This window comes from Pygocentrus nattereri, chromosome 6 (genome assembly GCF_015220715.1).
Source record: "Pygocentrus nattereri isolate fPygNat1 chromosome 6, fPygNat1.pri, whole genome shotgun sequence".
In the NCBI taxonomy this organism is placed as follows: Eukaryota; Metazoa; Chordata; class Actinopteri; order Characiformes; family Serrasalmidae; genus Pygocentrus; species Pygocentrus nattereri.
In genome coordinates this window covers 289,561-422,500 of record NC_051216.1, presented here as the reverse complement: position 1 = coordinate 422,500, position 132,940 = coordinate 289,561, and the positions used below count along the sequence as shown (strand labels likewise).

Genomic DNA, 132,940 nt, shown 5'->3' with positions numbered 1-132,940 from the left:
ATTTTGTAATTGAATAAATAGAACACAATAGAGAGAAAGAACATACATTTGTACAGCACTGTCAGTTTCTCGGATTTAAGATGCCAGTCATTCAATTACTTTGGGATCTCCTGCACTACACTCTGTGCATTTTTCTGCTTTAACACTTCATTAAACTTTTTCATCAAATTATTACACCATTCATGAACTGGATGTATTCTAGCAGGTCTTTAAAACTACGCAAAGCAGTAAACCTGCCAGTAAAGGAAAGCAGACTGAATGAATGAAGTCAGTCATAATGGAGTTTCAAAGTACCTCTAAACCAATAAATCACGGTTAACTAAAAACAACCAAACAAAAAAGTACATCATATCACACCTAAGCCTGATTTGTCAAGTTGCTCTGAATCCAGTGGACTGGCTATGGTGGTTTGGTTCTTGTAACAAGAAAAACTTCACCTGCCATTGAAGCCCAAGCTTTCTCCCACGTCCACGTCTTTCACCTGTTGTAGTAAGAAGACAATATTGGGGAACATGACGCACATTTAACTACTGTATTGAACATGTTTGAAGCAACCACAACACAAACAAGGTAGTACATTCCTCCGCTGATCAACTCTTTTATTCAGTAACACACCAAGCATTTCGCTCACTGGCTGACACAGATCACAGTTCAAGACCAAGCTGTGCGCATTTGTCTAGCTACGTACGTTAGACATGGTAGCTAATGCTCTGTATTTACGGTCTCATTCAGACCCAGAAAGTCCAGCTAATATGACCTGCAGGGCAAACATGGGAACTTTAGCTATCTAACCTAGCTAGCTAATTAGCAATCATACCTGGACTCATGGTGGCTAGCAAGCACATCTGGATTCGTCTAAACTCGCTAACATACCTGGATTCAAGTTAATTAACCAACATAACCTACCTAACCTACAGTGGTTCTAGCTAACGTTAGCTAACACACCTGGATTCGTGTTAATTAACCTCCCTAACCTACAGTGGTTCTAGCTAACGTTAGCTAACACACCTGGAGTCATGGACAGAATGAGCTCCGTATGGACGACAGCAGAGTTGACCCTGTGCTTGTGGATGGGCTGCCCGTGAAAAGCGGTCTTCTAGCTGCCGCAACAGCCCTATACACTCTCGGAACATCAGGAGATGGTTCTTCTGTGTGGGAATGAATCTGATCTCCACCTGATATGATGCAAACTTGATAACTCTTATAGTGAGTGGAAGTGGTGCACCTGATCGTCCGTGTAGCGGGAGCAGGGTTGCCAGACAACTTCATAAGGAATGTTGCAGATGGCGAATTCAAAACGCTCTTCAAGAACCAAGACTCGATAATATAAGCTACCATGAATGTATGGGAATATGTAAACATTAAAAGCACACATAAAGATACGTAATTCTGTTTACTCTCATCCATTCTCATTTTATTATGAAAACCTTACCATTTTAAGCAGGTTGCAAACTTGGCAACCTTGGGTCTGTGGAGAGACTCCCACTAGCAGTGACAATGGGCACTATTGGATAGATTTAAACAAACACATTACTGACTCATTTGAATATATTTTTACTAGTAAAAATCAAATTCTTGAAATCCAGAATTGAATTTTTACTAGTGAAAATCAAATTTTAACATGTACTAATTTCATTTTTGCTAGTCAGAATTTAATTTCTACATGTGAAAATTTGATTTCTGACTAGTAAAAATGTTTCCCTCATTAAAATGAATGGGGAAACTCATGAATTATCACTAGTAAGAATTAAAATTTTACTAGTAAGAATTTTATTATTCCTAGTAAAAATTTAAATTTTACATGTGAAATATAATTTTTTACTAGTAACAATTAGATTTTTACTAGTAATAATTACATTTTTACTAGTTATAATTATATTTTCACATGTGTAAATTTTATTCTTGATAACAAAAATTGGATTTCTACATGTAAGAATTGAATTTTTACTAGTGAAAATAATTTTCACATGTTCAAATTGAATTCCTGATATCAACTCTGACTCTCTGACTCGTGTACACTGCCAGTTTGGCCTGACCAAGAATAAAATTCAGTAACGGGCACTTGAACCTCTCCTTCTGGACATATTTAAAACCAAGGATAAAAGCCCCACTTAAAATAAAAAGAATAAGGCAGAAAAAGCCGCGTGGTACAACGATAAAACCCGGACCTTAAAACAAACAGCTCAGAAATTAGAGCGGAAATGGTGTCAAACCAAGCTGGAAGTGTTCCGCTCTGCCTGGAAGGACGGCCTTACAGAGGATAGAAATGCTCTCACTGAAGCTCGCTCAGCATATCTGGCCTCGCTGATCGAGAATAATAAGTATAATCCTAGAGTTCTGTTTAATGTGATTTCCCAAATCACACAAAATCAGGCAGGTAATGAACCAGAAATCCCAGCAACTCTCACCAGTGAAGTTTTTATGGACTTCTTTAATAATAAAACTGATAATATTAGACGACAAATTCAACCCACAGTATCAAATTCAAATCCAGCTTGGCTGCCATCTGACTTGGCTGATATAGAACAAAACACAGCTGTAGAAAAGAGCCTGGAAACTTTTCACCGCCTCCAACAGCTGAAGCTAGAGAAAATTATCTCCTCTGCAAATCGCACAACCTGCACACTCGATGCAATTCCATCAAAATTACTCAAAGAAGTCCTGCCAGTTATTATAAACCCTATTTTAACTATAGTAAACTCATCCCTTAGTCTGGGCCATGTTCCCAAAGCTTTTAAACTTGCTGTTATCAAACCTCTGATCAAGAAACCAAATCTTGATGTCGCCGTTTTGTCCAATTACAGGCCTGTTTCTAACTTACCGTTTATATCTAAGATCTTAGAAAAAGCTGTGGCCCAACAACTTAGTTCATATCTACACAAGAACCATATGAAAAATTTCAGTCTGGATTCAGGCCACACCACAGCACTGAGACGCTCTAGATAAGATAACTAATGGTCTTCTTCTTGCCTCTGATCAAGGTTACATATCTCTCTTAGTGCTACTTGACCTTAGCGCGGCTTTTGATACAATAGACCACAATATTCTCCTAGAAAGGTTAGAAAACATGGTTGGAGTCACAGGGACGGCCCTATCATGGTTCAGATCTTACCTATCAGAACGTTATCAGTTCATCAGGGTAAACAATTTATCTTCCACTTATTCAAAAGTGAGATTTGGAGTTCCGCAGGGCTCTATATTAGGACCATTACTATTTACACTATACATGTTACCGTTAGGCACAGTTATAAGTAACCATGGCGTAAACTTTCATTGTTATGCAGACGATACTCAACTGTACATGTCAGCCAAGCCTGATGACCAATACAGGTTAAAGAAAATGCAGGATTGTTTAAAAGACGTGAAAGGCTGGATGTCACGCAACTTCCTCCTATTAAACAGTAACAAAACAGAGGTTCTCCTTCTGGGTCCAAAATTAGCAAGAAGTAAATCACCAGATTTAATCTTAAATCTCGCCGACTTTCCAGCCGCACCTGGATCAGCAGCAAAAAATCTCGGCGTTATAATAGATTCAGATTTATCATTCGATCAACACACAGGCGGCATCACTAGGACAGCTTTTCTACATCTTCACAACATCGCCAAGATCAGAAATGCCCTGTCCCTGCGTGATGCAGAAACACTAGTACACGCCTTTATTACTTCCAGGCTAGACCACTGTAATGCACTACTGTCAGGATGTACGAGCAGGAATTTAAACAAACTCCAATTAGTCCAAAACGCCGCAGCCAGGGTCCTCACTAAAACTAGAACATCTGATCATATCAGTCCAGTATCATCACTTCACTGGCTGCCTATTAAATTCCGTATTGATTATAAAATCCTTTTATTGACTTATAAAGCCCTACATGGTCTTGCTCCTGAGTACCTGCAAGACCTTATTTCTCATTATGAGCCATCACGACCACTCAGATCCCAGAGCGCTGGCTTATTAATAGTCCCCAGAATTCCTAAGGCTGCAGCTGGGGGAAGAGCTTTTTCTTATAAAGCCCCCAAACTCTGGAATGATCTTCCAGAAACTGTTCGGGACTCAGACACAGTCTCAATCTTTAAGACTAGGCTGAAAACTCACTTGCTCAGTTCAGCTTTTGGTAGGTAATGTCCCCTCTTAGATAAAGGCAGCAGATCCAGGGGTCCATGGACACAGGGAATTATAGTAAACTGAGACGCTGGTGCCGTCGTCCCGCTGCTCGTACGCGGTCACTCAGGCTTGTGGACGGTGGAGCGGAGGGATGCCAGACTGTCTCAGAGTGCTGCCGTGTCTGTGTGTCCTTCTGGTTCTCTCCTGTTAGTTAAGCTATCATAGTCGGATCTGCCGGAGTCGTTAGCCACACTCTGGAAATGTTTACATTCCCTGTTTATGTACAAACAGATAGAACAAAACTAATTCCCTCTCCCTGCTTTCTTTCCGAGTATACAACCGCCCACATGTCCGGCTGGACACTGAAGGACGACTGACTGCCGAGCCCCCCTGCTACCCACTTCAGACCAGCTGCCCACGCCTCAGCTACCACCAACTACCTTGGATGAGCTGCCCACCCTACGCTGATGTTCTCATAGACTCCTAGATATTCCTAATATCAATATTACTGCTGATAATATTAGTAGTATAATCACTTGTAGGTAGTTTGACCAGAGGAGGATGGGTCCCCCCTGGTGAGCCTGGTTCCTCCCAAGGTTTCTTCCTCAGTTCTGAGGGAGTTTTTCCTTGCCACTGTTGCCCCTGGCTTGCCCACTGGGGGGTTTCTGTACATTCTTTCAATCTGTACATTCTTTGAAATCCTGTAAAGCTGCTTTGTGACAACATCCGTTGTAAAAAGCGCTATACAAATAAATTTGATTTGAAAAGCATGAGCATTAAAAATCGCATTAAAAGAAAGAAACACAGTCTTTAAAACATCAAAAAGGGGACGCAGCCTAAAACAGTGCATAAAAGCGTGAAACACTGTTTCCCTCTCAAAACAAAAAGGGCATCCTGGAGTGACCTCTGGATTTAAAACAGAAATAAACGAGTTAACAGAAACAATTCCATGTAAAACCCTCCACTGTAGATCTGCCACTCTTTTAGTTAACGGTGGTTTATACAGTGCTCCCCACTGTGGCTTCACCTCGTGAAGGTGGAGCTACACGGGACACTGATGAGGAGGCGGGGCTACACGGGAGACTGATGAGGAGGCGGAGCTATACGGGGAGACTGATGAGGAGGCGGAGCTACACGGGAGACTGATGAGGCGGAGCTACACGGGAGACTGATGAGGAGGCGGGGCTACACGGGGAGACTGGTGAGGAGGCGGGGCTACACGGGGAGACTGATGAGGAGGCGGGGCTACACGGGGAGACTGATGAGGAGGCGGGGCTACACGGGGAGACTGATGAGGAGGCGGGGCTACACGGGAGACTGATGAGGAGGCGGGGCTAAACAAGGAAACTGAAGAATCTCTCAGCTGTTCATTAAACAGGAAACAGAAGCTGCTTCCAAACTTTATTATCGGTGTTTTAGCAGCACATTCAGAACAACGACAGCACAGCTAGAAAAGAGTTTAAGAGGATCTACTAACCTAAACAATGAGAACAAGAGGAAAACTACAGAGAAGCAACTGAAAATATACAAACTCTACATTAATAAATCTGATTTACACAGTGACATTTTTACTCAAACTGGATCCAAATCATCTCAACTCTGTTCACACTGAGCGATCAGAACCGCCTGGTTCTGGTCCGTGTTTGGATCATCATGGTGTATAACAGCACTACAGTGAATAAAGACCCTTCATAAACAGAAGCTCCTCTGACTGATCTGAGAGAATCTCTCTGACTTTAGGAGATCATCTGATGTGTTTTGAGCTCTAGAAGCTCTTTAATCCTCAGAAATCCTCCGTACGCCTCTTTAATGTTCTGTCCATAGAGCTGAAGCTGCAGTGGTGAATGAAGAGTAAATGAACAGCTGTTAGTTCTCGTTCTCTGGAGCTCTTCTCATCGCTGGGTGAGGACGGACAACCTGGAAAACAGGAGATCTTAGGGACTTTTATGAAGCTCAACCAGAGAATGAAGGAACACACAGAGTGCAGACTTAGTCAGAGCGTCGTAATCAGACGTCCTGGTTTCAGGGTTCAGGGCTGAGTACGTGTCACTGGGAGAGTCTCTAACAGGCTGAGGGTAAAAACACAAGCTCACAGAACTGAACGCCCCCTGCAGGCTGACTGTCAGAATCAGTGACTGGCATTTCAGTCAAATCTGATCTTCAGTCTGTAATAAAATTCTAAAGTCATTTCTACACGATTTCACCTTCAGGGGTTTAGACTACTGTAACTCTCTACCTGCAGAATCAGCTCTTCTCTTCACAGGAACTCTCGTCTTTCCCTCATTTTTTGATGTTGGTGTTTTAATGTGGATTAGAACAGAGTGAATGAGCTCAGCGCTGCTGGCTGGTTTAACTCCATTATTTTTAGTTTCACCATGTGGTCTGGAGGCCATGTTTTGTCTTCACCACCAGATGGCACTATTTCATATTTTACCTTGTTGATGTTCCACTAACTGAAAAAGGATGTAGCTGTAAACATAATTCATATTGATACTGTGACAATTGACCCTGATGTGAATGTAAAATGTAGACTGGTATAAATCTAAAAACTGAACATATGAAAACACGAGCACTTCCACCACTATACGATGCCGACTGGAGGCAGGAGTTCTTTAAAACATCGGCTCCGATGCCGACTGGAGGCAGGAGTTCTTGAAAACATCAGCTCCGATGCCGACTGGAGGCAGGAGTTCTTTAAAACGTCGGCTCCGATGCCGACTGGAGGCAGGAGTTCTTTAAAACGTCGGCTCCGATGCCGACTGGAGGCAGGAGTTCTTTAAAACGTCGGCTCCGATGCCGACTGGAGGCAGGAGTTCTTTAAAACGTCGGCTCCGATGCCGACTGGAGGCAGGAGTTCTTTTTAAATTCACACCTGTTTCACAGCAGAAACAAAATTACGGAGTTGATGATTTGATCCATTAGCAGCTGAACTTCCTCCTAAACTCCACAGGCTCCAACCCGTACAGTACAGGCTCCTGCACGCTGAAATATGTTCTCTCCTGCTGTTCTAGACCAAGAGAACCAACTTCCGCTTTCTTCATCTCTGCGGGTGGTGGCCTTTGCTCCTGTTATGAATATTAAATATTACTCATGTCGTGCTGCATTTGCTGCTGGAGTGCGTCTCCAAGGTTTGACACTACACTGAGTCCTGACGTGTGACGTGCTGTGAAATGATGATCAATCTAAACACACTAATAACCACAGTGATGTTCACACACACACACACACACACACACACACACACACACACACACACACACACACACACACACTCTCTCTCTCTCCCACACACACACAGCAGACTCACAGTCAGAGTGTCGTAGTCGGAGGACATGGTGTTGGGGTTCAGAGCCGAGTACGTGTCGTCTCCACACTTCGGAGCCTTTCAGAGAGACGAGGAGAAACAGCTTCAGTTTCTATTCAGGACCAGTCAGAGATTCTCACACAGGTACAGTGTTTAAGCTGAGGGTGCTGAAACGTTAAAGCCCCTGTCTGCTCATTTTCAGGATTTTCTTTTATGATCTAGAGTTTGTGATATTTTTATTCTGAACTGTCAGAGAAAAAATTTCTTTAAAATTACATTTTTGCCTTTTGTCTCTGTTTGATTTGAGTTGGGTGGGACTACATTTGGCACAGATGATCTGTCAGAGTGCCACTCAGAGTTAATCAGTATTACAGGAAGAAAAGAAAAGAAAATCCAGGTCGGAGCCCCAATGAGCGTCGCCAGCGGCGACAGGGGCACGGAAAAAACTCCCTAAAGAGGAAGAAACCTTGAGAGGAACCAAGACTCAGAAGGGGAACCCATCCTCCTACGGTCCACACCGGATAGCAAACGTTATTAGTATAAAGTTTATAGTACAAAGTGGGAAAAGAGAAGCAGCGATTAACTTGATTAGTTTATGATTGTGCAGCAGCATCTGAGGGTGAGGAGCATCTGAGGGTGAGGAGCATCTGAGGGTGAGGACTGCACAGCGTTGTAATGCAAGAAGCTCAGTGGTGGTCAAGCCGGTCCAGAAGGCTGGTGAACAGCGGCGCCTGATAAAGGCAGAAGAGGCAACAGCATCAGATGCACAGGATGGGCAGCTGATCAACTCGGCAGAGAAAGGAAAGAAAGACGCGGTCAGTTCTGTAAAGAGTGGCTGACCACAGTGTCAGTTCTGTAGAGAGTGGCTGACCACAGAGTCAGTTCTGTACAGAGTGGCTGACCACAGAGTCAGTTCTGTACAGAGTGGCTGACCACAGAGTCAGTTCTGTAGAGAGTGGCTGACCACAGAGTCAGTTCTGTAAAGAGTGGCTGACCACAGAGTCAGTTCTGTAGAGAGTGGCTGACCACAGAGTCAGTTCTGTAAAGAGTGGCTGACCACAGAGTCAGTTCTGTAGAGAGTGGCTGACCACAGAGTCAGTTCTGTAAAGAGTGGCTGACCACAGAGTCAGTTCTGTAGAGAGTGGCTGACCACAGAGTCAGTTCTGTAAAGAGTGGCTGACCACAGAGTCAGTTCTGTAAAGAGTGGCTGACCACAGAGTCAGTTCTGTACAGAGTGACTGACCACAGAGTCAGTTCTGTACAGAGTGACTGACCACAGAGTCAGTTCATTACAGAGTGGCTGACCACAGAGTCAGTTCTGTACAGAGTGACTGACCACAGAGTCAGTTCTGTACAGAGTGGCTGACCACAGAGTCAGTTCTGTAGAGAGTGGCTGACCACAGAGTCAGTTCTGTAAAGAGTGGCTGACCACAGAGTCAGTTCTGTAAAGAGTGGCTGACCACAGAGTCAGTTCTGTACAGAGTGACTGACCACAGAGTCAGTTCTGTACAGAGTGACTGACCACAGAGTCAGTTCATTACAGAGTGGCTGACCACAGAGTCAGTTCTGTACAGAGTGACTGACCACAGAGTCAGTTCTGTACAGAGTGACTGACCACAGAGTCAGTTCATTACAGAGTGGCTGACCACAGAGTCAGTTCTGTACAGAGTGACTGACCACAGAGTCAGTTCTGTACAGAGTGACTGACCACAGAGTCAGTTCTGTAAAGAGTGGCTGACCACAGATTACAGTAAAACAGAGCAGTGGAGACTCCAGCAGGTCCAGATCTGACAGGGAGACTAATCACCAAAGGCTCCACTGTACAAGTGAGTTTTTAGCCTAGACTTAAAGACTGAGGCTGAGTCTGAGTCCCGAACATTAACAGGAAGGTTATTCCAGAGCTGGGGGGCTCTGTATGAGAAGCTCCGCCCCCTGATGGAGCTTTATTAGTTCTAGGTACCAGTAGTGAGCAGCGCCTTGTGATCTAAGTAGGCGTGATGGTTCATAGTGGGAGGTACTCAGGTACTGAGGGGCGAGTCCGTTTAGAGCTTTATAGGTCAGTAATAGGATTTTATAATCAATGTTCTAGTGATATTAGTTATATGTGTGTTGAAGGACAGATCAGCGTCCATCACGACACCAAGACTTTTAACAGATGAGCTTGAAGCAGCTGAGAAATTGTTAAGTATAAGTGTTGAGTTAGACAGTTTGTTTCTAGCTGCTTTTGGACCAAGAAGCAGGACCTCTGTTTCATTAGAGTTAAGTAGCAGAAAGTTACTAGACATCCAGTCTTTTATGTCTTTTACACAGTCCTCAATGTTGTCATCTGGTTTGCTTGATATATATAAGGTGTTTACTGACAATGGTGCCTAATGGTAGCACATATATTGTGAATAATAAAGGTCCTAAAACAGAGCCTTGAGGAACACCATACTTTACTTTTACAAGGACAGATGATTCGCCCTTTACATTAATGAACTGATAGCGATCAGTGAGGTAGGACCTGAACCAGGAAAGAGCTGTTCCTGTTACCTCTACAGGGTTTTCTAGTCTATCTAGTAGGATAGAGTGGTCTAGTGTGTCAAATGCTGCACTAAGATCAAGGAGGACTAGCAGAGACACATTTCCTTTGTCAGAGAAAAATAAAAAGATCATTCACAGTTTTTACTAGTGCTGTTTCTGTGCTGTGATGTGGCCTAAAACCAGACTGGAATTTTTAATGTAGATGATTCCTATGAAAATAGGAGCTGAGTTGTTTTACTACCACTTTTTCCAGGATCTTGGATATAAAGGGGAGATTCGAGATGGGTCTATAGTTTGATAGATCACAGGGGTTGAGGTTCGCTTTCTTAACCAGCGGTCTAATTACAATTAAAACACAATGAGGACCACAGAAATTCCTCCACTGTGTCCGCTAATCTGACCGCTGACTAATAACAGGAGCAGAGTCCAGCAGTTAGATGGTTACAGGTTATGGATATAACGTTACTGCTGAGCGTTCAGTATCAGACATGATCCGTCTGATCTACCCATCGTCAGATAAAAGCCTGAGTTCTCCAACATGATCTGGAAATGTCATTAAATCTCTAAAATGACCAGCAGACAGTTTCTTCTCCTTTCTGCACTTGGGTCTCTCCAATTCGGAGAGCGGCTGAGCAGAGTGAAGTGGTCCGTTTTTCAGGGCGAGGGCTTAAACGTGCAGGGCTGAACTACTACTGGGTGGCTCTCTGGGTGACTTTATACTAATGCTGTTTGCTATCCGGTGTGGTCCAGAGGAGGATGGGAGCAAAGATGTCCTGTTGGTCTCAGCTGTTTTTTCCAGCAGGCTGAGCTGCAGGCATTACACTGTACAAATGTAAACCTACTAAACACCTGGCAGGTGTGACGGCTTCAGATAGGAGTCTGTGTACAAACTACATTCCTCAGTGTTTCAACATGTTTTGCCTCTTTTCTTTCAAAACCATATTTACTGTGTGTAGCGCTTCAGTTCTGTCCTTCAGACTGAAGGTTCTTCTATAATGAAACGCTTATTTGAAGACGCATCACACCTAAAACTGCTGCGAGCTGCAGGTGAACAGCATTGTGGGAATGACAGACAAAGTCCTGCACATCAAATTGGAAAGGAAAGGTTGTGTTAACCTGTTTGAAGCTCTAATCTAATGTGTTTTGTTTGGGTTGATTCTCAGTACCTGAACATCTGCTCCTCCCTCTGCTCCTCTCTTCCTCCTAAACACACAGATTAAACACAGACAGGCTGTTTTAGGAGTTTCCATTTGAGGATCAAATTGAGCTCCTGATTAAAACTGCATTTCATAGTAATAACCAGCTCACTCACTGAAGACAGACAGCAGCAGTAATAAGAGACAGAACCAGAGCAGAACCGACTCCAACGGTTCCCCACACAGCAAACTGCTTCCACAGTCCAGCTGAACAGAGATGAAGAACCTTTTAGAACATTTATACAGATAAACCCTTTTAGAATAAAGTACTCTACAGCAGTTTGACTCCACCCATTCAGTCTACAGTAATATAGCCACGCCCCTTAGGCCTACAGCAATTAAGCCCCGCCTGGTCAGGCTACAGCTGTTTTGCCCCGCCCACTCCCAAAGTGATGCGATTGCTGTTCCTGCAGAAAATCTGTAGCAGATGCTACCGACCTGTCCTGCACTGCCCTGAGGAAAAACACAAAAGGCCTGATTTCTGACTAATAGTCTGCTAAAAAGGCAGCGTAACATCCCATAACACACCTGATGTAAGTGTCCATTCTGATGAGGTGGATGATCCGTATGGATTCTCTGCCGTACAGTAGAAAACTCCATCTGCTCCTGCAGCTAAAGTTAAACTGGCTCCTTCTCCAAACTGTGTGATGTTCCCTCCTGTCTTCCTGAACCAGGTATAAGAGCTGGCAGGGTTGGAGTCGCTGACACAGACCAGCGTGACGGAGCCGTTAACCTCAGTCTCAGATACAGATGGAGGTCTGGGAGAGTCTGAACGAGACAGAGACTCGACTAGTTACTGAGCTTCTTACACTCAGAGAAAAACATCATACAGAACAAACTGCTCTTACTCTGAACTATAAGAGAAACTCCTGAACAGTGTTTGGGGAGTCACTAAATGAAAGGAACTCAGTTTAAACTGTTGTAATGAATTCACTGTAACACTTTCTAACGTCACACTGAGGATTAACAAACACTCACAAGTACAAACGAATGATATTGGACAGAATCAAAACCACAAACTGAATTATATTAGAACTGTATAATCAGCGTCTCTCAGAGTGACTGAACATGAGTTCACTGTAATCCAGTGGAAGCTGCCAGTGAGATGATCGAGTGAGTGCAGGATGTTCTGGAGGTTCTGTTCTGTTCTGAGGGCAGATTAAAGTGAGGTCTTACAGACGGCAGGAAAGCCGAGCTCCTCGTATCCTTTCACAGCGCAGGAGTAGCTGCCAGCATCCACAGTTCTGTCTCTCAGCTCCAGTTCATTTCTGTTCTGGTCAGATACAGGCTGACCGTTCCTGTACCAGATGTAGGTGGTGGTGTTGGGCAGAGTGCAGGTGGAGCTGCAGGTCAGCTTCTTTACTCCTCCATCTGTATCTGACACTGTAACCTTCAGATCTGCAGGTGATTTTAAACAAGGTTTAGTGTTATTTTCATCTGTAGACACTCTTCCAGTTAACTCCCCTCACTGTATGTTATCTAGTAGGGGTGTGTATGGACACTCGGTTCACTGTTCCAGGGGTCAGTATCTGAACACTGAAATCACTGCTGGGGTATTTCTTACGCTGCATAATGTAAAGTCAGGGAGGAAATAATACAGGTCAACTTCCTTTTTCCTTTCCTGAGATTATCCGACTATCCACTCATTCACCCTTACAGACACTGGAATATCGGAATTAGTCAGAATGCAGGTCTTTATTATCCAGAGTTACCTGTGACGGACAGAGTGACTCCAGGTCTGCCAGAGTATCTGCCGTCAGGATCATCAGTGTAGAATCTGAAGCTGTATGTGTGAGCGTCGCTCTCTCTCAGGTCAGTGATGGTCATTCTACAGGAGTTCAGGGTCCGGCTGTACTGCACTCTCCCCTCATACTGATCAGACTCTCGTACATCCTCAGGCTCAGCACCAGACTTCCACTGACTTTCAATGTGCCAGAGTGATCTATTCACTGTGAGTCCTTCAGGGTGTTGATAAGAGCAGGACAGATCAACTGATGATCCTTTCAGACCACAGACACGTCCAGGAGTGTAGATCACAGCCCAGTCCAGTTCACCTGGAACACAGAGTCACAGCCAGGAAGGAGGAATTTTATAATATTAGAATATCAGTCTGCTACTGAGTAACAACACTATCCAGCGTTATACCCTCAGAAACAACCTTTGCTTTATAAAATGATGAATGTAGCTCTTTATAACTGTTTGAAGTCCCAGTCGTTCTGCTGTCTAACATCTCCAAAGAATGACCCTCATTAAAAGTCCATGTAGAGGTGTAACTAAAGCTCTTCCTCTCAGAAAAGCTGAGGGAACAGCAGAGAGACACTGGCAGTGAGACAGACAGAGACAGTGAGAGAGAAACGTACCACAGTAAATACACATTGCTATGACCTCAGGGAAAAGCCTGGACCCCGACTGGACTGGGAGCAGATCGGAGGAGTGAAGATGGGATTATAGACGCCCCAAACCACAGGATAATCTGGGGACATCGTTGTTTAGGATCCCTCTGATATTGGAGACCTTCTGCAATTTCAGATTTGGCCCAGTTATCCTGTAGTGTCTGTGTGGCTACCTGTCTGTCTGTGTCTGTCTGTCTGCCCTGTGATGGACTGGCGACCTGTCCAGGTTGAATCCTGCCTTCCACCCAATGCCAGTTGGGATGAGTTCCAGCTCCTCCGTGACCCAGAAAGATAAGCGGTTTAGACAACGTGTGCATTTTATTTTATTCACTACATTTAAATGTTCTGGGGCTTTTACCAGGGGGCGGGGCTTAGAGGAGGGCAGTCACCTGCAGTCTGTATTTGTAGCCTGATTTTGAGTGACAGGTCTTCTGAACAGCCTCTCAGCATTAACCGCCTCCAGCACGGGAGAACATGTGGTACTGAGAGCCGCTATGAGTGCAGCGCTGTTCCGATGTTGTGGACTGTGTTTTAAATTATTGATGAATCATTCATCAGTCTTGTGTCCAGCTGTGAAAAATGATGTCATTTGGGAAATTATATTTACAGAAATCAACAAAGTCTGTAAGATAAGATAAAAACGTCTCTTCTTTTCCATCAAACCCCTTTAAACCAGTTTATAAATCACTGCTTGTGTTGGTTTTCACCAGCTGGTCCAGCATTTCTGGATTCCCAGTCCTTCACCATCTACTCTGAAGCACTGACGCTGTGGAAACGTGTGTTTAGTGGGCTTTAACTCCGGCTGTGCTCGGCGTCTCACTCCTCCTGCAAGTTCATCAACCAGCTCATCTGAGTGTCTCTGATCATCATTTTCATCCTGCAGCTCCAAATTAATCTGAGCTCTGTACAAATTTAAGGAGCTTCAGAAGAAGAGAGATGAAATCTCCACCGGTCACTAAAGCAGCAGCTGAACTCATAATTAATCAGTTATTAATCAGCCTTTGATCAGCTGATAGCAGCAGCTGGCTAGTGCAGCATCCCATAATGCACCTTCTGCTTAATTTCCATGTGACTGATCCGGTAAAATCAATCATTTGAAATGCGGTTCTGTGTGACGTTGTGACGAGTTCTCAGGGTTCTGATCGATTTCAGTGTGTAAATCCAGACCAACGGGAACTTCATGGCTGTTTGGAGTGGAAATGGAATGACTAAGGGGGGGGGGGGGGGGTCTGAGTGTAAGGGGTGGTCTCTGACTGTAAAGGGGGGGGTCTGACAGTAAGGGGGGGTCTGGCTGTAAGGGGGGTCTGACTGGCTGTAAGGGGGGTCTGACTGGCTGTAAGGGGGGGATCTGACTGGCTGTAAGGGGGGTCTGACTGTAAAGGGGGGTCTGACTGGCTGTAAGGGGGGATCTGACTGTAAAGGGGGGATCTGACTGGCTGTAAGGGGGGATCTGACTGGCTGTAAGGGGGGGATCTGACTGTAAAGGGGGGATCTGACTGGCTGTAAGGGGGGATCTGACTGTAAAGGGGGGTCTGACTGTAAAGGGGGGGATCTGACTGGCTGTAAGGGGGGATCTGACTGGCTGTAAGGGGGGATCTGACTGTAAAGGGGGGTCTGACTGTAAAGGGGGGGATCTGACTGGCTGTAAGGGGGGATCTGACTGGCTGTAAGGGGGGGATCTGACTGGCTGTAAGGGGGGATCTGACTGGCTGTAAGGGGGGATCTGATTGGCTGTAAGGGGGGGTCTGACTGGCTGTAAGGGGGGGTCTGACTGTAAGGGGGGGGGTCTCTGACTGAACAGCACTGACCATATTAAGGTATTCCTGAGTCCAGTGATTTTCAACCACTGTGCCGCGGCACACTAGCACGGCCAGAAAAAACAACAGGAGAGGGAATTTTTCGGGTCACATCAGAATATCTAGAACAAAAAGTACTTGAGTGGGAAAACTGCATGAGCGTCTGCACTGACTGTGGACAGTTTTTGGTTGACTGCTGCTGAAGAGTTTCCCATTCTGGCAAACAGAGCCATTTCAACATTGCTCCCATTGTCCACAGCATATCTATGTGAGCTGGGACTGCTATAAAAACTAAAAGCAGAGGGAGACTGAGAGCAGGTGAGGAAGAGCCTCGTGTGTTCCTGTCTTCAATCCCTGCCAGGATATCAGCTTTGTGTTCATCTAAACAGGCACAGGTTTCACACTAAGTGAGTAATTCAGAAATTATATTGTCATTATATGTGCTGCAGGATTTTTAATGGAAAACATGTGCTGTGGCTCAAAAAAGGCTGAAAAACACTGTCAGAGTCCAGACAGTGACAGTAATGGGGGGGTCTGACTGGCTGTAAGGGGGTCTCTGACTGTAAGGGGGTCTCTGACTGAACAGCACTGACCATATTAAGGTATTCCTGAGTCCATACAGTGACAGACATGATGTGGTTCATTATCACTGAGAACAATTTCCTGCGTGTGTTTTAAACATTTAATAATTTAATAGTTGGTCTCTGGAAAGTTCTGGTGAAGCTTTAAGCAGACTGAACCTCTTCATTCTGAACATCATGAACGTTTACTAGAATTAAAGGTTCTGTCTGTGTTCTGTCCGGGTCATCCTGGAAAAGCTGCTTCCAGTTATCTGAGGATTTTATTGATCAGTGATCATGAAGTATCTCAGTATCTCAGTTTGCAGTGACAGCGTTCAGATCTGGAGGAACGTTCTTCCTCAACGGAACGTCTGAAATCAGCACTGAAAGCTGCTTATTTGGTTCTGAATTTCTTCTAGAATTACTTTTCTTCAGTTTTGCTGACAGACTGACTGACACTCACACTTCTGCTGAGGGGCGGCGCCGTTCTGGACCACACAGTGGTATCTGTCCTGAACAGGTGAGCTGGTGGAGATGAACCAAACTGTGGCTCCACATGAACATCCTATAATTTCTCTATTCCAGGATCCTGGATATCTGTATATCTGTCTCTGTACCAGCTGTAGTAACAGTTCCCTTCAGGCCAGCAGGTGGCGCTACAGGTGTGTTTCACCACTGTCTGTCCAGCAGGTTTACAATCCACCTTCACCTGCAGAACTGAACACACACACACACACACACACACACACACACACACACACACACACCCCATGTATCAAAATGTTGTGAAGCAGAAGTTTTATTAATGTGTTTATGAGCAGAAAAGACTTTGATCAGCAGTGTTTAACACTGTAGCTCCACTCAGAACATCAGATATCAGAGATATGAGCTTCACCTGCAGACAGTCTGAGTGGAGCCACAGTGTGAAACACTGCTGAGAACATTCAGAACATTCACTGGACAGTCAGTAAAGCTCCAGCGCTATGATTATATTTCATAGATTTCATTTCATATCAGAGAGAAAACATTTAAAGGGTCAACACACTACAAATTTCTCCTCTTCTGCTTTTCCCTCTGATGTCCACTTACACTGTTTGAGTGGATTAATGTCCCAAAACGTCTTCAGAATCTATTCATTTATAAATGTTTTGTTTAGTGACATCACAAAGAAAACGAGCAGTAAACCGGCCGCCTGTGTCGTTTATATGGACTGTCTGCGCTGAGGAGTGAATGCTATGACCCGGTCCGGGTTCAGAGACCAGCACACGACAAAATACCAAACCAAACTACTAACGGTTTAAAAATCCAACAAACCTGAAAACAAAGACAGAAAATATTAAATCTTCCTGAACAAAAACACAAAACCCAGAGAAACAGAACCAAACCCAAACAATGGCAGCCAAACCCTCACCTGGAGAAGTTCTTACTAAAATACACTGAAAGGGAAAATATGTACAGAATATACCACAGGCTAGCGGGTTTAAATGGGCCGGGCTAAACCGGGCCAGAAGGCCGATTAGTCTGGGGCGACTGCTGTCAGGTCCAGGTTTAGAGTCACGTGGGCCTTAAACTCCATGGCATGTTCACGGCATGTTCTAATTCCATGCTGTATCCCACACCTACAGTACTGCCCTCACCTGGAGGAAGCGTTAATCACAGCAGGACTGATTAGGCGTTTCAGAACGTGCTGCTCAGAGAAGCTCCAGATGACCCGAGTTAAGGCTAGTCACTGTTTCTGACTCTGAAGGGAAATTTAATTCATTCAAATATTTATTTTTATTTCCCCTGAGAAAGAAGAACAGTGGACTATTCAGACTGAGCAGTTCAGAATGATCAGCGATGTTAAGCAGAACGCATCGCCTGCAGCAGCTTCGGCCCAAGCAGAACACGGACAGGGAAAAGGAGCAGAGCGTAACGATGTGTTTAAGCTCCACCGCAGCGCATTTCTGTCCCCAAACTTCTGATTTTAACTGAGGAAGATCTGAACAGCGCCTGTTCTGTCACTTAAGCTCAGTTTCTACTGACTTGCTCCGCCCTGTTAACAGAACCGAGAGCTGCTCAAAGACGTGTGAAGATGGTGGAGACCTCACAACCACAGAAGAGCTGACCTCAGTTTAAAACAGCTCCACAGTGTGGTAGACTGAATGACAAGTCAGAACACGTACAGTAATTGCCTCTAGAGGGAGCTACCTTCTGGGAACTGTGATACGCTATCGGGGGTTGCAGCGAGAACAAGTGTCGTGGGCTGAACTCATGTTCGGTTGTTGTGTTAGTGTTGGAAAATAAATGGCATGAAGCCAAAGAAAAACAACTCCAGTGTGATTGTTGCTACACGCCACCGTAGGATATCACACAATTGGCGACGAGGATTTAAAGGATTTTAAGTTACCGATGAGTCACAGAGAAGCGAGCTCCGGTGAATCCAGCAGTTCCAATTCTCAAGAGGTGAGCGTAGTTTCACCACCGGCGTAGCATGCAAAGATGGCAGCTGTAATCGGTTCGGTAGCCCCTTTTGATAATGCAACTCAGTCTTGGGAAGAGTATAGTGAATTGTTGGACTGTTTCTTCGAAGCTAATGATATTAAAGAGCCAGAAAGACGGAAGGCTGTACTTTTAAGCGGAGTTGGTGCTACTACTTATAGCTTGCTGAGGAATTTAGTCAGTCCTGAATTGCCAAAAGCAAAAACGTATGACCAGCTTACTGCGGAGCTTAAGAAACACTTCAACCCCACACCAAGTGAAATCGTGCAAAGATTTAAATTTAATTCACGCATACGGAAGAGCGGTGAGTCAATAGCTGAGTATGTGGCTGAATTGAGGAAATTAGCACTGCATTGTGACTACAAAGATGCATTGTCGGAAATGTTAAGGGACAGATTGGTGTGTGGAGTGAATGATGACCGAATGCAACGGCGACTTTTATCTGAAACGAAACTGACTTTTGATAAGGCTTTGGAATTATGCCAGGCTATCGAATCAGCATCGAAAGATGTGAAAGAAATGCAAGGGAAGCTAGCCGAGGACACAGCACTGCATGCACGTGTGCCAAAGACTCAAGTAGGTATCCACAAAGTATCTGACAAAACTCAGCGCAAAATTTCCCAGTTGTTATCGCTGCAAAGGCCAGCACAGTGCCGCTGAATGCAAGTTTGCCACTGAGCTGTGTCATAACTGTGGCAAAAGAGGGCACATTAAGAAAGCTTGTAGATCGAAGGCGGGCAATTCACATGTGCAGAAGGCAACATTCAAAGGGCAAAAAGGCGAAAGCAGAGGCCCAGGAAAAGAACAGCGAGCTAATCAACTTAGAGGGGAGGAAGGAAGTGATACAGAGGACATGAGTTTTCATACAATTTACAGCATGTCAGAAGAGCTGACCAAGGTAGCGCCCATCACACGCACCATGAATGTCAATGGAAAGAAAGTCACATTTGAAGTTGATACTGGTTGTGGAATAACCATATTAAGCAAACAGCAATACACACAACTGTGGAAGGAAACAGACACCGCAGAATTAAAGCCCTGCTCGCTAAAATTAAAAACATACACAGGAGAGAAGTTAGGAGTGCTGGGAATGGCACAAGTGAAGGTGCAACATGGAAACAAAGAAAAGAACTTACCTGTAGTAGTAGTTGGAGGCAAAGGACCAAACCTTCTAGGGCGAAGTTGGCTACAAGAGCTGGCCATGATGGATCAGTTAGTGAACCAGGTGAAATCGCAGCCCAAGTTGCAGCTGGAGGGGATTCTCGAAAGACACGCTGAGGTGTTCAAAGAAGGGTTAGGACAGCTCAAGGGTGTCACGGCAAAGATTACTGTGGACAGGGAGGCCCAACCACGATTCTGTAAACCCCGACCGGTACCCTATGCCACTGGTTGAAAGCGAGCTACAGAGGCTCCTGGATGACAAGATAATAGAGCCAGTGCAGGTTGCAGAGTGGGCGGCGCCCATAGTCCCAGTGCGAAAACCGGATGGCTCCATTAGAATATGTGGGGATTACAAACTCACTGTCAATAGAGCATCGCGGGTGGATCAGTATCCAATTCCCAAAGTGGAGGACCTTTTCGCACAGCTGAACGGGGGGCAGCATTTCACGAAATTAGACATGAGTCATGCATACCAACAGGTAGTCTTAGAAGAAGAATCCAGAAAGTACGTAACCATCAATACACACAAAGGCTTGTATACCTATACACGCTTACCATTTGGAGTAGCTTCTAGTCCTGCTATATTCCAGAGAACAATGGAGGGCATCTTAGGTGGAATTCCAAATGTTGCCATTTATTTGGATGACATACTTTGTACAGGACCAAATGAACAAGAACACCTGAAAACGCTGGAGGAAGTACTTCAACGGTTGGAGAAAAGCGGCCTGAGGTTGAAAAGAGGCAAGTGTGAGTTCATGGGAAAAGAGGTGACATTCCTAGGCCACAAGATCAATGCCAGTGGTCTACACCCTCTGACAGAGAAAGTGGAAGCAATCGCGGAAGCACGTGATCCACAAAATGTTAGTGAGTTAAAAGCTTACCTGGGCTTGTTGAACTACTACCATAGGTTCCTCCCAAAGCTCACCACACTGCTAGCACCGCTGCATACCCTGCTAAAGAAAGAAGAGAAATGGTCATGGGGGGTGAAGCAGCAGAAGGCATTTGAAGAGTCCAAAGTGCTACTTCAGTCCTGTAGAGTGTTGGTACACTACGACTCAAACAAACCACTCATCTTAGTGTGTGACGCATCACCCTACGGTGTGGGAGCCATACTCTCTCATCGTATGGCAGATGGCTCAGAGAGACCTATAGGGTTCGTCTCAAGAACTCTCAGTGCAGCTGAGAAGAACTACTCCCAATTGGACAAGGAAGGCCTTGCGGTAGTTTTCGGAGTGACAAAGTTCCATAAATACCTGTATGGGAAACAGCTCGCAATAGTGACTGATCACAAGCCACTAATTTCACTGTTCAGTGAAATGAGAGCCATACCTCAGATGACATCTCCTAGGATTCAGAGATGGGCAGTCACGTTAGCGGCGTATGAGTACACCATCATGTACAAAGTGGGCCGAGACCATACGAACGCTGACGCATTGAGTAGGCTACCCTTGGATGGGGAAAGAGAGAGCACGCCTGAGGAGGAGGAGAGAGTGCTGCTGTTTGAGGACATCGGCGTGCCACTGGTGAACGCACAGCAAATTAAGAAATGGACGGACAAAGACCCTGTGCTAGCAAGAGTGCGTGAATACATCTTGCGAGGCTGGCCAAAGGTGAACAGTCCTGAGTTCATTCCATACGCCCGACGCCAGGATGAGCTCAGTACCCAGGAAGGATGTATCCTGTGGGGAGGACGTGTTGTTGTTCCACAACCTGGACGCAATGCCTTACTGAAACAACTACACCAAGCACACCCCGGCATCACCTGAATGAAAGGGTTGGCGAGAAGTTACATGTGGTGGCCAAACATCGATGCAGAGGTGGAGGCGCTTGTGAAAGTGTGTGCGACCTGCCAGGAAACCCGGAACAGTCCTCCAGTGGCCCCATTACATCCCTGGGAAGTTCCTGATAAACCATGGAGGAGAATCCACATTGATTATGCGGGTCCATGGATGGGAAGAATGTTCCTGATCCTTGTGGATGCGTACTCAAAATGGATCGACGCATATTCTGTGAGTAACTCTACATCTGCAGTTACCATTGAATGTCTTAGGAGTTTCAGTCAACATGGCATACCTGAAATCATAGTGTCAGATAATGGTACCTGTTTTACGAGTGAACAGTTCCAAGAGTTTGCTGAAAAGAATGGCATACGTCATATCACGACTGCGCCATACCATCCTTCTTCTAATGGCTTAGCCGAGAGGGCTGTGCAGACGTTCAAGTCACTCATGAAGAAGATGGCAGGAGACTCTATTGAAACGAAAATGTCCCGAGCTCTGTTCAGCTATCGCATAACACCCCAATCTACAACTGGCAAGTCACCAGCTGAGTTGTTGAGTGGTAGGAAGTTGAGGTCAACTCTTGACTTAATACATCCAGACTTTAGAAACAGAGTACATGACAAACAAGAGAAACAAAAAGGTTATCATGACATGCATGCGCAAGTGAAAATACTTGGAGAGGGAGACTTAGTCTACACACGCAACTTTGGCTCAGGACCAACCTGGGTATCAGGAGTAATAACAGAGAAGACAGGCCCTGTATCATTCCAAGTCACTTTAGGTAATGGACAAGTTGTGAGACGACACATCGACCAAGTGCGTGGTAGAAACTCCACCCCACCGGCGATGACAACAGAGGTCTTGCCTGACTCCTCACCTGAGGAGGACGTCACTGAACCACCACTTCAGCTAGTACCTGAGGTAGCCATCTCCACTGATTCTACTGACAGCACTGCAGCAGAAGCAACTGGGGAACAGCCAGAGTCTTCACCTGTAGTTGACTCACCAGCGGTGAGAAGATCTCAGCGAACCAGAAAAGCTCCAGATTACTTGAAGGACTATACTTAGTTAGTAGTGAGTTCCCCAGCCACAGGACAAGAATGCGTCCTGGAACCTCACTGGGATGCGGTAGTCAACCCAAATCCCTAGTTAGAAATGTTAGGTGTATATAATATATATATATATATATATATATATATATATATATATATATATATATATATATATATATATATGTATGTATGACACATAGGTTGGAAGACGGGGAATAAGTGCTGGAGTTGTGTTCACCAATGTGTGGTGTGAAGGTTTAGTGTTTGCTTACCATTTGCCTATTGCTTCTTTAGTGTGTGATCGGTCTTATCCCTCTGTGAGCGGTGAGTTAATCTCTCTGTTGGTAAGTGCTCAGCCTACAGAAAAACATACATCTTTTGGTCTTATGTCTTGTTTTGTTTTGAGTTGGTTAGTCCTGGGTGGTAAGCCTGCTTTGTTTTAGTGTTCCTTTTTATGCTTAATAAATAATTATTTGTATTAGAGACACGTCTCTGCCTGTTCGTATAACGAACCTGTGGGCCTATTTAATATTATATATATATATATATATATCACTTCCTGAGACTGAATCGCGTCAAATGTATTAAAATGTTCTAAAAAACACTGAAACTGTTAAATGTTGAAGGGTTCTTAGTCTCTACACGTTAATCTGACGCAGATGTAGATCAACGCTGTGGAGCACAAACACATTAAGAGCAGAAATGGAAATAAATGGAAAGTTTACCTGCCAGTAAAATGAGGATCAGCGCTGCTGGAATATTTACTGAGCTCTGGGAAAACATGGCAGCATCGCGCTTCAGACCCAGTGGATACCTGAAGGTCCAGAAGGTCCAGAAGCTCCTCACTCTGACTCTCCTACACTTATGAACTGCTCTGATCTCAGCAGAGAGAAAGTCAGCAGAGACACTGAAGACGTGATCTGCACTGTGTGGTCTGTCGTCGCTCCTCCCCTTTCAGCTCAGAGTCGCTTCCTCTTCCACTCGACTCCCTCAGAAAGACGTCTGAGTGAGATCATTTTATTTCTGTGATTCTCTGTGAGGATCATCTCATCACATCACATCAGAACCCACTGCCATACATTAAAGTCCAGAACGCCGCCACTTCAGAGAGGAAAGGGTCAGTTATGATAGCAGTGATATGAGATGAAGCTCCTCTTCTAAACGGCTCTATTTCTGTCCTTTTATCTCCAGAAAGGTTCATGATGTTCTAGCAGGTTTGGACTCTCCTGGGTCCTGATATTCAACTTCATGCACACCTGCAGCGTTTGGTATGATGGCCACCAAACAGAAGGTGTTTGAAGTTCAACATAATACAGTTCAGAGTTTCTCACAGTTTAAAACACACTTTAGTGCTGAGACGCAGGCCGCAGTCCAGGGTGGGTGTTTGTGGGTAACGAGGCAGTGACTCTAGGTGAGTAAGTAGAGTCTCTGTGGGGGAAACACTGCAGTCTAATACAAAAGCCTGAATGACGTCAAAAACCCAGCTCTTGAAGTGTCCTATTATTTTTAACACAGGAATTAAAATGTTCATCAGTTTATTATAAAATCCCAGTTAAAGTTCATTTTAAGGCATATTTAAGTGTATAAATGCAGCAGAAACAGACATTTCAGGTCGTGCTGTTGATTTGATAAAACCCCCTCAGTGAAATCATTTCCACTCCGGTATGTGAGGATATGAATCTGAGAGATGCAGAGCTGGTGATGGAACAGAAGCTCAGAAGACCAGCACGAGAGAGAGATGAGCTTATCTGACACCATCAGCATCTAGAACTATTAAACTAACACTCTCAGTCACATGACCAACCCTTCACACACACAGAGCCGCTGCACTCACCATTTAGCGGAAACTGAAGATGTAATTTTAAGGTCAAGCTGAAGGTCATAAGCAGCCGTTCTGAGTCTGCAGGACTTTAAAACCGTCCATCATCATTCTCACATTATGAGCTGATCGGCTGTCAAACTTTATTTGGTGACAGTGCAGGTGTGGAGAGTTAAAACCAGCTTAAATAACTTCAGATGCTTTTCAAAACATTCCAGCCAATAAAGAAGAACTCCTTGGTTGATCACTGATCATTATGGAGGACTATGGGTGTGATGAAAACCACATTAGCTGACATTAATTGTGAAGTGTGTAAAATACTGCAGTCAGTTTAAAAAGCTGCCATCAGCTCAAATAACTGCTCCTCACTTCAAGTAAGTGGGAGATGATGCAGTAATTGTAACAGGCCTAATCATCTCACAGTGGAAGCTGCTCAGCTCACTAACAGACTGCATCAGTACTAATTAGGGATGCATCGATACCGGTACTGATATCTGGTATTGGGCTGATTCTGCGCTCATTTACTCCACCTCATATAAATTCACCAATACCAACGTTCTGATACCAGCTGATACCGTGTGCCGTGAAGTCGACATTTCCTACCAAAGTCCTTCTAAGTGACTTGACTTTTACTGTTTATTTGTATTTATAGTATTTTTGGTTCTTTCAGTACTAAAGTAGAATTCGGTGCTGCTGTTAAGCAAACACAGCTGTAAATAAGTACTGATCAGCTGCTTCTTCACATGGCCAATCTCTCCTTCTCCACCTTCAATTGCTTTTATTTTATGATCTCAGATGGTTCCCTGCTTCCTATGTCGTGAACTACATAGGTCTTAATGACTCCGGCATCCAAACAGTGTATAATGTCTAACAGAGCCATTTGAGATGCAGCCACACTTGCACAATTCCCTCCCGGCAGTGCACAACGTTTGTGTAGAGTCCTAATTTCATAACTCACATAGTGCACTATGTAGGGAGTCAGGAGCCACTGGGGACAAAACCAGCAAACACACAATGTCGTCTGCTTTCTCACAACGTTGTGAAAATGTGGTGCTGTTTACGTTGTTTGAACAAGGTCGTCTCAACAATGTCACAACCTAATTATTAAGTGACTCTACCACACAGTGTCATCACTACACACACCATATAATGGAACTTATGAAGGATTCTAGGAGTTCATAACAACGTTCTGACAACGCTGCCACTACATTAACACTCCTTCCTAGAATGATCTCAGATAACATCACAACTTTCTGAGGAGCTGCATTTCAACACTGTGGGAACCAACAACAGGTCGTCACAACGCAGCCACAATGTAACCGTGTGTGCAGTGATGGTGTTTGAGGGTTTATAGAAACCGCCTTCTGTGCCCTCCGAGTAATAAACACAATACACAGCAGCTACTGAGCCTCTCGACCACTGTGTCACATCATATCCAGGGCTGAGAGGGCGGGGCTGCAGCTCTGCAGCTGGACCCTTCTCTGTTCACCCAGTACTCAGTGCACAGCACATTATTCTGAGTGAATCAGCTTCATTGATGACGGTCAGTAGTCAGAGCGTCTGTAGAGGCTGCGTTTCCCGTAGCAGGTCAGTCAGACGGTTTTCGTACAGGGTGAGTTTATAAATCGTAGCTTTGTCTGAACACGATGGTCAAATGTACAGTGAGTCACCAAAGAACAAGATTTCTAAAACCACGCAGCGTCTGTCTGGATTTAGAGGACATTCAGCTACAGCTGAACCGGCCAATCAAACGACTCCAACAAGACGGAAAACTGGAAGCGTGAGCTCCTCGGATGCGTCGGCATCGGATGGGATTCCTACTGTCGCTGTGCTGCTGCTGAAATAGACAGATGAGGATCAAAACTATGAAACCTACTTACAGTAGAGCTTTTCTGACAGGGAACTAAACCTCCACTGCAGCGCTGCTCGATCAGAGATCACTGATGCAGCAGGACCAGATAACACACTTCGTTTAAAATAGATCGATTTTAATTCCAAATCTAATTGTTAAAGTACACGACACTCATTGACACTAACAGCCCAAGGTTTTACCTGAAGAGCTCTGTGCAGTGCAGAGTTCCACCACTGAGGGGCGCTAAAGAACACAAACTGTAAGATCCAACAAGGAGAACAGAACATTTCCCTCCACGGCTTTCAGTGGAACCGGCCTTAACCCAGTGAAACGGGTCGGTACCGTGTGGGTTTAGCGCGTTATATTAGCGTTTAGCCGAGTTAAACCCGCTTTACACTGAGCCGTCCTGCCAGGAAAGCTAACGAGGATTAGCGTGATGAGCTGCTGAGCGCTGAAACAGAGGAGGTGGTTTTCTGAGGAGAAACAGTGAAATAAACTCACCCAGATGTCCTGCTGAGCCGGGGGCTGAACTTCTGATCAACATTAGCGGCTTTTGTTGGGGTTTTTCTGTGTTCGAGTCCTAAAGCCACTTTTCTGTAGAGCTGTGTGTTTTAGCTGCTAAGCTAACTCCTCACTGAGAGTCCACAGCACAGAGCGCGCGACGGAGACACGCAGCTGAGCGCCAAACCGCGGCTGAGGAGGAGGCGGGGCTACACGAGGAGACTGATAAGGAGGCGGGGCTACACGGAGAGACTGGTGAGGAGGCGGTGCTACACGGAGAGACTGATGAGGAGGCGGAGCTACACGGAGAGACTGGTGAGGAGGCGGTGCTACACGGAGAGACTGATGAGGAGGCGGAGCTACACGGAGAGACTGATGAGGAGGCGGGGCCACACGGAGAGACTGATGAGGAGGCGGGGCTACACGGGGAGACTGGTGAGGAGGCGGGGCTACACGGAGAGACTGATGAGGAGGCGGAGCTACACGGAGAGACTGATGAGGAGGCGGGGCCACACGGAGAGACTGATGAGGAGGCGGGGCTACACGGGGAGACTGATGAGGAGGCGGGGCTACACGGGGAGACTGATGAGGAGGCGGGGCTACACGGGGAGACTGATGAGGAGGCGGGGCTACACGGGAGACTGATGAGGAGGCGGGGCTAAACCGGGAAACTGAAGAGTCTCTCAGCTGTTCATTAAACAGGAAACAGAAGCTGCTTCAAAACTTTATTATCGGTGTTTTAGCAGCACATTCAGAACAACGACAGCACAGCTAGAAAAGAGTTTAAGAGGATCTACTAACCTAAACAATGAGAACAAGAGGAAAACTACAGAAAAGCAACTGAAAATATACAAACTCTACATTAATAAATCTGATTTACACAGTGACATTTTTACTCAAACTGGATCCAAATCATCTCAACTCTGTTCACACTGAGCGATCAGAACCGCCTGGTTCTGGTCCGTGTTTGGATCATCATGGTGTATAACAGCACTACAGTGAATAAAGACCCTTCATAAACAGAAGCTCCTCTGCCTGATCTGAGAGAATCTCTCTGACTTTAGGAGATCATCTGATGTGTTTTGAGCTCTAGAAGCTCTTTAATCCTCAGAAATCCTCCGTACGCCTCTTTAATGTTCTGTCCATAGAGCTGAAGCTGCAGTGGTGAATGAAGAGTAAATGAACAGCTGTTAGTTCTCGTTCTCTGGAGCTCTTCTCATCGCTGGGTGAGGACGGACAACCTGGAAAACAGGAGATCTTAGGGACTTTTATGAAGCTCAACCAGAGAATGAAGGAACACACAGAGTGCTTAGGCCCAGTCCCATTTCACCCCTCACGCCTACCACTGAGCCCTCAGCCCTCTTTTTGCTATCAGAATAATCTTTGGTCTCAACTTAGCAAGATTTTGTCATCGTATTTTTTCATTTCTTGTTGATGTTCATCTAAATAATTCATACGTTTGTTACAGGATCTGTAAATACGTGGGATTATGCGACTGCTCTTGGTAAATCAGTGGTTGTGTTATAGTTCTGTCTGTTTTAGTTGTTGAGGGGTTTATACTGACTCTGGGTGCTGTACCCAGTTCTTCTGCAGGGTGTGAAGCTTCACAGGACCGTGTGACTGACAATAATCCAGCTTCGCGTGGAAAAGGTCCCAGGAAACGTCCGAGCGCAAATGAAAAAACGTTTTCACATGGAAAGCCTCAGGTTTGATGATGACCAGAAATCTGTCAGACAGAAAAACAAGTCTGGCGTCTGTTCACAGCACGAAACGAAGGTGTACCGAGGGCTGTTCATCCTTATCTGGACATTGCTGGATGATCTGATGAGCTGCTGGGCGGTCTGATGAGCTGCTGGACGGTCTGATGAGCTGCTGGACGGTCTGATGAGCTGCTGGACACGAGAACAGCTTTTCAGAAAAGCTGATGAAGCAGTGGTTACTGGACCAAATCACACTGGACTCAGCACAGTACGGGAAGTACTGAGACGTTGATGGGGACGGCTTAAGGCCGTCAGAACAGATTCAGAAGGTATTAGAGGAAACCGCACGCGGGACGAATGGATTAAGAAATTAGTCGAGCTAAACCGTTCAGTCGGAACATCATCACAGCGTGAACGGAAGACAAGCTACGCACGAGGAGCACGCTTCTCATTTAAAAGCAGTAACAGACCTGAAATCAAACCCACAGAAGATTAGGGTTCAAATATTCACCACAAGGGACGGCAGCCGGACCGTCTGCAGCGTGGCTCCGTGTAAAACCCAAACCAGTGTTTTACATCAAACGAAACGGGGGGTAAAGGGCATCGGGGTCCGTGTGTTAGTGTAACCAAGCCTTAAATGTTTCAAGCCAAATAAAAGGAACAACAACAGAAACAGGTATAAAGCTGGTAGTAAAGGTATTTGGGTTCGGTAGCAGTGCACTACCTGGGTCCAATTATATCTGAGTTTTATTGGACTGGAGCGTTTCTCTTTCTTAATGATGTATAGGGAATGTCAATAAGATTTCATTAATCTCAATTCCATGACAACTGTGGAAAAAATATAAAATATATAAAAATAAATGAAATAGAATAAAAAATAAACACAGAAGGTGGAGTCTGGGAATGCCAGTGTCCCAGAAGACGGCCTTGATCACCACCATCACTTCAGCCTGAACTCCCCTCCAGCAACAGGTCTGATGTACTGGGCTCTCTCTCCTCCTCTGCTCCTCCCTCCACCGGCGTTTTAGTGATTGGCCACTCAATCATGGGGAACGTCAACTCTGCTCCAGCTAAAGGTCATTTCTGTTTTTTGCTCCACTGGAGCTTCACGGATATCACACAAACACTGCCCGAGATGAAGTTTCGGCCCTCTACCAACATTTAGGAGTGAAAAGGAGATTTTTAGTGGAATCTAAGGCTAAGCGAGTGACTGAAAGGTGGACTGAGGATAATTAACTGTCTCTTGTTGACAATTAAAACATATCATCTGTATTCAGGTATTCAAATGAACAGCAGAGTCAAAAACACAGGATGGGAAATGAACAGACTTGTATATTAAGAAGTGAACACACCACTGACTCTGACACCGTGAAGATCACAAACTCAGACGTGTATACAAACAGGAACCCACCAGAAGCAGCAAGGAAACCACAGACCACAACAGTCCGAGAATAACTCCTTCAGCTCACACTGACGGCCTGAGCTTCTGTGCAGAAAAGAACTTGTGTTTAGATGAAGAAACTTATTATTCTCTGAAAAGACACAGCAGGTTTATTCATCTAGCACCTTTCCTCCACTGTGGTCATACAGCATGCTTTACAAATGAGTAAATACAAAGATAATTCTAATGAAAATACAAAAGCATGGAGGAGAATGGAAAGAAACAAGATAAAACATTATTATAACAACAGATTTTAAACAGCAGAAATTAAAGCTAAAGAAAAAATCAAATGAACGGTTAAAGTAGGACAGAGCGCTGTTACAGGAGAGAAGAGCTGACAGAGTTTTCAACTGAGCTGAAAAGGGTTTTGTCACCGTTTTGGACTCTCATGTGGAAGAGAATCCAGACAGACGACAAGAGCAACATCAGCTGCTCATCCACCACACATGCCTCCGTTCAGCTGAGCTCGGCTCATTCCAGGCCTGCTTTGAGATCAACCAAGCTTAGCTGACCAGTGAGGTTCTCTGTAGAAGAGGCGGTACTCGCGCCGTCTACAGACAAGGTGAAGAGAGCCCTGTCGAGAGTGCACACAAACAAAGGTATCAGATCTGATGGCGTCCCAGGATGGGTCCTGAAACCGTCACAGCCAGCTGGCTGTCACTTTAACAGACGTCAAACCTGTCCCTTCCACAGACTGCTGTTCCCACCTGCTTCAAAACCACCATCATTATCCCCAGACCAAAGAACCCGTTATGTGCTTGAATCACTAAGGGCCAACTGCACTCACACCGTTCATAACAGAAGTCTTTGAAAGACTCATCCTGACTTATATTACAAACTCTGTGCCAGAACTCTGGATCCTTAGCAGTTCTCCTAGCATGTGAAGAGATCCAGTGAAGATGGGTTATCCCTGCCGATGCATTAAGAAACAGAGTTATCCCCTCCAGACTGGTCTCCAAACTCAAGACCATAGGAGTTACTCACACAGTCTACAGCTGTTTTCTGGATGTCCTCTCCAGCAGGCCTCAGTCTGTCAGGACTGGCGACCACACTCCTCTCACCCTCACTCTTAGCACAGGCTGTCCACAAGTCTGTGTCATATCACTCATGATCTACACCCTGTACACCCACTACTCCATCACCAAGCACAACTCCAACACCATCACCACGTTCACTGAGGGCACAATGGTAGTGAGCCTCAGCACTAGGAACAACAAGGAAGTGCGGAGAAAAGGAGAAGCTTCCCACAGAGTGGTGCACAGACAACGAACTTTCTGTCAGTGTGGACAAAACCAAAGGGATTATTATTGATTTCAGGAAGGGGAGCAGAGTGCACACACCTTTAAGCATTGAGGAGACCATGGCAGAAAGACAGAGCTGCTTTAAATGCCTCAGTGTTTATCTGGCTTACCTGGTTTACCTGGTCACCCAACACATCACACCTTGTCAACGAGGTCCACCAATGCCTTAATTTCCTCAGGAGGCTGGGGAGACTCAACCTGCCCCATCAGCTCCTCTGAACTTCTGCAGTTCCTCAGTGGAGAGCATCCTGCCCAGCTACATCACAGTCTGGTACAGCAGCTCCACTTCTGGAATGGGAGGCCCTGCAAAACCCACTGCTGCCCTCCTGCCCACACAGGACATTTACAATAAAAGACGTCTGAGGAAAAAAGCATCATCACTGACCCCCCCACACCCCCAGCCACTTCCTGTTTCAGCCACTGCTCTGTGGGAGGAGACATCAGAACATTCGAGCCAGAACCTCCAGGTTCAAAAGCAGTTTCTGCCTTTGAGCTGTTATTCTAATCACACCAGCACCCACCAGATGATGAACACAAACGCAACCTGAACCATGTGCACACTGCACTGTAGTGATATTCCCAGCTGCTGTCTGACTTTATACACACCTGGTCTGAACACTTGAACTAACATTCATAACGTTGTTTACTGAGAATTACCTTGAAGGTTTGCTGCACGGGTTTGATGCAATTTGCTATTCTGTATTTGTTTTCTTTTTATTGTTTTGCATCCACTTCGTACACATGCACTTATATCCTTAAGGTTTATCCACCAGAGAAGTGACTCAGATGTGTTTCATTATATCGAGATGCTCAGCCAAGAACTGGAACAGATGGAGGCTGAGATTAATGCACTGCTGTTTACCAGTTTTCCTAGACTGGTGGAAGGTCATGGGAATCACAGTGTGCTAGGGAATGGGGCAACCAGCATCTGGGCTCCTTGCACACTGAGCAGAGGTCACCTTAGCCAGTGCAAACCTCTGAGACTTACGCCAGCGACTCTCCCGATAACTCCCGATACTAAGGAAGGTGGAGTCTGGGAATGCCAGTGTCCCAGAAGATGGCCTTGATCACCACCATCACTTCAGCCTGAACTCCCCTCCAGCAACAGGTCTGATGTACTGGGCTCTCTCTCCTCCTCTGCTCCTCCCTCCTCCGGCGTTTTAGTGATTGGCCACTCAATCATGGGGAACGTCAACTCTGCTCCAGCTAAAGGTCATTTCTGTTTTTTGCTCCACTGGAGCTTCACGGATATCACACAAACACTGCCCGAGATGAAGTTTTAGCCCTCTACCAACATTTAGGAGTGAAAAGGAGATTTTTAGTGGAATCTAAGGCTAAGCGAGTGACTGAAAGGTGGACTGAGGATAATTAACTGTCTCTTGTTGACAATTAAAACATATCATCTGTATTCAGGTATTCAAATGAACAGCAGAGTCAAAAACACAGGATGGGAAATGAACAGACTTGTATATTAAGAAGTGAACACACCACTGACTCTGACACCGTGAAGATCACATACTCAGACGTGTATACAAACAGGAACCCACCAGAAGCAGCAAGGAAACCACAGACCACAACAGTCCGAGAAAAACTCCTTCAGCTCACACTGACGGCCTGAGCTTCTGTGCAGAAAAGAACTTGTGTTTAGATGAAGAAACTTATTATTCTCTGAAAAGACACAGCAGGTTTATTCATCTAGCACCTTTCCTCCACTGTGGTCATACAGCATGCTTTACAAATGAGTAAATACAAAGATAATTCTAATGAAAATATAAAAGCATGGATGAGAATGGAAAGAAACAAGATAAAACATTATTATAACAACAGATTTTAAACAGCAGAAATTAAAGCTAAAGAAAAAATCAAATGAACGGTTAAAGTAGGACAGAGCGCTGTTACAGGAGAGAAGAGCTGACAGAGTTTTCAACTGAGCTGAAAAGGGTTTTGTCACCGTTTTGGACTCTCATGTGGAAGAGAATCCAGACAGACGACAAGAGCAACATCAGCTGCTCATCCACCACACATGCCTCCATTCAGCTGAGCTCGGCTCATTCCAGGCCTGCTTTGAGATCAACCAAGCTTAGCTGACCAGTGAGGTTCTCTGTAGAAGAGGCGGTACTCGCGCAGTCTACAGACAAGGTGAAGAGAGCCCTGTCGTGAGTGCACACAAACAAAGGTATCAGATCTGATGGCGTCCCAGGATGGGTCCTGAAACCGTCACAGCCAGCTGGCTGTCACTTTCACAGACGTCAACCTGTCCCTTCCACAGACTGCTGTTCCCACCTGCTTCAAAACCACCACCATTATCCCCAGACCAAAGAACCCGTTATGTGCTTGAATCACTAAGGGCCAACTGCACTGACACCGTTCATAACAGAAGTCTTTGAAAGACTCATCCTGACTTATATTACAAACTCTGTGCCAGAACTCTGGATCCTTAGCAGTTCTCCTAGCATGTGAAGAGATCCAGTGAAGATGAGTTACAAGCACTTATCTCCCCCTCACTCTTAGCACAAGTCAGGCTGGCCACAAGTCTGTGTCATATCACCCGTGATCTACATCCTGTAAATGAGCACACAGCAGATCATGAGCACAAACACAACTTGAACTATGTGCACACTGCACTTTACTGATATTACGAGCTGCTGTCTGACTTCATACACACCTGAACTGAACACTTGAACTAACATTCAAACCAACTGAACAATCCAGACTGGCAGCATGTCTGTGCCTCTCATTGCTGTCCCTGTTTAGTTCCATCCAGTTGGTGATGAGCTCAAGGGAGTCATAGTTGTTTGGGGAGAGGACCGAGTATTTCTGTGTTTATTTGAAAAAGTAAAGTACATAAAAAAACTATTTTGTTATTAGTCCCACAACAGGAACTGTCATCTGTGCAGTGAAACACCCACATACACACTAGTGAACACACACACACTAGAGGGCAGTGAGCACTCCTGACCAGAGCGGTGGGCAGCCCAATCCATGGCATCCAGGGAGCAGTTGGGGTTAGGGTTCTTGCTCAAAGGAGCTTGAGTCATGGACTGTCAGGTCAGGGGACTGAACCGATGACCTTTCAGTCATAGGGACAGTTCCCTAACCTCCAGCCCATGACTGCTCTGATATTGTCATTCCATGCATACACAGTGCAGGTTTTTCTATCTAGCACCTTTCATACACTGTGGCCATAAAACATGCTTCACAAATGAGTGAATACAAAGAAAATTCTAATTCTAATCTAAAACGTTGCAGGATCATAGGAATCCGCATAGCTGTGGTAAAACATCACATAGTGTTGTATGATTTGGCCAAGAGAAAGCATGTATAAATTAAATTAGAGTGGCCCAAGAATTGAACCCTGGATGACACCCCAGGTCACTGGCACTCTCCCAGAAATATTATGTTCCATTTTAGCTACGTAGTCCCTTCCTTACAGGTAAGGACTGGACTACCTTAGGACAGTAACTGAGAGGCCAACCCAGTAAGTCTATCTATGAGACTGGAAGTGCAGAGATGGAATAGTACTAGAACAGATATTTTTCCAGTGTCTGTATCAAAACAAATGATATTAATAACTTGAATTAGAGCCGTTTCAGTACTATGATTGGGCTGGAATTCTCAATGAAATTTGTCTAGACAGCTGGTTAAGTACAGAAAGCAATGAAGTTGCAGGAAGACAAGAGGAGTAAGAGATCTAAATACCAGCTTGGTCCAGAGCTGCAGGCACCTGACAGTCACTGATTACTCTGCCTCCCCCTGTTGGTGGGAATGGGTCTTTACACAGACTTGGTGACAGGCAGAATAATAAAGAATCATAATAGGGTAATATGAAAGGAGTGAAAGGAGTGAATATTTGCATATGTTGATCTGAGGAAGCATAAATTATGATATGATATGGTACATCATTCGTGGACTGTTTGCACTTGCTGGTTTGTGAATGGTGAGACCTCCACATTGTAAATAATTAACCTTCTTTTACTCTAAAGTATTGTTTTGTGATGGGTGGACATTGGTCGGCATTGAAGGACGTCTCCAAGACCAGTACATGTACTTTAGTAAAACGCTGATCCTCTACTGAACATTTTCAAATTCTACTTCAGTATATTAGCGAGTAAAGGAATCTACCGTAATTCATATTTAGTTAATAATTTCTTGATATTTTGTTGGTGACAACATCTGTACTGCTTTGGGATTGATCACATCTCTGACTTTGGAGCTTTAGCATTTATATTTTAGATCAAAAGTATCTCAAAAAGAGGAAAATAAAGCTGTATAGTCTTCTGTTTCAATGCTGATAAATACTGGATGTTTTAAGAAGTTATAACACTGCACTCTAGTTCTATAATTTACTCCGTTTTTTTATGTTTTATACTTTTTTTACTTTTTATTGCAGTAATTTCACCTACGTTTCAAGACTTTTACGTTAATATTGATTTAGGCTACTCAACAATACAATAACTTTAATATATAACATATACATGTTCACAGAGGAAAGTAATATCATCGTTTTTCAGGTACAGAAGAATTCTATTTAATATGAATAGCCATAATCTTTCTGATCAAGAGTCTCTCCTTCTCTCCTCTACTGCAGTCAGTGAACATACATTATAAGTACATTTCCAAAAAACAATAACATTTCTCAGTTTAAATGTGTGAAATGTTGTCATATTTACAAATATGGTTCATTTCAGTCCATGGGAGTTGGGGAATCTGACGGCTTGTGGAAAGAAACTGTTGTACAGTCTGGCTCTGATGGCCTGAGTGCTGTGGTTCCTTTTTCCAGGTGGCAGGAGAGAAAACGGTTGCTGTGAGGGGTCAGTCACAACGCTGGTGGCTTTTCGGATGCAGCGTTTGGTATAAATGTCTATGATGAAGGGAAGAGAGACCACGATGATCTTTTCTGATATCCTTACTGTTTGCTGGAGGGTCTTGCCATCAGAAGTAGTGCAATTCCCCAAACCAGGCAGTAATGCAGCTGCTCAGAGTGCTCTCTATAGTCCCTGTTTAGAAGGTGGGAAGGATGTTGGGTGGAAAATGAGCTTTCATTAACTTTCTCAGGAAATAGAGATGCTGCTCGATATCCAGACTGACTGAGGTCTCCCAGTGGGAAAGTCCAGGATCCAATTGCAGAGGGTGTTCAGGCCCAGCAAGTTTAGCGTTCCAATGAGATGCTGAGGAATGATTGTTTTAAATGCTGAAATGAAGTCTATGTAGCATCCTAACATAAGGTCCTTTATCTCAAAATGAGTGAGGGCCAGAAGAGGAATGGTGGCTATGGCATCATCTGTAGAGTGGTTGGTATGTTAGGGTCCAGTGAAAGTGACCGTTGGGCCCTGATTGGTGCTCTGGCTTTGCGCTTCTTTCGTTTTGACATGTTACGTTTTTATACACACAGAAACCAAAAGGAACGAGAATTGAGAATTTTCTCAAAATGTAGGAGGAAAAAGTCGGATATTAGACTCTGAAATGTAGTGGAGTGAAAGGAAAAAGACGCCCAGAACGGAGAATCTTCAGTACAGATACACCAAAAATACTAAAGTACAGAAACCAATTACATTTACTCAGTTACTCAGTTACTGTCCACCACTGGAATGAGGAGCTGTAAGGTGTGTAGAGCTCAGAGTGTTTAACAGACAAACATCAAGAAAATCACCACCTTCATTATTTTACATTAATACTTAATCAGTGGAGTTTGTAGGAGAGAGAGTGATCTAGAACTGTTTTATTCCCACAGAACTCATCAGACTTCTCCCGCTCTCTCTCTCTCTCTATTCTCTCTCTCTCTCGCTCGCTCGCTCTCTCTCTCTCTCTCTCTGAGAGTGAGTGTGGTGGTGGTGGGGGGGCTGTTATTAGTGCACGACAGACTCCAGGACTGATTACTGTGTCCAAACACACAGTCAGTACTGCCTCCTTTCCTCCTGATTCCTCTGTACGATACGGATACAGCAGCTTTTCCGCTCCGCTGAGCCTCCCAGTAACAGCGTCCAGTCAGACTCTCCGCACTCAGAACCTGAGGATAGTGATCAAATCTGTCTGGATGATCTGGATACGACTGATTTACAGACACACACTCCACCTGTCTGTTCCTCCCAGACAGAGAGAGATCACTGTTCACTGTGTTTGGATCCAGAGTGAGATTAACAGCATCTGTACACACACACACACACACACACACACCCACACACACACACACACAGACACACACACACAGACACACACACACAGACAGACACATACACACCCACACACACAAACACACACACACACACACAGACACACACACACAGACACACACACAGAGACAGACACATACACACCCACACACACAAACACACACACACACACACACACACAGACACACACACACAGACAGACACATACACACCCACACACACAAACACACACACACACACACACAGACACACACACACACACACATACTTGTCTAAGCGTTTTTTGGGGACTACAAGCTGGAAGCTACATTGTGGGGACTCGCCTTTCTAAAGGCTTTAGGAGCAAACGAAAGACAGATTCATGTTTCAACTGGCGTTCTTAAAACGGCTGTCACTTCAAAATAAAGAAAATACATTATTAAAGCAATGTGACATTTTCCTACATTCTGGGGACAATTTCTGGTATTCAAAGCATGTGGGGACCAGCAGATACACACACACAACTTTCTGGTATTTTGTACAATGTAGGTACTTGTGAACAATCTGGGGACAAATATTATGAACAGTTGAAATGCACCTATAATGTATATTTGTAACACAAGACAACTGATGTAGACACATTAATAACAGGTCTTTTATTTGTTTCTTTTTAAACCAGTTGTTTGCCATTTGTGATGCAGTATTTATGCACAAATAATTAATGACTGCTTCTTAAATGTAAAGCGAATCACAAGCAATACCAAAAAACGTAAGCTGCCAGTCAAATAATAGCACGTATGAAAAAAAAAAACACCAAAAATATGTTTTTTCAAGAGAACTTTGGTAAAGACAGTGATTCTATATAGACCTATGATTCATGGTAACTGGTTATTCAGACTGTGTTGCATATGGTTCTATAAAGGAACTTGAAAATGGTTCTATATAGTTCTTCAATTGTGCTGATATCAAGCTTGTAACAGAACTCTTTGTGGTGCTATACAGAACCATTTTCAAAATGGTTCATTAGTAGATCCATATACAACACATTCTCCAAATTGAAAAACCATTTCACCATGTGAAGAAACATTTAGGCATGCAAATAGCTCTTTCACTGTTTTTACTAAAGAACCCTTGAAGAACCATTTTTTAAAGATTGACAAAATAAACTGAAAAATGAAATAAAACTTTTTTTAGCACTTTATCAATGAACAGAAAAAAACAAAGACTGCAAATGACATTTGCTCTGGTTTACATTTTCCTTTAAAATGCAGTGATTCTGTTCTTTACAAAGAACTTTACCGTTAACCAATGTCGGTCTTTGAATGCAGCAGGGTCAACTTTTATACAGGACTCAATCTTTTTTCTTGGCACTGTGCAAGTTTTAATGAACCTGTTCAGATGTTTTTCAACTGCTTTCACTTCACTGGTCTCCCATTTCTTTCTCTTAACCATCTTTACACCTGAGTAAATGCAGAGCATGTTTAGTCAAAACAATGTTTTTTCAATGTCATAAAAGTTTGCCATCATGTTTATTTATCAGACAATACCTTTGGGAACTGATGTGGTACTGGTTGGTTCTATGACTTGCTCAGCCAAGGTCTCCTGAGCTTGCTGTGTAAGTCCGGTTCTGCTCCAGGATCTACATAAACCCAAACCAAACACACTCTTTTTGAAAATATTTTAAATAGCTAAAGACATGTCCTAATAATAATAATAATAATAATAATAATAATAATACTATAAAATTGCATTTTCTGATGAAAATGCAGAGTGATTGCTGTGATAAGTCCTACATGATTGCTAGAGTGCTGCTATGTCATTGATGTGGTCTTGATATTTGGTTCTTAGGGTGCTGCTAGGTGGCTGCAAAGTTCCACCTACACTGGGCAGCCTAAATATATAGGACAATGTCAAAGGTGTATTATCACACAGGTGACAATGGCAATGACATCAGTTCAACTGTGCAGAAGAAGCCAAATGGTAAACCACTTCTGTATAATCTATCAAGAAAATCACATGGACAGGAACAACAAAAAGTTTGGTATTAACGTGCACTCAACTATTACTGAGTAAGAGCTGAGGATTCCTCGGAGTACACTTTGCTTGCATGACACAGCTTGGTCAAAGATTTTTGCTTTAGCTAATGAGCGAGAAAATAAGAATTCAAAGCTACAAACTTGGAATGTTTGAAGCAGGAATCATGGCAAGCTGGAAAAAACACACTGTCTACGACTCAGGCCATGAACAACAAAGAAGAAATGGAGTGGCATTTATTGTCAACAAGGATGTCAACAAGACCATTATTGGATGCAATTCTGTGAATGACTGATGTCAATCAGATTTCATGCATAACCATTCAACATTGCATTCATTTAAGTTTACTCCCCAACAACAGATGCTAATAAAGAAGAAATGAAAAAGTTTTATTATGAAGCTGAGGATAAAATTGACAAGATCTGTAAATAAGTTATCCTGCTGGTAACTGAAATACCATAGTCAGAAATCAGAAGGAGGGAAATAGTTGTACAATGATATCTTCATTAATACCTTCTTGAAGTAACTAAAACAACATCATGACAAACATGGAAAAACAAGGTTTGTTTTCTAGAATATATGTACACTCAGAAATAAATATCAATGTCTAGTTGGTATACCAAGGGAAGTTCAATGGACAGGACTGACGAAAATAAAGATCAATCAACAAAACCCTTCTTGATGTTTGCTAGATTATGGAAAAAGCCAAGATCATCAAGGACTTCATGTACTTCTTTGACTACAACAAAGTCTTTGTGTTGACCACACAAAATTATGCAATTATGCAATTTATTCCTCAGGAAGATGGGAATACAAGAACATGTCATCATTCTACTGAGAAACCTCCTACAGTCTGGACAGAGAACCGACAAACAGAATGGTTCTACATTGGCAAAGGGGTTAGTCAAAGCTATACTGTGTCACCTTACCTGTTCAACCTGTATGCTGAACATTTAATGAGACGCAGGACTGGAGGAAAATGATTGAGGATTCAAGACCAGTGGAAGACATCAATAACCTTCGATATGCGGATGACACGACACTTGCAGCAGAAAATCAAGAAGACCTAAAGGCCCTTATAAGGAAGATTAAAGAACAGAGTGAAAAGATGGGACTTCAGCTGAATAGGACTAAGGTTAGGACAATATGAAAGAGCACTAACTGTAGCACTGATGGAGAAGATGCCAAAGAGATGGACAGCATTTGCCAACTTTAACTGATTAACAACAAAGGACCCAGCAGTCAAAATTGAACTGGAAAAGACTTTCAAATGCAAAAATCCATCTCTCCACGTAAAGATCAGAACTGTCCAGACTGTGGTCATCTCTGTGGTTCTTTATGGATATGAAAACTGGTCAATAAAAAAAGGTGGGAAATACTGATGCATTTGAACTGCTGGCAAAGTCTTTTGAGGGAACAAAGGAAACAAACCAATGGGCTCTTGATCAAATCAAGCCTCAATTTCTCATTCCAAGTCCAGAAAATAAACTGACACACTCTTTGGGATTTGGGAATATTGTGAGAAGAACCATTGGAAAAGACAATGATGCTTGGAAGAGTTGGGAAGTGGAGGGCAAGCAAGAAGATACAATGCGAGGAACAATGAACAAGGCCATTAGAAAGCCAGAACACCCAAACAGAAGACCAGGATATTCTGGAGAAACACCATCAATATGGTCTCCAGGGGTTGGAAACAATTCGACAGCACTTAACAATAATATAGGGGGCTAATATGTGCTAAAGATCTTACACCAAGCAGTCTCTTTTCCTTACATCTATTAAACAGGAAAACATTGACTTATTTTTTGTCCTGATTTTGGAAGTTGCCGTATTTTTTAGAAATGTGGTCAATGCGTTTTAAATGTGTTTCAAAGTGTTTGCAGTATAACTGTGCCTCTATATGAAATAACTACTAATGAGTACGTCTCCTGGTAAAAATTACATTATGAACACAAAAAACCCACCCCAAACAACACCTTAACATGGTTATTGAAAAGTATAGGCTAAGGGATGCATACTGAACAAATACAATATCTTGCATCATTTTAGCCAGTTGGCCAAAGGCCAAATTTGACCTTTAGGGCAGGGGCGTTTAATTAAAATTCAATAAGGTTCAGTTACCAAAAATCAAGCAAAGGTCCAGAACACCATAACTTCCATTATGATTCAGTGCCATATGCTGTTTACTGAAGTAGCCTAATAGGAATATCAATACCTTATGTAGTCCATAACTGAATGTCAAATCAAAAAGTACAGTTCAGTGATATTTCAACATTTATTGTCAGTTTTCTTTTCAGATCACATCATATGAAATAAATTCCCTTTGACTCACTTTCTTCTCTGACTGCTCTTGCCTCGTCCCTCCCGAGTGGAGTCGAATGGAGACTCCGTCGAGTCTCTGCGCTCATTGTAATGCACAGATCTGATTGGCTGAGTAGTGTCACGCGTGATATTTACAAAGCATGCGATTGGTCTGTGAGTTTCCTGGGCCGCTAAAACGGTACCATAATGACTAGAAATGATACCCCGATTAAAATAGGACCAGCCTGTCGTAATTAAATAATTATCCAGAATTTATCGGTTATAGGTCCAGGTCAGCATGGAACAGCCTTTGGGTCCAGACTTGGACTACAGTCCACCTATTAGTGACCTCTGCTTTAGGGTGATTATACAGACCTATGCAATAAGACTGAAAACTGAAATTGTTAAGGTGGCTCTACCAAATGGCTTCAATGCAAGGTATATAGTAGATTTATCATTTTAATTTGTGTTCAGTTTTATATACACCAAAACAGAGCTTGACTAGTCAGGTACAATTTCAGGGCTTGACTGGTCAGGTACAACTTCAGATTCATTGGTGGCAGCAGCACTGGACTGACCACTGCTAGGACTGTGTGAACTACATCTTTTCATTGTTGTCTTGGCTTTTGTTTTAGAAACTGAAATCATACGACTGCAGGAACTTTCATCTGAGCTACTATCTGAAGACCCAGGGACATACTCATCATCACTGCTATAAACACTACTGATAGAGCAGGCATCATGAAGCAATAAAAAAAATAACATAGCTTCCATGTGAACACTGCTGTATACTTTAGCTATTTTATATTCGGAAGAGTGAATTGTGCATGTTTTATAAAAGTACAAAAATATTAAAAGCATTTTGTTACCTGAACTAAGAATGCAGACCTCTGCTGCTGAGCATCTCCACAAGTAAGATCAGATTCCAGATGATGACTATGTTCTTGCATTACAATTGTTGTCACCTTGGGAGGAAAAAAAAAAAAAAAAAAAAAAAAAAAAAAAAAACACAACTCACAATTAAGCCCAACAGTGCAAGTGTTTTAGCAAACTAACACCAGGTCGAAAAAAAAAAAAAAAAAAAAAATCTATCTCTCTCTAATATATATATATATATATATATATATATATATATATATATATATATATATATATATATATTTTTTTTTTTTTTTTTTTTTTTTTTTTTTTTTCTAGAAAAAGAAAAATATTTTAAATTAAGTGTTTTGTTGGAATTTTGTGCAAAGCTTTCATTTAAATAATAGGCACCACTTGTCATTTGAAATTAATCTTTTGCCAACATTGGTAGACTACAGTGTACATTGTGGGGACTTGATGTTTACCATGTAAAAAACGTATGAAAATAAGCAGTTTCATACCTGGTTGGGGAAAGTAGACTCAAGCTGTGAATGCTGTGTGCAATGCTGATCGTCTCTAGATGCAACCTCTGACTCCAGACGATTACTGTCTTTTCCATTCCATTTTTTGTCATCTGAAATAGACAAAACAACTACCAATTAGCCCAAAAGTAAAAGCAATGTTTACACATTATAACTAAACTGAACACTGTCAAGTTGTAGAAAGTATTTTGAGGCTAAACACACCAAAAAAAGACATATTTCTAGATTAAAATTATAATATTTTACACTACATGCCTTGTGAGGACTTTGTGTAAAACCTTCCCCTTCAAAGACAATGTGGGGACTCAGTGGGGGAAGGGCACCACTAGTCAATGGAAAATCTTTTGCCAGCACTAGCAGACTACAGTGTACATTGTGGGGACTTGATGTTTACCATGTAAAAAACGTATGAAAATAAGCAGTTTCATACCTGGTTGGGGAAAGTAGACTCAAGCTGTGAATGCTGTGTGCAATGCTGATCGTCTCTAGATGCAACCTCTGACTCCAGACGATTACTGTCTTTTCCATTCCATTTTTTGTCATCTGAAATAGACAAAACAACTACCAATAAGCCCAAAAGTAAAAGCAATGTTTACACATTATAACTAAACTGAACACTGTCAAGTTGTAGAAAGTATTTTGAGGCTAAACACACCAAAAAAGACATATTTCTAGATTAAAATTATAATATTTTACACTACATGCCTTGTGAGGACTTTGTGTAAAACCTTCCCCTTCAAAGACAATGTGGGGACTCAGTGGGGGAAGGGCACCACTAGTCAATGGAAAATCTTTTGCCAGCACTAGCAGACTAAAGTGTACATTGTGGGGACTTGATGTTTACCATGTAAAAAACGTATGAAAATAAGCAGTTTCATACCTGGTTGGGGAAAGTAGACTCAAGCTGTGAATGCTGAGTGCAGTGCTGATCATCTCCAGAGGCAACCTCTGACTCCAGACGATTACTGTCTTTTTCCATTCCATTTTTTGTCATCTGAAATAGACAAAACAACTACCAATAAGCCCAAAAGTAAAAGCAATGTTTACACATTATAACTAAACTGAACAAGGTCAAGTTGTAGAAAGTATTTTGAGGCTAAACACACCAAAAAAGACATATTTCTAGATTAAAATTATAATATTTTACACTACATGCCTTGTGAGGACTTTGTGTAAAACCTTCACCTTCAAAGACAATGTGGGGACTCAGTGGGGGAAGGGCACCACTAGTCAATGGAAAATCTTTTGCCAGCACTAGCAGACTAAAGTGTACATTGTGGGGACTTGACGTTTACTATGTAAAAAACGTATGAAAATAAGCAGTTTCATACCTGGTTGAGGAAAGTAGACTCAAGCTGTGAATGCTGAGTGCAGTGCTGATCGTCTCCAGAGGCAACCTCTGACTCCAGACGATTACTGTCTTTTTCCATTCCATTTTTTGTCATCTGAAATAGACAAAACAACTACCAATAAGCCCAAAAGTAAAAGCAATGTTTACACATTATAACTAAACTGAACAAGGTCAAGTTGTAGAAAGTATTTTGAGGCTAAACACACCAAAAAAGACATATTTCTAGATTAAAATTATAATATTTTACACTACATGCCTTGTGAGGACTTTGTGTAAAACCTTCACCTTCAAAGACAATGTGGGGACTCAGTGGGGGAAGGGCACCACTAGTCAATGGAAAATCTTTTGCCAGCACTAGCAGACTAAAGTGTACATTGTGGGGACTTGACGTTTACTATGTAAAAAACGTATGAAAATAAGCAGTTTCATACCTGGTTGAGGAAAGTAGACTCAAGCTGTGAATGCTGAGTGCAGTGCTGATCGTCTCCAGAGGCAACCTCTGACTCCAGACGATTACTGTCTTTTTCCATTCCATTTTTTGTCATCTGAAATAGACAAAACAACTACCAATAAGCCCAAAAGTAAAAGCAATGTTTACACATTATAACTAAACTGAACAAGGTCAAGTTGTAGAAAGTATTTTGAGGCTAAACACACCAAAAAAGACATATTTCTAGATTAAAATTATAATATTTTACACTACATGCCTTGTGAGGACTTTGTGTAAAACCTTCACCTTCAAAGACAATGTGGGGACTCAGTGGGGGAAGGGCACCACTAGTCAATGGAAAATCTTTTGCCAGCACTAGCAGACTACAGTGTACATTGTGGGGACTTGACGTTTACTATGTAAAAAACGTATGAAAATAAGCAGTTTCATACCTGGTTGAGGAAAGTAGACTCAAGCTGTGAATGCTGAGTGCAGTGCTGATCGTCTCTAGATGCAACCTCTGACTCCAGACGATTACTGTCTTTTTCCATTCCATTTTTTGTCATCTGAAATAGACAAAACAACTACCAATAAGCCCAAATGTAAAAGCAATGTTTACACATTATAACTAAACTGAACACTGTCAAGTTGTAGAAAGTATTTTTAGGCTAAACACACCAAAAAAGAAATATTTCTAGATTAAAATGATAGTATTTTAATATGCATGTCTTCTGAGGACTTTGTGTAAAACCTTCACTTTTTAAGACAGTGTGGGGACTCAGTGGGGGAAGGGCCCCACTTGTCATTTGAAACTAATCTTTTGCCAACACTGGTAAATCACAGTGTACATTGTGGGGACTTGACGTTTACCGTGTAAAAAATATAAGGAAATAAGCAGTTTTATACCTCGCTACAGAAAGTAGACTCAAGCTGTGAATGCTGAGTGCGATGCTGATCGTCTTCAGAGGCAACCTCTGACTCCAGACGATTACTGCCGGCATTTTTTTTCATCTGAAACAGACAAAACAATTACCAATAAACCCATTTTGCTAGTTCAAAGCCTGCATTCAATATAGTGTAAAATAAGGAACACAGAACACAAAATAGGGAAAGAAAGCTGTTTACGCTAGATGACTTCTGTTTTACTCCAAATAACTCCCTCCACACCACAATTAAGCTAATAATGAGCTTTCCATGATCCCATACCCACCTGAAGAGGAGGTTGCTACAAGTTACAAGCCAAAGGTTGCAAGATTGGAAACACAAAGATGGCACTGGTTGGACACTGAATGCAATTTTACAAAATATTGCATGGCAGCTTTACAGAATCTAAGTCTAAAGCCAATGGCTCAGCAGGCCAAGAGCAGTAAACTGACAGCAGTGAAAGAGTTTGCTACTGTAGATACTGGTGCCGAAAAAGGCACCGTGAGAGAAGGCACCTTGTAGAAGTCCTGAGATAACCCTAGTAAGGAGTAAATGAAATTAGGTTTAGAAAACAAACAGCAAATGGTGCAGCATCATGAGATGGATGGGTCAGCCGAGCATAGTCTGCATGAGAGAAGCTCAACAGGTTAGCAAATGCAGTGTGATCAAGGAAGAGCATCTCTGAAGGCGATGAGGTAGATGTGCATAGTCCACGTGAAAAGCAGAAGGGATTAATACATGCCAAGCAGGTTTAAGGAGCAGCAGTGCATAAACGCCATAACTGAGGTATATGAACAGACATTCACTCTCAGCCTGACATGCACCAGCAGCCTAATAATGGCTACGTTTACATGCAAAGATTTTTGCCAATCCGACTGAATACAGTTTACAGATTCAGACTGAGGTGTTTATGCTCACTCTATTCAACAATCTGATGAAAATCTTCATTTAAATGCTCACTACAAGTAATCCGATGCAAAATGCGTGGTGTAGCGTTTAGAGTAAATATCACGTGAGGTCCAGTCAGAGTGAGATGAGCAGCAGTGAGCAGTGATTGTGTTTTTAACTGCTTTCAAATGACTTCAGACTCAGGAAAACGTGTCCTTATTAAAGAAGGCCGAGAGGAAGACGACGTGCTCCAAGATACATAAGCTGGACGTCCGTCCCACCACCGTCTTTTAAAGATCAGAGCATGAACTTCGTCTCCTCTGCAGTCCAGTTTCTGCTCTGCTCTGCCATGTATAAACTCTCACTATGCACGCCGCGCATGCGCAGAGCATTCTTACACATTCTGATTGGAGTGTAATCGGATTCAGGCGTGGTACATGGCTGTTATTCTTCTATTTAATGGATTATTTAGAGGTTTACCCACCTCGTTCAATCGGATAGAAATTGTATTCCGAATAGACTCAATCGGCTTAGTCTATTCCGATTGAGGCGTTTACATGGACGTATTCTATTCCGATTGAGCTATTAGTCGGATTAATGGACTATCAGGCTGCATGTAAACGTGGCTACTGACGTCAGTACACACTCTGCCACAGTGTTTTTGTGGGTTTTATGAGGAAAAACAGCAAAACGCATGCTGCTGGGCAATAAGAGTTACACTGAATATATAATAACGCTGCCATACTTATAATAGGGTAATTAAATATGGAAACTTTCAAAATAAAATCTGCCACAATGATAAGACAAGAACGTTGGGTTTATTTACAGCAACAAACAGACTACTGCTGAAACTCATGAATGCCATGCTGACGATTACAACCAGGCATCAAAAACTGAAATATTGAGTAAAATACAACGTATTAAGGATTCTAGGAGGTTGTGACAACGTACAATGTAGTATTGATTACTTTCGCCTTCTCATCAACGTCGTCACAACTTACTAGAAAGTTGTCAATGTCGTCATAACTTTCTGAGAAATTACATTTCAATGTTGTGACAACGTAGAGAGCACCAAGCACATGACGCCATGGTACCAAAACAGGACGCAGTCACAATGTAACTGTGTTTGCAGGGCTGGTAGGAAGGCAAAACCACCAAGTTTTATGTCTAATGGGAACTAGCTTTATGGTTGCCATTAGAGGGCTTTAGGAAACAATCAAATGTACCTGGATTAATCCCAGAAGACCTGATTAAACGATCAGAATCCTTTACACTGTGATATCAGCCCATCAGAAAAACAGAGAACACCTTTAGTGACTACTGAAAACCACCAAGAACCAATAGACTCTTTTAAAGGGTTCTATGATTTTTTTTTTCCAACAGGGAGGTACATTAAAAACTCTCTAGCCATGTTATGAACAAAAAATGGATTAAGTGATGAAACGTGCCGTTGGGCTGTTTCTGCTGTTGTGGCAGAGAGTGCATGACGTCACTGGGGCTGATACTGCATCTCTCTGAAGGCCTGCAGCCAGACTCTCCTGGTACTGGTTGACTACATTACACATTGTGCAGACTTAGCATCACCTGTGTGAACACGCTTGAATTTGAGCAGTTTGCTTACCTGGACGCCAAAAGCAGATTTGTGCTGCGAAGGCTTGATGCAGTGCTGATCATCTCCAGAGGCACCTTCTGACTCCAGATGATTGTTGTCCGCTTCCATTCCACTTTTTATCACCTAAAATGGACACAACAGTCATTATTAAACACAAAATAAAAGGGAAATCCTGCTATGGAAACAGCACGCAACACGTGAGCCGTACCATGCTGTAACTGACTGGCACTGTTCTGATCATCTCTATATAGTTTACATAAACTCAGATTAACAGTATCCTTTCCTTTCAAGCCTCCATTTACATTATGGATATGATGTCTTAAAAATATATTCACTGTTTGGCATCTAATTATCCACTACTGGTACAAGAAGTGACATTCTTACTTCACTCCTCCACGGACAATCACCATCTCCATAATTATACGTAATCTCCTCTCCAGGTGTGATGTCTCTTAAAGCAAACAGGCACAAATGTGGCCTTCCCTCCACGATGAGTCTCTTCATTTTACAGTTGGGGTTAATATGGTCATCATTAACCAGTCTTCCAAGACTGCCATCGTCCCTTGCAGCATCAATACTGGATTTGAACAAACAGAAGTCAGTTATTGAAGGTCATATTTTAGTTGTATAGTTGTAAAATTAAAGTCCAATAAAAGCAAAAATTACATTATTCACAATTATTTCACTTCATAACAGTGTCAGTGTCATTTTGCTCATATTATTATATTATCATTACTAGACTATTCACAATTTCCTTCTACCTCTGAAGCACCTGTGCTCAGTACGGGTCTACAGCCTGGGCTGATCAGCGCGTTCAGTTAAAGAACATAATATACTGTGAAATAGAAACGGGGGGGGGCTGTTATCGGCGGGGGCGGGGCGATCAAAGAGTGAATCAAAGGCGAACGCGTCTGTAAACAAAACGATGTCGCTGCGAAAACGCGCGGCGCTAACGGCAGAAACCTGTTCGATTTCTGAAGGTTTAAATATTAATGCGTCACAGCAGCGAAGCGTTTAAAGCCCATCTAACACCAGTCTACCGCCCACGTCTCCGCGCGGCCCGGAGCGCCGCGACTGAAACCCCCCCCCCACCCCCCAGTTAACCTCCCGGCCCAGAGAAGAAGGGAAATGTTACTCACGTCCAGAACTTTCCGTGCCAGAGGAAGTCGAACATGAAGGCGTTCATGGCGCCGTGATAAACGCGCCGTCTCCTCCGCGCTGATCAGGTCTCCTCTGTACACCAGCACGAACTCTCCCCTCGCCAAGCCCGTCACGGCGAACACCCCCCTGCCTAAATTCAGAACCACAGACCGCACTGACACCGACCGCCCGCGCGGGGGTCCAGTCCAGCTGACTGACCTGCTCTGCTCACCTTTAAATGAACTGATGTGCTTCACCTCCAGCCCCGCTCTGTCGCGGCCGGCCGCGACGTGGAAAACAGCGTCGTTTGTCGGGCTCTTCCTCCTCATCTCCCGGACCGAGCCCCCGCAGCGGGTCTGAAGGCCTCGCTATGCCCGGCGCTTTAACAGTTTAAAGGCCCCGCAGGGCTGAGCGCTAACAACCAGCTAACTAGCACTAGCCAATTAACGAGAACCCAGCGCTGTTTAAACTAAACTCCTGCATTCACCGCTCGACTAGGGGTTTATATACAAACACAGCTGATTAGTAAAACACGGAGCGGCTAAAACGGGAAACTTAACTCACACAGCTCGCACGCTGGGCTAGCTCGGCTTCTCACTACTGACTGGGAAACTGCGGCCCTGATTAAGGTGGTACCTCATTGGCTCACAGTTCCAATGATTGCTTCCCGTTTCAACCAATCAGAGTTCAGCATTGCTGTACCACGTGATCAAGTGTGCGTCCGCACTTGTTTTTACAGTCTTTGGCCACAGGGGGCGTGTACACACTTTGAGCAGTTCCGCTAAACACTCGCACACTGTTTTTCGAGTTTGTGTTCATGCTGGGGACTTTTGAGATTTTAAGGGGGTAGGTTCAGCTCAACGAAATAGACATGCTGCAATGGTTAACTTCGTGGGGACTCGATTTTTGGTCCCCACAATGACACAAGTCCCCACTTTATTGGTGTGCTTACTGGTCGAAGTCCCCATATTATAAGGTTTACAAACACACACAGACAGACACACACACACATACACACACACACACACACACACACAAACACAGACACACACACACACAGACACATACACACATACACACACACAGACAGACACATACACACACACACACAGACACACACACACACAGACACACACACACATACACACACACAGACACACACACACACACACACACACACACACAGACATACACACACAGACAGACACACACACAGACACACACACAAACACAGACACACACACAGACACATACACACACACACACACAGACACACACACACAATTACACAATATGCAATACACACAATCATAGTAAGGGGGGTAAAGAGCACTGAAAATACCTACCTAAGATAAAAGTACTGTTACTGTGGTTGATACTTTACCTTAAAGTTAAAGTTTACGTTACGTTAATAAGTTAAAGTATTAGTAAATAAAATTACTCAAATAAAAGTAAATGTCTATTTGCCCTACGATGGTGTGATGACCTGTCAAGAGTGGTTACCTCAAATCAAATTAAATTTATTTGTAGCGCTTTTTACAACGGATGTTGTCACAAAGCAGCTTCACAGAATTCCAGAAAAGACAGAGTTTTAACATGAATGTAACCCCCCCCCCCCCCCCGGTGGGCAAGCCAGGGGCGACAGTGGCAAGGAGAACCTCCCTCGGAGCTGAGGAAGAAACCTTGGGAGGAACCAGGCTCACCAGGGGGGACCCGTCCTCCTCTGGACAAACTACCTACAAGTCATTATACTACTGATATTAATAGCAGTAATATTGATATTAGGAATATCTAGGAGTCTATGAGAACATCAGTGTAGGGTGGGCTGGTAGTCCAAGGCAGGTGGTGGCAGCTGGGGCGTGGGCAGCTGGTCTGAACTGGGTAGCAGGAGAGCTCGGCAGTCAGTCGTCCTTCAGTGTCCAGCTGGACATGTGGGCGATTGTATACTCGGAAAGAAAGCAGGGAGAGGGAATTAGTTTTATTCTATCCGTTTGTACATAAACAGGGAATGTAAACATTTCCAGAGTGTGGCTAACGACTCCGGCAGATCCGACTATGACAGCTTAACTAACAGGAGAGAACCAGAAGGACACACAGACACGGCAGCACTCTGAGACAGTCTGGCATCCCTCCGCTCCACCGTCCACAGACCTGAGTGACCGCGTGCGAGCAGCGGGACGACAGCACCAGCGTCTCAGTTTACTATAATTCCCTGTGTCCATGGACCCCTGGATCTGCTGCCTTTATCTAGGGGGAACATTAGCTACCAAAAGCTAAACTGAACAAGTGAGTTTTCAGCCTAGTCTTAAAGATTGAGACTGTGTCTGAGTCCCGAACAGTTTCTGGAAGATCATTCCAGAGTTTGGGGGCTTTATAAGAAAAAGCTCTTCCCCCAGCTGCAGCCTTAGGAATTCTGGGGACTATTAATAAGCCAGCGCTCTGGGATCTGAGTGGTCGTGATGGCTCATAATGAGAAATAAGGTCTTGCAGGTACTCAGGAGCGAGACCATGTAGGGCTTTATAAGTCAATAAAAGGATTTTATAATCAATACGGAATTTAATAGGCAGCCAATGAAGTGATGATAGCGCTGGACTGATATGATCAGATGTTCTAGTTTTAGTGAGGACCCTGGCTGCGGCGTTTTGGACTAGTTGGAGTTTGTTTAAATTCCTGCTTGTGCATCCTGACAGTAGCGCGTTACAGTAGTCTAGCCTAGAAGTAATAAAGGCGTGTACTAGTGTTTCTGCATCACGCAGGGACAGGGCATTTCTGATCTTGGCGATGTTGTGAAGATGTAGAAAAGCTGTCCTAGTGATGCCGCCTGTGTGTTGATCGAATGATAAATCTGAATCTATTAGAACGCCGAGATTTTTTGCTGCTGATCCAGGTGTGGCTGGAAAGTCGGCGAGATTTAAGATTAAATCTGCTAATTTACTTCTTGGTAATTTTGGACCCAGAAGGAGAACCTCTGTTTTGTTACTGTTTAATAGGAGGAAGTTGCGTGACATCCAGCCTTTCACGTCTTTTACACAGTCCTCCATTTTCTTTAACCTGTATTGGTCATCAGGCTTGGCTGATATGTACAGTTGAGTATCGTCTGCATAACAATGAAAGTTTACGCTATGGTTACTTATAACTGTGTAACACTAATATGTATAGTGTAAATAATAATGGTCCTAAAATAGAACCTTGCGGAACTCCAAATCTCACTTTTGAATAAGTGGAAGATAAATTGTTTACCCTAACGAACTGATAACGTTCTGATAGGTAAGATCTGAACCATGATAGGGCCGTCCCTGTGACTCCAACCATGTTTTCTAACCTTTCTAGGAGAATATTGTGGTCTATTGTATCGAAAGCCGCGCTAAGGTCAAGTAGCACTAAGAGAGATATGTAACCTTGATCAGAGGCAAGAAGAAGACCATTAGTTATCTTAACTAGAGCGTCTCAGTGCTGTGGTGTGGCCTGAATCCAGACTGAAATTTTTCATATATCTGGTTCTTGTGTAGATATGAACTAAGTTGTTGGGCCACAGCTTTTTCTAAGATCTTTGATATAAACGGTAAGTTAGAAACAGGCCTGTAATTAGACAAAACGGCGACATCAAGATTTGGTTTCTTGATCAGAGGTTTGATAACTGCTAGTTTAAAGCTTTGGGTACATGGCCCAGACTAAGGGATGAGTTTACAATAGTTGAGATAGGGTTTATAATAACTGGCAGGACTTCTTTGAGTAATTTTGATGGAATTGCATCGAGTGTGCAGGTTGTGCAATTTGCAGAAGAGATAATCTTCTCTAGCTCCAGCTGTGGGAGGGGGTAAAGGTTTCCAAGCTCTTTTCTACAGCTGTGTTTTGTTCTATATCAGCCAAGTCAGATGGCAGCCAAGCTGGATTTGAATTTGATACTGTGGGTTGAATTTGTCGTCTAATATTATCAATTTTATTATTAAAGAAGTCCATAAAAGCTTCACTGGTGAGAGTTGCTGGGATTTCTGGTTCAGTACCTGCCTGATTTTGTGTGATTTGGGAAATCACATTAAACAGAACTCTAGGATTCTACTTATTATTCTCGATCAGCGAGGCCAGATATGCTGAGCGAGCTTCAGTGAGAGCATTTCTATCCTCTATAAGGCCGTCCTTCCAGGCAGAGCGGAACACTTCCAGCTTGGTTTGACGCCATTTCTGCTCTAATTTCCGAGCTGTTTTTTTTAAGGTCCGGGTTTTATCGTTGTACCACGGGGCTTTTTCTGCCTTATTCTTTTTATTTTAAGTGGGGCCACGTTTTCTAAAGTGGATCTGAAGGTATTTTCTAAATAATCGGTTAGTAAATCTAGTTCCATTGGGTCTGATGGAGTGGAGACTGGGGTTGATAACTCTGGGAGATTTTCTATAAATTGTAGGGCGGTAGAAGATTTTATTGAGCGCTTTGTTGAATAACGAGGGGACGTATATATATTATGGCTAAGACATAGCTCATATGAAATTAAGTAATGGTCGGAGATCGCTGTGGTTTGCGGTAAGATATTAAGCTTGTCTATGTTAAGACCTCATGTCAAAACTAAATCTAACGTATGACTACAGTCGTGTGTCGGCCCTGTTACATTTTGGGTAAAACCAACAGAGTCTAGGATTGAGGTAAATGCCCTTTTTAATGGGTCATCTACCTTCTCAAAGTGAATATTAAAATCTCCTACAATTATTACTTTATCATTACACACAGCCAGGTTTGCAGCGAAGTCACTAAATTATTTTATAAATTCAGAGTCGCCCCCTGGTGGCCTGTAAATGTTAAATAATGAAAACGTCTTTTTTGTGACCGGATTTGTGACGTGAATAGAGAGGACCTCAAAGGAAGTGAAGGCGTCACATTGTTTCTGACTGATATCGAGAGTATTTTGGTATATTATACAGACTCCACCTCCCTTGCCTGATAATCTCGGCCTATGTGCATAATTATAGCCTGTAGGCGTGGCTTCATTTAAAGCTGAATATTCATCTGGTCTAACCCGTTTCAGTGAGACAGAAAAAGTCAAATTTATGATCGCTTATAATTTCATTTACGACGACTGCTTTAGAGTTTAGTGATCTTATATTGAGTAGTCCAAGTTTTAGATCTAAGGTGTTAGTGCGATCATCAGAACATGGATATATGTTGATTAGGTTATTTAAACTGACTGATTGAGTTTTTCTACGTTTAGTTTTAATTCGGGGCAAAGACACAGTCTCTATAAAGTTGATCTTGGGTGACGCCTCAAGGCGGCTCGCAGATAGTTGGTTTAGCCTGTCTGTCTGCGGCCTGGTCCCGGCTCTGGACTGTCAGCAGCTGTTTACACTACTCTGCCGACTAACTAAAGACTATGAGCTGTGCTGCACGAAAGTAAGGCAGCACCCTCCCTCGTGGGGTGGACACCATCCCTACCTATTAGCAAGCAAGCAAGCAAAATTTATTTATATAGCGCTTTTTACAACAGGTGTTGTCACAAAGCAGCTTTACAGAACAATCAGTATTACAGAGAGAAGAGAAAAGAAGAAAGAAAATCCGGGTCCGAGCCCCCATGAGCGTCGCCAGCAGCGACGGTGGCAAGGAAAAACTCCCTAAAAGAGGAAGAAACCTTGAGAGGAACCAAGACTCAGAAGGGGAACCCATCCTCCTATGGTCGACACCGGACAGCGAACATTATTAGTAAGAAGTATTATAGTAAAGTTGGAAAAGAAAGAGAGAGATCTGAGGGTGAGGACTGCACAGCGCTGTACAGCAAGAAGCTCAGTGGTGGTCAAACCGGTCCAGAAGGCTGGTGAGCAGCGGCACCAATCAAGGCAGTAGAGGCAACAGCATCAGGCGCACAGGATGGGCAGCTGATCAGCTCGGCAGAGAAAGGAGAAGAAAAACACAGTCAGTTCTGTAAAGAGTGGCTGACCACAGATTACAGTAAAACAGAGCAGCAGAGACTCCAGCAGGTCTAGACCTGACAGGGAAGACTAGTCACCAAATGCTTGACTGTACAAATAAGTTTTTAGCCTAGACTTAAAGATTGGGGCTGTGTCTGATTCCCGAACATTGGCAGGAAGATTATTCCAGAGCTGGGGGGCTTTGTATGAGAAAGCTCTCCCCCCTGATGTAGCTTTATTAATTCTAGGTACCAGTAGTAAGCCAGCACCTTGTGATCTAAGTAGGCGTGATGGTTCATAGTGGGAGAGGAGCTCACTCAGGTACTGAGGGGCGAGTCCGTTTAGAGCTTTATAGGTCAGTAATAGGATTTTATAATCAATGCGAAATTTAACTGGTAACCAGTGCAGGGCTGATAAAACTGGACTAATATGGTCAAACTTCCTAGTTCTTGTGAGGACTCTGGCTGCAGCGTTCTGGACTAGCTGAAGCTTGTTAAGGCTTTTGCTGTGACATCCAGACAGCAGGGCATTACAATAATCTAGCCTTGAAGTGATAAATGCATGAACTAGCTTTTCTGCATCCTGTAGAGATCATGAATTTCTTAATTTAGCGATATTGCGGAGATGCAGGAAGGCTGTTCTAGTGATATTAGATATATGTGTGTCGAAGGAGAGATCAGCGTCTATCATGACACCAAGATTTTTAACAGATATGCTTGATGAAACTGAGAGATTGTTAAGTTTTAGTGTTGAGTTAGACTGTCTGTCTCTGGCTAATTTTGGACCAAGAAGCAGGACCTCTGTTTTATCTGAGTTAAGTAACAGAAAATTATTTGACATCCAATCTTTTATGTCTTTTATACAGTCCTCAATCTTGCCAAGTTTAATTTTATCATCCGGTTTACTTGATATATATAACTGGGTGTCATCTGCATAACAGTGGAAATTTATGCCGTGTTTACTGATAATGGTGCCTAGTGGTAGCATATATATTGTAAATAATATAGGTCCTAAAACAGAGCCTTGTGGAACACCATAAATTACTTTTGCACGAACAGATGATTCACCCTTTACATTAACAAACTGATATCGATCGGTGAGGTAGGACCTGAACCAGGAAAGAGCTGTTCCTGTTACCCCTACAAGGTTTTCTAGTCTATCTAGTAGGATAGACCAGGCTTGCCCTCAAAATGTAACCAATTATCTATAAAGCCCACTTGATTTTCGGAACACCACTTGGACATCCAGCAGTTTAACGCCGTAAGCCTGCTGTAGGCCTCAGCGCCGCATCGCATTGGGATGGGGCCAGAGCAGATTACGGCATCGGACATCGTCTGGGCCTGTTTAACCACCTCTCTAATATTAGCCTTAGTTACCTCAGACTGCCGCAGACGGACATCATTGGTCCCTACATGAATAACTATCCTCGAATATCTCCTATCAGCTAATCTAAGGTTGCCACTAATGTCCGGCGCTCTGGCTCCCGATAAGCATCTAACTGTAACCGCTGGCGCCCCTAACGGAGTAGCTAACTTCACGTGTCGAACAATCGAGTCTCCTATGACCAGAGTGCTTTTAACAGGCTCCACAGTGGGTGCTTCACTGAGCGGGGAAGCCTGTTTGACACGCGAATCGGAGGAGCGTGGTGTTCCGGTGGGCTAGCTTTGGCCTCAGCGTTAGCATTAGCCTTAGCTTTAGTCATCTTACCTTAGTCATTACCTTAGTCATCACCCATTTGCCCTGCTGTGAGGGCTCTGACGCCGGAGTCGAGGGGGTGCTAACTCTCCCTAGGGTACCGGGGGCTGCTAACGCTGCATCTGGCTGTCTATCCCTTAATGTCCCCCGGATGCACCTCTAGCTGTTCCACCTGCTCCGCCAGAGAGCGAACTAGCTGGCACTTAGCACAAACACAGCCACTATCGCTATCGCTAGAGGCAGAAAAGGGCATTAGGCTAAACAGGCCACACTCTGCGCAGACGAAGCAACCAGCAGAAGCCATGATATTTCAGCCACTTACCGCTTTTTGTCGATTTAGAAGCTGATAGCACAAAAAACGTTACGACAGCGACGCGCTCTCAGCCCCTCTCGGTCGCTCGCAGCGACGCGCTCCTGCCTTCTGCCCATGACTTCAGGTTCCACCAGCGCCCACAACCTGAAAGATAAAGCAGCTTAGAAAATGTGTGTGGGTGGAAATGACTAATATGAGGAATTCATGGTTTATTGAAAAACTACTAAATTTTCATATTTCCGCTGTCACACCCTGAAAAATATTTCTGAGCTACTCAGCTACATCACTGGAAATAATCTGACGCAAAAGCATGATATTATCTCCACCTTGGATCTTCATCCGTCTTCTGCCTGCACGTTATCATTGGTTGATGTGCCTCCATGTCAGAACGCGTTACAGCAGAAGTTGAAATGGTTTTCGACACGTGAGGGTGCGGTTCTAGTCCTACAGAGCTGAGGCAGCGTCCTGACTGAAATACAACTGGGAGCTGCAGTTGTGATACTCAGCCTTTAGTGTGTAGGAACTCCATCCATCCATCCATTTTCCAAGCCGCTTCTCCGTCAGGGTCGCAGGGGGGTGCTGGAGCCTATCCCAGCAGTCATCGGGCGGAAGGCAGTATACAGAGTGTAGGAACTCTAAAACTGCTTATTTTCTCTACTTCTCTTTTGTCTGTTTCCTGCTTTGCAGTTCAATTGCTTCTCTGCTCAGCTCTGCAATCTTTCATTTCTCCTCTTTATTTTCAGAAGTTTATGTTCTTGTGTACTTTCAAGCTACAGTGTTTGAGCTCATTACATATAGAAAGGTCAAGATCACCATGAAACCAAAAGTGGATATTTTTATTTTTTTTAATTTTTTTTACAGATATAATAGGAATTAGAAAAGTTTCTGATGGCTACCAAAGTAGAAACTTGCAAAATGCCTCTTCAGGTTTCAGAGCAAATGAGCTGCTGGAATTGTTACCGTCTTCAGCAAAAAAATGAAAGTTTTGGAGGCGAGTTTTTGGAGCCTGTTATTGGAGTTTAAGGACATTCCTCCGTTACACAGGAGCAGCATGTGGGAGTTTCAGCAGCAGATGACAAGTGCAGGGCTTCACAGACCAACAGGCAGCAGAGACACACAGAGCTGGGCCGGCGGAACAGCTGGATGGAACTGCTAATGTGAGTAAAGCTGGCAGAAATGAACAAAGGGTCCACACTGGAGCTGAACCTAAATGCCGTGCTACACACAGCTCTACAGTCTCATCCTCCACTCCGGCCAGCACAGCTCAGCATACTAATGCTAATGCTATAGTTGCTGCTGAGAAACCACAGCACAAAGCCAGAGTAGAATATCGGCCCCAGTCATCTACCTGCAGAACAGATCTGACTGACTGCAAGGCTTTAGTGAGTGTCCTAAGGGCAGTGATCAGAATGCAGAAAGAACCACAGGGGCTAGCTGGTCAGAGCACCCGGGTAGAGCCACTGGGCCCAGTCTGCGGCCACAGCCAACACCCTTATTTTAGGAGATGACTCTGTCAATGGTGTAAAAAAACACAAACTCATGGTTCGATTTGAGCCAAACATCACAGTCTCTGAGCAAAATAAAAAGCTTCCTGCATCACTGGCTGAATACACAACAGAAGCAGATCATTGCAGGCAAGACTGACGTGAGGAAGCAGGAGTCTAATGCATTAAACAGTGACTTTCATGATCTCTTCAATGAATCTTGATGTGCAGTAATTTTTTAGTGATCTTCTGCCTGCAAGTAGAAATGAAATGTTAAGCCTACTTGGATTAAACACCTGGCTACATAAAAACTGCAGGACAAATGACTTAACTTCAAAAACTTCAATCTGAACTTTGAAAACTTCAATCAGTTATTTTGGGCAAGATTTTTTTTTTGGAAAAATGGACTGCACATCAACAAGAAGAGAGATAAATCACTGACAGACAACCTCATTTTCTCCATGTGCAACTTATCCACCCCTACCGGTGGAGACACATTAGCACTAACACCCAACTATCACAATGACCACCCCACTGAAAAGAAAGATAATGGCCACGGTGATCAACTGTATCAGAGACATCTAAACCACATGAGCAATCCACACCTTCCTCATCTCCACCAAGTCCTCATCCCATGTGAACCTCCCACCAATTATGGAGAAGTTGGTATGATCAAGGCTGTCACTCTGTCTATCAGTCCGCAGCTTTGGCAAACCATAAGCCCAGCTTCTTCTCCACCCTCAACTACTGCCTTAGGGACCCAACTACCCTCCTCCCCTCGATTACCATCACCAATCAAGGAGTCAGTTAAAGCTGCCTCACTGAAGCTCAGACAAATTGACAAACTAAAAAGCAGAGCTTCCTCAACAGCTAAAAGAAAGAGAAAAGCTCCACAACCACCAGAAAGGCAGTTTTTACTCTCTGTACGTCATCATCAAAAGGAGCTCCCACTCTACTGAAAGGGAAGAGGTCATGTCCATTTCAAGTAATCCAGCAAACTGATATTGTTTTCTGATCCATACTGCTACACTCTTCTTCTTCTTCTTCTTCTTTCGGCTGCTCCCTTTAGGGGTCGCCACAGTGGATCATCTGCCTCCATCTTGCCCGATCCACTGCCTCCTCTACTTTCACACCAACCATCTCCATGTCCACCTTCACTACATCCATAAACCTTCTCTGAGGTCTACCTCTTCTCCTTCTGCCCGGCAGCTCCTTCTCCAACATTCTTTGACCAATATATCCACTATTCCTCCTCAACACATGTCCAAACCATCTCAACCTGGCCTCTCTGGCTTTATCTCCAAACTGCTCCACCTTCACTGTCCCTCTGATCTGCTCGTTTCTAATCTTGTCCATCCTTGTCACTCCCAGCGAAAATCTCAGCATCTTCATCTCCGCCACCTCCAGCTCAGCCTCCTGTCTTTTAGACAGAGCCACAGTCTACAAACCGTACATCATAGCAGGACACACTACTGTCTTGTAAACCTTCCCTTTCACTCTTGCTGCTATCCTTCTTTCACACATCAGCCCTGACACCCGTCTCCACCCACTCCATCCTACCTGCACACTCTTCTTCACCTCTTTTCTACACTGTCAATTGCTCTGGATGGTTGACCCAAGATATTTGAAGTCATCCACCTTTACGATCTCTACTCCTTGCATCTTCACCTTTCCACCTGCCTCCCTCTCATTCACACACATGTATTCCGGCTATCCATACTGCTACACTGATGATGGTTAATGATTTTATTACAGTCCATGGGTTTGTTTTTAACTGAAACATGGTTACATGAATGTTATGTATTAATCAAGTCGGCTTCACCATTCACGATTTTAACATACATGTTGACAAGTCCAATGACAGGTATGCCAAGGAACTACACTATACTGCCAAAAGTATTCACTCACCCATCCAAATAATTGAATTCAGGTGTTCCAGTCACTTCCATGGCCACAGGTGTGTAAAGCCGAGCCCCTAGGCCTGCAGACTGCTTCTACAGACATTAGTGAAAGAATGGGTCGCTCTCAGGAGCTCAGTGAATTCCAGCGTGGTACCGTGATCGGACGCCACCTGTGCAGTCGTGAAATTTCCTCACTACTAAATATTCCACAGTCAACTGTCAGTGGGATTATAACAAAGTGGAAGTGATTGGGAATGACAGCAACTCGGCCACAAAGTGTTCGGCCACGTAAAATGACAGAGCGGGGTCAGTGGATGCTGAGGGGCATAGTGCGCAGAGGTCACCGACTTTCTGCAGAGTCAATCACTACAGACCTCCAAACTTCCTGTGGCCTACAGATCAGCTCAAGAACTGCGTAGAGAACTTCATGGAATGGGTTTCCATGGCCGAGCAGCTGCATCCAAGCCTTACATCACCAAGCGCAATGCAAAGTGTGGAATGCAGTGGTGTAAAGCACCGCCACTGGACTCTAGAGCAATTGAGACGTGTTCTCTGGAGTGACCAATCACGCTTCTCCATCTGAGAATCTGATGGATGAGTCTGGGTCTGGTGGTTGCCAGGAGAACAGTACTTGTCTGACTGCACTGTGCCGAGTGTAAAGTTTGGTGGAGGGGGGATCATGGTGTGGGGTTGTTTTTCAGGAGTTGGGCTCGGCCCCTTAGTTCCAGTGAAAGGAACTCTTAAAGCTTCAGCACCAAGAGATTTTGGACAATTTCCAGCTCCCAACTTTGCCCCCAGTGCACAAAGCAGGTCCATAAAGACGTGGATGAGCCAGCTTGGTGTTGAAGAACTAGACTGTCCTGCACAGAGTCCTGACCTCAACCCCATAGAACACCTTTGGGATGAATTAAAGCGGAGACTGTGAGCCAGGCCTTCTCGTCCAACATCAGTGTCTGACCTCACAAATGCTCTTCTGGAAGAACATTAAAAAATTCCCTTGTGGAAAGCCTTTCCAGAAGAGTTGAAGCTGTTATAGCTGCAAAGGGTGGGCCAACATAATATTAAACCCCATCGTTTAAGAATGGGATGTCACTCAAGTTCATATGCGTGTGAAGCCAGATGGCTGAATAATTTTGGCAATATAGTGTATATTAGTGCTTTATTGGACATTTGGACTCTCTCACCAAATTACTTAGCTCTAAATAAGTCATCAACCTTTCAACTTAGTAATGACTGTCAGATCATTGCTGTGTTGTCTTTGAAACATGGACCTCACTAAACATCAAGACCAGATAGCTCTGCTTTAAGAAAAGGTTTGTAAATGACAGCACAGCCACACTTTTCATGAGCTCTCACCAAACGAGCCATCTGACTCTGTTGGTGCTTTGCTGGAGAGTTTTAACTCAAATATTGTCAGTGTTATTGATGTGTTTGCATCAGTTAAAGTTAAAGCTATGTCATGCCAACTTGACAGAGTAAAGGAAGGATGAACACTGATGTAAAACAATCAGATCCACAAAGAATCTTCAAAAATAGGCTGAATTACCACATAATAGTGTGCATAGTTCCTAGAATTCAGAAGGTTTCAGCTGGGGGAAGAGCTTTCTCTTATAAAGCCCCCAAACTCTGGAAAGATCTTCCAGAAACTGTTCGGGACTCAGACACAGTCTCAATCTTTAAGACTAGGCTGAAAACTCACTGTTCAGTTCAGCTTTTGGTAGCTAATGTTCCCCCCTAGATAAAGGCAGCAGATCCAGGGGTCCATGGACACAGGGAATAATAGTAAACTGAGACGCTGGTGCTGTCGTCCCGCTGCTCGCACGCGGTCACTCAGGTTTGTGGACGGTGGAGTGGAGGGATGCCGAACTGTTTCAGAGTGCTGCCGTGTCTGTGTGTCCTTCTGGTTCCCTCCTGTTAGTTAAGCTGTCATAGTCAGATCTGCCGGAGTCGTTAGCCTCACTCTGGAAATGTTTACATTCCCTGTTTATGTACAAACAGATAGAACAAAACTAATTCCATTTACCTGCTTTTTTTCCGAGTATACAACCACCCACATGTCCGGCTGGACACTGAAGGACGACTGACTGCCGAGCTCCCCTACTACCCACTTCAGACCAGCTGCCCACGCCTCAGCTACCACCAACTACCTTGGATGAGCTGCCCACCCTACGCTGATGTTCTCATAGACTCCTAGATATTCCTAATATCAATATTACTGCTGATAATATTAGTAGTATAATCACTTGTAGGTAGTTTGACCAGAGGAGGACGGGTCCCCCCTGGTGAGCCTGGTTCCTCCCAAGGTTTCTTCCTCAGTTCTGAGGGAGTTTTTCCTTGCCACTGTTGCCCCTGGCTTGCCCACTGGGGGGTTTCTGTACATTCTGTACATTCTTACAGTCCTGTTGAAACTTTGTCTTTTCTGAAATTCTGTAAAGCTGCTTTGTGACAACTTCCGTTGTAAAAAGCGTTTCAAATAAATTTGATTTGATGATTTGATTTGATAGCTACACAATCCTTTTTTGTAGCATTGTCAACAATAATATTAGACAAACTAACTAAGTCAGCTTCATATATGGACCCTGATGAAATAAGTAATGCAATGAGTTTTCATATTTTATACCACTGAAATCCAGAGCATCAAGCAAGCCATTAATACATCTATAGCCACCAAAGAGCCCATGTCCTCTCCATCACCATGTAAAGATGTCATGGTCAAACTCTTTTGAGCAATTACAGACCGATTTTAAATATACCTATCATTGGAAAAATTACTGAGAAAATTGTCTCCAAGCAACTTACTGGCTTGCTGTCCTTAAATAGCTGTCTAGACACATTTCAGACAGGTTTTCAGCCTAATCATACTGCTGTAATAGCTCTAATTAAAGTTATTAATGACATTTATTTAAATACAGACTCTGGAAAAATAGCTGTAAAATAACTATGTTCCCCTTGACTCACTCTGTAAGTGCCTTGAGCTCAACTAAATTTCCTTCAGGATCAATAAAGTATCTATCTACAACCCCAATTCCAGTGAAGTTGGGACGTTGTGTAAAACATAAATAAAAACAGAAGACGATGATTTGCAAATCCTTTTCAACCGATATTCAGTTGAATACACTACAAAGACGAGATATTTAAAGTTCAAACGGATAAACTTTATTATTTTTTGCAAATATTCACTCATTTTGAATTTGATGCCTGCAACACGTTCCAGAGAAGTTGGGACAGGGGCGTGTTTCCCACTGTGTTACATCACCTTTTCTTTAACACTCAATAAGCGTTTAGGAACTGAGGACACTGATTGTTGAAGCTTTGTAGGTGGAATTCTTTCCCATTCCTGCTTGATGTCCAGCTTCAGCTGCTCAGCAGTCCGGGGTCTCCGCTGTCGTGTTTTGAGCTTCATAATGCGCCACACATTTTCAGTGGGAGACGGTCTGGACTGCAGGCAAGCCAGTCTAGTACCTGCACTCTTTTACTACGAAGCCACGCTGTTGTAACACATGCAGAATGTGGCTTGGCATCGTCTTGCTGAAATAAGCAGGGCGTCCCTGAAAGTGTGTCTTTGTAGTGTGTTCAACTGAATATCGGTTAAAAAGGATTTGCAAATCATCATATTCTGTTTTCAATTTGTTCAACTGCAGAAAGTTTTGTTCCACACAGTTATCGACAGATAGATAAAACATCAATAAAATCAGGGATTATTTTATTTGGGAATAGCAATGAGAGGCACTGGGTAGCTGCCTATTTAGACACAAGAGCCCTAAAATCTTAAGATCTAGTTTTATCAGTCGTGTCAAAGTAGTTTTTAAATCAGCTTTTTTGTCACCTTAAAAACATCAACAAGATCAGAGATGTTCTGACTAAAGCAGAGCTGGAGAAACTCATCCACACATTTATTTCTAGCAGGGTTGATCACTGTAATGGTCCTAACTGGACTCCCAATAGACTGTACGGAGCTGTTGCTGCTCTATAAACGTCTTAATCGTCAGGAGCAGCATATTTATCTGACCTGCTGCAGCGTGATGAGCCCAGCAGAACCCTCAGATCACTAGGAACTGGTCAGCCAGTCCTGTTGAAGGTGGAGACTAAACATGGAGAAGCAGCGTTTGGATAATGTGCTGCTCTTAAATGGACCCAGTGGTCAGAGAGTGTTAGAAGAGCTGACACTGGACATTTTAAACAACCTGAAAACGTTCATGTTTGATGAACTTTCAGTTTAGTTTAAACACTGATAGCATTTCTAGACCCTTTTCCTCCTAATTTCACTTTGAATTTTTAAGTAGATTTTTAATTTGAATGATTTTCCCTTTTAAATCTATTGTTCATATTTTAAACATTTTTTATGTCTATTCTAATTTACTTTTTAAATGATTTTGTATTTTGTCATTTGCAAAGCACTTTGAAAGACAGCAGTGTATGAAAGCTACTCTATAAATAAACTTGCCTTGCCCAAATCCACTCAGCCTCACAGAGTCGCAGAGCCACATTATATTCAACCAGTCAAAATCAATAAAATTCTTTTTGGTGAGCTCCATACACAATGGATATAAAAAAGACACACTTTTATTGACACTGCAGGTTTTTAAGATATAAAACCAGAAATTCAGACAAATCATTTTAGATCATTTTCCCTTTTTAATGCAACCATTACACCTTACAAAATTCAAGAGAAAAACACATGGACAATGTTAAGGGAAAAAAAGATACAATTTCCTAGCTGCGTAAGTGTGCACAACCTTTGTACTGGGGGTTGTAGCTGCATTCAGAGCAAACAAACCACATTCAAAATAATGTCCAAACATAAGCAGAACACACCTGCCCCCAGAAGGGATTCTGATTAACTGCAAATAAAACTAAAACAATTCTATAGGTTTTAGGGTTACAGCAAGAACCAGGGACGGTACAGATATGGAGAAGTGTTGATACATATATGGAACAGTGGTGGTGCAGATATGGAACAGTGGTGGTGCAGATATAGAACAGTGATGGTGCAGACATGGAACAGTAGTGATGGAGATATGGAACAGTGGTGGTGCAGATATGGAACAGTGGTGGTGCAGTTATAGAACAGTAGTGGTGCAGATATGGAACAGTGGTGGTGCAGATATGGAACAGTGGTGGTGCAGACATGGAACAGTGGTGGTGCAGATATAGAACAGTGATGGTGCAGACATGGAACAGTAGTGGTGGAGATATGGAACAGTGGTGGTGCAGATATAGAACAGTAGTGGTGCAGATATGGAACAGTGGTGGTGCAGACATGGAACAGTAGTGGTGGAGATATGGAACAGTGGTGGTGCAGATATGGAACAGTGGTGGTGCAGATATAGAACAGTAGTGGTGCAGATATAGAACAGTGATGGTGCAGACATGGAACAGTGGTGGTGCAGACATGGAACAGTAGTGGTGGAGATATGGAACAGTGGTGGTGCAGATATGGAACAGTGGTGGTGCAGATATAGAACAGTAGTGGTGCTGATATAGAACAGTGATGGTGCAGACATGGAACAGTAGTGGTGGAGATATGGAACAGTGGTGGTGCAGATATGGAACAGTGGTGGTGCAGATATAGAACAGTAGTGGTGCAGATATGGAACAGTGGTGGTGCAGACATCGAACAGTGGTGGTGCAGATATAGAACAGTAGTGGTGCAGATATGGAACAGTGGTGGTGCAGATATAGAACAGTGATGGTGCAGACATGGAACAGTAGTGATGGAGATATGGAACAGTGGTGGTGCAGATATGGAACAGTGGTGGTGCAGATATGGAACAGTAGTGGTGCAGACATGGAACAGTGGTGGTGCAGATATAGAACAGTGGTGGTGCAGACATGGAACAGTAGTGGTACAGATATGGAACAGCAGAGGTACAGATATGGAACAGTGGTGGTGCAGACATGGAACAGTGGTGGTGCAGATATGGAACAGTGGTGGTGCAGATATGGAACAGTGGTGGTGCAGACATGAAACAGTGGTGGTGCAGACATGAAACAGTGGTGGTGCAGACATGGAACAGAGGTGGTGCAGATATAGAACAGTGGTGGTGCAGATATGGAACAGTAGTGGTGCAGATATGGAACAGTGGTGGTGCAGATATAGAACAGTGGTGGTGCAGACATGGAAAAGTAGTGGTACAGATATGGAACAGCAGTGGTGCAGATATGGAACAGTGATGGTGCAGATATGGAACAGTAATGGTGCAGTTATGGAACAGTAGTGGTGCAGACATGGAACAGTGGTGGTGCAGACATGGAACAGTGGTTGTACAGACATGGAACAGTGATGGTGCAGGCATGGAACAGTAGTGGTGCAAATATGGAACAGTGCAGGTGCAGACATGGAACAGTGGTGGTGCAGACATGGAACAGTGGTGGTGCAGACATGGAACAGTGGTGGTTCAGATATGGAACAGTGGTGGTGCAGATATGGAACAGTGATGGTGCAGACATGGAACAGTAGTGGTACAGATATGGAACAGGGATGGTGCAGACATGGAACAGTGATGGTGCAGATATGGAACAGTGATGGTGCAGACATGGAACAGTAGTGGTACAGATATGGAACAGTGATGGTGCACACATGGAACAGTGATGGTGCAGACATGGAACAGTAGTGGTACAGATATGGAACAGTGGTGGTGCAGATATGGAACAGTGATGGTGCAGACATGGAACAGTAGTGGTACAGATATGGAACAGTGATGGTGCAGACATGGAACAGTGATGGTGCAGACATGGAACAGTAGTGGTACAGATATGGAACAGTGATGGTGCAGACATGGAACAGTGGTGGTGCAGACATGGAACAGTGGTGGAGCAGACATGGAACAGTGGTGGTTCAGAGAGAAGAATCTCTGTCTCCATGCAGAAAATGTCCTTTATCGCCATTTACTGGTTGAGTACTGATGCCATTCAAGGCCAAACAGTCCACAGACAATAAAGAACATCCCGAGGAAAATTGGCCCACTGTGATAATAAGGGCAGAGAAATAATCACAGAGAAAAAAAACATTTTCCAAAACCCCAAATTTAAACTGCCAAATTTTAGTTTAACACAAACAACAGAAAAAATAATCAGAAGCAGAATCATTTATCAAAATGTGACTTTGTGTACAATAAACATATTTATGACATTTCAAATATACTTGAATACTTTCACTTTATGACAAAAGCAGGATCAATTCACGTGAATAAATGATTCATTATATTTTAATTATTTCATTACTGTGAGCCAAAGAAAACAACAACTCACAGAATAATGCATGAACAGGGTATGGTTTTGCGAGGTGCTTGCGCTTCCTCTAAACTTGCGTCAGGCTCCATGTTCTCAGGGTGGTCTGTCTGAACAGGATATGAAATGACAGGTTAAAGCTGAGGCAGATCTGTCGCTCCATCAACAGTTAAATTAACATTTACTGTAAAACTTTCCAGCAGTTTTCAGCCTTTACATCACAAACACTGAGGTTTAACATTCGCCTGAATGGAACGGTTCACAATATAGCAATACGCTAGTACAACAGTGATTCTCAGTCTTAGAGGATCTGCTAGTAGATGCTCACATCACTGTACACTGAGATGGATCAGAGTTATTGTGTCAGTTATATCACAGCTGATTGACCACAGCAGCTTTGTCGGTGTAACAGGAAACATATTATTGCTTATTACGCTAAAAATAAGCTAGTCACCCATAACAAGCAGTTGTTGACAGCATGAAATACTGAGCCTTTTAGAGGAAACTACAGCCACTGAATTTGGCACTGCTGGAGCTGGGTCAGTGTAATCTGAGGAGGCGCTGTCTACCACTGAGATCTGTGATTTTAATCCAGTACAAATCTTCAATGTCTTTAGATTTTAGGTCTGCAAAATAATAATTTTGGGGTGAATTGGCTTTTATAATTATCTGGGCTCCTTCAGTGACAGTCCTGTTCAAACTGACGTCACAATAATGTAACAGCAAAACTGGGTAACAGGAATCGGAAGCCTTGAAGACAAGGCTAACGGCTACGTACGGGTTAATTTGACTCGATTCCCTAACCCTCAAACTCATGACCAGACTCCTGAAATCCACAACAGTTCGGTGTATATTCCCTCCATACTCTTACCCTAACCCTGATTGACAGCCCTCAGTCTAAAACTCCCAGCCTGCTAGTCAAGTGGGCAACACTTTATTTGGACAGCCCACTGTTGATGCCAGTCTTACATTTAACCTATATTCTGCAAATTATCTATTAATAGCCCTAATATTAGACTGGAGAAAGATTTGCAGGTGGCTGCGGTGAAATTTTAAGGGGACTGGGGTGAGATCAAAAGCTGACAAGTGAGATTTTATAATGACTGGAGTCATAGATAAACTCAGACAGCAGCTTATCCTGCTAACCATGATATCCTGATAATGATTTACAGTAGTAGACAAAATAAATGGCAGAGCAAGTTCAAAAGACCAATCAAAGAGACAGAGTTTCACTGAAGCTCTGAGTTAAAGAGCTGCATTTTCAGGTGTTTATCAAAAGTGTGTTAAGAAGCAGAAGAACTGAAAGACTCTCCACGTTTTCTGTGTTTTACTGAAGGTGTTTGAAGGTCAGAATCAGATATAATTTCATAAACAGACACACATTCAGGAGCTTTAAGATCATTTAGAGCTTTAAGGACCAACAGCAGAGCTTTAAACTCTCTCTAACAGACCCAGGTGGTCAGGGCAGTGTGTAACGGGGTGATATGAGCTCTCTGTGATGGTGCTGTGAGGATCCATGCTGCTGCGTTCTTTGCGAGTTCTAGAGGATGGATTGTTTTCTCCATTAAGATCATTACAGTGATCAACTCTGCTGTAACAAATGCAGCAACAAGAGAAGAGAAGAGAGAGAAAAGGCTGAACTTTAGTGATTTTAGTGACTGTGTACATTCAGATAAAACAGAGCTCAGAGTCTAAGATCTCACCCAGGTTTCTACTGCAGGTTTGGCAGATCAAGCATTTTTACCAACAATCAGTATTTTGGTTTTTAAAAGTAGACTTTTTATATTCATTGTCTGAAAAGCTTGTAAATTTAAGTAAATACTGATTTGAAGTCTTAATCTATCTAAACAATAAAGCTTTACCAATATAATATCAGTAATCAATAATATAATATTAGATAAAAAAGACACTCCTGAGTATTTCCAGTTTACAGTGTCAACTGTTTAGTCAAGCAGAGAATTAGAATTAAGAACCATTTGTCACTGTGAAATTAGAGCTCTGCTTTTAACATCACATGCATGCTAGTGAACAGAGGCAGTGAGCACACTTGCCCGGAGCGGTGGGCAGCCCTATCCACAGCGCCCGGGGAGCAGTTGGGGGTTACTTCAGTCAAGGACTGTCAGCCGAGGGGATCGAACCTGCGACCTTCCAGTCACAAGGCTGGTTCCCTAACCTCCAGCCCACGACTGCCCATTAAAGCTGTTTGAACAACAACCCAGGTGGCACATGAACCCACAATCCCCAGAGAGATGCCTGAATCCAGCAGGTCATTGTTACTGAGGTCCAGCTCTTTAAGTGATAGTCTATAACAATTAAGAACATGGAAGTGCTGCTAAAGAGCTTGACCACAACGTGCTCAACATACATGACATTAAATCACCTACAGCAGTATCTCCAGTAGTGTCTCTGTCTAGCTGCTGTCAGCTTTCATTGTTTAAAGAAGTCTCGACAGCGTGACACTGAGACACGGACACTAATTAATGCCTCGATAATCCACATAAAACGGTGGCCGCTGTGCTGAACATCAAAACTCCCTCTTTAAAAGCCAATTGCTGAAAAGGTGCTGAATGAGTTGTTGTTTGGCACAATCTCCTAAAGACAAAATCATATGTTTGTGTTATACAAGACAAGACCCTCTCTCACCATGTACGAACATGTTTGAACCTTCATTATCTCTCAGTAGAGCGGTTCTACAGTCCTCGTCCAGCTTTACATGCTGAAGGTCAGACAACGCTGAGACGCCAGGTGAAGTGGACTGGGCAGTTGACTATTTATTTAGGGCTGAAATCCCTGTCCCACTTTACTATCACCAGCTGAAGCAAACACCTGAGAACCCCACTAAACGCCACCAAATCTCTGAAAATGCCACTGAACCCCTGAGAACCTTGCCACACCCCACTGAATCCCAGAGAACTTCACCACACCCTACCAAACCCCTGAAAACCTCGCCACACCCCACTGAACCCCTGAGAACCTTGCCACACCCCACTGAATCCCAGAGAACCTCGACACAACCCACCAAACCCCTGAAAACCTCGCCACACCCCACTGAACCCCTGAGAACCTCGCCACACTGCGCCAAACCCCTGAGAACCTCGCCACACCCCACCGAACCCCTAAGAACCTTGCCACACCCCAACGAACCCCTGAGAACATAACCACACCCCATCAAACCCCTCAGAACCTCACCACACCCCACCAAACCCCTGAGAACCCCACTAAACCCCAAATCTCTGAGAATGTCACCGAACCCCTGAGAACTTTGCCACACCCCACCAAACCCCTGAGAACCTCGCCATACCCCACACACCCCTGACAAAACCTCACCACACCCCACCAAACCCCTGAGAACCCCACTAAACCCCAAATCTCTGAGAATGTCACCGAACCCCTGAGAACTTTGCCACACCCCACCAAACCCCTGAGAACCTCGCCATACCCCACACACCCCTGACAAAACCTCACCACACCCTACTGAACCCCTGAGAACCTCACCACACCCCACCAAACCCCTGAGAACCTTGCCACATCCCACCAAGCCCCTGAGAGCACTGCCAAAGTTCTGCAAGCTCCAGTGAACACCTGTGTAACAGAATTCATGTGCCTTTAAGGTTCTGTTTTCATCAGTATCCAAATTCAATGGTGCCATTTTTTGTCAGCACGTCTTTTTTCATTAGAAATTGTTCTAACACAGTCCTTAGCAGTGGTCTTAGAGCAGGCAGATGGAATGTGTGCCTAATCAAAACACAGTCCAACAGCAGGCAGGCTAAGATAAATAAAATTTAAAATTAAAATAAAAAGGCTCAAATTTGAAAATCACTAAGTAATCACTGTTTATTTAAACAACTAAGCACAGGTGAAACCAACGATTACAGTACAATGCCGGTGAGGAGACAGAATTACAAACAAAACACAGGTTACAATGATGAGAGGAGAGGCCTTGGGGGAGTTAAGGCAGAGCCAAAGTGGAGACTTTGAGAAGAACCTCCCCTTAACACACAACTCCCAAGGTAGATAAACGTTATCCATAGAAGAGATCCTGTACACTTTAGCAGGAAACTACCAGACTAGCGGTGGTTCCGCATGATCAGGATCCGGGCGAGAGCAGAACTGGACTGGAACAGAGACAAACAGAAACAAAAGTAAAAGCTACATAGATAAGAGCAGCAACAGAGAATGGAGCCAATTCACATTCTTAGACAGGATCAGAACGAAATACTGAGATCTGCTTGAACTCTACTGCAAACCAGAGGTGAGAACGAGTCACTAAGCTGCAAGTACCAAGTAAGTCCCAAGTCTCGATCACAAGTCCCAAGTCAGTTTCCATGTCAAGACAGTTGAGTCACAAATCAGTACAGGCATGTCTCGAGTCCCAAGTCAATACAGACCTACAAGAGTCATGGGGCTCAAGTCAGACTGTGTTCAAATCAAAGTCCAGTCACGTGACTTGAGTCCACACTTCTGCTACTGCTCACGTACTGACTGTAACCTAAAGTGTACAGCATGTGATCAACATGACCGCATTATGTCAAAGACATCTGGGTTCTATGAGAGCTATCTTCTTATATACAGCAGCCCATAATGCACTGTGGTCACTGACATGGACGTAAGCTCCCCGTGGTAATGTGACACATTATTACATGTCTTGTTTGTCGGCTACTCTGAGGAACATGCAGTGGGCAGTATATCCCGGATCGGTGAGTGAAAATGGGCCAGAACATTCTGGAACTAAAAGTTGGAACAGTCAAATTTGAAACATCAGATTTTAAAAGTTTATATAACTAATTTTTATAGGGAAATCATTTTACTCTGCTCTAATGTGCATGCCTGTTAAACGCACCTACGTCTAGCCTACAGCCCACTCAGCCAATTGAAATTGAAATGCATTGGAAAGTGAAACTTCACAATTGAGAATAAAAATTGGTTCATTTTCAGATTTTCTCAAACCTTGGTGGAACTTGTTTGGATGCATAGTCTATTCAGTTAATTATTCATTATTATTAGTAGTTTATAATTATTATTAATTATTGCTGAAGATATCAGCCAGTGCACTCATAAATGATATTAGCCATAGAGACTTGAATGGAATGCCAGATAATGAGCAAACTAGACTGCCAGTGTCAGTGATGTATTACAAGCTAGCCAAGTATCTGAATAGAAACTCGTCTATGGTAAAATAACTGGACACTGGATGTTTTTTCAGTGGAGATCACGTAATGAAAGTGTGCAGTATTACAGTTTCAGTAGAGGTTGTTTAGAGGTTTGTTTGATATTTTACTCTTTGTAGTCTCTGCCTTGCTGAAAAGTTTATTGGGATTCTTGTGTGTTATGTCACGCGGTAGTGGGAGTTTAATTGAAAGCACCATTAACTTTGATGTTTTTTTAAAGTGTATTTTTAAACAGTGTCTGTAGATCTTAATGCATGTACCAATTCAGTGATTCAGTGTTTAAATATTCAAATATTTCCTTTTTCTCCATTATTTTTTTCTGCATTCTATGGAAATGGTAGCTTCTGAGGTTTAAGCTGCAGTTAAATTGTTATGAATTGCTGAATTCTTGTGCTTAATCAAAACATTCATGATATGGTCTATAATGAAAATGGTTTGGCTGGATAGAGACCTTAATATGCAACACTCAGTCTGTTGTTGGAAACATACAGAATGTTTTTGTGGTTTTATTTTTAATATAAATGTTTGTTGATCCCTGACGTAGCAAAGTTAAGCCTCTAAGATAAAAAAATCAAGCTTTCATCTTTTGAAATGTTTTGATATTTTCAATACACAAAGTGAGCAAGTTGAAATCTTATATTAATACATTTACATTTCCAGCATTTAGCAGACGCTCTTATCCAGAGTGACTTACAGAAAGTGCTTTGTCTGTCTAGAGAAAGTATCTTTGCTAGTTACCAGTAGCTTAGAGAGAAAGACGGTCCTGAGCTCAGATACTGATAGGAACAAAGTCTCTGGAGATACCCAGAAAGATGAAAAATCTATGCAAGGTTATTTTAAAGTATATTTAAATGGGAAATGAGCCATAAACTAGCACTTTACCATGTTTTCCAAAAAAAAAAAAGAAAGAAAAAAAAAAGATTTTTCCCAGGAAAATCTGGCCATGTCCATTCAAAAGTATAATATCCAGTATACAACATTTACTGGAAATACGGAATTTAACAGGCAGCCAACGAAGTGATGATAGCGCTGGACTGATATGATCAGATGTTCTAGTTTTAGTGAGGATACAGAACTCTACCTGTCGGAGAGCCTTGACACAGTAGGGACTGCTCCCTCATTCAGGTGATGTGATAATCAGTGCCTGCATTAGAAGCAACCACAGTGGTTTTGCTGATAGCACAGCTTGTGTTCTCTGGGGCTTTCTCCTCAACTGCGCTGTTATAGCAAGGTCATCCAGACAGGAAACACTCTGCTGCCACAGCAGGGCACAAGCCACTTCCACACACCTCTTAAAAGTCCACAGAGCTAAGAAACCCAAACAGGAGAATGATCCACTCGTAAGGCGCATCCTCGAACTCTCTGCACTCATATGCATTGATGGACATGTGTTAAAACTTTAACATGAAAATTCTCTGGTTGTAATAAAGTTAGCTCACACCTGGGTCCACTTTGAAGTGTGTTCCTTGATGTTACAGGAAACTTGGCCTTAACATGGATTCAGTGAACATAGAGAAACGAATGACATGACAGGAAAAGCGCCATAAGAAAATATCTCAGCTCTTAGATCACCTGCTACAGCTTCCCAAGCCCAGGATGACACAACTGAAGCTGGTCTGTCCCAGGTTTCAGTCAAAACCCACACTGCCCCTGTTGACACTGACACTGAGACTATTATCACCGTTCCTGAGAAGATGAGTCCCCAGATAAGAGCAAGGGTTTTCTAATGAAATGCTCTCTTTGTATTAGTCACCATCCTGGAATGAAGTGGATAAAATTCAGTTTATGTCCTCATTTAGTTTGTGTGCTTACGGGGAGAGCTAAGGAAAGGTCTTCTACTCTGAACCTAAGCAGCTCAGCAAGACACGCCTTACTGCAACAGTGCTGATCACGTGTGGTACCTGTCCCAAACATCCCAAGTCTTTTTGGATGTCAGAGGTGAACAGTTACACAACCCTCTACAATAAAAAGAACTGTGTTGATTATTCCATGTGAAATGAGCATTTCATTGTTCCAGCACTGACCGAATCTGCAGCTGCAGGAAACATCATTGGCAAGAGACTCACTAAGAGACTGCATGTGCCACTGGAATCTTCTCAGCCACCACTCTGGACGGATGTCTACTAGGTGAAGGAACAGTGACTGAAACTACATTGGCTTTATGGGTAAAGACTGGCCTGTTTACTGAAGAAACTCTCTTCTTATTGGTAATGAACTCCCCAGATATCCCAGCCATTCAGAGAGTTCCCTAGTTAACACCACATGGCCCTGTCATCTCTTGGAGCACTAGGAAAATTGCTAAATTGAGTGAACATTGTTTTAGCCATTGTATGTCTATTCCCTGTCATGGCACTACTCCTGAAGGCCAGTTACTAAAGCCTCCACAAACATCCTTACTTGTTACCAGCTGTTTGCTGAGGTTTTCAGTCAAACCCAAGCAACCCAGTTACCCCAACAAAGGCCTTGAGATTGTGTCACTAACTTACTTCCCAACACATCAGCTTCAACCAAAAGAGTATACCCCTTTTCACTACCACAAACCCACATGTTAGAGGAGCACACAGATGAGGCACTTATGGTATACTATATATTGTATATATCGCCCTCTTTTTTTCTGTTATTAAAGAAAGATGGGCATGCAAGGTCATGCATAGATTACAGATGACAATGTAATTACTATCAAATATCATCATATCTTTGAAGTGCAAACCATCGTATTTAAATAAGAAGAGGGAATGAGTGGAATGACAGCTTTTATTGCCACTAGGGGGCACGATGAGTACCTCATAATGCCTTATGGTCCCTCTGTTGCCCCCTTAGGCATTTCAAGCTTTCAGTAATGAAGTTCTCAGGGCCATGATTGATAGATGGATTTGTGTTTATATTGCTGATATCTTAATTTATTCCACTACATTATTAGAGCACATCAATCATATCAGTCAAGTCCTGGAATATTTACAATGGCCTACATGTTAAGGCAGTAAATTGTTCCACAAAGCACAGATGTTGTTTCTATGCTACATTCTAGAAAAGAACAGTTTGAGCATGATTGTCAGCAAAGTACAAGACATACTAGACTGGCCCCAACCTAGACATATCAAAGACCTCCGGCATATAAAAAAAAACACTCTTCAGTGTCTGCATGCTCAGCCTTTAAGGAACTGAATGCCTGTCCCCTAATTTACTGTATAAACACCTAAACATGATGAAAGATACTCTGAGTATTTAGTGATGGGCTTTCATTTGACAGCAAAGATCAAAGATTTCACACTTGTCCAATCACAAGTCGTATAACTAGCTTGTGTTCATGCTCTCTGCAGGTGATAACACTGCTAATGTAATGCTGCCTAGCTGGTAGCTTGCTAATCTATGTGAGTAATGTAAAATTAACACATTCAAATTAAATTATGAAATAATGAAAACCTGGTGTTGGTGTTTAATTTAGGCCTGATGAGAATTCAGCTGAGATTTTATGAGCAAGGTGTCCAAACTATTGCATGTACAACAATATTTTCTTTTTCAAATGTAAATATAATGTAACTATGACAACAAATGTAGATGAATGATGTCCATTATTAGTGTGGTACAGAGGCTGTGTGTGTGTGTGTGTGTGTGTGTATCTGAGTGTGTGTGTGTGTGTGTGTGTGTGTGTTTGTGTATGTGTATCTGTGTGTGTGTGTTTGTGTGTGTGTATCTGAGTGTGTGCGTGTGTGTGTTTGTGTGTGTGTGTGTATCTGAGTGTGTGTGTGCATGTGTATCTGAGTGTGTGAGTGTGTATGTTTGTATCTGAGTATGTGTGTGTATATATGAGTGTGTGCGTGTGTGTGTGTATCTGAGTGTGTGCGTATCTGAGTGTGTGTGTATATCTGAGTGTGTTTGTGTGTGTGTGTGTGTATCTGAGTGTATTTGTGTGTGTGTGTGTGTGTGTATCTGAGTGTGTGTGTGTTTATCTGAGTGTGTGCATGTGTTTGTGTGTGTGTATCTGTGTATCTCTGTGTGTGTGTGTTTGTGTGTGTGTATATCTGTGTGTGTGTGTGTTTGTGTGTGTGTGTGTTTGTGTGTGTATCTGTGTGTATATCTGAGTGTGTGCGTGTGTGTGTGTGTGTATCTGCATGTGTGTGTGTGTGTGTGTGTATCTGAGTGTGTGTGTGTTTGTTTGTGTGTGTATCTGAGTGTGTTTGTGTGTGTGTGTATCTGAGTGTGTATGTGTTTATCTGAGTGCGTGCGTGTGTGTTTGTGTGTGTGTGTTTGTGTGTGTGAGTCTATCTGAGTGTGTGTGTGTATATCTGAGTGTGTGCATGTGTTTGTGTGTATCTGCGTGTGTGTGTGTGTATCTGAGTGTGTGTGTGTGTGTGTGTGTGTGTATCTGAGTGTGTGTGTGTTTGTTTGTGTGTGTGTGTGTGTGTGTATCTGAGTGTGTTTGTGTGTGTGTGTATCTGAGTGTGTATGTGTTTATCTGAGTGCGTGCGTGTGTGTTTGTGTGTGTGTTTGTGTGTGTGAGTCTATCTGAGTGTGTGTGTGTATATCTGAGTGTGTGCATGTGTTTGTGTGTGTGTGTATCTCTGTGTGTGTATCTGTGTGTGTGTGTATCTGTGTGTGTGTTTGTGTGTGTGTGTATCTGTGTGTGTGTGTATCTGAGTGTGTGTGTGTGTGTATATCTGAGTGTGTGCGTGTGTGTGTGTGTGTATCTGCGTGTGTGGGTGTGTGTGTGTATCTGAGTGTGTGTGTGTTTGTTTGTGTGTGTGTGTGTGTGTATCTGAGTGTGTGTGTGTGTCTATCTGTGTGTGTGTGTGTGTGTGTGTGTGTATCTGAGTGTATCTGTGTGTGTGTTTTTGTGTGTGTGTATATCTGAATGTGTGCGTGTGTGTGTATCTGCGTGTGTGTATCTGAGTGTGTGTATCTGAGTGTGTGTGTGTTTGTTTGTGTGTGTGTGTATCTGTGTGTGTGTGTGTGTGTATCTGAGTGTGTGTGTGTGTCTATCTGTGTGTGTGTGTGTGTATCTGAGTGTGTATCTGTGTGTGTGTGTATCTGTGTGTGTGTGTGTTTGTGTGTGTATCTGAGAGTGTGTGTGTTTTTGTGTGTGTGTGTGTGTATCTGTGTGTGTGTGTGTGTGTGTGTTTGTGTGTGTGTATCTGAATGTGTGTGTGTGTGTTTGTGTGTGTACACGTACTATGAGTCTTTGAGTTTGTTGTCTCCTTGAAGGAAGAGTAGTAGGAGCCTTAAAGAGAAGCAGAGGAAATTAAAGTGAACTTACGTTAAATTTCTATTGAATTAAGTGAATTGTTTTCTTTAGGTTGAGTTAATTAGATTATTTGATGGGAAATGATTTTAGGACAATAATAACATGAGAAATGATCTCACCGCTCGAGCAGTGTTTACATCCTGTTGTCTCTCTTTCTGTTGAACAAGCTTCCCCTAAACACAGAAAAACACGGAGCAACAAGGAACAAGACGTACAAAGTGTGAAGTGCAGACATCGTGTGCAAACAAAAAATTAAGCTAGAAACAATAAATACGATAAATTACAGACATTAGACCCAGTAAACAGGCAGGACCGTAAACAGGCAGGACCGTAAACAGACGGACAGTAAACAGACGGACAGTAAACAGACAGGACAGTGCAGCACCGACACAGCACTCACTCTGGACATGAGGTCGTGGAATAAGGAGCAGAGATATGAACCTGCTGTGATCTGAGAGTCACGCAGTCAGACGACAGACAGAAACACAGCAGCTACTGAGGCAGAAAAACCAGAGTAAACAGTCAAAACACAGAGTAGCAGCAATGATCCAGGGAGTGCAGGTAGAGCATCAAAAGAGCTGTGTGTGTGTAGAGTTTGTGTGTGTGTGTGTACAGTTTGTGTGTGTGTGTGTACAGTTTGTGTGAGTGTGTGTAGAGTTTGTGTGTGTGTGTGTGTCAGGAGCATGTGTGTGTGTTGGGGGGGCTTTGGGGGGGTTAGCCCAGTTCTTGTGAGATTAAGAACCTGAATGCCTGAGGAATAAAGCTGTTGCAGAGTCTGGCAGTGGTGGCACGGATGCTCCGGTACCTTCTGCCAGACGGCAGCAGTGAGTCCGTGTGAGGGATGGACGGGGTCGTCCACAGTGCTAGTGGCTTTCCGGACACAACATGTGGTGTAGATGTCCATGATGGAGGGGAGAGACCCCGATGAACTTCTCAGCTGTCAAGTCTCTTCTGCTTGTTGCCTGTCCTTAGCAGTGGTTTCCTAGCAGCTATTTTACCATGAAGGCCTGATGCACAGTCTCCTCTTAACAGTTGTTCTAGAGACGTGTCTGCTGTTAGAACTCTGTGTGGCATTGACCTGGTCCCTAATCTGAGCTGCTGTTAACCTGCGATTTCTGAGGCTGGTGACTCTGATGAACTTATCCTCCATAGCAGAGGGGACTCTTGGTCTTAGCACTTGATGGTTTTTGCGACTGCACTTGGGGACACTATCGAAGTTTTCCCAATTTTTCGGACTGACTGATCTTCATTTCTTAAAGTAATGATGGCCACTCGTTTTTCTTTACTTAGCTGCTTTTTTTCTTGCCATAATACAAATTCTAACAGTCTATTCAGTAGGACTATCAGCTGTGTATGCACCTGACTTCTGCACAACACAACTGATGATCCCAACCCCATTTATAAGGCAAGAAATCCCATTAAACCTGACAGGGCACACCTGTGAAGTGAAAACCATTTCAGGTGACTACCTCTTGAAGCTCATCAAGAGAATGCCAAGAGAAGCAGTAATGAAAGCAAAAGGTTGTACATTGAAGAACCTAGAATATAAGACATTTTCAGTTGTTTTAGTTTTTTTAAGTATATAATTAACATGTGTTAATTCATAGTTTTGATGCCTTCAGTGTGAATCTACAATTTTCATAGTCATGAAAATAAAGAAAACTCTTTGAATGAGAAGGTGTGTCCAAACATTTGGTCTGTACTGTATATAGACGCCTTCTTCAAGGTTGGTCTCCTCGGTTCCCAAATGTTTACAGAGTGTTATTAACAGAAGTAGTGATGCAGCACGGTGGTAAACATGCCCCCATCCCAACTTTTTAAAAATGTTTTGCTGGTATCAAAGGCATTTTTTAAAATGCAAAATATTTCAATATTTCAACAATAGTTTCAACATCTGACATATAACCTTTGTAATATTTTCAGTTAAATATAGGGTTATTGATTTTCACGTCATGTTTTTCTATTTTACTTTTGGGAAATTAGGTTGTAGAAAAGATGATGGTCACTATAGGTGAATAGGTGAAATTCATATTATGTTGAAGGAAATAACGCTGGATGTATGGAGGGTGGCTCCAGCCCCCCCACGACCCAGAATGATAAGCGGCTTAGAAGATTTATATGTGTGTGTGTGTGTGTGTGTGTGTGTATGTGTGAGTGTGTGTATATGGAGGGTTCCTGTACTCTCATGGGAAATCCAGAAACCCTCCCCCACACTGCCCATTTTGAACTCAGGAAAATAACAAATGACTTATTTAGTAATAAAGTGCACAGAATCCAAACGGGACATAGAAAGAGTGAAACTCAGATACCTGTTTTGCCATTATGGATTATTGGGCCCAATTGTGGTTTTATCCCCTGGACACATGTCCATAAATCCCATGAGGTGATCTGGATCTGGTTTTATGTCTTTTATTTTTAGGATTTTTCTTTTTTTTCAGGCCTTTTTTTTCAGACTCTATATTTTCTCAAAAGTAACAAATCTTATTTTCAAGAGTCAAGAGAGCAAACAAATGTTTTTCTGTACAAGAACAGTCATGTCTGATTAACACACAACCCCATTTCCAAAAAAGTTGGCATGCTGAGCTGAATGTATATAAAAATACAATGCAATGATATGTGAATCATATAAACCATAATTTTAATGGAAAATTACAAAGACAACATTTAAAATGTTGAAACTGAAAACTTTTATTTATATTTTTAAATTATATTATTATATTTTTTAAAAATATATAGCCAATTTTGAATTAGATGCCAACAACACATTCCAAGAAAGTCAGGAAAGGGTCGTGTTTACCACTGTACTGCATCACCTTTTCTTTTAACAACACTCTGTAAGTGTTTGGGAACTGAGGAGACGCTGCTGACATGTTTCCCATTCTTATTTGACACAGGATTGCAGCTGCTTAACAGTTCATTGTCTCCTTTGTCATATTTTTGCACCTGGACTCTTTTAATATGGAGCAACGCTGCTGTAAAACATGCAGAATGTGATTTTAGTTCATCTTGCTGAAATAACCATGAGCACTAATGCCCCCTAAACCATCATGAATACTGGCTTTAGAACTAAGCACTGATAACAAGCTGAGTGGTCTTCAGCCCAGAGGACACAGTGTCCATGATTTCCTAAAAGAATTTCAGATGTTGATCCGTCGGACCGCCGGACGCTTTTCCACTTCCCCTCAGTCCATTTTAAAGAGCTCAGGCCCAGAGAAGGTGGCAGCGTTTCTGGATCCTGTTTATATTTGGGTTCTTCTTTGTGTTTTAGAGTTTAACAGCGTTTGTGGATGCAGTGATGAACTGTGTTCACAGTCAGTGGTATTCAGAAGTGTTTCTGAGCCCATGCAGTGATTTCCACTACAGAATCATGTCTGTTTTTAATGCAGCGCTGCCTGAGGGCCCAAAGATCACGGCCAGCAGATACTGGTGTTCAGCCTCGTCCCTCACAGACAGAGATTTCTCCAGATTCTCTGAGTCTTTAATGATATTCTGCACCATAGACGATGAAAAGCAGAAGCTCTTTGCTGTTTTATGTTGAGAAACGTTCTTCGTTAAATATAGGTTTTAAATTATTTGCACATCATTGCATTTTGTTTTTATTTCCATTTTGCACAGCGTCCCAAATTTAAAGACTTTAACTGATAATTAATGGCTGTGAAAATAATATTAAATCATTGTTAATCAATTAAATTGTTTTGAAATCTGTTTATAAATGACAGTTAATGTATTTGTAGCAGCATAAACAGCTAAAAACATTGCAGTTAGAACGTTGGGATTGTATACATACCGTCCTACTTTTGTGTTTCGGGGGGGGTTGAGGTCGCTGCTGAGGAGCAGAAATCTAAAGGCAGAAACAGTTTGAAAGTCACTCATCAGCTGCAACAAATATATACTTTATACTTGCACTTAAATATGCATTGGCCTGTTCACTGACTCCTCACTGTAATTAACTATATTCAGTATGAGGAATGATTTTACAACAATGCAAATGTGACATGAGTCTAAGGAATTTGAAACAGGGAAATAAGTCACCAGTGGGGAAGTGTTAATATCCTCTTCTTTCTCTTTGTGAGGATCAGGCTGGGCCTAAAAAGTAATAGAAGTTGATTTTACAGTGGTGTATTTTTTAAATGTACAAGTATAAACTTTCAATGAAATGATAAATAAATGTTGATTTATTAAAAGTTTTATTTTTGATTTTATTTTTCAGTTTTTACTTTGAGTTTTAAAGTCCTGTGGTGTGACTGGGCACTGAGCCATGGGTCTATCATCTTATCTGAGAACATATGGAAGGTTCTACATCAGGTTAGATGGGATTTAATGGTAACTAAAAACAGATGGGTAAGTAGTATCAACAGCAGTCAGGTAAGTGGTTTTAAGGCCACAGACTAGACTTCCTAAGCTTCTACTTTTCCCCTCTCTGAGAAGCCACATAAGTTCCACCCAACTGAGACTGTTTCTGTTCCCCGAATAAAACAACATTTCAGAAAAACTCATAAAGTTTGTTCTACTAATTTAATAAAGACCAAACCAGTTAAATCAGTTTTCAATGACAGCACCTTTGGTCTAAAACTAGGACTGCTTAACATAAGATCTCTTACATCTAAGACCGTCATTTAAATGAACTTATTATTGATCATAGACCTGATGAATAAAATATAAAAGGGCCCACACACTACCACAACCACACTCTTGACTTAATACTGACCTTAGGTCTAAACATAGATAACTTAGCTGTTCTCCCTCAGAGCACAGCGGACTCAGATTATTACTTAATCTCATTTGAAATTTGCTTTAGTCATAATAAATGTTTATCGCTACACTCTCATGTTAAGCAGAGTATAATATCCTCTACAGCTTGTAACTTAATCAGAAACTATCAGATCTATCAGCTTGCATCAGCTGTCCATCTAATCCTACCGAATTAGACATCTTGAACAAGTGATTAGAGGATACTTATCAGTTTACTCTAGATAATGTGGCTCCATTAAAAAATAAAATAACAAGGCAGAAAATGCTGCCCCATGGTATAATAATCATACTCGAGCTTTGAAAAGACTGTCAGACAAATAGAGTGAAAATAGTGCCTGACTAGACTAAACGTATATGGCTATAATCCCTCCAGTCTGCCTGGAGGGATTACAGCTTTATGAACTACAGAAGAGCACTTACTGCAGCAAGCTCAGCCTCTCAAACCCTCTCATAGAAAACAATAAGAATAATCCTAGATCCCAGTTTATAAAAGTAAACAGTTTATCATCTGTTGTTGCAGAAATAAAATATGATGTTCCACAAGGCTCTGTTTTAGGGCATATATTATTCACATTATATATGCTACCACTGGGTAACATCATCAATAATCATGGTATCAATTTTCCCTGCTACGCTGATGACACACAATTGTATATATCTACCAAATCAGATGATAAAACTCGACTTAATAAAATTGAGAGCTCTGTCAAAAAAACAAAACAAAAAAAAAAAAGACTGGATGTCGAGTAACTTCCTCCTACTCAACTTCTTTATCCAAAATCTGCTAGAAACAAACTGTCTAATTTAACTCTTAAACTTAATAGTTTCTCAGCTGCATCGGTAAAAAATCTTGGTGTCACGTTAGATCATGATTTGTCCTAATTGATCTTTGTGCTATTTTCAATGAAATGTAGGGTTTAAATGATTTGCAATCATTGCATTTTGTTTTTATTTACATTTTTCATAGCGTCCAAACTTTTTTGGAAATGGGTTTTTATAAAGAATACAGACACACATTTTAGAAAGATTTGAGAAAAAAAACATTAACTGATAATGAATTCCTGTGAAAAAAAATCATCATCAATAAATTAAATTGAAATCTGTTTATAAATGATATTTATAAATAAATCATGTCTGTTTTTAATGCAGCGCTGCCTGAGGGCCCAAAGATCACGGCCAGCAGATACTGGTGTTCAGCCTCGTCCCTCACAGACAGAGATTTCTCCAGATTCTCTGAGTCTTTAATGATATTCTGCACCGTAGACGATGAAAAGCAGAAGCTCTTTGCTGTTTTATGTTGAGAAATGTTCTTCGTTAAATATAGGTTTTAAATTATTTGCACATCATTGCATTTTGTTTTTATTTCCATTTTGCACAGCGTCCCAAATTTTTTGGAAATGAGGTTGTATAAACATATGGACACTGTTCTTAAAAACATTTTAAAAGACTTTAACTGATAATTAATGGCTGTGAAAATAATATTAAATCATTGTTAATCAATTAAATTGTTTTGAAATCTGTTTATAAATGACAGTTAATGTATTTGTAGCAGCATAAACAGCTAAAAACATTGCAGTTAGAACGTTGGGATTGTATACATACCGTCCTACTTTTGTGTTTCGGGGGGGGTTGAGGTCGCTGCTGAGGAGCAGAAATCTAAAGGCAGAAACAGTTTGAAAGTCACTCATCAGCTGCAACAAATATATACTTTATACTTGCACTTAAATATGCATTGGCCTGTTCACTGACTCCTCACTGTAATTAACTATATTCAGTATGAGGAATGATTTTACAACAATGCAAATGTGACATGAGTCTAAGGAATTTGAAACAGGGAATTAAGTCACCAGTGGGGAAGTGTTAATATCCTCTTCTTTCTTTTTGTGAGGATCAGGCTGGGCCTATAAAGTAATAGAAGTTGATTTTACAGTGGTGTTTTTTTTAAATGTACAAATATAAACTTTCAATGAAATGACAAATAAATGCTGATTTATTAAAAGTTTTATTTTTGATTTTATTTTTCAGTTTTTACTTTGAGTTTTAAAGTCCTGTGGTGTGACTGGGCACTGAGCCATGGGTCTATCATCTTATCTGAGAACATATGGAAGGTTCTATATCAGATTAGATGGGATTTAATGGTAACTAAAAACAGATGGGTAAGTAGTATCAACAGCAGTCGGGTAAGTGGTTTTAAGGCCACAGACTAGACTTCCTAAGCTTCTACTTTTCCCCTCTCTGAGAAGCCACATAAGTTCCACCCAACTGAGACTGTTTCTGTTCCCCGAATAAAACAACATTTCAGAAAAACTCATAAAGTTTGTTCTACTAATTTAATAAAGATCAAACCAGTTAAATCAGTTTTCAATGACAGCACCTTTGGTCTAAAACTAGGACTGCTTAACATAAGATCTCTTACAGGTTTATTTGTAGTTTGCACAACATTTCAAGACATTTATGCATCGAAATGCTTGTAGTGAAGCTCAGGTAATCACTCTACAGAAAATAAGTAACACACACATATACATACATATAAAAAATTTAAATATATTAAATATACACAAAATCTAGAGAAAATATGCAAAATATAGTGAAATATACACAAAATATAGAAACAATATACACAAGACATAGAGAGAGTATACATTTTAAAGTGACTTCAGTGACTGTGTTGCTGTTCTTTAAAGTGGCTTAGCGTTAAGGTGTTCTTGTCCACAGCAGAGATGATAGGTCTGGTAGTCTGTTGCCTATGATGTCTTCTGCCGTCCTCACCGCACCTCTAAGGGCTTTGCGGTCACAGACAGTGCAGCTGCTGTACCAGACAGTGATGCAGCCCATGATGAAGCTCTCTATGGTGCACCTGGAGAAGTTGGTGAGGATCTGAGGAGGCAGACCAAACTTCCTGAGCCTACGCAGGAAGAAGAGACACTGACTGGCAGATCTCACAATAGTGTTGGTGTGGTTGGTCCAGGTGAGGCCATCAGTGAGGTGTACGCTGAGGAACTTCACACTGCTGACGCTCTCCACTTCGGCTGCATTGATGAACAGGGGTTCAGTGGGGAGTGACCACCCCTCTGCAGCTTCCCGTAGTCCACGATCATCTCCTTTGTTCTGCTGATGTTGAGTCAGAGATTGCTGTCATGGCTCCACTCTGACAGAGTGCTGACCTCGTCTCTGTAGGCTTTTTCATCTCCACCAGTGATGAGGCCCAGGATGGTGGTGTCATCTGCGAACTTGAAGATAATGTTAGACGTGTGTTTGGCCATCATTTAAAATACCTTATCCTATTATCTTAAAAAAGACCTTATATTTATTTATATGTTAGATCTGGTTCCTACAGGTTTACTTAAACAATTTCTGCCAGAATTAAAAAAAACTATTAATTATCAATAATAGTGGAGGCAGATGATCCTCTGTGGTGACCCCTAAAGGGAGCAGCCGAAAGAAGAAGAAGAGGATTCTGTCAATAATAAACTCCTCTCTTAGCCATGGCTATATACCAAAATCTTGATCCATGCGACTTATCAAATTATAGGCCTATCTCGAATCTCCGCTTTGTTAATGCCAGCAAGGAATCATTACTGTTGTAATACTAACATTGTTACACTGTTGTAATACTAACACTGTTAGACTGTTGTAACACTATTGTTACACTGTTGTAATACTAACACTGTTAGACTGTTGTAACACTAACATTGTTACACTGTTGTAATACTAACACTGTTAGACTGTTGTAACACTAACATTGTTACACTGTTGTAATACTAACACTGTTAGACTGTTGTAACACTAACATTGTTACACTGTTGTAATACTAACACTGTTAGACTGTTGTAATACTAACATAGTTACACTGTTGTAAAACTAACACTGTTAGACTTGTAATACTAACATAGTTACACTGTTGTAATACTAACACTGTTAGACTGTTGTAACACTAACATTGTTACACTGTTGTAAAACTAACACTGTTAGACTGTTGAAACACTAACATAGTTACACTGTTGTAATACTAACACTGTTAGACTGTTGTAACACTAACATTGTTACACTGTTGTAATACTAACACTGTTAGACTGTTGTAACACTAACATTGTTACACTGTTGTAATACTAACACTGTTAGACTTGTAATACTAACATAGTTACACTGTTGTAATACTAACACTGTTAGACTGTTGTAACACTAACATTGTTACACTGTTGTAATACTAACACTGTTAGACTGTTGAAACACTAACATAGTTACACTGTTGTAATACTAACACTGTTAGACTGTTGTAACACTAACATTGTTACACTGTTGTAATACTAACACTGTTAGACTGTTGTAATACTAACACTGTTAGACTGTTGTAACACTAACATTGTTACACTGTTGTAATGCTAACATTGTTAGACTGTTGTAATACTAACATAGTTAGACTGTTGTAAAACTACAATGTTAGACTGTTGTAATACTAACACTGTTAGACTATTGTAATACTAACACTGATTACACTATTGTAATACTGACACTGTTAGACTGTTGTAATACTAACACTGATTACACTATTGTAATACTAACACTGATTACACTATTGTAATACTAACACTGATTACACTATTGTAATACTAACACTGTTAGACTGTTGTAATACTAACATAGTTAGACTGTTGTAAAACTACAATGTTAGACTGTTGTAATACTAACACTGTTAGACTATTGTAATACTAACAGTGATTACACTATTGTAATACTAACACTGTTAGACTGTTGTAATACTAACACTTTTACACTGGTGTAATACTAACATTGTTAGACTATTGTAATACTAACACTGTTAGACTGGTGTAATACTAACACTGTTAGACTATTGTAATACTAACACTGTTACACTGGTGTAATACTACACTGTCACACTGTTGTATTACTAACACTGTTACACTGGTGTAATACTACACTGTTAGACTGTTGTAATACTAATATTGTACACCCACATCAACATCCTTTCTCAGGTTAAAGAGGTTTGCAGCTGTTTGAAGTTGACTTTTAAAATGTGGCGCATAAATTAGATTATTGCTTCTACTTGTGTGAGTGCTGGGGTGAATTATGGCAGAGCAGATGCTGTTAAACACAAGAACACAACAGATGACTTTACATGAGTGTGTTGTCTTTTTTAAAGGATGTAAGAGGGGATTATTAGGGAGAGCTGGCGCTCTGTTTTTGGGGAAGCACTATTGTGGGTCACAGAGCTTTTGTGTAGATCGATGGAAATTGAACGCTGTTTTACATTAATACTTTCTCTTTGCGTCAGAGAGAGGATTCACTTATTGCTTTGGATAAGACAAAATACTATCCTTTTAATGGACTTGGCAATCAGCATTTTTTTTGTTTTTGTTATACACTGAACACATTTGGGAATGAGATCAAAAGATATAAGTGACGTGATGCTGCTGCTGTTTTGTGTTTTGGAGGGTTTCGCTGTTTATTCTCCTCTTCAGGAGGTGAAATGCTGCTCAGTTTGCTGAAGGTTAGGTGATTGAAGGTCTGGTGATTGAAGGTCTGGTGATTGAAGGTCTGGTGATTGATGGTCTGGTGGTTGAAGGCCCGGTCATTAAAGGTCTGGTGATTGATGGTCTGGTTTTTGAAGGTCTGGTGATTGAAGGTCTGGTGATTGATGGTATGGTGATTGAAGGCCCAGTCATTAAAGGTCTGGTGATTGAAGGTCTGGTTTTTGAAGGTCTAGTGATTGAAGGTCTGGTGATTGAAGGTCTGGTGATTGAGGGTCTGGTGATTGAAGGTCTGGTGATTGAGGGTCTGGTGACTTGGCCAGTCTAAAACCGTCCCCTTTGTCCATGATGAAGTCCTTTGTTGTGATGGCAGTGTGTCTTACTCCGTGATGAAGTAATGCAAATGTAGGATGTCATACGTACATAATTATACATCAATTTAAACACGCACTCAGGAAGAGAGTGTGTCTGTGTGTGTGTGTTTGTGTGTGTGTGTGTCTCTGTGTGTGTCTGTCTCTGTGTGTGTGTGTCTCTGTGTGTGTCTGTCTCTGTGTGTGTGTGTGTGTCTGTGTGTGTGTGTGTGTGTGTGTGTGTGTGTGTGTGTGTGTGTGTGTGTGTGTGTGTGTGTGTACTTACCGGGATACTGCTGTGTCTCTTATAAGTTGGAATTTGAGGCTGAGCAGCAGGAAAAGCCTTAAATTAGAAACAGTTTGGAAATCATTAGACTGGACAAAATATATTTTATATCACTTTAAAATAAAGCAAATTATAAAGTTTTTTATATATAATATATAGGATTACTTACAGGAAGTGATGTCATCCTTAGATGACCTCCATTTTTATCCTCATCTGTCTCTTTGAGAGGTTCAGCCTTCACCTAAACACACAACTCGAGCTTATTTTTATACTTCTTATAAATATTTTACATTTTAGCAGTAAAGACTGGTTTAAAGTCCACACAAAGATAATAATGCAAAGACAAATTCCCCTGATTCTAGTTATTAACCATAGAAGTTTACTCATTTTGTCATTTTGGCTAACACAACGATAAATCCCAAGACACACTGGAAGTGGTTCTAGCTATGAGGTATGGATGTGGAACTGTGGTATATAGTGTGGCATATGATTAATGTTCTTTTCCTATGGGCCACTATGTCAGTTGGGCTCCTATGTAACATGCACATATAAACAGAATGCAATGATTTGCGAATGATTTAAACCTCATAATTAATTGAAAATATTACAAGAACAACATTTCTTCTGAAATCAATCAGAAATTTTATTGTTTTTGGATTTCATGTGGATTTAATGCCAGCAAAATGTTTCAAAAACATTGGGAGAGGGACAACAAAATACTGGTAAAATTGTGTAACACTAAAGAAATACCTGGTGGAACAGGCAACAGGTCAGTAACATGACTAGGTATAAAGTCTTTCAGAAGTAAAGAGGAGGAGGGGTCACCACTCTGTGAAAGACTGCACCATCAAATAGAGCAACAATTTAAGCATAATGTTTAATAAAATAAAATAGCAAAGAACTTGGCAATTATCATCTACAATACTAATATCATTTAAAATTCAGAGAATCTGGAGAAATCTCTGTCTGTGAGGGACGAGGCTGAACACCAGTATCTGCTGGCCGTGATCTTTGGGCCCTCAGGCAGCGCTGCATTAAAAACAGACATGATTCTGTAGTGGAAATCACTGCATGGGCTCAGAAACACTTCTGAAAACCACTGTCTGTGAACACAGTTCATCACTGCATCCACAAACGCTGTTAAACTCTAAAACACAAAGAAGAACCCAAATATAAACAGGATCCAGAAATGCTGCCACCTTCTCTGGGCCTGAGCTCATTTAAAATGGACTGAGGGGAAGTGCAAAAGTGTCCGGCGGTCTGACGAATCAACATTTGAAATTCTTTTAGGAAATCATGGACACTGTTTTCCTCCGGGCTGAAGAACAGAGGGACTATTGTTGTCATTGTTGGCATTGTTGTCAGCATACATTTAAACATCAGCATCCTTGATGGTTTAGGGGGGCTTTCATATCTGTGAGGGCACCATTAATGCTGATACAGGATTTGGAGCAACATGTGCTGCCATCCAGACTATGTCTTTTTATTGATTATTTCAATAAGACAATGTCAAACCACATTCTGCATGTATTACAGCAGCAAAGCTCTTTAGTAAAAGAGTCTGGGTGCTAAACTGACCTGCCTGCAGTCCAGACCTGTCATCACTGCATTGGCACACTATGAAATGGAAAATATGTTGAGCAGCTGAAATCCTATAACAAGCACGAATGGGAATAACATGAAAAGTATGGAGTATCCCTTTGCCTTTATGGGAGGTCTGGGAACTCCCACACCGCCCCCCATTTTGGACCCTTATGAAGTGGTTATTCCAGAATGAAGTGAAGGGAATTTTTATTGACCATAGTGAGACTGAAACTTCATGAGACAGCTGTTTTACCATAATTGCTAATTAGGCCCCCTAGAGGTTTTATCCCCTGGACATACGTCCATAAAACCCATGGGATGATATGGACCTGTTTGTATGCAGTATTTCTACATTTCTAGTTTTTCAGGACTCTAAGACTCTAGACTTTCTCAAAAGAGACTAACCTCATGTCCTACTAATGTATTCTTGTACGAGAACAGTTATGCCTAATTAACATATGAAAATAAAGTGACACTTAAACTTCCTTGGAAAAAAACATTGACTGACAATTAAACTACTAGTTCCTCCAAAAAAATTAGTATTTATAAATGACAGTTCATAGATTTGTTGGAGTTTTCATGTAGAAATATAAGAAACAGTTAAAAACAATTGAATGTGTATATTGGGATTGTGTACATACCGGCCTACTTTTGTTTTTCGGTGGAGGTTGAGGTCGTTGCAGAGGGGCAGAAACCTAAAGACAGAAACAGTTTGGAAGTCACTCATCAGGTTCAACAAATATAAAATTTATATTGCAGATTAAAATTAAAATATGCATTGGCCTGTTCACCAACTCCTCAGTGGAACTACCAATATTTGTTATGAGGAATGATTTTAGAACAAATCAAATATGACAGTATGACTAAAGAATTTTAAACAGGATATTAAGTCACCAGTGGGGAAGAGTTTACATCTTCTTTTGCTTTGTGAGGATGAGGCTGGGTCCACACATAGAAAATAATTATAATAGAAATTTTATTTACTGTGGTATTTTTGAATGAAAATTATGATGAATAAAAAACTCTGAAATAACAAATACACGTTAATTTTTCAAGTTATCTGTCTATCTATCTATCTATCTATCTATCTATCTATCTATCTATCTATCTATCTATCTATCTATTATGTATATATATAGATATAGATATAGTCATTTTATTATAGCGTAGTGTGGGGTCACCAGGGCTGGTGTTAGCCCCTGCTAATGGGTGAAGCTCTGTAGTTCTTGGTGATTATGTTAATTATTGATGAATTTCATGCATTACAGTCACCATAGTGAACATGTTTACTGGCAGTCAAATATCTGCAGTTCAGCTTTTCATACTTTCTGTACACTGTCGCATGTTTTATTGACTGATGAGTAGTTTTTGAAAAATAACTGATTGTTTTTCCAGTTTGTGTAAAATTAGTAATGGACGTTGTACAAACACAGTGATGCATTGAATTTAACACACAAAACATTGTGTAGGTGTGTTTGCGTGTGTTTACATACATTGAAAATCATCAGACTGGACAGAAAATAGTTTACATTACATTAAAATCAGCCAAGTTATAGAATTATACATTTACTTACAGGAAGTGATGTCATCCTTAGAGCATCATTTTTATCCTCTTCTGTCTCTTTGAGAGGTTCAGACTTCACCTAAACACACAACTCAAGCTCACTCATATATATGTATATATAAAATTTTATTTTTTACATTTTAGCAGTATAAGCTGGTGGATGAAGGGCTGGTTATTGACTTGGCCAGTCTAAAACTGGCTTTACATTAAAATGAACCAACTTATACAATTACTTACAGGAAGTGATGGCATCCTTAGATGACCTCCATTTGTATCCTCTTCTGTCTCTTTGAGAGGTTCAGGTTTCACCTAAACAAACACCTCAAGCTTATTTTTTTACTTCTGATAAATATTTTACATTTTAGAATTAATTAGAATTTAGAATTGAATTTACAGCCATTGATCGCTGTGTTTGTGTAAAATTAGACCTCTGCAGTGACCTCTTTAGCCCTGAAATTAGACCTCTTTAGCCCATCCGTGCAGTGAAACACCTACATACATGCACGATAGTGAACACACACACTAGGGGGCAGTGAGCACACTTGCCCTGAGTGGTGGGCAGCCCTATCCACGGCGCCCAGGGAGCAGTTGGGGGTTAGGTGTCTTGTTCAAGGGCACCTCAGTCATGGACCATCAACCAGGGCATCGAACCAGCGACCTTTCAGTCACAGGGCTGATTCTCTAACCTCCAGCCCAAGACTGCCCTCTTTTTAGCAGTATAAACAGGTTAAGGTCCAGTGATTGATGGTCTGGTGATTGCAGGTCTGGTGATTGAAGGTCCAGTGACTGATGGTCTGGTTATTGAAGGTCTGGTTATTGAATGTCCAGTGATTGAAGGTCTGGTGATTGATGGTCTGGTGATTGCAGGTCTGGTGATTGATGGTCTGGTGACTGAAGGTCGGGTGACTGAAGGTCCAGTGTTTGAAGGTCCAGTGATTAACGTTCTGGTGAGTGAAGGTCTGGTGATTGAGGGTCTGGTGATTGCAGGTCTGGTTTTTGAAGGTCTGGTGATTGATGGTCTGGTGATTGAGGGTCTGGTGACTGAAGGTCCGGTAATTAAAGGTCTGGTGATTGAAGGTCTAGTGATTGAAGGTCTGGTTATTAAAGGTCTGGTGATTGAAGGTCTGGTGATTGATGGTCTGGTTTTTGAAGGTCTGGTGATTGAAGGTCTGGTGATTGAAGGTCCGGTCATTAAAGGTCTGGTGATTGAAGGTCTGGTGATTGATGGTCTGGTGATTGAAGGTCTGGTCATTAAAGGTCTGGTGATTGAAGGTCTGGTGATTGAAGGTCTGGTGATTGATGGTCTGGTGATTGAAGGTCTGGTGATTGAAGGTCTGGTCATTAAAGGTCTGGTGATTGAAGGTCTGGTGACTGATCGTCTGGTTTTTGAAGGTCTGGTGATTGAAGGTCTGGTCATTAAAGGTCTGGTGATTGAAGGTCTGGTGATTGATGGTCTGGTTTTTGAAGGTCTGGTCATTGAATGTCTGGTCATTAAAGGTCCAGTGATTAAAGTTCTGGTGATTGAAGGTCTGGTGATTGATAGTCTGGTGATTGCAGGTCTGGTTTTTGAAGGTCTGGTTTTTGAAGGTCTGGTGATTGAAGGGCTGGTGATTGAAGGGCTGGTGATTGAGGGTCTGGTGATTGAAGGTGCGGTAATTAAAGGTCTAGTGATTGAAGGTCTAGTGATTGATGGTCTGGTGACATCTGGTGACATCAATTTAAACACACACTCAGGAAGAGTGTGTGTGTGTGTGTGTGTGTGTGTTAGTGTAGGTGTGTTTGTGTGTGTGAGTGAGTGAGTGTGTGTGTATGTGTGAGTGTGTGTGAGTGAATGTGTGTGTGTGTGTGTATGTGTGTCTGTGTGTGTGAGTGAGTGAGTGTGTGTGTATGTGTGAGTGTGTGTGAGTGAATGTGTGTGTGTGTGTGTATGTGTGTCTGTGTGTGTGTGTGTATACGTGAGTGTGTCTGTGTGTGTGTAGGTGAGTGTGTGTGTGTATGTGTGTCTGTGTAGGTGTCTGTGTGTGTGTGTATACGTGAGTGTGTGTGTGTGTGTGTACTTACCGGGATACTGCTGTGTCTCTTATAAGTTGGAATTTGAGGCTGAGCAGCAGGAAAAGCCTTAAATTAGAAACAGCTTGGAAATCATTAGACTGGACAAAATATATTTTATATCACTTTAAAATAAAGCAAATTATAAAGTTTTATATATATATAATATATAGGATTACTTACAGGAAGTGATGTCATCTTTAGAGCACCGTTTTTCTCCTCTTCTGTCTCTTTGAGAGGTTCAGGCTTCACCTAAACATACAACTCGAGCTTATTTTTATTTATTTATTTTTACTTCTGATTAATATTTTACATTTTAGCAGTATAAACTGGTTTAAAGTCCACACAAAGATAATAATACAAACACAAGTTTCCCTGATTCTAGTTATTAACAGTTTAAGTGTACTCAGTCATTTTGGCTAAGACAAAGTTAAATCCCAAGACACACTGAACGTGGTTCTAGCTATGAGGTACGGATGTGGATCTATGGTATGTGGCATGGTTGTCAGGCCTCCTGTCTAGGACGCCTTCTCTACCGGGTCCCTGTCCTCTGCCTTCTCACTTAGGTCAACTGTCTGGAAGACTCCAGTTCCCATCATTCACTGTGAGATCATGAGTCCTCCATCATCACCAGTGACCAATAGACATTCACTTCAATGCTACAGCTCACCTGAGTTGTGCACACCTGTTTTCCGTTACTTGTAAGCAGTTATTTTGCATATAAGCCGGGGCTTTAGGTTAGCACTTTATAATGTATTGCCAGCAGTATCTGTTGCTTACTGAGCAGTCTGTGTCTGTAAGCCTGATCTGTGTATGACCTGTTTTTTTTTTTTTACTTGGTCTGGTTACTGGATTCTCTCTCGATGATATTCGTCTGCGGCAGTCTGAGATAACTAAGGCTAATATTAAAGAGGTGATTAAACAGGCCCAGGCGAGGGAGGTGGAGTCTGTATAATATACCAAAATACTCTCGATATCAGTCAGAAACAATGTGACACTTTCACTTCCTTAGAGGTCCTCTCTATTCACGTTACAAATCCGGTCACAAAAAAACTGGCGTTTTCATTATTTAACATTTACAAGCCACCAGGGGGCGACTCTGAATTTATAAAAGAATTTAGTGACTTCGCTGCAAACCTGGCTGTGTGCAACGATAAAGTAATAATTGTAGGAGATTTTAATATTCACTTTGAGAAGGTAGATGACCCATTAAAAGGGCATTTACCTCAATCCTAGACTCTGTTGGTTTTACCCAAAATGCAGCAGGGCCTACACACGACTGTCGTCATACGTTAGATTTAGTTTTGACACAAGGTCTTAATATAGACAAGCTTAATATCCTACCGCACACCACAGCGATCTCCGACCATTACCTAATATATGAGCTACAACTTAGCCATAATATATATACGTCCCCTCGTTATTCAACAAAGCGCTCAATAAAATCTTCTACCGCCCTACAATTTATAGAAAATCTTCCAGAGTTATCAACCCCAGTCTAAACTCCATCAGACCCAATGGAACTAGATTTACTAACCGATTATTTAGAAAATACCTTCAGATCCACTTTAGAAAATGTGGCCCCACTTAAAATAAAAAGAATAAGGCAGAAAAAGCCCCGTGGTACAACGATAAAACCCGGACCTCAAAACAAAGAGTTCGGAAATTAGAGCGGAAATGGCGTCAAACCAAACTGGAAGTGTTCCGCTCTGCCTGGAAGGACGGCCTTACAGAGGATAGAAATGCTCTCACTGAAGCTCGCTCAGCATATCTGGCCTCGCTGATCGAGAATAATAAGTAGAATCCTAGAGTTCTGTTTAATGTGATTTCCCAAATCACACAAAATCAGGCAGGTACTGAACCAGAAATCCCAGCAACTCTCACCAGTGAAGTTTTTATGGACTTCTTTAATAATAAAATTGATAATATTAGACGACAATTCAACCCACAGTATCAAATTCAAACCCAGCTTGGCCGTCATCTGACTTGGCTGATGTAGAACAAAACACAGCTGTAGAAAAGAGCCTGGAAACCTTTTACCCCCTCCCACAGCTGGAGCTAGAGAAGATTATCTCTTCTGCAAATTGTACAACCTGCACACTCGATGCAATTCCATCAAAATTACTCAAAGAAGTCCTGCCAGTTATTATAAACCCTATCTCAACTATTGTAAACTCGCCCCTTAGTCTGGGCCATACGACTATATACGACAATGAGTATACGACTGCCCACATGTCCGGCCGGACACTGAAGGACGACCGACTGTCGAGCCCTCCTTCTACCCACTTCAGACCAGCTGCCCATGCCCCAGCTGCCACCACCTACCTTGGACGAGCTGCCCACCCTATACTGAAGTTTTCATGGACTCCCAGTTATTCCTACTACTAATACTACTGCTATTAATATTAGTAGTATAATAACTCTGTAGGTAGTTTGACCAGAGGAGGATGGGTCCCCCCTGGTGAGCCTGGTTCCTCCCAAGGTTTCTTCCTCAGTTCTGAGGGAGTTTTTCCTTGCCACTGTCGCCCCTGGCTTGCTCACCGGGGGGGTTTTAAATTCTTGTTAAAATTTTGTCTTTACTGGAATTCTGTGAAGCTGCTGTGAAGCATCCGTTGTAAAAAGTGCTACAAATAAAATCGACTTGACTCTTGTAGAGAAAACATTCAGCTGCTACAACGTATTACAGTACTGAAGTTACTGTCTGAATGAAGGTGTGTTACAATCACATTTCATTTCTCTAAAAATATTAGCAGTTTTCTGAGCTAAAAAAATGCAAAAGAGGAGCTTACCTCACTTCATCACCATGTTGCACTTGCTTTAAAAAAGCTATTTATTTTCATACAATAGCTGCAAATAACCAATTGTTTGTGTTGTTTGATAAACACATGTATTGTTTAATAATTTCAGAAAAAAAAGTTGCATTACAGACGGAGGACAGACAAAAGACTGCCAGGGAAGTTTTATAGCACAAGGCAAACAACAACATAAAGCTATACAGTGCTCCCCAAAGCAATTATGAATTAAAGGGGCCTGATATTACCAATATTAAACTAACGGTTCTTTATCTAATAATTTTTACATCAATAACAATATTTTTCCTTTTTCTTTCTTCACTCAGTTTCTTTTATTTCATTTTGAGCTGTTTGGTCATTTTCTTTCATTTATTTTTTTCACAGCTCTGTTTCTTTTTTGCTATGAGCTGTTCTTTCTGTCAAGACAACAGGCAGCAACTCATGAGGATCGATCTTGAGAAGCTTGAGAAACAAAAAAGAGATGCGAGCAATGAATTCTCGTCTTTATGCAGGTTACCGGCAGAGTTGTTTGGAAGGTTATTCATATAAAACTGGGTGATACTAGTATTGCTCTCAAATTAACCATACCACACGTGTAGTGGACCTCCCTTGATTAGGCAGGTGCTTGTTGTGCTCTGGACCAGACCCTTACTGGACCTCTCTGAGGAACGCTCATGCCTAAAATCACTGATGAGTTCAGGATCCCCGTCACAAAGTGCAGGCACTCACAAGTGCTGTTCAGGGCTGAAACTCTGCCAGTTGACCAGGTTCCACTCTGGACACATCAGAGCACATCCAAGAGCCATCAGTGAGATAGGGGACCTGAGGCTGGTAATAAATTGGATTTGTCTGTTTAAGTATCCTAAATGGGCTCACGTAGTAGGGGGCAACTTCCTGTACTCCACCCAAAGTGGGGGGTCTTTGGCAGAGAGCCAGGCTCTCTCTCCTGGCCTAAATGTGGGTCCTGGCTGCCATGTCCAGTCCACTGCATGTTTCTGAACCACACAGACACCCAAAGGTAATTCCTCAGCTCGCTCCACACTTGGCAGCAGCATCATTTAAAACATACAGCTGAGGGGACCCCCACATCCACCTCTGGGTCAGGGAACATGGGAGGAGCATACAAAACTGTCTCTTAAAGGGGGACATACCTAAAGATGAGTGCAGTAGAGTAATGTGTACTTAATCCACTCAGATAAAATGCTTGGACAGTGACTCCAGGAGTTGGCAAAAGCCACCCAGAGCTGACTGGCAAACTGAGAGCCTTGGTCAGACCTTATGACTGATGGAAAAACATGAATCTGAACTACATGATGGAGGAATAGTCTTGCAGTCTTTTAGCCAAGGGGAGTGCAGGTAATGCAATGAATTTGCAGGCCTTGGAGAACCGGTTGACCACCACCATGATTGCAGAGTTCAGAGTTGCCTTAGGATGCAGGCAAACTTGTGACAAAGTACATCAAGAGATGGGACCACGGGCATGAAGGAATAGACAGAAATGACAGACATTCTGTCAATGATGAATATAAGCCATTTTTATCGTCTATCCAGACCAGGAACTGATTCTTGGTCTCCAGCCTGGGCCTACATTCCTGTTGTGGTGAGGCACAGTGAATAGAAGGCACTGTCCCAGGTGGATCTGTAGGGGATCTGTAGCACTAGATGCATAGACAGCCAATGTTCAAGTTCCTCAAATGACTTATGAGCTTCTTGTGTCCAATGAAACCCTTCATGACCTTGCTGAGGTCATTTAAAAGTGCAGCCACTAAGCCAAAATTATGGACAAACTAAAGAAATGGGTGAAGCCCAGAAAAGTCCATTATGGGCCTCCCCTCATTTGGTGGACATTGGCTTTTCCATGGAGCTCGGGGCATGAAGCACACAGATGACCAGACAGACCGACCACAAGATTAACACTAGGCTTCTCTTTCACCTGCCTCTAGCTCTCCAACACTTAGTTTGGTGTGCCCTAGCTACATAGGCTCAAGGTTGACCTCAACCAGGTCTTCTAAGTTGGTTGTGGCAGGTGGAACTTAAGGAGCACCCCAATATTCTGGGAATGCTGTGCCTCTCAGTGCCAGTGACGCCCCTGTTAGTGACTGTACAGCGACAAGAAGAGCTCAATAAGACTCTTTAGAGACAAAGAAGGATCTCTAGGGGGCCTGGGAGCCAGTTTATCCTTGAGTTCCTCATATAGGCCCTGATGATAGGCTGCTATGAGTGGTGCTGAATTCCAGTTACTCTCAGCTGTTAAAGTGTGGAACTCAATAGTGTAGTCCACCACTGACCTCCTTCCCTGACTTATGCGAGGACGATGGGGAACAGACTCCCCACTCCAGACTGGATTTTTCAAAAGCACAGTGCAATACTGCCATAAACTGTGTCAGAGACACAGACGTTAGGCTGGTTCTCCCACACAGGCATTGCTCGATCAAGGGCACACTCAGACAACAAAGAAGTGATGCAAACAACCTTTGCTTATTCCATAGGGAACCAGGAAGGTTGATGTTCAAGGAGACACTGGAGTAGAAATAGACCATGCCACGAGTGTCATGGATCTCTCTAGATTAGGAGCACTCTCACATTGCCCTCTGGTGTCTGATGGAGGTCGATCTCCAGACCAGGCCCTTACAAACTGCTTCTCATATAAGACACTGTGAGTAAAAAACCCTGGAATTGATGAGATGTTCCTGAGATGGTTTATACAATGTTAGGATGGTTAATTGTTTTTTTCTTAGAGTCAATGTTGAAAAATGATAAATGACAAAAAGTCTCACTACAGCCTTTAGGTTATAAAATTCATCTATTAAGCCCCACTGCTGATACAGCTTTATACATTTACTCAACTAGCTTGCAAGAAAAAGGCTACACAATGAGCAATAACAAAAACAGAGGGACTGCATCCAAGCTTAGTCAGATAAAACAGTTATTCTTTACAAAAAATGGTTTGCGTTACAGTGTCTGAATGGCCGGTGGATTAGCTCACGAAGGCTCACCTAGTTGAGGGTGAATAGCTCCTTGCTAAGCATTTCCCCCCTCAGACTGTTGTGTAACACAGCTGTGATGCACTTCTGGGCGGTGAGTGGAAGTTGGTGACAGCATATTAAAGAGTTTTAAACAGGACCCTCAAGAGTGGCATACGCTAATGCTAATTTCTGGTAGTGCCTTAATTGAATTTGCAGTATTACATTAGAGCAATGCTAACGATGGTGTCATAGCAGCTGAACATGGACATTTGAACGTTACAGTAGAAGATGCTCAGCCACGTTGTATTTATAACTTGCATGTTCTTGTTTTACAGAGTTCTTCGGTAAAGGTTGTAATTTAATCCTGTTCTTTTTGTGTTGTAGCTGATAAAGAATGAAATGTTGCTGTGAAATTGACTGTAATTATTCTTTTAGCTTATTCTTATAGCTATTAGAGCCTTATAGCTCTAGCTGCTTGCAAATCATGGACATCAACATTTAAACATTTAAGTGACAACAATAGCTAAACAGCTCATTTCATTGATTGAGTGCTGAATCTGATGTGATGATACAGTGTGAGTTCTTGGTAGGAGTTACTTTTCACCCCCTCCAATATCAGAACCAGGCGAGTGTGTGTGTGTGTGTGTGTGTGTGTGTGTGTGTGTGTATACGTGTGTATGTGTACATACTGGTTCTCTGTTTCCATGAGGAATCTGAGGCCCAGGCTGAGCAGCTGAACTCTAAAAGTAAAAACAGATGTAAAATTACCCAAAAACTCAAGACATTAATATTTAAAGATTTAAAAGTTCCTGAACAGGAAAACAGGAAATTATGTTACCTTCTGAAGAGAATCTGTATCATAATTTTTCTCTTTAACAGGAACAAATTTTCCCTGAACATTAAAAAAAATATATATAATCAAAAATATAATTTTGCTTAAAAAGTAATGGTGACAACATTTTCAAATGATAATCTTTTCATAGCATTGTAGATATATTTTATCAAAATGACAATTTCTCTATGGCAATGGGAACAAAAAAAACTGTTTCACAATTATATATGTTAAAAGTAATAAAACAAATATACACAAGATCTAAATTAATTTCTAATGTAAGCCTGTAACTGGCTAGCGCCATGTGAGAATTGAACTTTAGTCTCCAGAACCAGAGGACATGGTGCTGCAGGGCAAGCCACCAAGGTCCAAATGCAGAGCTAAACTCAGGAGCCTGTTATGATAATAAAATAGACTCGAACAACCGGGACTATTTGAAAGGGGATAAACACAAACACACTCTTACAACTTAAAGGCCAATTTGAACCTACAAATTAGAGATTCATAGGGTGGGTGAGGAGCAGGGGATGCAGCCTCATGTCAGCACGCTACAAAGAGAACCCAAGAATGAGCCTCTTAAGTAGGGGAGGCACGTGTGGTGCTGATGGCCAAAGGTGGCCTAGCAAGTGGGGCCATAAAGATATTACTATCCTAAAATTCTACTCAGTGTCTGTCACAAGTCTATATTTTTATGCTATATTTATGAAAGAAGCGATAAAGTCCTGCTAATAATAAATATTTTTTTTATATGTTGTACATTTTGAATATAGAAGTTTTTACAATCTTTATCGGAGGGAATGGTCCTTGAGAAGAGCTGTCCCAGTCCAGCAGGAGAGGTGGATTATGTAAAGCCATCAAACAGCCAGTCTTGTAGCAATCATCAATCATCGGGTACAGAGCCTCAGGAACATCCTGCAACTGTTTCCCGTTCAAATGACACAACACAAAATACATTCATAATACATAAAGCACAAAAAGCGTCATTAATATTCTGACAGAACATTAAACATGGAGACATTAAAATGACCTCTCAAAATTTAGAACTGAGACCCAATAAAACAACATGAAACATTAATTTTCATATCTTGTAATTCACAGTTAGAATTAAACAGCTGCGATGATCTAAAAACACAACTGAGCATTTAAAGGAGCCTCTAATTTAAATAGCTGAAAGTTCAGTCTGACTCTGCCCTGATTCCACTCTAATATAGAGCCAGGGCAGAGTAAATCAACTCTGACTTTACCCTGGCTCTACTCTGACTCTAACTGACTCCACTCTGACTCTGAATCCACTCTGACTCTGCCCTGAATCCACTCTGACTCTGCCCTGATTCCACTCTGACTCTGCCCTGGCTCTATATTAAATCAACTCTGACTTCACCCTGGCTCTACTCTGACTCTTAACTGACTCCACTTTGACTCTGAATCCACTCTGACTCTGCCCTGAATCCACTCTGACTCTGCCCTGATTCCACTCTGACTCTGCCCTGGCTCTATATTAAATCAACTCTGACTTCACCCTGGCTCTACTCTGACACTAACTGACTCCACTCTGACTCTGAATCCACTCTGACTCTGCCCTGAATCCACTCTGACTCTGCCCTGATTCCACTCTGACTCTGCCCTGGCTCTATATTAAATCAACTCTGACTTCACCCTGGCTCTACTCTGACTCTTAACTGACTCCACTTTGACTCTGAATCCACTCTGACTCTGCCCTGATTCCACTCTGACTCTGCCCTGGCTCTATATTAAATCAACTCGGACTCCACCCTGGCTCTACTCTGACTCTACACAGACCCTAACTGACTCCACTTTGGCTCTGAATCTACTCTGACTCAACACTGACTCAACTCTAACTCCACACTAAGTTTTCTCTTGCTCCACTTTGACTCTGCACTGAAGGCATTTATTGTTTTGAATTGTGTCATATCTGTGTTACATGTTTTGTATGGTGTGTGTCTGCGCTGTGGCTGTATTTAGAACAGTCATCTGTCTGTTCGTGTTTATCCCTATTCGCTCGTGTTTGTCACACCGGTTACTTGTCCTGTTTGAGCTGGGTCTGATCTTGGCAACTGTCCAGCTATATAACTGTGTTAGCCCGATGTCTTATGGGCTAGCTGTGGGGTCTGTGGCTGAGTGCTCAAGGAATAAATTCAATTAGTCCAGACAACAGGATTTCCCTGGATCCCGAGGGTTTGAAATTCTACAGCACTGACCCTCATATCTGTATTCATGGTTGTTGTTTCTTTTATTAAGATTCTGAGTATTTCTGAACTCTTTTTTCCCCGTTTTAATTCTTCTTCTTTCGGCTGCTCCCTTTAGGGGTCGCCGCAGTGGATCATCTGCCTCCATCTTGCCCTATCCACTGCCTCCTCTACTTTCACACCAACCGTCTCCATGTCCACCTTCACTACATCCATAAACCTTCTCTGAGGTCTACCTCTTCTCCATCTACCCGGCAGCTCCATCTCCAAACCCCCTGCTTTAATTGATTTCTGTATTTTCTGGCTCTATAAGGCTTTGAATAAAGTGGACGTAATAATTTAAAAGCTGTGTTCTGGATCACATTTTAAAGACTAACTAAAGCTAAACTAAAAGCTACATGTAAATAGACTAAAACAATAAAAAATAAAGAAGCTGTAGGACTTTAATGAAGCAAATGTTGAATGACTATAGATTATGAACATTTCAACAAGAATGTTTCCAATATTCCAGGACTGAGACTCCAAACAGAATTACCGCTAAGGTCAAAGCCAAAGGTGTTAGGTAACATATTTTATTAATGTATAATGTGTATGTTTATGTGTTATGTGAATAATATGTACAACCCCAATTCCTAAAAAGTTGTGATGCTGTGTGAAATGTAAATGAAAACTGAACGCAATGATTCTCTAATCTCATAGACCCATATTTTATTCACAATAGAACATTGAACACATATCAGACATTTTACCATTTCACGAAAAACATGAACTCATTTAGAATGTAGTGAACACCCACAATCTGGGTGACCCAGAATCAAATCTGTTTAGAAGGACTCTCCACATTCCTGAACTAAAAGCTCAGGTTTTTCAAAGTTCAGACCAAGGTCATAAAAACAGGATTAGGCTACCAACAATTTTTACAAATTAAAAGGATATTTTCTTGGGAATATGGACAAAAGGGAGGCTTGCAACCCTCTTTTTGGCGCCATCTGGCATGTAGGCCGTAAATTCCTGTCTGGCCTTCAACTAAACTTGTGAATTACCAGAAATCAAGTTCTATAGACTGCACCAATACAGAATTGCCACCATTCAATGGGATTCATTTCAAGAAGTCTGGAGATATCAAGAACGAGGTTGTTATGAGAATCTATAACAAAGTTAGCCTTTTTAGAGTGTATTGACAGTACACATATGGAGCCACAACACCCCCAAGTGGTGAGAATGAGGCACACCACCCCACCACCACATTCTTAAAAAGGACTCAAGGGACTTGGACATTGTCTGCTTGAGTATCAACATTTATATAATCTTTAAGCAATACTACTTGGCTATATGTAGGGTCTGACTTTAATAACTGACAGAGACAATCAGTTAATTGCAATGAGTTAGACCAGTTATCAATATGTATCCTGAATGTGGTTTTCTTTCCTTTATTTCCTTTGTTCCTTTTCTTTCGTTTCGTCAAATTTATTTCTTAAATCATTGAATAATATTTGGATACTATAGGCAAGCATTTCCCATGTTCTTTAACATGTGCTGTGTATCAGGTACCGAGGGTTGAACTCTCTCTTATAAACATACTTTACATAAACATATTCTGTTCATTCCTTGATTTTGGAAGATTAAGCCAATTTGATGATAAATGTTCCTTTCTCTTTATTTAAAACTAACTGAAACAAAGAAGGCAGCGGTTCTGAGGAAGTCGTTCCTAAAATTATGCACAACCAATCAGAATCCAGAACTAGGAATAGCTAATTACCCATTAGGTAAAGAAACCTATCACCACTTTGCTCGACCGCCAAATGGGAGTGACCAAAAGTCTAACAAAACTCTAGGGCCCGAAACTTTTAGGGAGTTTGAGTCTGCATTCTCAACCTTAAGATTTTCTACGTTTGTGCCGACCTTGGTCAGAGAGACAGGTCAGAATTAGCTAGAACGCTCCTAGATCAGATCTGAAACCTTTGTTGTTTTTGTAACTTGTCTGTTTGCCTATAGACCTTAAGCTTAAACCACCATCAGAGAAGGAAGGTAGATGTTTCTTGTTTACAAGAGATAGTTAGTTAAATTAGTGTCACCAGCCTCAGAACCCTGATTGCAGTCAGAACCTTGCTAGTGAAGCGGGAGCAGTTCGGATGCCTCTGAGACCTGGCATTACACCCAGAGCCACGCACTAATCTGTGAGCAGATTAACCAGTGAACAAGCTGCCAAGTGCCACCCTCAGATGGCTATGAGACACCTTTACCAATCACTGACGGGAAGGCGTGTGCCTGCACGGCAACACAGCATCTGTGACCAGCGAAGAGACAAACCAACGTGTGAGCTCCAGGCTCTGACTGAGCCGACCTTGAAGACAGCCCCTCTGGAAATCAGCCCATTCCCACGTAAGCTGGTTCCATTAATTTGCAGTCAGGGCCCTGACGCCAATTTATTTAATAAGAGAACTTTTAATAGGTACATCTAACTCAGCCATATATAGCTATTCCTCTCCAGATTTTTTCAAGTTTTGTTCCCGCATCTTCGTGAGAATCACACTACCTCATATCATTTAACTAAACCACTTTAGGTGAGCTATGTTGTCCTTTTAACCTTTATCCTTTTTGTTGTGTTTTGTTTTATTTTCTTTTGTCTATCATTGAATGTAGTCCAAGATAGTTTGATATTTAGCCAATAAACTCCATTTTATTGAAGCATCATCTGTGCGAGTGTTTCTCTCTCTTGCCCTGGTCTGTAGACTTCGAATAAATCCAGGATATCCGACACCCTCATCTAAAGCTTTTAGAAATAATAACATTATTATTGCATAAACCGCTACAAGAACTTGATGGCAGGAATGCATCCCAATAAAGTTGGGACATGGACGTGTCCACCACTGTGTAGCTTCCCCTCTTCTTTAACAACAGCCTGTAAATGTCTGGGAAGTGAGGAGACCAATAGAAATTTTGGGAGAGGAATGTTGTCCCATTCTTGTCTAATGTGGGATTCTAGCTGCTCAGTCCTGGGTCTTCTTTGGATCTTCTTTGCCTGATATTTTGTTTCATGATGCGTTAAATGTTTTTTATTGGTGAAAGGTCTGGACCACAGTCAGTTCAGAACTTGGACTCTTCTTCTGTCAGCTATTGTGACGGATGCAGTATGTGGTCTATTGACCAGCTGAAAGATGCAGGCCTTCCCTGAAAGAAATGCTGTCTGTATGGGAACATATGTGGTTCTAAAACTCTGTATATTGTTCAGCATTGATAGAGCCTTTCCAGCTGTGTAAGCTTCCCATACCATAGGCACTAATGCAACCCTGAAACATCAAAGATGCAGGCTTTTGAACTGTGTGCTGATAACAAGCTGGATGGTCCATCTCCCATTGAGTCTGCAGGATATGGTCTTTGTAGTTTCCAAAAAGAATTTCAATTTTTTATTTATCTGACCACAGAACAGTTTTCCATTTTGCCTCAGTCCATTTTAAATGAGCTTTGGCCCAGAGAAGAAGGCAGTGTTTCTGGATTGTGTTGACATGTGGCTTCTTTTTTGCATGATACAGCTTTAACTTGCATCTATAGATTGCACGGCAAACTGTGTTCAAAGACAGTGACTTATGGAAGTATTCCTGAGCTCATGCAATGATTTCCACTACAGAATCATGTCTCTTTTTAACACAGTGCCATCTGAGGGTCTAATGATCATGAGCATCCAATACTGACTGTTGGCCTTGTCAGCTTGTGTACTGGGATTTATCCAGATTCCCTGAATCTTTTGGAGAAATGAAGTACTGTAGATAGTGGGATTTCCAAAGTCTTCGCAAATCTATTTTGAACATTTTTCTGAAATTGTTCCACAATTTTGAGACACAATTTTTCACAGGTTGTATAACCTCTGCCCATCTTTGCTCCTGAGAGACTCTGCCTCTCTAAAATGCTCTTTTTATACTCAGTCATGTGAGTTAGTTGTAAATTGCTCCTCCAGCTGTTTTTTTGTTTATTAGTACCACTTACTTTTCCAGCCTTTTGTTGCTCCTGTCCAACTTTTTTGAGATGCGTTGCTGCCATCAAGCTTTAAATGAGTTAATGTTTTTAATGAAATGGTAAAATGTCTCACTTTCATAATCTGATATGTTCTATTGTGAATAAAATGGTTTTATTTACATTTTACACAGCGTCCCAACATTTTTGGAATTGGGGTTGTATATTGTATGTTTTGCATACAATATATGTATGGTGCGTATTATGTACATATAATTTAAATGTAATGCATGTAAAACTTACCTTATCCCTGTTGTAGAGCTGCATCTTTTCCTGATAGATTGCCATCTGAAGATTTTGTACAGCCAAATCAAAGTACTGCGTTGTCTTTAAAAGAAATAAATAAACATTTTAAACTAAAAGTTTATTTCAGCACAATTATTCATATTTAAGGTAAATTGATATTACAGCACTGTACCTTATGGGAGGCATCTTGGCTGCTCGGTGTGAGGCACAACATTGTGCCAGTGATGTTTTGAATATCATGCTGTGATTGTCGCAGAACAGCCTTAAAGAAGATTTAATATTTAACCTGATAATCTATTAAATACTTCAGGAACTTTCATAAATCTGTCTTTATACTGGTGCTACCAGGTCAGTTCTACTAGATTGGCTCCAACAGATGAGTTCTGTGTGATTTAATTAATTGAAATTTAATTCAATTAATTGTATTCTACAGTTTCTCATTATGCTGAATGAATAACTGACTCTTACCTGGATTACGCCCTCTGCCTTCTTCCTGATCTCGTTTATTTTTTCTTTGGTCATTTCAGGTCCTCCTGTCTTTAGCTGCCGCAGGACTTTCGCCCATTGATTCTTGCTCAATTTCTCATACATATGTTTCAGTTCAGATTCTCTGCAGGGGTTAGTGAGGTCTTCAGACAAAACCCCACTACTTCCTAATTTCAGGTCCACTACTTTTCCCATTCTTAAAAAAGTGAAAAACACAAATACATTTTTGTCTGAAGGTTTCATATTAACATCTGAGTTATTTAGTATGTAGATAAAATTATCCACCACCATACCTTTCTTTGAAGTTGTGCAATTCATTTTGGCTGTCCTGAAGTTGTGTTCTGTTTAATTTAATTAAACATGAAGTTATAAGAAATTAATTATGAAATTAAGTATTGTTAAAATAATTTTTTATTTTGAATCACAGAGATTCACCACCCTCTCCATGGATCACCACCTTATCGTGGTGGAGGGGTTTTCATGCTTGAATGATCCTAGGAGCTATGTTGTCTGGAGCAAAAGCCACCTGGTGGTGAGTTGGATCAGGTGGTGGGGGAAGATGTTGGTCAGACCAGGCAAGCCCAAATGTATAGTGAGGGTTTGCTGGGAACATCTGGCAGAAGAACCTGTCAGATTGATCTTCAACTCACACCTCCGTCAGAACTTTGACCAGGTATCGTGGGAGGTGGGGGACATTGACTCAGAATGGGCCATGTTCCGTTCCTCCATTGTTGAAGCGGCTGACTGTAGCTGTGGCTGCAAGGTAGTTGGTGCCTGTCGGGGCGGGAATTCTAGAAGCCGGTGGTGGACACCCCAGGTGAGAGATGCTGTCAAGCTGAAGAAGGAGTCCTACTGGGCATAGTTGGCCTGTGGGACACCAGAGGCAGCTGGCAGGTATCGACAGGCCAAGCAATCTGCGGCTTCAGTTGTCGCCAAGGCAAAAATCTGTGTGTGGGAGGAGTTTGGTGAGGCCTTGGAAAGTGACTTTAAGATTCTGGCAAACCGTCAGGCAACTCAGAAGGGGAAAGCAGTGTGCCACTAGCACTGTATATAGTGGAGATGGTGTGTTGCTGACTTCGACTGAAGACGTCATTGGGCGGAGGAAGGAATACTTTGAGAACCTTCTCAATCCCACCAACATGTTCTCCAGTGAGGAGGCAGAGTGTGGGGACATGGGAATAGGCTTGTCCATTACTGAAGCCGAAGTCAATAAGGTAGTTAAAAAGCTCCTTGGCAGCAGGGCTCCAGGGGTGGGAGGTGCTTCGGGAGTACGGGGTACATGGCTCTTTGCTATGAGCCATTCAGGCCCTGTACAAACAAAGCTGGAGTTTGTTTCACATGGCCGGCAATAAGTCTGACTCGTTCCCAGTGAGAGTTGGACTCCATCAGGGCTGCCCTTTGTCATCGATTCTATTCATAATTTTTATGGATAGAATTTCTAGGCGCAGTCAAGGGATGGAGGGTGTCTGGTTTGGTGACCTCAGGGTCACATCGCTGCTGTTTGCAGATGATGTGGTCCTATTGGGGACATCAGGCCGTGAACTTCAGCTTTCACTGGATCAGTTTCCGGCAGAGTGTGAAGCGGCCGGGATAAGAATCAGTACCTCCAATTCCGAGGCCATGGTTCTCAGGCAGAAAAGGGTAGAGAGCCCTCTCTGGGTCGGAGATGAGCTCTTGCCTCAAGTGGAGGAGTTTAAGTATCTCGGGGTCTTGTTCTCGAGTGATGGTACAAGGGAGCGGGAGATTGACTCTCCCTTAGAGATAGAGTGAGAAGATCGTTCATCCGGGAGGGACTCGGAGTAGAGCCGCTGCTTCTCCACATCGAGAGGAGCCAGTTGAAGTGGTTCGGGCATCTGGTTAGGATGCCTCCTGGACGCCTCCCTTGGGAGGTGTCACAGGCAAGTCCACCTGGGAGGAGACCCTGGGGAAGACCCAGGACATGCTGGCATGACTATATCGCCCAGCTGGCCTGGAATCCCCCCCTTGGAGAGCTAGTGGAAGTGGCTGGGAAAAGGGAGGTCTGGGCCTCATTGCTTAGGATGCTGCCCCCGTGACCCAAACCATGGAGAAGCGGAAGATAATGGATGGATGGATGGATGGATGGATGGATGGATGGATGGATGGATGGATGGAGATTTGCCACAATCCACTATATCTTTCTTATATCTCGCAGGCCTTCTTGATAGAAACTGGAATCCCTGAAATAATGCTTCTCAGTTTCCATCCTGACTTCATCCTCTCCTGACTCTGCCCTTATCCAACTCTGCCTTATCCTGATTCCACCTCATCCTAACTCCATTCTTTCTTGACTTATTTGTCTTCTGACTCCACTTTTTACTGACTTTCCTAATCTCTATATAAGCTCTCAAATGATAATTATTGAAGACAGTGTTTGGATTTTAAACTGATGCTGAGATGTTCAAACTATTATAAAACTCCATCTGTTACAGATGTCAATCATAACATCTTAACACTGAAAATGAGCTTGAAAGCATGATTGAAGATTTTCTTAGGATAAACAGCTTCAACAATAGAAAAGTCATCCCAGTTTACTGACTTTTAAAACCTCACTGAAGTTCAGTTTCTCTGTGTAGTAAGATTACATTACATTACATTTTAATTTTCAGTTACAACACAGATTGGATTAATTTTGTTATGATTCACTGCAGAACTACTTACCTTAATTTGTTGATTTCTAATTTGAGTTTTCCATTTTCTTGTCTAAGTGTGATGAAAAAAATTAATTTAATAGCACATTAGAAAAAAGTAACACATGACAAATTCTTAGTCATTGAATTTTTTACCTTAAATCTTCAATTTCTTTATTGTGATTCTCATTCTCCCAACTAAGTAAAAATGGAAAAAAGAGAAATAGAACTGTGATGTCTCATGAAAATCATTCAAAGCACCAATTAGGTTTTTCATGATTACCAGTTCTTTAAGATGTTTTCCATGACTAGTAAAGAATTTGCTGTGAAAATCACTCTGTGGAGCATAATTCAGAGTGATGATTACACAAAGTTTAAAATTAGAATGTGGTCACATGATGTTATGTGTTATGTGTATATGTTTCTCTTATTTCCACAATCAATTCTCACAAAAATACTGAAATGTTTATTACAAATTCTGTAATACATTTCTTGTTTATAAAGCTGTTTAGAGATTTCGCATCAGTTTTTTTTTTCTCTTTGTCTATGAGCCATGGAATTCTGTATTTTGTGTGTTTACATTTCCACATGATCATTTATTGTAAAAAATAAAAACTGGTTCAGATAATAGATTTCACTATTCATCAGAAAAATATAGACTGGAGAAATATTTTTGCAATGAACAGATCAAATTATGTGAACATTGTTTTTAATAAATTCATTACTACAAGATGGCAACCTTTTATTTGGATCAACACATACAATCTCTAGTATGAAACTCTTTCTATTTGAATAAACTTAACATAAGTAACATTATCCATCTTTCAGCATGATCAATAAACCTTGCTCTCTTTACTGATTATTCTTCTTCATCAGAAGTTTTTTTTTAACATGAACACTGTAGGCTGGTTGCCTGCTTAATGGAGATGATTTCAGAATTAGAGATACTGTAGACATTACAGACATGCATGGCCCCTAAGAAATTAGTCTTATTTTCCTATTTTTTTTTAGATTTTGGATTTTTATTAATTTGTATGATGAGAAAGTATTTTTAAACTAAAAAAAAACAGAAATCGGATTTACCTCAATCTAAAAATATATTCATTCCATATAAAGTTTAATAAAAGCAGTTAATTTGCTTGTTACTGCATTAAGCCATTTTTGTTCAGAACATTTTTTGTAGTGTACAAATCAGATTTAAGAAAAAATTTGCTCTTTAGTGTGAACAAATTACATCATCATCATTTTAATCATCATTAACCGCTTAGTCCAGATGGGGTCACATTAGCAGTCATGAGAGCAGTTCCCCCGCAACTTTCTCCAGCTCATTCCAAGGGATCCTGAGCCACTCCCAGGCCAACTTAGAGATATAATCCCTCCAGCGGGTCCTAGGACAACCCCAGGGTCTTGTCCCAGTAGGCCGTGCATGGTACACCTCCACCAGGAGGTGTCCAGAGAGCATTTGGGTCAGATGCCCGAACCACCTCAGCTGGCTCCTCTCAATGCGGAGGAGTAGCGGCTCTACTCTGAGCTCCTCCCGGATGGCTGAGCTCCTCACCATATCAAATAGAATGTAGCCCGCCATCCTGTGAAGAGGCTCATTTCTGCTACTTGTATTTGTGATCTCATTCTTTCGGTCATTACCTACAGCTCATGACCATAGGTGAGGATCATGATGTAGGCCAACTCTCTTCAGCACAACAGTCCGACACAGTGACTGCATTACTGCTGTCGTTTGTGCCAGCTTGTGGCTGATCTCACTATCCCTCTTCCCATCACTTATCAACAACAGTATCCAAGATACTTAAACTCCTTCACGTGGGGCAAGTCCTTTCCCCTTACCTGGAGTGGGCATGCCACCTTTTTCTGGGCTAAGACCATGGACTCAGACTTGGAGGTGCTGATCCACATACCAACTGCTTCACACTCAGCTGCAAACTGCTCCAGCGAGTGCTGGAGGCATCCATGTGATTCAGCCAAAAGAACAACATCATATGCAAATAGCAGAGACGCCACCCTCCGGCCTCTACATATAATGCCCTGCTGACCCCACCTATGCCCTGATACTCTGGCCATGAATATCACGAACAGGAGTGTAGACAAGGCACAACCCTGGCAGAGTCCAACACTAACACTGAAAGAGTCTGATTAATGCCGAGTATAGCAACACAACTCTCACTCTGGGAGTACAGAGATTGAATGGTCCAGAATAGTAGCCCCGGCATCCCATACTCCCAGAGGACCTCCTAAAAGATATCTCAGGGAAAATGGTCATAAGCCTTCTCCAAATTCACAAAATATATGTAGACTGGGTTGGCAAACTCCCATGCCCCATCAACAAAGGGGGCAGTCATGGGCTGGAGGTTAGGAAACTGGCCCTGTGACTGGAAAGTTGCCAGTTCAATCCCCAGGGCTGACAGCACATGACTGAGGTGTCCTTGAACAGGACACCTAATCCCCAATTGCTCCCTGGGTGCCGTGAATAGTGTGCTCACTGCCCCCTAGTGTCTGTGTCTATGTGTGTGTCTATTCACTAGTGTGTATGTGATGTTTCATTTCACAGATGGGTTGAATGTGGAGGTGGAATTTCCCGTTTGTGGGATTAATAAAGTATCACTTAACTCAGTACACTCAGTACTAATTCCCAGTACAACCTCACTATTCCCTTGGGACTCCTGAGTCTGATCATCAGTCATCCCTGCCATCTAATCCAATTCATCACCAGATGGTGATCAGTTGACAGCTCAGCACCTCTCTTTACCCGATTGTCCAGAACATACGGTCCCTAGTCAGATGAAATGACAAAGTCAATTTATTGACCTTTGACCCAAGGAGCTCTGGTACCATATACATTTATGAACACCCTTGTGTTCGAACTTGTTGTTTGTTATGGAAAATCCATGCCTGGCACAGAAGTCCAATAACAGTTCACCATTCAGGTTTAGATTGGGCAGGCCGTTCTTCCCATTCATGCCTCTCCAGGTTTCCCAGTCATTGCCAACATGAGCATTGAAGCCTCAAAGCAAGACTATGGAGTCTGTAGATGGGACCCTTTCCAGAACCCCACCCACTCACTTCAAGAAATCTGAATACTCTGACCTGTTGTTTGGTGCATAAGCACACACAACAGTCAGTGACCCTTTGTTCAATGGGACAAACTCCAATTGCACGGCTTCCAGCCGGGGACTTGTGAGTATCTCCACTCCCGCCCAGCGCCTCTCACCCTCTGCAACCCCTGAGTAGGAGAGGGACCAACCCCTATTCAGGAGTTTGGTTCCAGATCCGACACTGCAGGTGGAGGTGAGCCCAACTATATCTAGTTGGTACCTCTCAACCTCCCACACAAGCTCTGGATCCTTCCCCCCCCCACTGAGGTTGCAATCCATGTACCAAGAGCCAGTTTCTGCCCAAGGGCCTAGGCTACCAAGGGCCTCCCCGTAATCTCCTACTGCCTATACGTCACTGCACTGCTCCATCATGCTGGACCTTGTGGGTGGTGGACCTACATGGTCTTACCCGTTTCCTCTTCGGACTGAACCCGGCCAGGTTAAGTGGCTGCCCAGCCACCAGGTGCTCACTGAGGGATACTACCCCCAGGCTTGACTCCAGGGGTAGGTCTCGGTGACCCCTTCTAGGGCAGGGTACACAATGGTCTGTGTCAATTTATCATTAAGTATTTTTGGATTGAGTTAGTCTGGGTCTTCACTCCAGACCTGTTCACCCTGGGAGACCCTACCAGGAGCATATTGCTCCTGACAACATAGCTCTGAAGATCCCTAGACCACACAAGCCTTTCCACCATGACAAGGCCACAATCCAATTGACATAATTTGACATTTTAGTGTGTGTCACAGAGAATTAGTAAGGTGGAAGTGAGACTAGCTTTAAAAAGGATGAAGAATGGAAAGGCAGTTGGTCCAGATGACATACCTGTGGAGGTATGGAGATGTTTAGGAGAGAAGGCAGTGGACTTTTTAACCAGGTTGTTTAACAAAATCCTGGAGAGTGAGAGGATGCCTGATGAGTGGAGAAGCAGTGTACTGGTCCCCATTTTTAAGAACAAGGGTAATGTGCAGAGCTGCAGCAACTACAAAGGTATAAAGTTGATGAGCCACACCATGAAGGTATGGGAAAGTGTTGTTGAAGCAAGGCTAAGGCGAGAGGTCCAGATCAGTGAGCAGCAGTTTGGTTTCATGCCCAGAAAGAGTACCACAGATTTTTGCGTTGAGAGTGTTGGTAGAGAAGTACAGAGAAGGTCAGAAGGAGCTGCATTGTGTCTTTGTGGATCTAGAGAAAGCATTTGATAGGGTGCCAAGACAGGAACTGTGGTACTGTATGAGGAAGTCAGGTGTAGCTGAAAAGTATGTTAGGGTGGTGCAGGACATGTATGAGGATAGTGAGACAGTGGTGAGGTGTGCAGTTGCAGTGACAAATGGTTTCAAGGTGAAGGTGGGGCTAAATCAGGTATCAGCTTTGAGCCCCTTCTTGTTTGCAATGGTGATGGACAGGTTGACAGATGAGGTCAGGCAGGAGGCTCCATGGACCATGATGTTTGCAGATGACATTGTAATCTGTGGTGAGAGTAGAGAGCAGGTGGAAGAGAATCTGGAGAGGTGGAGGTTTGCACTGGAGAGGAGAGGAATGAAGGTCAGTAGAGATAAGACAGAATGCATGTGTATGAATGAGAGGGAGGCAGGTGGAAAGGTGAAGATGCAAGGAGTAGAGGTCGTAAAGGTGGATGACTTCAAATATATTGGGTCAACCATCCAGAGCAATGGACTGTGTAGAAAAGAGGTGAAGAAGAGGGTGTAGGCAGGATGGAGTGGGTGTCAGGGCTGACGTGTGACAGAAGGATAGCAGCAAGAGTGAAAGGGAAGGTTTACAAGACAGCAGTGCATCCTGCTATGAAGTATGGTTTGGAGACTGTGGCTCTGTCTAAAAGACAGGAGGCTGAGCTGGAGGTGGTGGAGATGAAGATGCTGAGATTTTCATTGGGAGTGACAAGGATGAACAAGATTAGAAATGAGCAGATCAGAGGGACAGTGAAGGTGGAGCACTTTGGAGATAAAGCCAGAGAGGCCATGTTGAGATGGTTTGGACATGTGTTGAGGAGGTATAGTGGATATATTGGGCAAAGAATGTTGGAGATGGAGCTGCTGGGCAGAAGGAGAAGAGGTAGACCTCAGAGAAGGTTGGTGTAAAAGTAGAGGAGGCAGTGGATAGGGCAAGATGGAGGCAGATGATCCGTTGTGGCGATCCCTAAAGGGAGCAGCCGAAAGAAGAAGAAGAAGAAGAAGTGTGTGTCACTGAAAGAGAGGAAACCCACACCTGAATCTCAGGATTGCAGATGTTTTCAATAAGTTTCAATTAATCAGTGAATCACTCAATAAATAAATGGAATAATGCCATGATTCCAAACAATCTGGGAAGGGATTACTGATATGCTGTATCAGGAAAAAATATTTCAATTCATTTTGTTCTCCTGAACTGGCAAAAGAGTGAAATTTACAAAGAGAAGGAGAAAAAAGAGATTGATACTCCAATTTACAACACATACTTGAGTATCTGCCTCTGGAATATGTTACTTCACAGAAACTCAGCAGGCTGAACTACCAGCCCAATGTGGCTCCTATGCTGAAGCTCCCACATTTCAAGCCCCCTAGGAGAGTGCCATCTGCCTGCCCCCAAAAGGAACGACAGAGGATTTCTGTTCCAGTGCACCCTATCCTTTGATGTTCCTATTTGGCTGGACCAAATGTTAGCTGGGCCAAATGTTCTGTGGTAGACTATGCAATTGAGTTCTGCAGTCTGGCTGCACAAAAAGGCTGGAATGTGGAGGTGCTAATGGCTTCCAGTAGGGCTTAAGTGATGAGATCAAGAGTGAGCTGGACACTTAAGAACTGCCCTCCACTCTCAATCGAGCAGATCCTTAAGCTGTACAACCAGGGAGTAGAAGCCATTGCATACCCCCAAACCAGTTCCAACAATCAGGGTCAATCTGGTACAGTCACTCGGCAGATCCGGCTCCTAATGTTATTGCTGGTCAGTCTGTTGAACAAATTTTAATGCTGCTCTTTCAGGCTCTTCAGGTTGTGTCAAAGACCTTCACCTGGATACCACCCATCCTCATGCAGCCTGTTTACTCTTTCTTGTGCAGAGCTGACAGCCATGAACGAAAATAATTGAGAAGGAATTTTCACTGGGGCTCATATGGACTTCCAACTCATCAGCTGGAGCAGGAGTTCTCTTTGTAGGCAGTTAAGGACTACCCCCTGCCCCTCATGACCTTGGCCTTCAGGGCTTTTCTGCATGCCTCAGTTTTTACCAAGCTGGACCAGGGCAGTGCCTACAGTCTCATTTGAGTTCAGCAGGTGTATGAATGAAAGGTAGCATTTATGACTCTCTTAGACTTCTAGAATGCTCCTGCTGTCTTACAGCACGAGGCCTTAAAACATACATCAATAGTGATTCGGAAATAGAAAGAACTTTGCAATGATCTGTTATTAGTGGCCTAGTCTTCCCAGTGTATCTGAAATGTCATCCACCTTTCTTCTTGTGAACCATGGTTACTGTAGGAAAAATGATGAAACTGTAGATAATGCTGAAAATCCCTCACATGTAGAGCAAAATGGGGAAAATTCCACCTTAAGAACAGAATTGATTTGCGTTTCACTAAGTCATATCTGTGTCTGGGTTTATCTTGTTCATAATGGTGTATTAAACTGTACACAGAGGAAATAAACTGGAACACCAGACAATTCTGTTTTATTGTAAAAAATAAGCCCCTTTGCCTGGGGTAAGAAGTCCCCCTGATGAATCTTAAATATATTCATTTAAAATGAAATCAAAGCCTTTATCAATTTATGCCTTAATGACTCCTCTTCATTTTAGCAAGCTGAATTAACAGAAACACATCACAGCAAATTAGTAATACTTGACATGTAAATTTGTTTATTAGTTATTGTAATGATATAAATTACATGATGGCATTATCTACATTATTTCTAACAATCTTGTATTGTTCAAATTAGAACAATAATAATTTAAACTAATGTAGGGGTTGGCATAAATTTGATTTCCAGTTACACGGCTAATATAATTCCTAATTCTGAGTAACAATCATTATAGCTAGCATATAATATTACTTCTAGCTAGCTATTATGGTGAAGAGCTTTGTGGATTCATGAAGACTAAAAATAGGGTAATCACTAGGGTCATATGCTAAAGTGGAGCCTTAAAATTTACATTTTCACTTCTCAATGCCAAATATCTTTCTCTCTGCAAAAAACCTCACCACACTGTGTTTTACACAAACAAACAAACAAATACATAACTATTCTTGTACAAATGCACAACTATATATGTAAATAGATCACAATTATTCTAAGACAAAAACAAATGACCCATTATGTGACCGGGAGAGAAAATTAGAGGTGGGGAGTTGGTTCTAATAAACTAACTAAATAAATAAATGAGTAAACCATTAGAACTACTGAAAGACACCATCAATATTTTCTGGCACCATATCAAAACATATTTACTGAAGTAGTTAGATTGAAATATAGACGTTACTGGCAACTGATACACTTCCTCATAAATTACACAGAGAACATCACAGCTGCTTTGCAGTATTCACTGAGGAACTGATACTGTCCCAATAGAATATACATTTAATTGAAACATTAACAACAATAAGTCTCTCTTTTGATGCAGCTGCCTCCATTTTGTCTTTACATGTCTACAAAACAGTTATTACCTTTCTGAGGTGACGTCATACTGATGTGCCATGCTGAGAAAAGGAAGGAAACAATAGTTTAGTGACTGAAATACTTTCAATATTGAAGAGAACCGGTTTAGAGACGCAGTTAAAGGCTCATAGCCAGAGAAACATTCCACAGTGTGTAGACAGTAGATACGTAGCACAAGATTAGAACAAAACACTGTCTGAAGAAACTGCTGCTTCATGGGTATGACAAAAATAAATTATATAAAAAAATCTAATTATATTCTACAAACAGCCAATTTAATATGACTAAAAACAGGCTTCAATTATGATTTACAACAGAAATTATATAATTATTTCACATCTTGACAGTAGCCCCTCAGTCTTAAAGAACAGTGTTTTTGTGTTTTTATATAAATATCTAATAAATTAATGTAAAAGAGAACAGTAACTTTAAAACCTTACCTGAGGAGAGTTTCAAGCTGAAAAGGCAAGGACTGGAAAGTTGAGTGAAGGAATGAAGATGCTTCTGGTCCTTTTGTACCCAGAAAACGCCCAGTTTGGCTGTGGGCTGGACTGAGAGAAGTGAAAGTAAACTCTGCTCTTATAATAGTGAGCTTGTTTCTTTTTCCCCACTGACTGCTCTCAATCCTGACAGGAGCGTTTCTCTGCTGTTAGAGAAATGGAAGTTTATATCGCTATCGATTTTGGCACAGCATTTACTGGTTACTGCTTCAAGTTTTCAGAATCAAAACAGGTTCGGCAGCCTAAATGGGGTGAAGAGTACGGTCTGAACACTCCAAAAACACCTACCTGCATTTTGTTTGATGAAGATGAAAATTTTCTAAAGTTTGGCTATGACGCCGTCATGACGTACACCAGGCAAACACGGAAAAATGAAGCAAAGAAGCTTTTCCTCTTCGACAACTTCAAAATGGAGCTTTTTGGCAAGGTAGGGTTTATTTAGGTACATATTTGTTATTGTTTCATATTCATAACTAAATGAACAGATGGTGATCCACAGTTTCTGTATTTATTCCTCAGGAATTACACAGAGACTTTATGATGACTGCCAAAAATGGGAAAGAAATGAGAGCTATGAAAGTGTTCTCTGAGAGCCTGAAATTCATGAAAGTTCACGCCCTGGATATGATTGGAAAGCACACAGCTGGAGTAACGTATTCTGCCTCTGATGCTACATGGGTTTTGACGGTTCCAGCCATCTGGAGTGCAGCAGCTAAACAGTTCATGAGAGAAGCAGCTACAGAGGTGATGTGATGATATACTGTAATACTTTATATTAACATTACTGGGATTTTGGCTATAGTATCCAGTACTATTCCAGATTATGAAGAATAATGTGTGAAATCTTTATGTTTAGGCTGGTTTGGTGGCAGAATCTGAGCCTGAAAGACTGATTGTAGCTCTGGAACCAGAAGCTGCATCTGTGTGGTGTAAACAGCTCCCAAAGGAAGGTTTTATGGAAGGACATCTTACAGAAGCAGAGATAATAGAACAAGTTCCAGGAACACAGTACATGGTGGTGGACTGTGGAGGTCTGTAGATAGCAAAGTTGTATTACACATAAAACTCTAGACTTAATTGGTTGACATCAAAACTGAATTTACTTTTTACATCACAATACATATATTTAGAGCAAGTTATTCATTTATATCCATCCATCCATCCATCCATCCGTGGAGGCAGCATCCTAAGCAATGAGGCACAGACCTCCCTTTCCGCAGCCTCTTCCACTAGCTCTCCAAGGGGGATTCCGAGGCGCTCCCAGGCCAGCTGGGCAATATAGTCACGCCAGCATGTCCTGGGTCTTCCCCGGGGTCTCCTCCCAGGTGGACTTGCCTGTGACACCTCCCGAGGGAGGCGTCCAGGAGGCATACTAACCAGATGCCCGAACCACCTCAACTGGCTCCTCTCAACGTGAAGAAGCAGCGGCTCTACTCCAAGTCCCTCCCGGATGACCGAACCTCTCACCCTATCTCTAAGGGAGAGTCCAGACACCCTGCGGAGGGAACTCATTTCGGCCGCTTGTATTCGCGACCTTATTCTTTCAGTCATTACCCAAAGCTCATGACCATAGGTGAGGGTGGGAACATAGATCGACCGGTAAATTGAGAGCTTTGCCTTATGGCTCAGCTCTTTCTTTACCACAACAGACCAGTAAACCGGCATCACTGCTGACCCAGCACCAATCCGCCTGTCAATCTCCCGCTCCCTTGTACCATCACTCGTGAACAAGACCCTGAGATACTTAAACTCCTCCATTTGAGGCAAGAGCTTATCCCCGACCCCTTATCCCCGACCCTCTCCACCCTTTTCCGCCTGAGAATCATGGTCTCGGATTTAGAGGTACTGATTCTCATCCCGGCCGCTTCACACTTGGCTGGAATCCGATCCAGCGAGAGCTGAAGTTTATGGCCTGATGTCCCCAATAGGACCACATCATCTGCAAACAGCAGCAATGTGACCCTGAGGTCACCAAACCGGACACCCCCCGTCCCCTGACCGCGCCTAGAAATTCTATCCATAAAAATTATTAATAGAATCGGTGACAAAGGGCAGCCCTGACGGAGTCCAACTCTCACTGGGAAAAAGTCTGACTTACTGCCGGCCATGCAAAACAAACTCCAGCTTTGTTTGTACAGGGCCTGAATGGCTCATAGCAAAGAGCCATGTACACTGTACTCCCGAAGCACCTCCCACAGAATACCCCAGGGAACACAATCGAATATGTGGACTGGTTGGGCAAATTCCCATGCACCCTCCAGAATCCTGGAGAGGGTGAAGAGTTGGTCCAGTGTTCCACGACCAGGGCGGAAGCCGCACTGCTCCTCCTGAATCCGAGGTTCGACTATAAGCCGGACTCTCTTCTCCAGTACCCCTGCATAGACTTTACCAGGGAGGCTGAGGAGTGTGATTCCCCTGTAGTTGGAACACACCCTCCGGTCCCCTTTTTAAAAAGAGGCACCACCACCCCAGTCTGCCAATCCAGTGACACCGCCCCCGATGTCCACGGAATGTTGAAAAGGCGCGTCAGCCAAGACAGCCCCACAACATCCAGAGCCTTGAGGAACTCGGGACGGATCTCATCCACCCCTGGAGCCTTGCCACCAAGGAGCTTCTTAACTACCTTAGCGACTTCGGCCTCAGTAATGGACAAGCCTATTCCCGTGTCTCCAGACTCTGCCTCCTCCCTGGAGAATGTGTCGGTGGGATTGAGAAGGTCCTCAAAGTATTCCTTCCACAGCTCAATGATGTCTTCAGTCGAAGTCAGCAGCACACCATCTCTCGTCCACTGGAGAAAACCCCAATATACAGGCGCCGAGTTGAGGGGCTATGAGACAGCCCACCGCCTCTCACCATGGGCAACTCTAGAAAAGAATAAAGTCCAGCCCCTCTCAAGGAGATTGGACCCAGAGCCCAAGCTGTGTGTTGAGGTGAGCCCGACTATATCTAGCTGGCATCTCTCAACCTCGCGCACCAACTCAGGCTCCTTCCCCGCCAGTGAGGTAACGTTCCAAGTTCCAAAAGCCAGTTTCAGCAACCGAGGATCAGAACGCCAAGGCCCACGCCTTCGGACACTGCCCGATCCACAAAGCACCAAACCCCTACTACTGCCCCTCCCATTGGTGGTGGGTCGATGGGAGGGCTTCTGTGAAACCCCGATCTGTTATTCAGACATAATTAATTTTACCAGTGTAATCTTTTCTTCTTGGTTTTGTAATTTTGACCTCTTATAGTTTCTCGTTTCAGGTGGAACCATTGACATCACGGTGCATGAGGTGGTGGAAGGGGGTCGCCTAAAGGAGCTGCACAGGGTATCAGGAAATAACATGGGTGGCCAGACAGTGGACAAGAACTTCAAAGCCTTCATCAGAGAGATCTTCTCTGAAAAGGTGTTTGATGAGTTCAAGGAAAATCATCCCAGTGAGCTTCAGCGGTTGATGTATGATTTTTCCATCTGTAAACGATATGATGGAGAGGTGCTGGTGCAGTGTCCATACAGTTTACAACAGATAGCCAGTAAAGTAGATGACATAGAAGCCTACTTTAGCAGAGACAACGATGTTGACTGGGAAAGTGGACAAATACTGCTGTCAGGGGCAAAGCTGAAAGATCTGCATGAGGATAGTGTTAGGGGCATAGAAAGCCTGATGAAAGAAATATTGAAAAAGCCCACACTGAACATCAGATACATCTTCTTAGTTGGAGGCTTTGCCCTGAGTCCTTACGTGAACAGGTTTGTCAAGGAGAAGTTTGGGTCTAAGTGTCAGGTGCTCTGCCCTGTGGATGCTCAAATGGCCGTTGTGAACGGAGCTGTTATGTTTGGCATGATGCCAAATGTGGTGGAATCACGGATCAGTGTTTTCACTTATGGGATCGCAGTCGTGCACTTTTTTGATAAGATCAAACACAAGGGCAAGAGCAAATATGTCAGTAAAGATGGAGTTCATTACTGTGATGTTTGCTTCCACTGCCTAGTGAAGAAGGATGAGTCCGTTCCTTTTGATGAAGCTGAACAGTACATATTTAATGCACTTGAGATAGAACAAAACGAAATGCTCTTCAGTTTTTACTGCACTGAGAAGGAAACCGCTGAGTTTGTAGATGAGGAGGGAATGATGAAGATTGGATCTTTAGCAGTGTCAATGCCAAAGATCTCACAGGGCAGGAATCGTTCAGTAATCCTTGAAATCAAGTTTGGTTTCACTGAGATGCAGGCAACCGCCACGGATGTTGATTCTGGTGAGACCACTTCAGTCAAAATGGACTTTATGTCCAAGTAATTTGTTTGATTCAGAAATATGAAGCATTTGTTTTAAACTTTATTCTATTGGTGTATATCAAATTATTTCCAGAAATTAAAATATAGTTGACTACAGGTTCAGCATTGAGTAAAATGTAATTATATAACAGATTGTAATCTAATATACTAGTGTGATGATTCCTAATTTATTGGGCAGTTAGAAACTTGTAAAATGCATATAGTTAAGCACAGCTTAAAATGCATAAGCACAGCTTGTTCTCACATGTAATGTCTTTGTTGAAAACCAAAAGAGATTTGGAGATTTAGAAGAAATCTTGTATATTACACATAATGTATGTATGAGGTCCTGTGTTTCTGACAATGCATCAAAAATATAAAACATGAAGACACTGTATTGTGCTGAATTATATATTGTTTTTCACTTTCTTGTTCTCATGAAGTATCTCTGTGCTATCTCTACATCAGGATGGACAGTCAGCTTAACATGATAAAAAGAGTTTAATATTTGAAAGCATGCAGAGACAGTTTAATGGTGTTAAAATGTATCCATGAAAATAATCTATATTATAAACCCATGTTAAAAGAAAATCTTGGAAGAAAATAAAGTAATCAAGAATTCAACTTTTTTTGTCAAAATATTTGAGGAGTCACATCATTTTCACACACACATGGTCACACACATCCTGGAACCTTTCCCAGTGTTTATTAGAAGGCAGGAAACACATTGGACAGGTTGCCAGTCCATCGTAGGGCACATTCTTTTCAGAAAAACAGTATAACAATAATTTCACTTGGAGGACACTGTATTATGTCTGTCAGACTACCTTCATTTGACTTTACTTATCTAAACAATAAAGCATATTATGAAGTCAAAATGTAATGTCAAAAAATGTTGGAAAAAAAACTAATTATAAAGTGACAGAAAAATCCAAACAATTTTCTTTATAAAATTCTTCAAAGTATCCTGCTTTTTGTCTTGATGCAGCTGAGCAAACGCTCTACCCTCAACCGGCTTTGTAAGGCACCAACTGAGATGCTTTTCCAGTACCCTTGAAGATGTTTGTAGATATGTCAAACTACTGTTTACTGCTCAAATCTACTTGTTGAGGGAGCATCACTTCCTAGTTTTAAAAATTTATCTTGTTTAAATCTTGTCTTGTCAATATACATGTGAATATCGTAGGACGGAGAATACACTAGAATATCGTCTAATAACTCTACAACGAACTTCCCCAATATGTCTCAGATGACATCATTAATAAATGCTTGAAACACAGAGGGGGCAACAGAGAGTCAACACTAAATACACATAATGCCCCCTAGTGGTCAAAAATGCAGTTTTCCATTCGCCCCCTTCTTTAACTCAAATTAAATTATATTAAATTAAATTAAGAATTAAGATATCCTTATTAGTCCCACAATGGGGAAATTTCACCTCCGCATTTAACCCATCTGTGAAGTGAAACACCACATACACTCTAGTGAGCACACACATACACTAGGGAGCAGTGATCACACTTGCCCAGAGCGGTGGGCAGCCCAATCCGCAGCGCCTGGGGAGCAGTTGGGGGTTAGGTGTCTTGCTCAAGGACACCTCAGTCATGTGCTGACGGCTCTGGGGATAGAAGCGGTGACCTTCCGGTCACAAGGCTGGATCCCTAACCTCCAGCCCATGACTGCCCCCTACACATGTGCTATGTAAGTCCAATTTGTGAAGTACTTAGTTCCTTAGAGCTGTTCTAGAGCTACTGGAACTAGGAGTAAGGGATACAGATAGGCTTTAGAAATTTGATTTAGATCTTTGTAATCAATGCAGGGTGTTAGGCCCCCATCTTTCTTTTTTATAAAGGAGTGCTTTGTCTATATACACGTCTAGGGTCTTCTGTTCCTCTTGTGTAATGGGGTATATTCTGGGTTTGGGGTGAATGGGATCGTAAACCAAGTCAATGGCACAGTCATGGGCCCAGTGAGGTGGCAGTTTGGTGGTGTTGTTCTCATTAAAAACTTCTTTCAGATCCAGGTATTTTTGGGGTACAACACAGGGTGATTCGGAATCTAGGCTCTCTATAGTGGTGGACCTAAGTGAAATTGATGGGGCTCTAATACAATGTTTCAAACAATATTCAGAACATTGCTTTATATTATGATCAGGCCAAGAGATAAGAGATTATGTTTTTCTAGCCATGGGAGTCCAAACGTAGCTTCAAAATCGGACTGCTCTAGAACCAAGAAGGAAAGTTCTTCTGTGTGTAGGGCACTAGTATGCATCTTTATGGGGATTTTGGAATGGGTAATGAGCTTTTGGCCAACAGGATCTGCATCTAGTGCTTTGACTCAATGAGGTTTGCAGGTTCTGGACTGGAAGTGTAGTCTTGTAATAGAGTTGTGTAGTAGAGTTTTGAGGAAAGTGTAACTGTATGGGTAACACCATAGATCTTGATACCAACCCCTTTGTGGTAATACTCACCGCATTAGTGGAGAAAACTTCACATGCTGTCCAGGGGTCGGTGCCTTGCTTTTCAATGGTCTCAATGGACACTCATGTAGCTGATGTCCAGCTTGACCACAATACAGACACAAATGAAGGTTGAATCAACGTTGTTTCTCTTTTTGGGATAGCTGAGATGAATCACATACCATTGGTTCCTTGCCTTCTTGTGTCTCTCTGGGGACTTTTACTTGGGTCAGGGAATATTTTGTTCTGATGTTCTTATTCTTTCTTCTGGAGTTCAATAAGTGATCTAACTTGATAGCCAAAGTAATCAGTTGTTCTAGACTCAAGTCATCATGTTTGCTAGCCAGTTCATTAACAATGTCTATGTTGAGCCCTTGTCTGAACATGACTAACAGGGCCACCTCATTACGGCCACTGTTAGCTGCTAGGCTTCTGAACTCCAGTGCAAATTCAACCACAGAATGACGTCCCTGTCGTAACTGGGATAAAAGTTCCCCACTAATTTTACCTTCATAGAGGTGGTCAAAAATGAGCTTGAATTCCTTGAGAAAGCTTTCATACATCCAACTCCTGAAAAGTGACCAGCTGGCTGTAGCCCACTCTAAAGCTTTGTCTGCTAAACGTGAGACTACAAAAGATATCTTAGCATGGTCTGATCTCTGGGGTGAATTATCGAAAAAAACACAGAACACTGCAATAAAAAACCCTACACTTATCAGGTTCACTTGAGTATTTATCAGGTTTACTAACCAGAAAAGTTACTGGTGAAGCTGCAGCAAAGGTGTTAGTGATAGCCGGGGTAGCGGGCTGTTCAGCGATGCTCACATTCTGAACTGGCTGGTCACCTGCTTGACACTGTTGACCAACTGATCCAGCTGAGCCTGCTGTTACCCTATTTTAATGGCCAGCCATTGTACATACATTCAGCTTGTTTCCAGACCAAGAGAGTCCAGTCCACAAAAAGCTGGTGTAGCTGCAGGTTTTTCTTCCATGAAAGCAAGGGCACCTGGCCAATTGTTTAAAGACTGAAACCAACTGATTTTTAAAGTAAAATTAGGTAAGCTCCAACATTTTTGCATGAAAACCCACAGCCACACTATCCCTTTGTGGAAAAAGCAACACTCCTGCTCCAGATCCTTGATCTAGTTACCTGACTTCATCCAGTTCACTGAGATAGTCTGGGATTCTTTTAACCCCTTAAAATCTCATATTAAAGTCCTCAAACATGGTCCTGGAGATCTACCACCCAGGAGGATTCAAGTCTAACACACCTGACTCTCATATTCAGGTGCTCCTGAAAGTGTACATTCATTAGATCAGGTGTGTTTGATTACAGGTCAAACTGAGCTCTGGTGGTAGATCTCCAGGACCAGAACTGGGCTTATTATTCACTAACTTCATGGGCAACAATGCAGACTAGCTATTCTATTCTTATGTTAAAGAAGTAGGTAGTAAAACTTTGGGCCCACAGGCAAGTCCTAGCCATTTAAGGGGTTAACTCAGGCACCTTTTGGGGCATGACTGCAGAGATTTTCTGTCCTCTATTATTACAACTCTTGAAAGCACAATCTGTCTGTTTATTGGTTTGGTATCTACTGTTCAAATGTTATCTATCACTGCTGTGTGACGCTATAATCACCATCATTTTGTGAGAAAAAACTTTCTGATGCTTCACTAGAAGATAATTTGTCACTTGCCTCAATCTCTCAAATGTAGTACCTCATATTTTTCTCTGAAAGCCTCAATTTTCACCTTCTGTGTTGGTTTGTATAGCCTTGTTACTGGAGCTTGGGAGAACAGCTTAACCCAAGGTAACACCCTAACCCATGGGGCAGGTTGAGCTGGCTTGACTTGGAAGTATTCTATTTTGGCCCTTTAATACCTTTTTTGTGTTGCTAGTTTTGCATGACCAGCATTTTTGGAGGGACTCATACACATTTTTTTTCTACCAGTTCCTGCTGTTTGTGCATGTTGAGACATCCAAACATGAATTTAAAGTGAAAGGAAACTTTCACAGTAACAAAACATTTACATCTTGTGATACATCTTGAGATGTACTAGGTAACAAAAGAACAACTTTATGTACCATCAGACAATCTTTAAGATAAGTAGGCTGCCTTTTCTGTTTAAATTCAGGCCTTACATTCCTTTTTCTTTTACGTCCTTTTGCATGACACGTTTCATCATATATGTTGATCAAACATCTTTGATAATGAGATAATGTTGGTTTGATTGATGTATGTGGTGCCACTAAGATGTTTCCTTTGATCAATGTTCAGAGAGAACTGTCCATTTCCTCATGATTAATTACCCCATTCATCTCCAAGTTGCATTAAGATAGGACATGGACATGGAGATAGGACATGGAGAGTGAGCACCTAAACATATACAAATACTATCAAATCTTATTTACATTTTTATAAAATTTTATTACAAAGCACTTTAAATGACACATTTCTAAACCTAAGATATGATATATGAAAAGATGCCCATGCCAGGATTATTTTTAAATCATACACATTGCCAGTGAAATATTTAAAATGTTTATTTAGTTTGAAGATTATAAACACTTTTGCTATTTTCAAAATCTATTTTACTTTACTGAAATAATCAATGAGAACATGTACAATTTTAGCATGTCTTCAAACCCAGAGGTTTCACAAGAACCATGCCACATTTCAGACATTCAAGCCTTTCTTCATTCCTTTCCCTTTTACACAAATTCCATTAAAATATCAGAACAATCTTAGATAATGAGGTAAGATTTGGTTGCCTGCTACATGCACCTATAGAACAGCTAATTTCAGTATGAAAATATATTCCAATTGCAGTCTACTAGGAGTTCATTGAAGCACATGTGGAATTAGAAATGTGCATAGATTCAAACACCAAACATAACACCAGAATCATACCTGTTGATGCCATGTGGATTATGACTAGAAGCCAAGTCATTGTTTGAACTGTATTTGTTGATCAATAGTAATCATTAAATGTCTGAAAGTATTTTAAATGCTTTGGTTGTTGATGCAGTTCTGAAGACTTCTGAGATGGGTACAAGTGCTAGGTGGACCACTATTATACATAATACACCTAGAAAATGTTGCTTTAATTCAATTAAAATCCCTTCTTTATTGTCAACATGTTTTTGGAATCACAGTTGATGTTCTATCAAATTATTTCTTTGCTTAGGGATTTCGAATATTATTAGCTTTAATGAAACAAGATTTTACTCTTCAAGACATTTAGATAGAAATTTAAAATAAAGAATTTTGTCAGAATTTTGAAATAAAGACCTTTCAAGAGATGCTTGGTGAATGAAACTTAATAGGAATGTTATATATAAGGTGATTGAGATTATGAAAACAAATACTTTTATCTTTTTGCCCTTCCTGGATCAGGGCCTTGAAGTGGTGGAAAATCTTGTGTGGTCTAGAGATCTTCAAAGCCAAGTCGTCAGGAGCAATATGCTGCTGGTAGGGTCTCCAAGGGTGAACAGGTCTGGAGTGAATATCCAGACTAACTTGATCTTAAAAAACCTCCATGAAAAATGGACACAGAAGACAGTGTGCCCTGCCTGGGAAAGGGTCACTAGGAAAAATGCCTTGAGCCAGGCCTGGAGGTGACTGAGAGTGCGTCAGTGCGGTAAAGTTTTTTGTGCTATCAGCTTCTAAATCGACCAAAAGCGGTAAGTGGCTGAAATATTATGGCTTCTGCTGGTTGCTTCGTCTGCGCAGAGTGTGGCCTGTTTAGCCTAACGCCCTTTTCCGCCGCTAGCGATAGCAATAGAAAATATAGAAAAGCGATAGAAAAGATAAAAAATGTGGCCCCACTTAAAATAAAAAGAATAAGGTAGAAAAAGCCTTATAGAAGATAGAAATGCTCTCACTGAAGCTCGCTCAGCATATCTGGCCTCGCTGATCGAGAATAATAAGTATAATCCGAGAATTCTGTTTAATGTGATTTCCCAAATCACAAAAAATCAGGCAGGTACTGAATCAGAAATCCCAGCAACTCTCACCAGTGAAGTTTTTATGGACTTCTTTAATAATAAAATTGAAAATATTAGACGACAAATTCAACCCACAGTATCAAATTCAAATCCAGCTTGGCCGTCATCTGACTTGGCTGATATAGAACAAAACACAGCTATAGAAAAGAGCCTGGAAACCTTTTACCCCCTCCCACAGCTGGAGCTAGAGAAGGTTATCTCTTTTGCAAATTGCACAACCTGCATACTCGATGCAATTCCCTCAAAATTACTCAAAGAAGTACTGCCAGTTATTATAAACCCTATTTCAACTATTGTAAACTCATCCCTTAGTCTGGGCCATGTTCCCAAAGCTTTTAAACTAGCAGTTATCAAACCTCTGATCAAGAAACCAAATCTTGATGTCACCATTTTGTCTAATTACAGGCCTGTTTCTAACTTACCGTTTATATCTAAGATCTTAGAAAAAGCTGTGGCCCAACAACTTAGTTCATATCTACGCAAGAACCATATATATATGAAAAATTCCAATCTGGATTCAGGCCACACCACAGCACTGAGACGGCTCTAGTTAAGATAACTAATGATCTTCTTCTTGCCTCTGATCAAGGTTACATATCTCTCTTAGTGCTACTTGACCTCAGCGCAGCTTTCGATACAATAGACCACAATATTCTCCTAGAAAGGATAGAAAACATGGTTGGAGTCACAGGGACGGCCCTATCATGGTTCAGATCTTACCTATCAGAACGTTATCAGTTTGTTAGGGTAAACAATTTATCTTCCAATTATTCAAAAGTGAGATTTGGAGTTCCGCAAGGTTCTATTTTAGGACCATTATTATTTACACTATACATATTAGTGTTACACAGTTATAAGTAACCATAGCATAAACTTTCATTGCTATGCAGACGAGACTCAACTGTACATATCAGCCAAGCCTGATGACAAATACAGGTTAAAGAAAATAGAGGACTGTGTAAAAGATGTGAAAGGCTGGATGTCACACAACTTCCTCCTATTAAACAGTAACAAAACAGAGGTTCTCCTTCTGGGTCCAAAATTAGCAAGTAGTAAATTACCAGATTTAATCTTAAATCTCGCCGACTTTCCAGCCACACCTGGATCAGCAGCAAAAATCTTGCCATTATTATAGATTCAGATTTATCATTCGATCAACACACAGGCAGCATCACTAGGACAGCTTTTCTACAGCTTCACAACATCGCCAAGATCAGAAATGCCCTGTCCCTGCATGATGCAGAAACACTAGTACACGCCTTTATTACTTCCAGGCTAGACTACTGTAATGCGCTACTGTCAGGATGCACAAGCAGGAATTTAAACAAACTCCAACTAGTCCAAAATGCCACAGCCAGGGTCCTCACTAAAACTAGAACATCTGATCATATCAGTCCAGCGCTATCATCACTTCATTGGCTGCCTATTAAATTCCGTATTGATTATAAAGTCCTTTTACTGACGTATAAAGCCCTACATGGTCTTGCTCCTGAGTACCTGCAAGACCTTACTTCTCATTATGAGCCATCACGACCACTCAGTGTAAGCCACACCAGAGTGCTGGCTTATTAATAGTCCCCAGAATTCAGAAGGTTTCAGCTGGGGGAAGAGCTTTTTCTTATAAAGCCCACAAACTCTGGAATGATCTTCCAGAAACTGTTCGGGACTCAGACACAGTCTCAATCTTTAAGACTAGGCTGAAAACTCACTTGTTCAGTTTAGCTTTTGGTAGCTAATGTTCCCCCCTAGATAAAGGCAGCAGATCCAGGGGTCCATGGACACAGGGAATTATAGTAAACTGAGATGCTGGTGCTGTCGTCCAGCTGCTCGCATGTGGTCACTCAGGTTTGTGGACAGTGGAGCGGAGGGATGCCGAACTCTTTCAGAGTGCTGCCGTGTCTGTGTGTCCTTCTGGTTCTCTCCTGTTAGTTAAGCTGTCATAGTCAGATTTGTAACAGTAAACTCAAAATTGGTCACTGGCATCTGACTAGGGCCATGAGGATCAGTAGTAGTGTCAGTGTCATTAACTAACTCTGGGTTAGTGTGAGTGTCAAGGGTGTCTGAGTGGTCAAATCTGCTTCTCAAGTCATAAGAGTGGGTGGGGGGCATATCACTGTCCTCAACAAACATATCAGCAAGAGGCTGTGACAGCCTGATCTGACCAGAGCTAAAGCATCCTGGGTCACCTTGTGCTAGTGTACCCTCAATTGTTGCCTGTTCAGAAATTTCTAGAGCTGGTTCTGGCTCTGTGTGGGAGGCAGGACTCAAACAACTGTCTACCACACTTCTGGGCGTGTTCTCCTGGCTAGCAGTAGGGTCTGATCTGAGGTAGTCTTTTGGCTGAGTGTGAGGTGAAGACCATGTACAGAAAGGTTGAAGATTAACTATGTGAACCACATCCACGTCCGTACCATCCTCCATCGAGAGGCGGTAGTTCACATCAGATAGTTTCCGAACTACTTTGTATAGGCCACTAAACTGTCAGGTTTGCAGCCGCATCTGAACGTGGATGGTTCTTCAAGCAAACAAGATCACCAGGTTCATATGTGACTGAACAGCTCTTCCAGTCGTAATGACGTTTCTGTTGCTCATGACTTGCCTTTAGAGAAACTCGGGCATGATCATGATTTCTTTGCACAACCTCCCCAGGAGTGTCTGGCTGACTTAAAGGGTCGACCAGACCATGAGTGGATGGCTTTGTCAAGAGGTCAAGGGGAGTCATCAATTCTCTCCCATAAAGCATCTTTGCTGGACTAAACCCAGTACTCTCATGAGGTGAGGTACGAAGAGCGAAGCAGATTTGCAGGAGAAATTTATCCCAGGAGTTATGCTTGTCACCAACCTAAGCTCTGATTGCAGTTTTCAATGTGCGGTTAACCCTTTCTGTCACGTTCATTTGTGGATGGTATGCCATTGTGATGCGGTGTTCCGTTCCCAGGGCTTCCACAACATGGTTAAAGAACGCACTCATAAACTGTTGTCCTCGATGTGAGATCAAGTACTTTGGAGCACCGTGTCTTGCAAAAATGTTGCTTTGGAGCTTACTAGCTGCGACCTGAGCTGTAGCTTCCTACACAGCAGACACCCCTACCCATTTGCTAAAATAGTCAGCAAAGACCAAGAGGTAGGCATTTCCTGCTTGAGTACATGGCAGAGGCCTGACAAAGTCAACACCTGCTACCTCCCAAGGCTCATTAGTGTGCACAGCGGGCTTCCATTGTAAAGGCTTTGCTAGTTGACACACAGAACAGGAAAGAACATGAGACCTAACGTCTTTTCTCATTTTTGGCCAGAAGAATAACAATTTCTCGCTAGAGTCTTGATGAATCCAAGACGACCAGCAGTCGGTTGGTCATGATAATAACTGAGAAGCGACGCCCTCAAAGACTCCGGCACAACCAGCTTTAGGTTGCTTAGTGGGTGTAAGCTACAACTGTGTCCCATGGCCTGGTAATATAGAAGACCATTGTAGGCAACAACTTGTCCTCATATTCTTTGTCCCCTTGTAAGTCTTCTAGTTTTTGTAACATCTCAGCCACTACTGGATCCTCCCTCTGAAGACAACGCTCTTTGTCAGATAGCTCAATGAG

General features: G+C 42.3%; 3 protein-coding genes and 3 long non-coding RNA genes across 8 annotated transcripts; 1 reads left to right on the top strand and 5 right to left on the bottom strand.

Moving 5' to 3' along the window:
• Positions 1-27,232: 27,232 nt before the first annotated feature.
• On the bottom strand, positions 27,233-30,231 carry LOC119263641. 3 transcript variants are annotated; one of them, XR_005130417.1, is made up of 3 exons: positions 30,037-30,231; positions 29,633-29,707; positions 27,233-27,762 (listed from the first exon to the last, which is right to left on the bottom strand). It is a non-coding gene; the product is annotated as an uncharacterized LOC119263641 (long non-coding RNA). The 3 variants fall into 3 exon arrangements; XR_005130419.1 differs by having other exon boundaries at positions 29,633-29,704; XR_005130418.1 differs by lacking the exon at positions 30,037-30,231 and having other exon boundaries at positions 29,633-29,802.
• An 8,034-nt stretch (positions 30,232-38,265) lies between these two features.
• LOC108412183 lies at positions 38,266-42,928 on the bottom strand. Its single transcript, XR_005130424.1, has 4 exons — positions 42,827-42,928; positions 42,317-42,412; positions 38,660-38,751; positions 38,266-38,572 (listed from the first exon to the last, which is right to left on the bottom strand). It is a non-coding gene; the product is annotated as an uncharacterized LOC108412183 (long non-coding RNA).
• A 1,695-nt stretch (positions 42,929-44,623) lies between these two features.
• Positions 44,624-49,273, bottom strand: LOC119263577. The gene is made up of 6 exons (XM_037539096.1): positions 49,192-49,273; positions 48,437-48,629; positions 48,062-48,175; positions 45,535-45,639; positions 45,081-45,194; positions 44,624-44,743 (listed from the first exon to the last, which is right to left on the bottom strand). Exons 1-6 carry the CDS (start codon positions 49,236-49,238, stop codon positions 44,624-44,626), a joined length of 693 nt encoding a protein of 230 aa, XP_037394993.1. The 5' UTR covers positions 49,239-49,273.
• A 22,240-nt stretch (positions 49,274-71,513) lies between these two features.
• Positions 71,514-108,083, bottom strand: LOC108444153 (vegetative cell wall protein gp1-like). The gene is made up of 21 exons (XM_037539207.1): positions 108,023-108,083; positions 107,712-107,925; positions 107,416-107,505; positions 107,241-107,324; positions 101,560-101,697; positions 100,786-100,839; positions 100,637-100,687; positions 94,373-94,441; positions 94,202-94,258; positions 92,378-92,449; positions 92,151-92,219; positions 91,218-91,271; positions 89,162-89,233; positions 88,993-89,049; positions 84,715-84,768; positions 84,470-84,523; positions 82,148-82,201; positions 81,903-81,956; positions 78,235-78,288; positions 78,044-78,091; positions 71,514-71,820 (listed from the first exon to the last, which is right to left on the bottom strand). Exons 2-21 carry the CDS (start codon positions 107,922-107,924, stop codon positions 71,773-71,775), a joined length of 1,446 nt encoding a protein of 481 aa, XP_037395104.1. The 5' UTR covers position 107,925; positions 108,023-108,083; the 3' UTR covers positions 71,514-71,772.
• Positions 108,084-110,533: 2,450 nt separating this feature from the next.
• LOC119263614 lies at positions 110,534-118,599 on the bottom strand. Its single transcript, XR_005130388.1, has 3 exons — positions 118,566-118,599; positions 118,134-118,166; positions 110,534-110,575 (listed from the first exon to the last, which is right to left on the bottom strand). It is a non-coding gene; the product is annotated as an uncharacterized LOC119263614 (long non-coding RNA).
• A 158-nt stretch (positions 118,600-118,757) lies between these two features.
• LOC108444150 (heat shock 70 kDa protein 12A-like) lies at positions 118,758-123,104 on the top strand. The gene is made up of 4 exons (XM_037539657.1): positions 118,758-119,052; positions 119,145-119,369; positions 119,482-119,656; positions 121,872-123,104. The coding sequence occupies exons 1-4, from the start codon at positions 118,783-118,785 to the stop codon at positions 122,903-122,905; spliced, it is 1,704 nt and encodes a 567-aa protein (XP_037395554.1). The 5' UTR covers positions 118,758-118,782; the 3' UTR covers positions 122,906-123,104.
• Positions 123,105-132,940: the final 9,836 nt, after the last annotated feature.

Bases quoted from the DNA above. Each gene is read 5' to 3' on its own strand.
- LOC119263577 (XM_037539096.1), bottom strand. From the start codon at position 49,238: ATGAACGCCTTCATGTTCGACTTCCTCTGGCACGGAAAGTTCTGGAC. The intron at 48,176-48,436 runs GTAAGAATGTCA...TGTCCATTTTAG, and splicing joins ATTGTCCGTGGAGGAGTGAA to GTGATAAAAAGTGGAATGGA. The intron at 45,195-45,534 runs GTATAAAACTGC...TGTCTATTTCAG, and splicing joins AGTCTACTTTCTGTAGCGAG to ATGACAAAAAATGGAATGGA.
- LOC108444153 (XM_037539207.1), bottom strand. From the start codon at position 107,924: ATGGGAAAAGTAGTGGACCTGAAATTAGGAAGTAGTGGGGTTTTGTCT. The intron at 82,202-84,469 runs GTATGTATACAA...ATTACTTTTTAG, and splicing joins CGAAACACAAAAGTAGGACG to GCCCAGCCTGATCCTCACAA. The intron at 71,821-78,043 runs GTACGTGTACAC...TCTCTGTTCCAG, and splicing joins AACAAACTCAAAGACTCATA to TCCAGTTCTGCTCTCGCCCG.
- LOC108444150 (XM_037539657.1), top strand. From the start codon at position 118,783: ATGGAAGTTTATATCGCTATCGATTTTGGCACAGCATTTACTGGTTAC. The intron at 119,370-119,481 runs GTGATGTGATGA...CTTTATGTTTAG, and splicing joins TGAGAGAAGCAGCTACAGAG to GCTGGTTTGGTGGCAGAATC. The intron at 119,657-121,871 runs GTCTGTAGATAG...TTCTCGTTTCAG, and splicing joins CATGGTGGTGGACTGTGGAG to GTGGAACCATTGACATCACG.